At 48.6% G+C, this 121,896-nt stretch overlaps 13 protein-coding genes and 1 long non-coding RNA gene across 27 annotated transcripts in view; 3 read left to right on the forward strand and 11 right to left on the reverse strand.

Annotated features, from left to right (window-relative positions):
* The window catches only part of slc60a2b (solute carrier family 60 member 2b), a 3,913-nt gene extending 1,081 nt beyond the window's left edge, over nt 1-2,832 (reverse strand). Inside the window, exons 1-4 of the mRNA XM_086100077.1 lie at nt 1,876-2,832; nt 1,432-1,600; nt 1,253-1,369; nt 1-1,069 (exon numbers count right to left, since the gene is read on the reverse strand). The exon at nt 1-1,069 is cut by the window's left edge and continues 1,081 nt beyond it. Of these exons, the coding sequence (XP_085956203.1) occupies nt 1-1,069; nt 1,253-1,369; nt 1,432-1,600; nt 1,876-2,142 (1,622 nt within the window). The 5' untranslated portion in view covers nt 2,143-2,832. The remainder of the gene's footprint in view (nt 1,070-1,252; nt 1,370-1,431; nt 1,601-1,875) is intronic.
* Nucleotides 2,833-2,944: 112 nt separating this feature from the next.
* slc16a10 (solute carrier family 16 member 10) lies at nt 2,945-15,875 on the reverse strand. Its single transcript, XM_086100078.1, has 6 exons — nt 15,428-15,875; nt 8,645-8,789; nt 7,333-7,756; nt 6,350-6,493; nt 5,763-5,991; nt 2,945-5,026 (listed from the first exon to the last, which is right to left on the reverse strand). The coding sequence occupies exons 1-6, from the start codon at nt 15,747-15,749 to the stop codon at nt 4,809-4,811; spliced, it is 1,482 nt and encodes a 493-aa protein (XP_085956204.1). The 5' UTR covers nt 15,750-15,875; the 3' UTR covers nt 2,945-4,808.
* A 1,153-nt stretch (nt 15,876-17,028) lies between these two features.
* Nucleotides 17,029-19,251, reverse strand: LOC147187320 (uncharacterized). Its single transcript, XR_015097569.1, has 3 exons — nt 19,142-19,251; nt 17,899-18,056; nt 17,029-17,231 (listed from the first exon to the last, which is right to left on the reverse strand). It is a non-coding gene; the product is annotated as an uncharacterized LOC147187320 (long non-coding RNA).
* A 213-nt stretch (nt 19,252-19,464) lies between these two features.
* On the reverse strand, nt 19,465-27,073 carry rpf2 (ribosome production factor 2 homolog). 2 transcript variants are annotated; one of them, XM_086100085.1, is made up of 10 exons: nt 26,629-27,073; nt 22,185-22,317; nt 21,821-21,858; nt 21,618-21,657; nt 21,424-21,505; nt 20,914-20,990; nt 20,517-20,616; nt 20,320-20,422; nt 20,036-20,180; nt 19,465-19,854 (listed from the first exon to the last, which is right to left on the reverse strand). In XM_086100085.1, the coding sequence occupies exons 1-10, from the start codon at nt 26,694-26,696 to the stop codon at nt 19,678-19,680; spliced, it is 963 nt and encodes a 320-aa protein (XP_085956211.1). In that variant the 5' UTR covers nt 26,697-27,073; the 3' UTR covers nt 19,465-19,677. The 2 variants fall into 2 exon arrangements, with proteins under 2 accessions (XP_085956211.1, XP_085956212.1); XM_086100086.1 differs by lacking the exon at nt 26,629-27,073 and adding an exon at nt 22,784-22,896.
* Nucleotides 27,074-29,094: 2,021 nt separating this feature from the next.
* LOC147187322 (uncharacterized) lies at nt 29,095-36,722 on the reverse strand. Of its 4 annotated transcripts, none has more exons than XM_086100074.1 (17): nt 36,442-36,721; nt 35,421-35,866; nt 34,835-34,975; nt 34,250-34,385; nt 33,918-34,168; nt 33,668-33,750; nt 33,489-33,529; nt 33,029-33,157; nt 32,867-32,947; nt 32,602-32,622; nt 32,409-32,501; nt 31,694-31,855; nt 31,432-31,605; nt 31,247-31,315; nt 31,080-31,154; nt 30,603-30,692; nt 29,095-30,532 (listed from the first exon to the last, which is right to left on the reverse strand). In XM_086100074.1, exons 2-17 carry the CDS (start codon nt 35,729-35,731, stop codon nt 30,062-30,064), a joined length of 2,328 nt encoding a protein of 775 aa, XP_085956200.1. In that variant the 5' UTR covers nt 35,732-35,866; nt 36,442-36,721; the 3' UTR covers nt 29,095-30,061. The 4 variants fall into 4 exon arrangements, with proteins under 4 accessions (XP_085956200.1, XP_085956199.1, XP_085956201.1 ...); XM_086100073.1 differs by having other exon boundaries at nt 32,590-32,622; XM_086100075.1 differs by lacking the exon at nt 31,694-31,855 and having other exon boundaries at nt 32,590-32,622; nt 36,442-36,722.
* Nucleotides 36,723-37,488: 766 nt separating this feature from the next.
* Nucleotides 37,489-43,560, reverse strand: LOC147187323 (CXXC-type zinc finger protein 1-like). Of its 2 annotated transcripts, none has more exons than XM_086100894.1 (14): nt 43,424-43,560; nt 42,920-43,035; nt 42,733-42,833; nt 42,502-42,641; nt 42,047-42,202; nt 41,759-41,905; nt 41,543-41,653; nt 41,296-41,474; nt 40,112-40,319; nt 39,906-40,016; nt 38,595-38,644; nt 38,400-38,496; nt 38,155-38,307; nt 37,489-37,830 (listed from the first exon to the last, which is right to left on the reverse strand). In XM_086100894.1, exons 1-14 carry the CDS (start codon nt 43,424-43,426, stop codon nt 37,684-37,686), a joined length of 1,719 nt encoding a protein of 572 aa, XP_085957020.1. In that variant the 5' UTR covers nt 43,427-43,560; the 3' UTR covers nt 37,489-37,683. The 2 variants fall into 2 exon arrangements, 1 of the variants encoding a protein (XP_085957020.1); XR_015097705.1 differs by lacking the exon at nt 37,489-37,830 and adding an exon at nt 39,410-39,551 and having other exon boundaries at nt 38,259-38,307.
* Nucleotides 43,561-48,142: 4,582 nt separating this feature from the next.
* amd1 (adenosylmethionine decarboxylase 1) lies at nt 48,143-54,220 on the reverse strand. The gene is made up of 9 exons (XM_086100385.1): nt 53,894-54,220; nt 50,657-50,743; nt 50,203-50,329; nt 50,020-50,122; nt 49,531-49,573; nt 49,257-49,401; nt 48,746-48,838; nt 48,512-48,667; nt 48,143-48,430 (listed from the first exon to the last, which is right to left on the reverse strand). The coding sequence occupies exons 1-9, from the start codon at nt 54,004-54,006 to the stop codon at nt 48,287-48,289; spliced, it is 1,011 nt and encodes a 336-aa protein (XP_085956511.1). The 5' UTR covers nt 54,007-54,220; the 3' UTR covers nt 48,143-48,286.
* A 304-nt stretch (nt 54,221-54,524) lies between these two features.
* On the forward strand, nt 54,525-76,230 carry cdk19 (cyclin dependent kinase 19). Of its 3 annotated transcripts, XM_086100162.1 has the most exons (14): nt 55,279-55,297; nt 55,389-55,517; nt 57,607-57,682; nt 60,948-61,058; nt 61,974-62,114; nt 66,620-66,677; nt 67,808-67,939; nt 68,259-68,402; nt 68,523-68,592; nt 68,768-68,840; nt 68,916-69,013; nt 69,226-69,304; nt 70,560-70,805; nt 72,440-76,230. In XM_086100162.1, exons 2-14 carry the CDS (start codon nt 55,390-55,392, stop codon nt 72,563-72,565), a joined length of 1,482 nt encoding a protein of 493 aa, XP_085956288.1. In that variant the 5' UTR covers nt 55,279-55,297; nt 55,389; the 3' UTR covers nt 72,566-76,230. The 3 variants fall into 3 exon arrangements, with proteins under 3 accessions (XP_085956289.1, XP_085956287.1, XP_085956288.1); XM_086100163.1 differs by lacking the exons at nt 55,279-55,297; nt 55,389-55,517 and adding an exon at nt 54,525-54,694; XM_086100161.1 differs by having other exon boundaries at nt 55,100-55,517.
* A 3,791-nt stretch (nt 76,231-80,021) lies between these two features.
* tab2 (TGF-beta activated kinase 1 (MAP3K7) binding protein 2) lies at nt 80,022-92,380 on the forward strand. Of its 2 annotated transcripts, XM_086100153.1 has the most exons (7): nt 80,022-80,848; nt 86,426-86,617; nt 87,218-88,516; nt 88,670-88,859; nt 89,980-90,140; nt 90,415-90,508; nt 90,723-92,380. In XM_086100153.1, exons 2-7 carry the CDS (start codon nt 86,516-86,518, stop codon nt 90,845-90,847), a joined length of 1,971 nt encoding a protein of 656 aa, XP_085956279.1. In that variant the 5' UTR covers nt 80,022-80,848; nt 86,426-86,515; the 3' UTR covers nt 90,848-92,380. The 2 variants fall into 2 exon arrangements, with proteins under 2 accessions (XP_085956279.1, XP_085956277.1); XM_086100151.1 differs by having other exon boundaries at nt 87,218-88,859.
* Nucleotides 92,381-94,451: 2,071 nt separating this feature from the next.
* LOC147187327 (endoribonuclease ZC3H12A-like) lies at nt 94,452-100,957 on the reverse strand. Its single transcript, XM_086100154.1, has 6 exons — nt 100,594-100,957; nt 99,330-99,699; nt 96,932-97,071; nt 96,209-96,443; nt 96,006-96,112; nt 94,452-95,809 (listed from the first exon to the last, which is right to left on the reverse strand). Exons 2-6 carry the CDS (start codon nt 99,614-99,616, stop codon nt 95,019-95,021), a joined length of 1,560 nt encoding a protein of 519 aa, XP_085956280.1. The 5' UTR covers nt 99,617-99,699; nt 100,594-100,957; the 3' UTR covers nt 94,452-95,018.
* A 2,299-nt stretch (nt 100,958-103,256) lies between these two features.
* Nucleotides 103,257-107,910, reverse strand: ppil4 (peptidylprolyl isomerase (cyclophilin)-like 4). Its single transcript, XM_086099674.1, has 13 exons — nt 107,712-107,910; nt 107,385-107,452; nt 107,174-107,238; nt 106,976-107,093; nt 106,756-106,898; nt 106,573-106,669; nt 106,311-106,427; nt 106,097-106,221; nt 105,939-106,005; nt 105,752-105,863; nt 105,561-105,657; nt 105,325-105,448; nt 103,257-104,254 (listed from the first exon to the last, which is right to left on the reverse strand). Exons 1-13 carry the CDS (start codon nt 107,779-107,781, stop codon nt 104,066-104,068), a joined length of 1,392 nt encoding a protein of 463 aa, XP_085955800.1. The 5' UTR covers nt 107,782-107,910; the 3' UTR covers nt 103,257-104,065.
* ginm1 (glycoprotein integral membrane 1) lies at nt 107,846-111,117 on the forward strand. Its single transcript, XM_086099675.1, has 8 exons — nt 107,846-107,984; nt 108,332-108,397; nt 108,467-108,566; nt 108,644-108,798; nt 109,164-109,323; nt 109,398-109,618; nt 109,834-109,997; nt 110,136-111,117. The coding sequence occupies exons 1-8, from the start codon at nt 107,910-107,912 to the stop codon at nt 110,224-110,226; spliced, it is 1,032 nt and encodes a 343-aa protein (XP_085955801.1). The 5' UTR covers nt 107,846-107,909; the 3' UTR covers nt 110,227-111,117.
* On the reverse strand, nt 109,137-116,446 carry katna1 (katanin p60 (ATPase containing) subunit A 1). 3 transcript variants are annotated; one of them, XM_086099666.1, is made up of 12 exons: nt 115,932-116,446; nt 115,200-115,354; nt 114,582-114,747; nt 114,367-114,506; nt 113,987-114,170; nt 113,785-113,897; nt 113,347-113,452; nt 113,117-113,275; nt 112,922-113,048; nt 112,643-112,777; nt 111,903-112,029; nt 109,137-111,754 (listed from the first exon to the last, which is right to left on the reverse strand). In XM_086099666.1, the coding sequence occupies exons 1-12, from the start codon at nt 116,034-116,036 to the stop codon at nt 111,556-111,558; spliced, it is 1,716 nt and encodes a 571-aa protein (XP_085955792.1). In that variant the 5' UTR covers nt 116,037-116,446; the 3' UTR covers nt 109,137-111,555. The 3 variants fall into 3 exon arrangements, with proteins under 3 accessions (XP_085955792.1, XP_085955794.1, XP_085955793.1); XM_086099668.1 differs by lacking the exon at nt 115,932-116,446 and adding an exon at nt 115,489-115,531; XM_086099667.1 differs by lacking the exon at nt 115,932-116,446 and having other exon boundaries at nt 115,085-115,228.
* Nucleotides 116,447-116,498: 52 nt separating this feature from the next.
* blk (BLK proto-oncogene, Src family tyrosine kinase) lies at nt 116,499-121,207 on the reverse strand. 4 transcript variants are annotated; one of them, XM_086099672.1, is made up of 13 exons: nt 120,992-121,207; nt 120,797-120,893; nt 120,166-120,196; nt 119,464-119,557; nt 119,299-119,397; nt 119,134-119,237; nt 118,897-119,049; nt 118,444-118,596; nt 118,183-118,362; nt 117,760-117,836; nt 117,225-117,417; nt 116,877-117,008; nt 116,499-116,801 (listed from the first exon to the last, which is right to left on the reverse strand). In XM_086099672.1, exons 2-13 carry the CDS (start codon nt 120,884-120,886, stop codon nt 116,599-116,601), a joined length of 1,509 nt encoding a protein of 502 aa, XP_085955798.1. In that variant the 5' UTR covers nt 120,887-120,893; nt 120,992-121,207; the 3' UTR covers nt 116,499-116,598. The 4 variants fall into 4 exon arrangements, with proteins under 4 accessions (XP_085955798.1, XP_085955796.1, XP_085955797.1 ...); XM_086099670.1 differs by lacking the exon at nt 120,992-121,207 and having other exon boundaries at nt 120,797-120,962; XM_086099671.1 differs by lacking the exon at nt 120,992-121,207 and having other exon boundaries at nt 117,225-117,375; nt 120,797-120,959.
* Between the last annotated feature and the right edge of the window lie 689 nt (nt 121,208-121,896).

Raw genomic sequence — 121,896 nt, forward strand, 5'->3', positions numbered from 1 at the left:
ATGACTTCAAAGTCGGCATCGTTCCACTGATCGGCATCGTTCTCCGCCTCCTCCTCCTCCTCGTCGATGGCTCCCGAATCCAGCAGCGCCCGTCGGTACTCGCCGTCGTCGGCGTCGGGCGGCCCCCTCCCGCGGCGTTGTCCGACGGGGCCGGCGGAGACGGACGCCAGCTTGTACATGACCGGAAAAAGGATGGCGGTGAAGGTCGCCGCGCCCAGCGACACGTACATCAGCGAGGGCTGTCCGGCCATCGTTCCGAGCAGGAAGCCCACCAGAGCGGGCAGGGCCATCTCGCCCAGGGCGGCGCCCACCGCGAAGGCCGCCGCCGAGCGGCCCGTCACGGCGGTGTACTGCTCCAGCCAGGAAATTCCGCTGGGGAAAGTCGAGGACATGGAAGCCCCGTAGAAGGCCGTGCAAATCCACAGCGTGGCTTTGTCCTTGCTAAAGAGGCAGAGGAAGAGGGAAGACAGCGTGCTGCCCACCAGGCTGAGCAGGATCATGGTGCCCGGGTACACGCGGGACGCCAAGAAGATGGCCAGCCCCCGGCAGGCGGCGAACGTGGCCCAGAACAACGAATTCAAGCCGGCCGCCTGGGACGGGCTCATCTGAGCAAAATCCTTGGCGAAGGTGAAAATGAAGGAGCCGTAGGCCACCTCGGCGCCCACGTAGGCGAAGAAGAAGAAGAAGAGCAGGGCCACCAGCGCCGTGTGGTGTCGGGCCAGCGGGGGCTTGGCCCGGGACGGCCGGCCTTTGTCGCGGGACGCCTCGCCGCCGGCGGAGAGCAGGAAGAACGGGACGGAGGTGAGGAGGACCAACAGGCCGATCACCACGTAGGCCCACACGGATGTCGGCTCGCCGCCGCCGACCGGCCGGACCGCGGCGCGATCGGCGTTGGCGATGGGCCACGTGGCGTTGCTCGAGACGCCGGCCGTGCCGCCGCCACCGCAGCCCAACAGCAGCTTGGCGATGATCGGCGACGCGAAGGCGCCGGCGGCAAAACTGAAGTGGAGAGCCTGCATGTGGGGTCCGGCCCGCTCGCCCCACGTCTGCAGTATGAGGACGTTCCCACCTGCCACATAGCAAAAACGAAAGCTTTTCACAGATTAGTCAAGTTGGAACCGTCATAGAAAGTGGACTCGCCCAACCAGTTACTATGTCACCAAAACATCGCTTCCGGTTGATTCCGAAAGGCATGGTCACATACGAGACAAAAAAAAAAAAAAAAAACTAATCAACATGGCCGTGGTCCTACCCGTGTCCAGAATCCCCATCGAGATGCCGATGCTGGACATGAAGCCGGTGAGCAGCAGGGCATGTTTGCAAAAAGGGATAGCGCACATTCCGCAAGAAGTGATCAGCATCGAAAAACCTGCAAGGCCAAGGTTAGCGCTTTAGGAAAAAGCGTCGAGACCGGATGTGAGCGCGGCTTACCTAGCAGCAGATTGGGGTTCAGGCAGTCGAAAAGAACACCTCCCAAAAGCGAGCCGCCGATGTAGCCTGCAGACCGGCCGACGAAGATGTAGGAGATGTTGCTGATGTCCTTCTTCACGTTTGAAGCCAGGTCCTCAAACGTGGGTCCGAGAACCGAGATAGCCATCCCCTAAGAGTGAAAAAGGCGCAGGTCGTGACCTTTGATTTGCAAATCGGTGAGGTGCTTTTTCGTGCCTCGATAGCTCGAATTTTAAAGTTCAGTTTTACGCAATCTTGTTTCCCTTCTATCCTGATTCATTTTGGGGAGTGGTGGGGGGGGGGGGGGGTTCCTGCTACCTTGATGAAAAGACTGCGATGTCCCACGCCCCCCTTTTCTGTCCACAAGCCGTTCATTTTATGACCGTTTATTCAACGACGACGACGACGCCGCCGATGTCTTCTTACCAGGCCCAGAAAGGATGCGCAGAGTGTCAGGCTGACCACCCAGCGGCCGCACGACGCGCGTCCGCCCCCTCCGACCACTTTCACCCGGTCGCCGCATCCCGCTTTCGTCTTCCTCTTGGCCGCCTTGAGCGCACTCTTGAGACCGCCTCGCCCGGCGTCCTTCCTCTTGTCAAACAAGGTGTCCTCTTCCTGCTCGTCGTCCGTGCTGGCGAAGCGGACGTGCTTCTTTTTCACCGCGGCGGCTGCGGGCGAAGACACGGCAGACATCGGCGCTCCGCTGTCGTCGTCACTTGACGGGGTCGGGAAATCTCTCGCGGGTGCTACAAGTCGAAGGCCATTTCCATTGCAAATGGCCAAGCGTCGCTCGTCGCCTCTCGCTCGGCAGGTAAAGCTCCCCCCTCCGTCCACCAGGCGAAGGCTCCCGGCTCGTCAGTCATCCTGTCGACGGGGGGGCGGGTCAAGAGGTGACGGCAAAAGAGCACCGCGCCGCCCTGCGTCGGCGAGTTGGGGGGGTGACTCCGAAGCAAAGGTCGTCTATTCAAAGACGACTCCCCCAACTCGGACGATGGCGTACTGCCCTCGTTTGGGGGTGTTGCGTCAAATGAGACGTAATTACGGTTTCCAAGTAACCGTCACGAGTATGAAAGACATTTTCAATGTATCCGTTGGGAAGTATCTCAAGTAGCAGCGCCACGTGGTATCGAGAGCTGGCGGTATTCATAAACGATCGGAGTGGGAGCTCTTTGGTGTTTTCCCGTTTCGAGATGTATTCGTTCATGTCTTTGTAGGAAACCTGGCGACCTCTAGTGTTTGTTTGAAAGAATGCCACTTCATCCCCGTGAGTTCATTGGGAAACGTAGCCCAAATTATGCTTTGCTCAAGTCATGAAGTTGCTCCTGTGGACGAATCAATATTTGTCAACTCTTCCGTCTTACAGGATTTTTGTTTGTACTTACTGCGACAGACGCACATTTCTGCCACCCAATTGCCCGCAGCGGTTACCTGTTAAGCAGGGACAAAGAAGCAACGCAACACACACGGGTGGATAAAGAAGGAGAAAGTCACAGAAGACGTTTGAACTTTTTCTTCTTTTTTTTTCCCAAACTTCGGTGATATGACAGTTTTCATAAAATCCATTTCATGACGACATTATCCCGCTCCAGACAACATTACAACGATACTTGGAATTTGAGAGGGTATAACCTGGCACAGCAAATAAAATGTCAACTGAGCATTTTGTCATAGGTTGGGGCTACGTAAAAGGGACGGAAAGTAGTTGGCTTTATACCCAATCTTGGCGCGAGTCCAAAACGCACACACGCACTGCAGTGGATAGTTGAAAGTACAAAGAGGACAAAGCATACATCATAAAATGCTCCAAGATCATCAGAAATATGATTTCAAAAGGTGGAAAAGCGCATGTTAGCCCGGACACTTTAAAAACCCAAAACGTGTTCCGTGGAAAGGCAAGGCATATTTTTTAAAGGCACTTGTAAGTAATCACAGCAGAGAAAAATCTAAAACTATTTACATTTTACACTCAACGTCTCTTTGGGCAACACGGATCCTATGTCGAGAGCATGGGGGCGGGGGCGGGGGCGGGGGGGGGCAAATGACACTTATGCACATTCAAAGCGCAGGGCAAAGCGACGGCAGACCTCATCAGCAGTTGATAAGCAAGGAAATATCCGATCGGTCAAAGGACTGACCCGAATAGAGGCAATTAGGCTCATAAAACGGAATGATAGAACAGCGTTGGAAATATGTCAACACGGCAGATGTAAAAGGCTTCAATCTGCATGTCATTCGGACACTAAAACAGGAACGACGCCTCTCAAGGACGGACGGACGCAATGTCGGCATGTGCAGCTCGACACTTTCCACACGTGAGGTAATGCGCGTCACAGTTCTGTTCAGCAAAACACAGCCGCCATGGCCGCAACGACAACAACGACAACCATCATCATCATCATGTTCGATTGGTACTTGATGCGGTCTTTGGGTCGAGAATGCTCGTCATCAGCAAATGCCAACAAGTTAGAGCACTTGGCACCAGCGCGCGGAAATAAATAAAACACCAATTCGACTCGCATTTAGGAAACTGCGCATTGAGCAAACGATTCAATTTGACGTCACGAAGGGCCGGATTGTTACTGTGTTACTTTGGTCAAGCGATTCTTTTAAGGCCCTTCGCCTGTTGCTTCCATCTGCTCAATCTTCAGAGGTGTCAAATCCGGGACCGGGAAGTTAAAAAAAAAAACAACCCTGCCAGGGTTCGTCTTTGGCCGTCTTTTGACTCTTTTTTCACGTCTGGCTTTGACACCTTTGTGTCGTATGGCGTTGCACGCAATTTGAAATCCGAGCGTATGAGCAAAGAAGGCGTGGCAGCGAGGCGTGTGGCTTCAGAACATTCCGGGGTGGGTGACAACGACGACCTCTGACGGTTGATGCTGCGCAATTGGGCAACGGTTACCGTCGCATGAAAAGACTGACGCGGCTTGTCGAAATGTGCTTTCGAAGAGCCGCTCTCTGAACATCATCACGATAAAGAATGTTAAGAAGAGCGCTCTCTTTTTTTTTTCTTTGGTTGTTGGGGGTGGGGGGGGGGGGGCATTGAAACAAGACCTTCCCTTGAGGGCGTCATCGGTGGTGAACATGAGTGGAAAGGGGACGGCTAAAAGCGGCGGTTCTCACGCCGCTTTCCTTTCGGTCTCCATTCAAGACAAAAGCAGTTTTCCCACATTTTAAGACTTCAAATTTCATTGCATAGTTCCTCGCGATCGATCACATTCAATTAAAGTACTTCAACCCCCGTTTCCTCACTTTTGGCATTTGCAAGACCTGCTCCGGAAGGCACTCGGTCGGGCTCTTGAACCGGCGGCGTCCAAACGCCCGGGTCGGAACCCCCGTGGCGCGGCGCGGCGTGGCGCCGATTAGAGGACGGACTCCCCGGTTTTGCCCGGCGGCTCTTCCCGAGGCTTCTCGTGCACCAGCATCTTCTGGTTGACGTCCTTGAGGGCTTCCTCCTTGGCTCTCTTGCTCCTGGCCTCCACCCACGGGATCAGACACAGCATCGCCCCGCCTATGAGCGGGGGGATGCCTGCCAGGTAGAAGGCCAAGTTGTAGTTTTTCAGCCGATCCCTCAGGAAGCCTGCCGAACGGAGGGGGGGCGATCAGTGGGTCAAAATCACAGCCGCGCGCTACGATGAAGCCATCGGACGGAGAACTAAAACGCGTGCAAGCTGTCGGAGAACACAACAGAAAAGGTCTCCTTTCATCCGGAGGAACGCTCGTCTTGTAAAAAGATCATCGAGGCACGTCATGTGCCAAACCCAACACTAGTTGGTGCAATTCCACTGCCCGTTCTTTCATTTGAGGCTCTTTTTCAGAGCTATTTAAAAATATTGGTCCAGCCACAAAAAAAAAAAAAAAAAGCTTCAAGAAATGCTTTGTTAACATCTTGAAACTTACACAATATTTAATTAACAACATCTGGGAGAAAAGTATGCCTAAGGACGGGGTGAGATTTTAGTCCAGCAAGAGAAGCTTAAAAAAACGGTACCTAAACTACGGCCCGGGGGCCATTTGCGGCCCACTATCCATCTTTCAGTGGCCCGCGACATGACGGAAAAAAAACAACACCCAAACAAGATATATACTAAAAACGATATTTGGCATGGGCTGCAAGGTTAGTTAAAAAGGTGAAGGTGGGCAGAGTGAGAAGTGAGGGTGTTCGAAAAATAGATGCCCTTCAATACTAATACAGAACTTTTCTCTATATTCAAAGATACAAAAAACTCATTCGTGATTAAAAGGATGACACCTCAGTTTCCTTTGCGTGTGTGATCATTGCATTACTAATGGCGAGATAGAAAAGCGCGTCTGACCTGCAATCGGGGGTCCCACAGTCATGGGCACCGACATGAGGCCCAAGAGGAAACCGATGGCCTGGGACACGTCCTCGGCTCCGACCAGCTCAAAGGCGATGGGAGCCATGATGCAGATGAAGCAGCCGTCGAACATCCCCATCAGCAGACACACGGCGATCAGCCCTCCGAAGACGTCGCAAAGCGGGATCATCATCGACATCAGGCCGATCACAAAGAAGGAAGTCACCTGCGAGGATGCGGACGCGGCCCGCGCTCAGTTTTTCTCACCGACGCCCGATCCGCGACACGCCGGCGGGATCTTGCCGATCGAGGTCTCGTTTGAGCTCGACCGACGTGAGAACCGGTTTCGGAGCCGCGCGTTAATACTCGACGCCGGCGGATTTCGAGAGCGCTTTCGAACCAACGGCCGCCGTCGACAGCGCGGAGCTTCAAACGGCCCCCTCGCGGCCTCCGCTTAGTTCTCGGTACCTCGAATATAAATCGACTCCTCGATTTGATTCAAAGTGTACATTTCGAGACCCGACGAGAACGCGCTGGCCCTGCCGCCCGCGCCCGCGTGTCATCGTACGGGGCCGGGGACGTACCTGCAGGTAAACCTTGTTGACCCCGTGAATGTAGTCCGCCACCTGACCAAAGATGAGCCGCCCGATGCCGGATGTGATGCCGATGCACATGAGCAGAACTTCTTTATTGGAATCCTCCCCAAAGCGCTCCTCCACGTGCTTCATCTGGGGAGCGCAAAAAATATATATATTTGATGCCTTCCATATGTCAAAACGAATCTGCGGGCCGATATCTTTTGGACGCGAGAGCTGCTAGAAAGGCAAAAAGGCTTCCGAAATGCTCACATTCCAATCGGTCGACATCGCGCGCGAGGATCGGGACTCATTTCGGAGCAAAAGCCCTCGGCGGTGGCTCCACAACGACATGATTTCATGTCGCATGCATTCTTGACAAATACTTTTCTTTCTTTTTTTTTTGCGGCAAGCACGGGGACTTGGTACAGCCGCGCGTCGCTCGCAGTGGCAAATGAAGAGCGCAAGTACCCAACAAAAGACAGCAGTCATTCGATGTTACATCACTAATGTGTACTTAAGCAAGTTCTCAAGTAAAGAGTTGCTCACTTTAGGTACACGCACAACAAAACAAGACCCCCCCCCCCCCACACACACACGCACTCTCTCTTGACAGAGCGTGCACTCGAGGGAAGCGTGTTTGGCCGCAATCTGACGAACGGCAGCAACGTCCATTCAGAGTGCTGAAACAGCAGCCCTCTTTTGAACAATGACAAAACCTCGTCCAACCCCCCCCCCCCCCACCACCACCCTCCCCGCGCGGTACTTTTTCATAGTGTGAGAAATCAAAGCGCGTGAGCCTGACGTAGCACCAAAATGTTGACACCTCTGCATGAAGCGAGCGGGAATTGACGCGCTTGCTCACAGCGTTGCCCCCCCCCCCCCCCCCCCCGCGCGGCGGTCGACATCGTCAAAGACGACGAGGCCATTTCCATCGCCGCCCGAGGAAGCGGGCGGCATTTGGCGAACGTCGCTCAACGGGCGAGGCTCACCAGATGAACGTAAGGCACAAAGTAGCCATAAAGGGCGGCCGGGATGCCGAAAGCCCAGATGCGATATCCCAGCGATTTCCAAATGTTGAGGTTGAAGATCCGGCCGAGGGGCGGGCAGGCGCCCCGCGCGCTTCGCGCCTTGCGAGGCAGCAGAGGCTTATAGGTGAGGCCGGCCAACATCAGCACCAACATGAAGACGCAGAGGACGCGCATGGTGTTCTGCAGGCCCACTTTGTCCAGCAGGCCCGACAGCACGAAGGGGAGGGTGACGGTGAAGACGCTGCTGCCGGCCGTCACGATGCCGTTCACCAAGCCCAGACGCTTCTTGAAGTAGTGGCCCAGAATCACCAGGCTGGGCTGGTAGGCGAAGGAGCAGCCGCAGGAGAACACGATGCCGTACGTGAAGTACATGGGCCCCAAAGACCTGCGGGAGGCGCAAGGGGAGGCAATTCAAAGACAGACGTGTCCAAAAAATAATAATACAAAAGTGCCCCACCCACCCCCATGAATCGCATCAAGTCAACCAAACGGCAAACATTGGAAACGGACCGAGGTCGTATGCATTTGCTTGTCAGAATTTGGCTCTTTGCCCCAGTCGATGTTATTCCGGAGCGGAGCGGATATTGAGGCGGAGCGAGAAACGGGAGCACTGCAGCAGAGAGGACATTATGGAGCCCCAGAACCGTTTTATACATACACGCGCACGCCCATCACATTTTTCCTTCCGATGAATGAAATCAAGAGCGCAGAAACGACACGTACGGATTGGTGCCCACGGGCGGGTCCAAAGTTCTGACGGAGTCAACAAATCCCAAAAGCAAAGCCATACGAGCGGGAAAAGTTGCACCTTTGCACTTTCAGCTCCGTAAGGCAACGGCAAACGCTCGCATCCACCGCCGTACGCGGTTCAAACAGTCGCTCGATAAGCACTTTACTTATTACGAATACTTGTGCAGAAGTGAAGGAGGCGGGGGGGGGGGGGGGGGATACCGCCACATGTTGGCGCCAGTTTGCCAAACTACGACCAAGAACAGAGTGCCGCGGACGCCGCCTCTCCTCTTATGGGGGAAAATCACGCAGCTACGCGTTCTCCCGGAGGCGATCGTGTGACCGCGCACACGCATAAAAATCAACGCTTTCCGCAGTGGAACCACACAGGCGGATAGTAACTTTCTTAGTGGCCATACAACAGGGGGGGGGGGAAATCATAGGGCCAGAGTATTTCCCTTCATACTCCTCGAACCGAGTATTCGACAAATAGCAGCGAAGGTTCTGCTTCAATTCTGACAAGCGGAGTTGCTATTTTGCTCACGTGACAAAAGAGCTGGCCAGGAGGCCCACCAGGCCGACGGCGGCTCCGCCGACGGCGGTCACTCGGCATCCCAGGATATCCGTGAAGACGCTGACGATCGGAGAGCAGAAGAAGATCATCCCCATGGAGAGGGAGCCCACCCACGCTGCGGGAGACACGCACACACACAAAAGAACCTTGTGATTCAGAAACGGCCTGCCAGTGTCTGCAAACGGCATGGACTTGTCTCGACCGGTCTGTGACACAAAAAAAAAACAAACAAAAAAAACAGGTCGGCGGCTGCCGATTTCCGGAGATTTGTTCACCGAGCCTTTGGGAAAGCGCACTTCAGGACAGGAAGGCGCGCTCAGGAAATCCGAAAGTAGCCACATGCGGCAAAGATTGCGCGCGAGCCCACAGTCGAAATCCCGACAGCGAGCGGAATCAAAGCAAACGTCGTGCGGGAAACGACGAAATCTTAACGCTGTAGGTCAAAGGTCACGGAAAAATGGGGAAACCTGGAAAATGACCCATTGGAAAATGATTTCAGAAGACGTTAGCGTTTCTTCGGCAAAAAAAAAAAAAAAAGGTCAGACGAAGAGGAAGTGGAAATTGGTTGCGGCCAACGGGCGAGGCCGTCGGTCACCCGCTCAATTTGCCGGAAGCCCTTCGGCTGCGCTCTGAACCCGGTTACCCCCCCCCCCCCTCTTCCATGACATTAGCAACTGGAAGAAGAGTGAAGCGCTCATGCGCATGACTCATCGGCAGCGCTAGCTGGAGGAGAACCTTCATTCGCGCACACTCGCGCTCGTCTTGTGATTTCTTCTTCTTGAATTACGGCCATAACGTACTTGGAGGGAAATGCTTGTCCTGCTGCCTTGCAATACGTTAACGCATTCCTGGGTAGCTGCGATGAGACCAAAAAAGAAAAAAACCCATCCACCTCTGCTTTGAAAACTCGAATTGAGGCGATGCCTGCCGAGCACACGGAGGGCCGCGCGATTCCCTCCGCTTGGCATCCGCTCGCCGAGCTATTTATTAACTCGAGTCGATTGGAAAAACAAACGGGCGGGCATCGGTGGGCCAGTATGACACCTTTCTCTGCCTGGACAAATACACACTCGCTCTCCGGCGGAGAAGAGGCGTGTCGCCAAAGAACCCGGGAGAAGAATGAAGCCAATTTCAATTTGAAAAGTCCCAACGGGAAACGGATGATCCAAATTTCAAGCAAACAATCATTTGCAAAACACGTTGAGCCGAGATTTCATCACATCTACGAGAAAGACCTGACATTACATCAGGAAACGGATGATCCGGATTCCGCCCCCCCCCCCTGCCCCCCTACAGTATACATTCTTCATGATATTGCAAGAATCTCGTGGTGCCTCACATTTACCCTCAAGTGTTTTGTTTTTTTGTTTTTTTTCCCCTTTCAAGACCTCCAAAGCACGCGATTGGCTAACGTCCCGTCTCGTAAATATTGCATCTTGTTCTTATGCGGCCGGTAAGAAAAAGTCGCCTCTTACATTTGGGATTTCCTTGGTTCCCTTTTGAAAACGATCCTGCTTGGACTTCACGCCACGCTCGTTCCTCCTCCAAAACAAATAAGCCGCGAGTCAGACGTCAAAATCCAACATTGCGGCGATCGGCTATTAGCCGCTCGAGGTCATCCCGGCCTGCCCGCGTTTGGACACCCGGCGGCGTGGAAAATGGAGGCTTTATTATTATCATTATTATTGTTATTTTTTTGTCTCATGTCCTATTCTTAGCCTGAAGTTCTCCCCATTCCGAGCGACATTCTTACTGTGCCGTTTCTTTAGTATTCAACAACCGGCGGTGGCTCCAAAAATCACAAAGAGCCTATCGCTGACTCCATCGAGGCCTCGCGCACGCACATCTGGCGTTTAACCGACCATATAGGTCGGCAACCTCTCTGGCACCGAGTGCTTCCAGGCGCCGCACTTTTCTGATGCTTACAACACAAGTTCCAAGATGCCGCCCTTTGTGTGTGTGTGTGTGTTTTGGCCTCGCAAAGCAGGAAGTGAAAACCCATGAGGAGAAGTGTGATTTATGGGTGGGCAAAAAAAAAAAAATTGTTGGCAAAGCAGATCAAATGCACACTTGGTATTTTTTTTTTTGGGGGGGGGGGGGGTTGGTTTTGGCCGCAGTGGCAACTCCACGTCCATTTGCGAGAGGTTACATGAGAATGCTGCGGCCCGCGTCAGCGGGAAGGGACGGGCGGGGGTGGCTGGCGCGTACGCGCCCACCATTGGGGGATGACGGCGCAAGCCTCCTCCCAAATGCTGAGCAAAAACAGAAATCCGTCTCAGCGTTTCGCAATACATTTCCTCCGAATTGCATCTGGTTTCAAAACAAGCCAACATTTCAGACTTCATGTCAAAGATGCGGCGATTACTTCAACTGCACAAAAAAATATATATATTTTGGGGGGGGGGGCGACGCGTGGACATTCGTTTTGGGACTCAAGATGTCAATCGCAATCGACGCAGAGCGTGAAAATGCCACCGTTGGCGCCATTCGACCGAGAGAATTGCTTTTTTTTGGGGTGGGGGCGGGGGGGGGGGGGGCTCAGTTGGCTGAGAACGGGGCCTCCGACAGCATTTGCTAGCAAGTTCTCGGATATCTGGGGCCGCGGCCTCGCGAATGGTGTCATGCGCGGGAGGCAAAATCCCGGGCCCTCCCGCGGGGACCCGAGCGCCGCTCATGTTTACCTTCGCTGCGCTTTATCTGCCAACAGCCTTCGCAGAAGCACGGCGCAAGCGCCTGGTCGATCATTAACCACATTTGAGCCCACTTTCTTTTTTTTGGTAATCATAATGGCAGAGCTGACCGGCTGTTCCGAGTTCCGCACAATAGGACAGCCTGTGAACCCGACCCAATCTGTTCCCAACGCATCCCGGCCGCCTCTCGCGCGCACGCGTGCGGCCTAACGGAGGCGGCGGTACTGAAATCCTATTTTCAGTCCACGTGCCAAATGCGGCGCCCCGCAACGAAACGCCAGCTTCTCGCAAACGTGTCCGCCCTCACGTTTTCCAAGCCGAGGTCAGAGTAAAACAAAGGCAAGGCGACACTTCTTGCCCTTATGATGAATGCCGACCGATCACATCGGTACAGGTGACTGGAAAATCGCCTCGGTGCAATCTGAGACCGTCAAGGCTCATTTCGGTCCAAAGGTCTTTGGCTTTCCTGACGACGGGCCGATTTATCAAAAGCAGCTCACCGGTTCTCACAGGGGGGTGGGGTGGGGGACCAGAGTCCACGACGCGGATACAAAGGCCGCCGACCTTGACCTCGGTCGGGTCCGTCGATGGGCTGAGCCACTCCGCCCCCTCGGCAATCCGCCGCCATTGGTGGATTACGATTTCCACTTTTGTGAACGTTCGGCAACAGATGACGTACTCGGCCAGAACGGAAGGCAACTCTTTTTCTGACAAACTCCCTCCTCACTCTGCCCAACTTCACTTTTTTTTAGCTTGCGACCCATGTCAAATGTCATTGTAAGAATTTATTTATTTTATTTTTTCATTTTTGTGCATTGTGTCGCATGGCACTGAAAAATGGATAGCGGGCCATAAACGGCCCCCGGGCCATACTTTGGAAATTTTTTTTTCCGCCAATGGGTGGAAATTAACTTTTGATTCATCGATGGGTCAACAACATAATCGCCGATTTAAAAAAAGGCAAGTTGCAGCCGTAAAGTGCAGTTGGGAGTTGGAGTACGAAATCCAAGCGTTGATGTATTTTTACCTCCACCACTTGGGATACGTCCTCCGAGTGAGGCGGAAATAGCAACGTCGCAGGATGAAAAGGTCCTTGAGAGGATTTATGACGTTTAGCCCTCTCGACAGGATCTCGGCCTCGGCCTCGTTTCAAGCGTCCCCTCAAACCGCAAGCGCAGACAACAATTGAACTGCTCCGTGTGTTTGTCACCCAAGTCTCTTCAATTGAAAGCGGGCGCATTTGTTCACCAGTGCGCTATGTTTATTCACATTTTGAGCGCTCCGCTTTGTTGAATCAACGCAACGCTCTTCTGGAAAGGCGCTTTTAAAAGCTTCGGATTCCATTTTGTCAAGACGAGCCATCACGAGCGCCGTTCGCTAAGCCTCCGTCAGACGGAAAGATTATCGGTGCCTTGGCCGGTTACATAAGCGGGGCTTCAAGTCCAACTTTCCACATTCCCATTGTCTCAGCTCAAGTGGAGGGAAGACACCAATCATTATGACAGAGAGCCGGTGAACTCCGGTCACGGGGGGGTCGGAGGTGGGGGGGGGGGGGCTTTAACGCGTGTCGGCATATCACGACCAAATAGCATGCGAAGACCGTACGTCCCCCCCCTCGGTGTGAGCGGCATCCGAGATGACATCAGAGCAACTTGATCAGACACCGAGCAGCATTTCAGTGACGACTTTGTTTTTTTTTTCAAGGCCGATATTTAGTAAGTTGCTGATCGTGTTGCCCCAAAAATAGGTCAGCCATTCTAAAGAGGAACATACGCGCTTCCTTGCAAGAAAAATGCCTCAGAAAGCACTCGGGAATGCCGCTACTCTAAAGTGAACGGTTGGGGGGGGGGGGGGGGACCCAAATATCAGTTTCATAACAAAGCGCCTTGTTGTCTTTGACTGTTCAGTCTCAGTACGCCAGTATCGGATATTGATGTTTTCGGCGCGCAAGGCCCAAGTATGGGATGTCGCACCCCAAAGGGGTTTGTTTTCTCCATTTCCTCGGTGCAAAATTCAAAATGCGAGACATCGGAGCAACGCGCAAAGCTAGCTTCTTGCTTCAAAGTTAGCACGTGGTGCTCAAAGAAGCAGAAGAGGGGAGCGTCAACGCCGCCTTGGCTAGCAAGAGTTTGTCCAAATAAGAAGCGCAAGCAACTTGTTGGCGCCAACGCGCAATTCGGAGCCTGCTGTTTGAGATCCCAGTACGGGACGTCCAATGTTTCGGTGTCACGCTGCTCAGGGGCGTTAGCGATGTGAATGACGCTGCAGAAGTGTTGGTTCTGTTATGCTATCCATCCATCCATGTGGATGCTGTGTGTGTGTGTGTGTGTGTGTGTGTGTGTGTGTGTGCGCGCTTTTTTTTTTTCCAGTCATGTCAATCTCCAGTGTGGGACAAATCAAGGTGATCTTATCTTGTCTCAATCTGGCCAGGGCATTCAGGATCAGCGCTGGGTGTAACTTTATTAACTCATTCACTCCCAAAGACGTTTTTAAACGTCTTTTTAGACTTGGTCTAGAATTGGCTGGTCCTGAATGAGTTAACAATGGGACCGTTTCAAACTCATCCTCCCAAGGGTCCTCCATGACATCGGCATTTTGCATCCTTTGATTGTTTGGTCAAAACAAGGCCGGTTCAACGCCTGCGGTGGGCTGGGCTCAATTTGGCCAATTCGGAAGCTTTGTTCAAATAATAAAATAAAATACATGCATACATAAAGACATATCCACCGGGATATTGAGCATGCTGCTCTGTCATCCGCCTTGCAGTTTCTGTGGGTTTTTCTTTTTTTTTGGGGGGGGGGGGGTTTAGCTTCCCCTTTGGTCAGCAATTCCAACTTTTAAAGGAGAAACCGTCACACTTTTGATCCACCACCAGAGTGCCACGCCACGCCCCCGAGGGCCCTCTCAAAGCACAGGGAGCAAAGGTTTGGTTTTTGTACAGGGTAATTCATGCTAATGGTGTCCAAACTCGGAATTACTGAGCACCGACACGCCTTCATTGAATTCAGCATATTCATGGGGTCAAACGACCTGTTCTCGTTTCACGTCACTGAATTAGAATCACTACCAATGCTCCAAACAGTGCGGTGAGGCGCACCGGACAAATGAAACCTTGCCATATTCATGCTTGGGGCCCGGGGATCACCCGGCAACCGGTTGATGCAGGATGCGCTCACGCAGCCGCTCGCGAGAAAAACAGATGCGCCGTTTTCTTTCTTTTGTGACGCAACGATCCTGTACTATGGCAAGCCATTTGAGCATTTATTCCAAATCCCTGATAAAACTAGTGAGTATTTCAGCTCGCACTTGTTTACTCGCGCAGGAAATCACGGGTCACAAGTTCACATGTTAGAATAATCCACGATTGACAAGTTAACATGTCGCTGAAAATGAATGACTAGTTGGAGTTTGTATGCAACTAGTTCGACATTCGGTGTCACTCGCGTGGCCGAGTGTCGAACTAGTGCTGAAAGAGACCTAACTAGTGTATCACACTTATGTTTGATATCAGGGATTCGGAATAAATGCTCAAATGGCTTGCCATACTGTACTGTATTCCATCCGCGGAGATTTACGCTTTACGGGCGCACGTTTGAAGGATGTCACGCAGTGACGCGTCGCCAGCCCGCACAGCCCCGCGCCGAGAAAATCACGAAATCGCGAGCAGACACGAAAGCCCCCGCGCGGAGCAGCGTCACGCCGCAAATGAAATGAGAGGCGCAATGTGCTTCACACCAGGAAACGAGCAGATGTCTCCGTGGCTACTGGCCGTGAGCTCACTTCTTCCTGCAGCGCCCGCGGTTGCTTGCTCACACGCTTAATTAACTTTGTCGGAAAATTCATTCATTTCACGGAGTTTCTATCGGAGGCCTTTTCACAAACACGGTCGCGATGTTACTGAAAGGGCGAGTCAAGGGCTGCTCGAATGTTTTGTACTCGCCAGACGAGCCAAAAGTCACCTTCGTGCAAACTGCAAAACATTCATGTTGGACGACGTTGAAATACGACCACTAACTGAGCGCCCCTCCCGCTTTTATTCTTTCTCGTCGCGGTGGTCGCTCACCTGTCTTGAAGCGGAGGTCCTCGTCGTTCTCGGAGCCAAACTCCCGTAGCAGGGAGAGGAAAAGAATACCGAAGGCATTCTGGATCCCGAAGACCGAGCCGTTACACCACATGGCGGCGAGCATGACCAGCCATCCCCAGCCGCCCTCCGGGTGCGCGAACGTGCACTCCGCGCTCTGATCGGGGACGGTCACCTGACTGTCCCCGTTCTCTTTGGTCTCCGCTTCATCCCCATCGGCGAGTTTCTCCTCGACCGGCGCGCCGGCCGGGACGTGGACCTTGTTGGCCGCATCATCATTTGTGACCAGAGTCCCTTCTACCATTGTTGTGCGTGGCAACTTTTGGATTCGCGTCGAGAAGAGCACGAGTAATTTCAAAAATGCGGCTCCGGGTGGCGCTGGTGGTATGAAAGGTGTCTTACATGTGGGGGGGCGGGGGCGGGGTGGGGGCGCAGCATCCGCGGGTGAAGCTGCAGCTGGCGCGGTCGGGATATTTTCGCATCTATCGCAACTGTCAAGAAGCTACCGTGGCCACGTCGAAAATAGCCAGTTCGGCGGGGCGGGGCTTCGGGCCACACTGCCGCTGATTGGACAAAGACGCCTACGCGTGATGTAGCTGGTTGGACGGCCGCACGCAATCAACCGGTGATTGTTCACGAGACAAATTACGACGAGCGATCTTTTTTTTTTTCGGCGGTTCAGAAAACGGATGGATAATAATAATAATATAATAATACATGATGGACGGACGTGACAATTTGTAGCAAAGGAGTGACCGTTTTGACCAAACAAATGCAGTTTGAGCGAATGTCACAACCAGTTCATTGCTTTCACTTTGCTTCAAGTTGGTGGTTTCACTGTTCAAATGAGTATTTAAAAAGCCACCAAATAGTGGGCCGCAGTTTTTCAAGTCAACCTGAAATAACAAAATTAAATGAAGGCATTGGAGAACAAAAAGGGTGTGGCATATTCACATGTAAAAGGAAATGACTAAAACCAGTCATTTATGAATAAAACGGAATACTTCATTAAAAGAACAAAACGTTTTTTTTAATGCGCAGGTCTTTGTAGATAAAGCAGAATGATACTTCTCCAGCATTATGAAATACTGTACAACAATATATTTGAAGAAGACCGATTACGCCTTCCGCTCACTGCCGCAAACGAGTCTTCAAACTGAGTCTTGAGGAGCACATGTTGCATTAGATTTTTGGTTCAATTCCAAATCTGTACTTTCTATCAAAGGAAGAAATAATTGCCACTTTGCAAAACATTCAGTGACTTAATGAGCTGAGCATAAGCTTGACGCTCTGATAAGATTAAGCCTTAACTCTTAAATCGATACAAGGCTTTCACTGAAAGCCGCATTACCTCTATGACTATAACTCGTTTTTTTTCACAGATCGGGAACAATTTGCGCCTTTGAGAAGTGCCATCTTACTTGTGTCTGTTTTTCCATAGCATTTAGAATTTACATTTTTTTTAAAAATACTTTGAAAGTGTCATGATCCCGTCCTGTTTGTCTTTCACTCTGCCGTTAGCTGAGAAAATATCAAGCAGAGGAGACGAGAAAGAACAAGTAGATTGAACACAAGCGCCGTGAGACCTTTTTCTTTTTTTTATTGACCAGTTCCTTCATTTACTTCTTGAACAAGTACGGGCTCTTGCTCCTCCTCTTCCTCAATGTGGGGGCAGTCTCTGGTTCCTCTTTGTCTTTTGCGTAGGGGGCCTCAAGCTCCTCTTCCTCTATAATGTGAGGGGGCTCTGGCTTCTGAGGCTCCGGATGAACACCAACATCATTTACATCTAAAGGACGCCGGAAAACAAACATGCGTGCTTTATCAAACTTTACTCCGTCAAGTCTTACGGCGGCGGTGTCCAAACGACAGCCCGTGGCCCATTTATGGCCCAACGTCAAGTCTTTTAATACATTTATCGTGGTCGCAAACTTCACGTGTTAGCCAAGACGCAGTTCCTGAACTACTCCACACCAGTGCACTGAATTCAAATGAATAAGAATCGAAATTCTAAAAATGCCTTTTTAAATATCATTGGGGAGAGCTCAGTACGACAAATGTCAGATAGGACGACAGAATCGCTTTCGAGTGCTTTATGCGAGGCCGGCTATCACGACCACATTAGTCCAGGGAGGACGTCTGGTCCACTTTGCGCTTCAGGCATTATGTTATTTCTTCAACTTATATTTTGTAGTCACCAGTAAGGAAAATGGTGAGGGGAAATGTATCCGAGCAAGAAGTATTCATTTTAATTAGGAAGTGTAGTGGAGTAGAAATGAATGTTGCCTTCACTATCGCAAAGAACAGCTTGTTGGAAATTGTTTTTTTGCGGTACTCTGTTCTGTTCAAATAATGAGCCCCTGCCAAGGTCAATTCTGTGCCCAGATCACAGAGGGATGATTGCTCAAAAATAATAATAATAATAATCTGAACTATGCAAGAATAAGCGAACAAACCTGATCTGTGTAACAGAACGCGAGGCTGCTTGAAAACAATGTCTGGGAGTTGACGTTTTTTCTCCTCTTTGGTCCGCCGAAGTTCTTCGTACTCTGCTGATGTTCTGGCACACATTTTCACAAGCGAATCGCAACACTTGCTTGCCTCGAGACAACTTCTGTTGACGATATAAAAAAACTGACTTGAGCGGACTCGACTTAAAACTATCGTACTACAGAAAACCGATCAACTCGCGATGCATAAGTTCGAGCAGCTCTCTTATCCTTTTACTTAAAACTGATCTATAATGACCACAAAGCCTTGTGACATCATTCATCTCAATACATCATTTGAAACAAATCAAATTACCGTCTCATTTTTTTGACAAAACAAGATGTCACTCTGAATAAAAGACATATCCTCAAACGGTGATATTGTTCAGGAGCTTCTATTTTTGTGACTCACAACATTACATCATATATATATATATATATATATATATATTGCCCATTTTCAAAAAGCATTTGTCAAATGAAACGGCTAAATCCAAATATTAAATATAAAGTGTATGTAAATGTCAACTAGATAATAGAAAAAATTAAACAAAATAATTAATATATTGAATATATATATATTCAAATTGCTTGTCAAATAAAGTTTTCCTTCTTCCAAAGGTGTTTGCTATTTCAGGTAGTCGTTATCACTATAACACAAGAGTCCACAAAAAACACGCCGACCAACAGCTTTTATTTAGGTACTGTATTTTAGTCTGCGATTTTAGTTGGCAAATTAAATACTGTATCAGCACTTAGATCCACCCGGAACGTTCGACGTCATTACGTCATCGTAAGGCGTCCAAACGTCACTGCCTACATCGACGTTTACGCTAGGGCGCCTGCGCTGTTAGCATCTGCTAGGCGACCTAGCATAGCATCAATTATACTTGGATGTAGCATGAAGCAGTCAGGGACATGCGATCAGCAAACCCTTCTGTCCTTCTTAATCATTTTAGACGAGGACGAGGCTGGCTGTTTGTGCAAAACTTCCCTGTGTCCGGGCAGTCAAGTCTCTACATGTGCCACCATCGAAAATGAAAGAACTGGTGCTAACCTGGGCACTGGCCCGGAACTTGCGAGAGCACAAGCGCGGTGGGAAAGGGCCAGCACGCAGCACCTTGATTCCGCTTCACTTCAAATGTCGCGACATTTTTGTTGACTCCCTGTATAGGATCCCCACACCCACATAGTGCATATTGTAGCTTACCAGGTAAATTAAAAACTCCTTTTTCGTGCGGGTTCATCAGGACGACTGGTAGCCACAGCAGACACACGAAAAAGAATCATCAGGTCTCGTCAACGCCTCCTAGTGGCATAAGTAAGCATGGCAGATGGTGTCTGCGGCGAGTAACTTTTCTTTCCAGAGAATTAATCACCTTGAAAGAGAAAGTTTAAGGGGAACCCCCCCCCCCCACTAATATGAAGCACAAAGCCTTTTTTCAACACCACCAAATGGTTGAAAACATCCAAACTGATATTCAGATTTTTTTTGGGGGGGGGGGGGGTGAAGTGGATCATTCTAACCCCAGCCATGTGGCATGCAATTTTATTTAGTACAAGGCATGAAGTTTTAATCACAATCTGACAAAAAAAAGCTTGAAGTTAAACAGATTTCTACACAGACTCTCCTACAGCTGGGGTGGAGGCAGTGAAAAGTGACGGGGGGCAAGTTGACCATGCAGATGAAGAAAACGGCACAATAGTGCGGAGGCAAAGACTTGAGTGCCCAGCTGTCCGTTGAGGTCAACTGTCCACTTTTGCCACTTTGGGAGATTCGCCATCATCAACCACCTCCCGCTTCCTCTTCCGCAGACCCTTCATCTTCCGCGTCTGAAGTTTGGAAAGGTCCTGCTTCTGCATGTGCACCCGGCCAAATTTGGTGCCAAATGCATCGTGGGAAACATTCTTTTTCTTCTTGGGCTGGCAAAAGTCACAGAGGAAGAAACGGACACATTTCGGTGTACGCAAACGTTTCAATTAATCACAGGATTCAAACGTTCCCACAGGGTGACTTTAGCAAGCATTGCAGAATGTGCCTCCGTTTGGCGCCTCGTACGTTCAGAGCTTTGACGGTAAAAAGCATTCGATTCCTCCCATTTACCTTTAGCGCCTTGGGCTGCTTGTGAGATAACTTGTACAGGTCGTCCGAGGCAAGGTGCGTTCTTCTTAAAACAAAGTCAAACGACGGCCCGATCTCCTCCAGCTCGATGCGCGGTGTTCTGCAGCCCGACTTTTTCAACAAACACCTGCAAAGACAGTCGCGACATTATGAAGAAAGCAAACTTGTTTCTTGGCTCCGTGTCATTTTGAAGACCTTCGAACGACAGATTTGAGGAAGACGTGTCATGAATTAGGAAAATCAAAGTCTCAAGGTTGGAGCGTCACCTGTAACTACGCATGAATATTTTCCCATTCACGGCAGCGAAGTGCAGAACGTGTTCCAAGCCCGCCAATCGCACCGCCGGCACAGAAGGACCCCTAAAGAAGTCTGGAAAAGAAAAGCAGACCGCAGTCCATTTCAATGAAACCCGCTTCCCTTTTTTCCACTCGGCGTCATATTGCGCGTGGCGATGCGCACGGACCGATGAGCAGACTCTTCAGACGTTTGTACTCGTTGTCCATATCGAAAGCCTCGCCGGCAAACACAAGCATCGGTTTGGTGCCCTCGGGACATTTAGTCATCTGCGCAAATAGCAAGAAAACGCAGCGTGGCTGAGAAACTGAAATAATCAATTCATATTAGAGTTGGGATCAAGGCTGGTATCAGTCTCTAACAAAGTTGGAAGCAGATCTGCCCCCCCCACCCCCCAAAAACAGACGACGTCCTCAAACGCTGCTAAAACAAAATACTTGCATACACTACCTCCCTTCATAGCTAAGGTACAGGAATGGATGAGTCGAAGGGTCCACAAACAAAACAATCATAAGCCTCCTCGGCAGCCGTAATGTAGTAGACAATAACACGTGCGTGTCTAATACCTTAATCTCACTCAGGGAGACATACTTCTCGATTCCCAGTTCAATCATATCCAACACGTGGAAGTCAAATAGACGGCCTGTAAATAAAGCAAAGACGGCGACCAAAAAAATGAATAAAAGTCATTCTAAATGACAGTCTTGTCACGTCATTGAGTACAACAACGACGTCGTGATTGTCCGCCAGCAGAATGTTCACATTTCTGTACATGGTGATGTTTTATTCCTGGCAACTTTTACTCCACGACATTTCCTCAACAAAATGTATGCTTTTAATCCAATCCATTTTGCCCCCCCCCCCCCAAGGCAGAGTCGAACAACGGCCTGTCTGACAATCTGAACGTGTCCTGATGCAGATTTGAAAAGTGCACTCCGCCCCATCCCATTTTGGATTCTGGTGAGAGGAGGCAATAAGAAGGCAAGTGCAAGCTGTTGCTCGCCCCGACAACGTCACACACCCAACGAGATGGGATATTGCTCGACCAACCAAAACACAAAGTGAGAAATGCTTACCAAATATGAGGTTGTTGGGTCGTTTCTTGTTGTGGGAACCAAATAGAAACAGAGAACAGTCCGTCTTCTTGGAGAAAAATTCCTTAAAAAAAAAAAAAAAAAAAAAAGATGAAGCCATAGGTTGATGACACTGCAAAACATTTCATAAGGTACTTGTGGCTTCATCTTAACTCATTTAAAATGAGCTGACTAACCAGTGATGTTGAGTCCTCAAAAGGCCTTGTGATGTTCTTCCTGAAAAGAAAATTAAAATTGTATCCACTGCAGGGAAAGTATCCCCTAGTTGTGAGCGACACCCGCAATCTTTCAACTCCCTTTTGCGGCAGGCTGGATGCGCTGTGGCAACAGATTTCCTCTTACAGGCGAGACAGACAAAGAAAGAAAGAGAGAGACTTACTTTTTGTACAGAACTGCATTGGGCTTTTTCAGGGAATACTGAAAGAGAAAAATAAAAGGGGTTTAAATGAATTCATACATTTCATTTGAATGACCTTTGGGATAAAGTTAGAACGACGCAAATCTGTAACTGCGTCGTTGTAAAGTACAGTTCCAAACATCTACTTTTGAATGATTGTTATAGTTGTGCGCCGGTTCGATTGGCGAGGTTCTGTGACATCGTGTGAATACGATCTACAGAATACACTTTGTCTACAACGGACATAATTTACTGTGCTCCGTTAAAAGTAATTGTGGTCAAAGAAATCGGTGTTATTGCTTGATCGCTGATCAGTGTCCCGATCGGGTAGCATCCGTTGCCTTACTATGTCTTTGAGGGCCTGGCTCACAGTTTGATTGGCATTCCCCCCTTTCATGATCATGGCACTCTTTCCATTCTCTGTCAATTTGGGTGCTCGACTCTGGAGGAAGCGCTTGGAGCGCCTGGTCTTTGGTTTTCTGAGGACAGAAACACAGTAGGGAATTACAACATGATATGATGACACGTTTGCAGAAAATCCTTCACGTTTAATGAAGCCAAGAGGACACTTTGAAAGGCCACCTCGATCCAAGTGAAGTCACCAGTAAGAGAGTTGATGGATGGATATACATTATTTGACCGCAAGGGACACGTCACGAGTATACTTGAAGAAACTTCATCTTTGTTCTATGTGAAACAAGTACGATCTTCACAGTCATTCTCTAACACAGACGAGTAATATGTCAGTAAAATGCTTCGAGTAAAGTCACTTCCGTGGCACTAGTGTGCCGTAATATAACTATGATACAATCCTGCAATTTGCTCTGCAGGTCGTGTGTCACACAGCTAATTGTTTCAAGTTTTATTTGACGGGCACAAACACTCACTGTTGAAGTATACCGAAAAAAAAATAGTTCTATAGAATGACATGCGAAAAAAACTTACATGATACCGTCGGACTGCGTCATTGTCGTATATTTCTTTGCGTTCCCGTAAACGGCTCACGTTGCCGAACTTCACACGCGCAGCAGAAGCACCGGAAGACAACACGAGTTGCTTTGTGGCGACAAAATCGTTGTTAAATGGTGCTTCAACCACAGTATCGCCGCCTAACGTCGAATATTGGACCATGCAGGGATGGTCACGCGGACAATCCCCAAATAAAAGTAATATAAAAGTATAATCCCTGAAATAATTGTGATATCGAATCAGCCACAAATGTATTTACTCAGTGTGATATATGGGCTTGTACAGTTTTTGGTTCGAAAAAAGAATGAATATAAAAATTGAAGATACAAGGAGTTCTTCCAACAGTTCAACTAACAAGTGGAAGAACATGTAATTGTTAATCCCTACAAAAATAATTCCTGTGTGCCGTCTGCACCAGTGCTTATTACAGCGTTTTTTGTTTTGCAGTTGTTTTTTTGTGAGGGTTTTGGGGGCATTTTTTCACGTTTGTTTAATTGTTGACTTACTGTTTCCAGCGTTCGGCCGTGGCGTTTGCCACCTATTGGCCACCGTAGCTGTTAAATCCGAATCTCTTCCGGTCTAATGACGCATCGCACTCGAGCACCTATAGTGTCCACCAGGGGGCAGCTTGCGCTTAGGGCTTGGAATGTGTGCCACGTGACCTCTCAGCGTGAGCCAAAGAATGCCTGCAGTTGGCATAAGACCAAAGGTCATGTAGTTTACGGTATACCAATCATTGAGCTGAGCTTGTACTCCTTTTGGTTATTTTTCTCTTTTAGTATGTTAAAAATTATGAAATGTTCACTTCTTTTATATTCACGTTCAACTTTCTCACAATTACCTAAAAGAGTAGTCCTTAAGATACTTAGTAGTGCAAGGACCTTGACTAAATGGCATTAAAACTATAGAAACTTAATTTTAGCCCTTTATAGGTTAAATTTACCTAACCATTGCAGGTCCCTAATGCTATTCTTAGTGCAATGAGGGGGGGGGGGGGAAGAAAAAAAACCCAACAGCGCACAGATCAGTATTTTTATTTTAGCATCAAGCTCATAGCACATAGATTTTAGCACATCTTGACCATCCAAATTGCAAAAGGGAATAAGAACAGCAACGTTTCTCCCTCCACCCTGGCACCTTGTATTAACAGCACCCCACACTCCACAAGCCAAAGAACTTTCCTTGGAATTTTAACTGGAAGATTCGCAAAGGGAAGTCTATGATGCCGGTATGTCTATGTGGCAAAATGTGGAATCACTGTTACTTTCAAAACAAAATTGCCCAACCCTATAGTGTGACAAAAATACGCACAGAAAAGAAACGAGTGAGTTCATGGTAGCCAAAAATGCAATGACCCACTGCACTTAAGTCGGTGTTGAACAGAGCTGCTCTGCATGTAGGACCTCATTTGTGGGGAAAAAAGGGGTGGCGGGGGGTCTGCCAAGCTGAGGCGGTCAAGTAGTGCAGACGTTGGTCCTCGGGTTAATAATGAAACCAGTCCAAAGGCCATGACAGACAAACCAGCAAAAAAAAAACGATACAAAGTGCCAGATCATTCATGCGCGATACAAGAGCAGAGTGGTGCTTGCGGGTCAATCCTTCCTCTGAAATTGTATCGTCTCCACCTTCTCAATTGAGAAAAGCCCCCGCAGCAGGTGGTGAGAAGCGACCTGCACTGAGCTCAAGCTAAAAGGAAGACTTGGATGGTGAGCGTGCCGCGGGAAGTACTCGTCTGCTGGCAAAACGGGGGCAAACTGATGAGGCTGCACGACATGGTCTAGCAATCGATCTCTAGTTACACGGACCGCCGGTTGATATGCCCCCCCCCCACCCTCCCGAGCCCAAAGTTTAACAAAAGGGCATTGATGCAAACAAAAAGTGTGCAAGCCAGTTTCACAGCAAAAAAAAAAAAAAAAAAAAAAAAGTCTGGGCACCAGTAACGACATAAAATGGCAGATGGTGCAGTGGTTGGACGTGGAATGATCCGGGATGACCCTGGCATGCTCAGACTACCGGGCCTCGATTGTACGCTTACACATTTTTGTATGGGGCGGAAAGAGACAAAGAGGGGATGGATATTGTCAAGGGGGAGAAAATGCTTTGCTGGGCAAGCAAAAGGTTTCCGATTCATGATGCCATGCCAGCTCACCTCCCTTCGAATTCTGGGGCCCACTGACTGGTCTGGGTGGCTGGCAAGGAAAGACCTCGCTGGGAAAGGGACAATAGACAGTCGGCAGAGGGCATTGTGCACGACGCACGGGAAAGGGGGGGGCAGCGGCAGTCTGCGCAGGCCTGAAGTCATACATTCAGCTCAAAAGTGCATCAGGCTTTTCTCGACGTGTACATTCGAAAGATGACGTGGGCGAAAAAAAACGACATAGTATAGTAAGGCGTTTTTAGTCGAAAAAAAACGACCATGTATATAGTACGGCGTTTTTAGCCCGAGAAAAACCGACCATGTTTAGTAAGGCGTTTTCAGCTGAAAAAAACGACCATATATAGTAAGGCGTTTTTGCCGAAAAAAAGGACCATGTATAGTAAGGCGTTTTTAGCAGAAAAAAACGACCATGTATATAGTAAGGCATTTTTGGCCGAAAAAAAAAAAATGTTGCAAATGGTTTTCTTGATTGGCTGTCAGCCGGGTGAGGGTGCCCCCTCACCTCTGCCGATGGCCTGAAGACAGCCGGGGGAGGCTCCAGCACACACCCCGACCCCGACTCTTGTGAGTACAAGCGGATGAGAAAATGGATGGGAGGGTGGACGGACAACACCCATGCCAGCAAGAAGAGAGAGAACACGCAAGAGCGACAGGCCGGAGCTGGATTTGAACTTTGGACCTCTGCGTTCGCACTCCCACGCTAACCAGTGGGCCACGGAGCCAGCCCAACGTCACACTCAAATGTATAACTGAAAGTTTGGTATCCCGTGACGGCTGTAGGTCCGGGGATAACTACAGCTCATCGGCTTTCCAACGCGACCACATTGCATCCAAATCTGACGATTTATTTGGGAAAGAGAGGCCTCTGAAATGTGGCAAGATGACCCGGGTCCCGACAAGTTGATGTGAACATGTTGACATTTTCGGCCGTTTTGAAAAGATTCCTAAAACCTGAAAGTTTGTTATCTCGTGAGAACTGTAGGTGTTCAGTTAATTCCATTTTTTCACGGCCCTCTGAATAGGGATCGTCGGCCAGGATGGCAGGATCACTCTTTCTGTACTTTTTTGATACATTTATTGGGACACTTTGCAGCAGAAGTAGATGTAGTAGTAGATGAAATGGAAGTAGTTGCAGTAGCGGGTAATAACCTAAAGCACATATAAATGCAGTAAAAAATGAATACATCTATCTTTCTGCATCACGATGTAAATATGTATAGAATTTGCAGTAATTAATACTTTTATTTTAACAATACATTTAATAAGTACTTTAATCAACCATGATTTCACCATGTATTATTATCGTCATCATTTTAAACGTAAGAAACCATACATCACAAACATACCAAGTCGACTCGAACAAAAGAACTACAAGTCCCAAAAGGTCCAACCCGGAAGTGGAGCGCCGGCATGATGAAGCCCAGCTGCAACGCAATGTACTTTGTTCAAACATCAAATTGCAGCTGGACAAACATTTTATACTTTTATTAATTTCTTTTAACCCGAACAAATGACGTTTATGCATGAGTGGTGTCACGCACGCGGTTATAAAAAACAACCCCCCCCCCCCAAATCTTCTCCGCTATTTTTGCATGTAGTGATCTTAAGCTCGAACGCGTGTATTAAATGCGCGTAAGACTTTGGAGAAGAAACCCCCTCTTACCGGAGAGCATGACCGATGCCTCGGGAGGTCTCCGCCGTCGTCAAGCCGGGAACGGGAAAGGGAATCATCGCGCGCCTCTTCCCCGAAGCGAACAAGGTTTAAGGGCAAGTAGCTCGGCGTCCAACTTGTGATTCCCGCGGGAAGGAAGGCTCACCGGTGAGCGGCCGGCATCGCAGCTGAGCGGAGGCGACAAGCTCCGGAAACGGGAGCGCTAAGCGTCGCCCACATGCAGCACGTCTCCGACCGAATCCTAAACGAGGCCTCCTGGCTCTTTCCTTCTCCAAAACAAATAAGCAAAACAGATTCAATGTGGCGATAAGCCACGCCGGTAAAAGGACTTGTACACAATGTCGCGACACACTCCCCCAGCCGCAATAAAATTAGGGGCAGCAGGTGGAGAATCTTCCCGGCGTGCCCAGCAGATGGCGCCGTTTGACTTCTTTCTCGACTGACCGGCGTTTTCCAACCTTTATTGAATCAAGGCACATATCGGGAGGGGGAAAAAAATCCTCACCATCAAACAAACAAAAAAAGTGGATATTCAAGTTTCTTATCTACGTTTTGCCATCTAGCGGAAGAACATTTAGTTGTTTGGCCAAGTCGCCGCGATACACTAACATACCTGTCAACTCATACGGTTTAGCCATAGTTCATACGGATTTTGTGGTGAATCTTACGTATATGGCCGTATCGCACAAATCATACGGATTCTGAAATTTTCCGGGGTTTTTTTCTTCCCCTAACAGGTAGTTCCGTTTGCTTTTGCCCAGAATGGTGCTACTCTACTCGAATGCTTTCATTTCCGGCAACTTTCCAAAAAAGTAATGCAGGAATACAACTCTGAACACAGTAATGCTACTAAGTAGAATGATGATTAGACATGAACCAGACATTGTATTATGAAGATCTACGATAAATATCATTGAAAATTTCGTGGGTTTTTTTCTGCCGTTATTTTGACATATAAAATGCTTTGGTATGTTATAAAAGGATTTTTTGCTCTTTATAAGGATTTTTTTGGTAGTTTATACAGGTTGGCGCTCCGAAAGGTTGACAGGTATGCACTAACAAGAAGGGATAAAGGTATCCCTGTTCTTGTTCAAGTATATTCCTCTTGCAGCTTGCTTTGGGGCCCACCTACGTTTGTCTCAAATAAGTGCAGTACTTCACTTCATAGGCGAAGTAAGTATGAGTGTTATACCGTTCCAAAATCTTGCACTCTACTCAGTGGGCATCTGATGTCAATTGAACAACCGTACATCGGAATGAGGAAAACCACAAGCTGTCTTCCTATTCTGGCTGCTGATGGACATCCGGCCCTTTGTTTTAGATTCGATTCGCATTATGCGAGCTGTCTTTGGGTGAAAGGCCCCGCACACCCTAAACTGGTCACCGGCTAATCGCAAGCCTCATATCGACAGGCAACCATTCACGCTAGCAGTCAGACGTCCGGAAGAGTTTTCCATTCACTTGGCACGCAACGTTTTTGAGCTAGGAGGAAAATCCACTCATGCCCGGGGAGAACAGCGGACGTGCTAACCACTACTTCAGCGCACCGCCTGCAAGCAAATTAACGAATCGTCAGTTCATTTCGGTTTCTGACGATTCTCTCTCCAGTGGCACGGCACCATCAGCACGCGGCTTCCCATCGAAATGGCCTATATACAGTATATACTGTGTTCCACACTGAACAATTGGGCTGTGAGCTCCTCAAGCCTGCCTAGCAACAAGTGTGTGTCGTGACCTGAAAAAATGCATTCTATCACTACCGTGAGACACACGGAATGTTTTCAAGGGCATCGCAGGAATAAAAATATGGAGCTCAGTTTTATTCCAATTTAGCCACTGGAGGATTTTTGCCATTCTGGATTTTGGATCACGGATCAAAAGGATTAACGGAAGGAATAATCTGCCAGAAAAATTGTACATCTACTCAAGGACCGCAATATTAGGTACACGTTTCCAATGAAATGACAATAGCGCCGTCAAAACATTGCCCCTGGAAAGACCCCCCCCCCCCCAAAAAAATCACTTTTGACTGACATTTAACATGCCGTGTATGTTTTTGGAATGTGGGAGGAAATCGGAGTACCCAGAGAAAACCCACGCAGGCCCGGGGAGAACATGGGAACGCCACACAGAAAGGCCGGAGCCTGGAGTCGAACCCACGCCCGCCGCGCCGCCCAGTTAAAATGACTTCACCAAGAAACTATTCCTGCAATATTTGAACCTGGTTCTTTTAGATAAGATAAGATATCCTTTATTTGTCCCACACTGGGATTAATCTCACACTTTTTGTTGTTGTTATTTACCAAACATGTTTCGGTGGAAGTCTTTTGCCTTCCTCAGAGTGTCACATGAACAAAAGCAACCAACAAGTTCAATTGATAAATTCAAGTAAGAGCCGGACCGAAGTTTCTTCAGTTATTTCCGCAATCTGGCTTTGGAGTAAACACTGTATGAAACTGACAAGAGAATGATCATTTTATTGCACTAAGCGAACGTATTTTCACATTTTGCATAGCAACGTTTGATGATCCAGCAACGCAACGCTTGGTGCCATTTTTCCTTTTTCGAATCGTAGAGGAGATAATAGCTGACGAGACCACTCGAGGAGCCCACACCCAAGAAATCAGTGACGAAATCGTTTGGAGCAGCTCGGTTGAGCAAAACCCGCCTTCCGCAAAGTTCTCACATTCATTCTGAATCAAAGCAATTCAAAGGTTGATTAGGACTTCTCCTGTGAAATCCAAGTTCTTGACATCTGTGCAATCGAGACCCAATCCGGATGTGACTTTTGTTTCAATGAGAGATCTGGCCAAGGTACCTCGAGATTTCCTACTGGTGATGACAATCTGTGGATCAGCATCAACTTCGCAACTGAAATGTGGAGATGGCGCAATTTTCATGGAAACATTCGAAATTGCCAAATGTTCAAGACCCACATCACCCCTTTCGCTAAGGTGCCAAGTCAAAGATTTACAAGGGGTAATTTGTCAAACGTCGCCATTTGATGTCACCGGGCCGACCGATTACGAAAGCATTTTGCAGGCTGCGGTGGCACGACAAACGCGACAAAAGTGGGAGTGGTCATGGGACTTCAATTTGGCCAAGGACAGACAGCCCGACGGAGAAGACGCGAAGCGCGGCGCCGACGTACCGATTCGAGGAAAAGTAGGGCAAGCGCACCGCGAGCGAGACGATCAGTCAGAGAGCTTTCGGCGACACCGCTCGGCCTTTAATGGAGCCAAAGGGAAAAACAATGACGGCAAGACATGCGCCCGACGTCCTCGGAACGCCTTTGGCGATGCTTCAATGGAACTATTCCAGTTCAGAGGTCAACCCGGAACGGGTCAATGCACCGCCGAGAAATACGGTAGGCGGTAGAACGGCGGCCTCTTGCGCCTCGGTCCCGCCCCCGAGCGCGGCGTCCTCAATCGCAAAGCAATTTACAGTAAAAGCAGACGTCGACGTTTTTCTTCACCAGAAACTCGCACGTTGAGGCCCGCTCCAACGTAATGGGGGCGTGGCTGGATAAGGGCTCCTTGGGGGGCAACCCCTGGCACAGGGCATATTTCTCCAGGCCCAAAAGCAGACTGACCACTTCGGTGGAAGACGTTAACTTTTGCGGGAATTTCCGATACAGCGAGTGGGTGGGTAAGAGCGGCTGCTTCTGCACGGTCACCTGATAGAAGCAGCCCGGGTCGATCAACACAACGGTGTCCGACATATTGGACTGCTTTGAACACTGGACGAGCTGAATCTGCGGGCCCTTGGCCATGACGGCATACCAGAGGATCGGTAGCGAGGTGCGGCGCAAAGAAGTCAGCAGATTCACCAGCCGGTTATCGCCGTCCTCCGCGGCTTCGACGGGATTGGCGGCCAAACTGAAGATCTGCGTGATCTGAGGAGGCGAAAAGGAGCTCAAAATAAACCGGCGACAGAGCCGGCGCTCCTTTTTATTCAACACGGACCATTGGCAACTCGCCATCCTCCTCTTCGACGGGCCTCGGGCAATCTGTCTCAAGCTGGGGCTCCACTTCGTTCCTTTCGTTTTGCTGCTCCTGCAAAAAAGAAATGACAAGTACCGTCGCGAGAAAAAGGATGCGAACCCTTCGGAATGACCCGATCCGGTCCGATCTTCATCTAAGTCACAACAAGAGAAGATGGCCCAAGGTTTGGAACCTTTTCAAATATTGAATGCGCAACAGGGGGGCCGAACATTTTGGAGAACGGCCGTTAGCGGGCATCCGCCATATCATATCCTCGATGAGACATCCGCGACTTTTCACGCACGGGTGATTATATTTAAATATATATATATACATACTGTATATGAAATAGAGAAAAAGGGAGGGATCAAAATCTGCCTACTAACGAGGCTCATAAAAGGATAATAACGGACAAGCACTGATGTGAGCGTCACCTTTTGAGAACGAGAGAGAACTTACTCGAGAGCCTTTACTGTTGCTTTGGTGACCGTCTCTCTTTGCCATTTCTTGATCTTCCAAAATTGAACGATTTAACTAGGGAAACAAAGCATTGTGTCTTTTATTATGGGATTCTCCCGCGGTGTCAAAAGCATGTTTAAAAAAAAAATTATAATAATCTGTCAAACCTGTTTTGACTTGTCCATCAAGTTAATGTCGTTTGTGTTACTGCGTGAAGGTTCGGCGCTCCAGCCGATCTAAAAGGAGAACATTGTCGAAACTTTTACCGAGAAAGGAAATTTCCATTTCGATATTTAAAATCGGTATATAAGAAATGGTCATTTAAAAAAAAGAAAAAAGAAAAAAGACTGACGTCTTGGAAGTCGTCGTCGTCTTCGTCACTGAAGTCCCAACAGCCCGGTGGCAATTTACTCCTCTTTAAATTTGTCTTTCGACTGTATGTGTAGTGAGGCCGCGGCCTGCCCGGCAGCGATGGATCGTCCGACCTATAAGCACCTTGAGACATCTGGAAGGGGAGCAAGTGCCTCTGTGGAAATAAACCGATCCAATTTTGTCAAATCGGCGCAGTGCATCCTCACGGCGAGCGGGCGAAAGGACGACTGGCAGCGATGTACCATTGCCTGTCTCCGACACTGTCGCAGGCGACACTTCTGCCTCTTTTTGTTGCTGCCGCCAAACTTGGGTTTGTCAACGCAAAAATCGCACGTGCCGCAGTCCTTCCTGCAGAGACACGCGTCGCATTGGCCGCAGGCGCGTCGTTTCCGCTTCCTGTGCCACTGAAAATACGGACACACGTACACGTTTCCATTGAGGCAAACCGCGGTGGACCGCAAGAAACGCGAGAGCTCGCCCGGGCGGCATTTGTCTGCTTAACGTGACAAACGCTAAAACGCGAGTTCCGAATAACCAGAGATTCTCCCTTTTTTTCCCCACTTTCCCTACGGGCAGGTGCGTAGGGGGGCAGAGGAGCTCAGAGAGGCCAGGCCATTTAATGATTTGAAAACATGCTCAAGTTATTCGAGAGAACTCAAAAATGTAGAGGGGAGCCAGGCAAGGGATGCCAGAGTAGGACTGATGTGCTCCCACGCAAGACGTGAGCAGCGGCATTTTGGACCAACTGGAGACACTTCACGGAGGATTGGCCGACTCCAAATCAAGTGCGTTACGGTCATCCAGCCGGGATGTGACCGAGGCATAAATGACTGTTTCAAAGTGCTCTTGAGAAAAGAGAGGCTTAGCGGCATTCAACGTTAGTGCGAATAACGGGGGAAATTCTTCGTTATTGCTTTGACGAGCAACATTTAGCAAAGCGAAACCTAACGGACTCACGTCATCATCGTCGTCTGTCGAGTAGTCATCGTCGTCGTCAAAGTCCACGTTGGAAGAAAAGTTCTCGTTTTCACTGCTTTTTAGCTCTGGCAGCTACAGGATTAACAACGTAAAATGAAGAAATAAATACAACGTGGGTCATCCCCCCCACCCACCCACCATGTAATTTATTTTACACAACTGGAAATAGCACCTGTGAGTCCATCGGTTCCTCCTGCAAAACAGACACACCAAATGCATGAGAATATATTCACAAAAATGGCATGCAGGTAGAACTTTAGCAAGGTTGAACTGCCCCCCCCCAAAAAAATATATATATATATTTTTTAATTTTATGTATCATAAATTGTGTTACCAAGGGGAATTTCTCTGAGCCAGCAACCTGCACTCATCTTCGAGTTTTCACATGAGCTACTTCCTTCTCCACGGCCTGCATTCCGCAAAGACTAAACAATCACCTGCAAACTCGCGTTGTCGTCCAGTAATTCGGGAACATCGTTTTCTGGCATCTTTGGAAGGACGCTTTCGCTTTCCGAACTCTAATGGAGGGAAAGATCATTTGGATCATCGGGACTTCCGAACAATCATATCAAAGAACTGCCGTGCCCCCATCGTCTTACTTTGCGAATTGGACAGAGGCATTTGCGCATTCGGCAGATGCGTTTTCGGTTCTCTGGACTCTTGCAGTTGGCACACTGGCCGCAGTTGACAGTCATGTGACACCCCACACACTGCCCACAGGGAATCCACTAAAGTCGGCGCAGACAACCCGTGAGAAAGGACGTTTGTTATGGCGCTGCTCTTTTGTTACTCTGTATCCTCTCGCCGATGTCACGTTTTGTTGCGAGAGGCAAAACATTCAGATGTATTTGCCCCGTTTTGTTCGGATGTAGCCGTCATACTGAACACATTCTTTTCATTTCTTAACTACTTCCACGTCGAGTTCGCTAAGACGATCGTTCAAGAAAGTGTGACGAATGACGCTATTGATAGTCGCGAGTTCAGAGTCAGCCGAAAGCAACAGACGCTCGATATCTTGACACGCGGCATGCAAACGGCTCGTTGAAAATACCACGTTACCTTCCGCATCCGAATCAACGGGTGCTCGATTGTCTTTGAGGCTGGGGAGTTGAAACAGAAGAGTGGAGGGTGAGTCGGCGCTTGAGAAGGGGAAGCCTCGCAGCAATTATTTCAAGATACATTGACACTCTTTTCTCATTCTTCCAAATGACTCTTCAAACACACATTCGCCGCCCTACCCCAACACGAAGGGCAAGAGGGTCTCTTTCTCTGTCTGTCGTACCACGTGCCGATGAACGGCATACCGCATTTGGAACACAATCTGTTGAGAAATCGAACAACGCTGAGTTCTTCCGGATCGATGCGGTGCGCGAATGTAGACGCGGTCGGTAGCGGCGGCGGCGACGGGAGCGGTAGCTTAATGTCAACGCGGTGTTAGCTAGCGTCGAGGAGACACGGTTGGAATTTCATGCCAAGCGCTGAACTCACAATGTTTTATCGTCTGGCCCCGGTTGTCCCTTGATGGAGAGGTGCGGTTTGGATATCGAGGGCAGATGTAATTTAATTTTAATACTCGGTACAACAGGTTCTTTGCTAGCAATTTGGGAAATTGTGTCATTGGAGAGGAAGGATTTGACCCAATTATTAGAAGGGCGCTTGGGGTGAAACTCCGGACTCTCTGCCCTCTCTCCTTTGTCCACCCAGCTGGACTCTGAGGAGGACCGCTCCCGCGTCTTCCTCTGGCGGTTCAGAAAGCAAAAAAGTAAGAAACCCCCCCCCCGACAATATTAAATAGATTGAATATTATATAGGGACAATACCTTCCGTCTGCCTCGAGTTTGTTTTATTTCGCCATTATGGAACTTCCCTGCCTTGTAGTCAAAATTTGATATGTCTTGGACTCCCAGAAGCAACGTCATCAGCTCTACTCTGCTTCTCACCCGATAACCTTCAGGACTGTGGATGGGAAAAGTCAATGTAGCTTTTGGCCACCTCCAACCTGCTTTTGGCTATTCCAGTCCTAACCCTTAAACATCTGAATGTCGGAACAAACAATTTACCGACCCAAGTTACATTCGGTCAAATTTGAGTGGTTTATTACTCATCATGAGTGGCATCGCTCACAGTTTCAATTTCAGTCAAGATTTTTTTTTTTAATCGATACAAGTAAATCCCATTTTAAGATTAGATAAGAAAACCTTTATTTGTCTCACAATGGAGAAATTCGCAATTTTGCTTTAGGTCTTTGCTTCAAGAATGGCTCATACTGCTTGATCTGACACTGCCGTGTAATTTTTCAACGGGAAAGAAAATGCAGACCTGCTGTTAGGCTTCAATATAATGTATTTGACCCTCAGAATGCAAGTGTGAAATAGCATTTTTTGAAGAGGTCAAAACGTTGTTACCTGAGGTAATAGACATCCATTTGTCCAATACTAGAACCAGATTGTCGAATAACCTCTTTGCGTTTCCAACCCTCTCCAAGTTCCGGGAAGTCAAACCACCCCTCATCGGGATGTGTGCGCTTACGTCGAGTTCGGACAATTCTAAAGTGAAGAAAACAAGCGAGGGGGTCATGCCAAAGTATAATTCCACTTTGTTAAATAAAATGGCAATCCTTAGAAAAACCAAAAAACTTTCATAAACAACAATAAAAAGCGCACAATTGACACCTCCTTTGGTACATCCGGTGTGACCCAATTCAAAACCTGTATCAAATAAAAGACTGCATTAAATTGCAGCGTGATAAGTCAGGTATTGGATATGGACAAGTTTAGAACACAATTTGCTATTAATGAGAACACATCTCATTTGGCTTTTGGTTAAAATGTTTTGAAAGATTCATTTCAGGATATCGACACCTAATTTCATCATCATTCTGAATTATTTGCATTATCATTATTATATGACCAGTAAATTTGAAAACCGAGGTACAGCATCTCTGCATAATATAATGGAAATGAGATGCAAAACATCTATATGTGAACTTACCTACTGAGTGTTTTATTAGCACTCCCACTGCCTATTACAGCATGACTCCTTTCACTTTCTCCCGCTAAGCTTTCTTCATCCTCTTCGCCTTGCTCATCATCCTCCAGCGGCTCCAACCAGTCAGTGGGAGGACAGCCAACAGGGGGCTTGACATCCTGTGTCTGATTCCCCTCTCCATGTGCTTCCCCGACATGATCCGGCATGGAGCTTCCTGATGTATCATGTTTATGTGCTTCCCCTACTTGGCTCGTCTTCTCTGCGTTTCGGCCTGCATCTCCGTCCACAGAAGGCTGCAGCTCTTCCCCGTCCATTGGTGCAAGAGTTTCAACCGAAAACAGTCAGAGCTGTTTTAAGGAGACAACTGAGTTTGTCTATAACCGATGAGGAGTGTTTTCTTCACATCCATGTTTCACCTTGATCCAGTCCCTTGCCTGTGGACTCCAGAGCTGGTCAGGAGGTTACAAAAAAAAAAAAAAAGGTCATAGGTAACCAGCAATTAGGCACATGTACATTAAGCCCATGACCGATCAACTGTAATGTCATACAATGGGATCGATTCACGCTTGACTGATTTCCTAAATAGCGATATTTTGACGTGAAAGCATCACAATATTAGTGGTTATCTTAAATACACTCTCAGGATTTGCTCTTTGTGTTGCGAAATGAACAATGATGCGCGGCAAATTTGCCATGAAACACGCTATGGTCACAAAAAACAAAAGTCGATTTAAATGAAGGTCCTCCAATTGAATAGGTCTAGACTCTGACATAGCCGCTGTTAATCGCTTCAATCGGACATAGCTCTGGACAAATCGAATGCAATTTCTGAAACCAACTGGCGCCAGGTAAGCCGGTATTTGAAAAGCAGAAGACACAGCATGCTAACGTTAGCACCAAAATGCTAAAGCTAAATTCATGGTCGCAGTGAAGAAATTCCACAATTCTCAATAGCACGCATAGACTTTGTGTGCGACCGAACAATGCGCGTTACTCGGTTCGATGGCACGGCGGAATCACGAACCTTGAGGAGAATATGCTCTACCTAATTGACAGCACAACACCACGATTCTACTGGTCCCTACTGTCGGGTGCTAACCTAGCTACCTAGCTAGTACATAGATGACAACGACGGAAGCTGCGGTAGCACGAAAGAGTCGACCAAAGATGACAATCCGCTGCCGAAAACCCCGCTGGAAGTAACCCAGATTCGTTCTGGTAGTTTGCATTTAATCGGAAACCTATACCGTGTTCTAAAAATGCCGGGGGAAGTGCGTAACTACATTATGAGGGCTTCAAGACTGTGTATTTGTTCAGAAACGGAGTACTGTAATTGAAGAAAGCGCAGTGAGGTGAACTCTCACACTGTACGTAGATACTCTTCGTCATGGGAACTCAGCTGTGCTGCCTTCGTGGTTCGATTGGTTGATCGAATTCTAATGTTTTGACTTCTCTTATTAAAACGAGTAGTCACGCTGCTGCGATTATTTGACAATGTGTGTGGAATTATCATTTGACGAACAGTATATATTTTGGTTTGATCTGGCTGCTTGTTATATCCAGGGCCCAAACAATGGATGGAGCACATTAACTATTTGTATTTTGACCTATGTATTTTCTATTTTATTTAACCCTTATTTGCGCAGGTGAGGCATTACAGACCAGTTTCTCGCAACAACGCAAAGAAAAAGCAAATGCAACACAAAACATAAAACACGAAAGGTGGCGGTGCAGGTACCTGGTCACAGATGTCACGGCCACACCCGTTACAGTCACTTTTTGATATGGTGTCATTCATGTGGCCGTTGGAATGGCTAAATAGTAGTGGTGCATGTTTGACATTGGTAGCTTGAGTGCACACTTCAAACTGAACTTCACTTCTGTCGAATCACTGCTTCCAATCGCAAGACATATGAGGTTAGAAGTGTTTTTTTTTTTTTTTTTTGCTACGCATATTCAGATCTATTTATGTTGATATTGATTTTGCAGAACAACTTGAGGCAATCTGATCAACGGTTGTAGGTCAAAAGAGGATGGGTGTTGGAACAGGACAATGAGCCAAGACTCAGAAGCAAATGAACAACAGCTTTATTTAGGGTGTTCATAGCAAAAACAGCACTAGCTTATCAACTCGCGAAAATATATATCAATTTGCCCCTTTAATTTATTCACTATACAACAAATTAAACAATTATTCAGATGGAAGAAACTGTATTCATTTCAAACGAGTCACCAATGACCGGTTAGCAGAAGCAGACCATGTCCTCTATCTATCCTTGTTACTACGAAGATCGGTGGTCAGAGGATCATGCTGAATGGTTTGGTGCAACATCAACGCGAGCAGCCCAGCCCTGTTGGTCATTGCGGTCCTAACATTGCGCTCTTGTTCAAAGAGCTCGTCCAACTTGTACCACTGTGGGTGCAGAGAAAAACAAAACGAGTTACGCGACTTGTGTTGCCTGAATAACGGAGGCGGCCCTCCTTTAAACCGGGCGTGCCCAGCTCCGGGCCCGGAGGGCCACCGTCCTGCCTGTTTTCCGTCTCTCCGGGCTGCAACACACCCGATTCGGACGATCGGTTCATCAGCCAGCTCTGAAGCAGCATTAGAATGATTTTGATGATTTGAATCGGGCGTGTTGCTCCCGGGAGAGCTCGAAAACAGGCAGGACAGCGGCCCTCCAGGACCGACTTTGGTCACCCCTGCTTTGAACCGTGCAAAGCAATAAATAATGCCCACCACTCTGACTCGCTCCAGGTCCACTTCAGCTCTCCTGAGCTTCTCCCAGTTATAATGTTTGTTACATTTCCGTTTTGAGACCCTGCAATATTCTCCAGTCAACTCAAAGACATTTTTCACCATAGGACACCCGCACACCTCATCCACAGGAACCTGGACACATCAGGAATGAAATGCAGAGGGGGAAGAAAACAAATGGCCCCAAAAGCAGCATGCATCGTATATGACAGAAATCTTGCGCCGACCTTAGGATCCCTTGAATGTTCTGGGCACAAAACCTGAAGCCTCTTGCAGTAAGTTTTGCTTTGGGGATTGTACACATCACAGAAGAGTCTGGTCGCTCTATGAGGACAAAAAAAACCAACAGCAAAAAATTGTCAGGCAACCGAACTGAGAGAAAAGCTGTTTTTTTGAAATGTTCTTTTTTTTTTCTCTCTTACCCTTCAATTCTTGTAGGATACATGGAACCAAAGGAGGTCTGACTCTCGTACTGTCAAGATAACGAGATAGTTTTTTTTTTTAAGCATCCATCTGCTTTCGACACCACTTCTACTCATGGCTGCGCTGGAGCTTCTCCCAGCAGTAGCGTGCACCCACTCTGTTCACTCTACTCGTACGATTTGTAACAACTCTCCCGAACAACAATGCTCTCAGCCTTTCTACGAGACTGAAAGCTTACTCAGACTGTTTGTTACAACATATCTTTGTGAGCGATCCTTTTCGAGGATGGTGGAAAATAAAGACCAGGAACAGACTTTGTTGCGAAAATGATCCTAGCATGGCGCTTGCCAAGGTGAAGCTGAGCATTCCTAAACTCTCTTGGCCCTTTTCCACCGCGCTAGTTCCAGGCTAGTGCCCAGGTTAGCAGCAGCCCCTTCTTATTTCACCACCAAAATTGGCTCTAGCTCTCGTGCCGGAAACTGGCGCTTAAGCTGGCTCCAATTATTTGTTGGCGGGGTTATCATGACGATGGCAGATGTAGGGGAATGACTCCCCGGACACGCGCAAGTTTTGAGCGGTGAACTCCGGCACAATTGTGTCCCTCCAGAAGAGCGATCACGGATGTGCCCGGATAGCGTGCGATCTCCGACTTGCAGCCATCGTCGTGATCATCTAAATTGATTCAGAAAAATGCTATGCTAGGTTGCCTAGCAGATGCTAACATCGCATTAATATTATTATCATTATTATTAATAGCGCAGATGCTCTTGGGTAAACGTTGACGTAAGCGGTGACGTAATCACCTTGCTCCTACCTGGCTCTTTGCCGGTGTAAAACCAAACACGTTCTTCATAAGAAGTTGTTAAGCACCAATTAAGCACAGCACTTGCCCCGGCGCCGAACCAGCACCAAGTTTGGGGTGTTTTTTTTTTTGGGCGGGGGTGGAAAAGGGGTACCTGTAAGGCAACAGCAAAAGTTGCAGTAAATATCCACTGAGTTAGCTTCTTGATTTTTGACTGAAATTCATGATTTGTTGGTTTTGTCCTTTTAACTCCGTGATTTTGTATGCACCCGATGCGTGGTTGATTTTCTCTTCGGATGTCAGATGTACCTAAAAAAACCACAACATGCGTATTTTTTGGAACGTGGGAGGAACTTGTGCAAAAACCAAAGGAAGACCAGCGCACGGATTCAAATCCACAGCCGTGAACTGTGTGAGGCGGACGTGCAAACCAAACGTCCACCGTGCTGCCGTTGTTTACCTTTTAAAATGCAATTTGTGAAGCGGCGGCTGAAATGTAAGGACTCACCTTTGCGTAGCACCTCTCCATATGTCTTAGTGCAACTTTTGGATTGATAGGATGGCTGCAGGACACACAAAAAATCTGAAGGTCTGTGTCATCTCCCTCCCCTTCATTGACCTGAAAAGGTGCAACGTGATTGCAGATCGTGAAGGGGAAGAACAAGCTTCGTGACAACACAACCATAAAAGACTACATTTAAAAAGCAAGTTAACCTCCTCATCCTGCTGCACCGCCTGCTGCTTGGCCTTGGCGATGATGCCCTCCAGTTCGTGGAAGCGGCGCTCCATTTCGGTGAGGCGCAAGCGGGCGTTTTGCTGGTCCTTGCGAATGCGCTCCAATTGCTTCTTACCGTGCTCCTCGGCAATGCAGGGACTCTGCTGCCACTGCTGGATCCGCTGAGGGAGTATCTCATAGATTCGACTGTGGGGAGACGTGCGCGCACATGAAGACGACAAAATGAGAAAGGGAATGCCGACTACCTCAAACTCAGACCGTTGCGTACAATGTGTGCGTCATTTGTAGTGTAACCAAGCACAATGTTGCATCTTGACAAAGCATGTTAGGCTTCACAATTTCAAATGAAAATGCAGCCTTGCACATTCAAATATCATCCATCCATTTTCAACAGCCCTTGTCGACAGTAGAGTCACTTGTGAGCTGGGACTGATCCCAGATGACTTTGGGCCAGAAGCTCAGTACACCTCGGACTGGTCGTCAGCCAATTGCAGGGCACAACATGAACATTCATACAATTACAGGGCTTAATATTAGCCCAACCACTGTGGATGTTTAGAAACCGATGCAGATTTGCGCCAGAAAAGAAATACAAATTAATCGGCTGATTAATTTTTAAGATGCACAAATAAATTAATTAACACCCCCCCCCCCCCTCCCCAATGAAAGCATTTCAATGCGCGTTAATTATATGTGGATTTGCACTCTATGTGCCCCGTTCTGGTCAATTGTGAATTTTATGTTTAAAAAATACACACAAAAAAAAAAACTTTCCTTTTCGGTTCCCAGAATCCACTGCATGGCATCATTTATTTAATTACATAATAAGGACATTAATCCTAGTCACATGTGTTTGTTTTACCAGTAGTTGATGGTGTGTCATATTCAATACATTTATGTTTGACTTAACGTGGCACTGTGTTTTACATTATTCTTTTTTTCAACTAACTGCTTTTGGGTTGCGTGAAAAATTGTGACAGGGGTCAATTCCTTGCACAAGCTGCATTGCTCACCTGCGAAACGCTTGTTTGATTGATTGATGGATTTAAGTTTGCGGGAGATGTAGGAGAGAGCCAGAGTCCACGCAGACTCCACAAGTGTTAGCTAACTGTCAACGTTGCTTCCGCTACATGACAGCTTAGCAACAGGGGAAAGCTCTTACTTGGCAGCTAGCTTCACGCCACAGTTCTCCGAGCAGTACTTGGAGTTGGCTCTTGCGGCCTGAACGCAGTTGGGCCCGAGACACTGATGGCGCCCACCGTGATCGCGGACGTCACTCTTCTCACTGTGTCTGTTCCTGTCCTTATGCTTTTGCTTCTGCTTGTGCCGCCGGGACTCTTTCTAAAACGAACGTATTTGCAGACGTCAACTTGTTACCGCGATATCACGAGACAACTAATGGATCTTACTTTCTTGTCAAACTTCTTCTCTCGTCTCTTCACGTGTTTCACTTTTACAGCTTTCTTTCGCAAGACAGGACTGAAAGGCGGTTCATCGTCATCGTCGTCAGTTGCCCATCCCTGGTAGGAAAAAAAAAAAAAAAGCCAAAGAAGCGTTGAGCATGCAAATTGCGAACACAATGTTAGCCTCAATAAACCACGCCGGTCACACTATGGTCGTACTACCATGCTGCTGTGAAGCCCCGCTGCTTTGTACTGCTGGTAGAGATCTGCCTCGCTGTCATAGTCGTCAGAGTACCGCCTTCGTCTGCGGTGGTAGTTCTCTCTTCTTTCTCGTAAATACCGTTCCTCTTCTTTTACACGTAGCATTTTCTGCATAAAACAAGAAGCGATTGCTTTCACTTTTTCCAAGAGGAGCTACATTGAAAAGCTTCCACAGAATTCGGCGGCACGGTTCTTTCATATGAAAGAAAGCATTTTGGCATTGTCTAATTTAGAAAAAAGAAAACATACCCTAGCTCGGACCTCGCATTGTCTAAATCTGCACTTCTGCCTTATTTTATTGGGGCCCCCGAACTTTTTCATGTCTTTGCAGAAGTCACACTGTGCACAGTCCTCAGTCCTTCTGCACGGCTCACATTCGCCACACATTCTCACTGAACGCTTCACCTGCAACATGTAGCAAAACCCAATTAGAGCTCCGGGCGGTAACGACAACGCACAATCACTCAAGGTAAGAGTAGCCGGTAGCTTTGGAAGCTTTACAACACCGTTTCAATACTGCTTCTTCACTTGTCAACTACTCTCGGGAAACCAACAAGTACAAGCAGTCGGATGGATGTGAACATGGAACAATGTGGAAAATGAGGTTGTAAAGCAACAATGACGTATTCTGGCCTCTTCATTTGTATTCATTGCTCTCCCATAATCATGTGCAAATTTGACATCTGGACAATGGGAAAACTCACTTTTGATCCTCGCCGCCTTTCACTCCTGTAGTCTGGTGTACTCGGGGTACTGTACTGTCTTTCAGTTCTATCAGAGTCCGGTTCCCTTTCTCTGCTTTTCTTTTCTTTTCTGTACTTTATTTCCAGCAATGGGTTTTCATCTGGTAACAGGAAGAAGGAAACAACAATCACTGCTACTTTATTCAGTCACGTGATGTACGCTCAGAAAGGCTCACTATCAGGATCAATCACCTCTGCATCTCATGCAGTACCACTCTCTGATTGCCTTGGCCATCTTCTCCGTTATATTGATGCAGTTTCCATGGAACCACTCGTTGCAGTTATCGCAGCCACTAAGAGGAGCAAACACGGCATTTAATTTATGAGGGCGGGTCAGCAGAAAATAGGTGGTGGGATGAAACAGCAGTGGTGCGCTTACATCATGAAACAGTTGATGTGTGGTTTCCTGCAAATGCAATACAGTGGGGCATTCTCCCCATCCATGCTGCTGCCTTCCGGTCCTGGTACGGGGTCAATATCAGACGCTTCGCTTTCCTGGCAAATTGCAAACAATTCGACCATACATTGCGTTATAGCGAGAGTAAAACGGACAAGTTAGATGCTTACTATATTGTACACAAAACAGTCTTGCTTGGCAGGGGCTTTGCCTTCTGCTACGCACTTGAAATAAGTGCCTCGTCGTTTAAGAATAGAAACCATGTTGATCATGGTTAACGGTCACGCTGGACAATGATCATTCCGAATTAAGAGAGTTCTGACCAAAGTTAACGTTCTGGTCCGTTTCCGGCTTTCGACCATTAATTTGTCGCAAATAGCGGCGGACTCTAAATTCGGCCATGTTTCTACCGAACAACGAAACGCACCGAAACGAGTTTAACCTCAGGGTTGTGAAATAAATATATAAACGCTGGCGAAGCCTTACCATTGTATTCGTATTGCCTGGAGGTCGTTCAAAGACGTAGAGAGAACACAAACGGCGAGTAACAGCGAACCTCCGACAGCGGTAATCAACATTAGCCGAGTTCACAGCGGAACCTACATCGATTGCGTCACGTCCGTTGAATGAAACTTGGCAACCAGCAAATACACTACCGCCCCCTACAGGACCGAAGTGTGGATCAGTTGGTTACGTTGAACATTTAGAACAGTGGTCCTCAACAAGAAATGCTGTAGGTCCACTTTTTTTTTTTTTAATAAGACCAAGGTCCGGTCCCATGCACGGCGGTCATGGGGAGCAGGGCTATATGCCCATTTAGTATGGTCAAGCCAAGCTTATACAAATCAACACTCCTCACAACCAACCAATAATGGGGTGCATGAAAATAACAATTATGCACTTTGCCTGGACACAACAAATAATGAGAGGTATTGTGTTGAGGCACAGGAACTCCTTTATTTTGTTAAGTTGTGCCTGCTTAATAATAGAAATAGCCCTTTTAGGGAAATAAGACATTTTTACTTTAACTTTTTTAAACAGTAGTTGTCTTTTTTCCCCCTTAATTTAACAAAAACAAAATACACATTTTACCAAAATATATACTAAACATGAAAACAAATATATCCTTTTCATTTGTACAATTCCCCTTTTCTCATCCCCTCTGACATCACTGATAAATATATCAGAAGAGGAGTTAAGAACCATTTTAAATACTGTACTGACACAAGGGAGCACAGGAATGTGCAGTGCTGTTCTTCCACGAAAGGTGAATGCAATGTCTGAGGCATGCAAATATTATTTGAGGACGCCATTGTGATGTTCATTTACAATGTTGCGGTGTTCTGCTGTTAAACAGCTGCAAAGATCCCCGGGTAGACGGAGCAAAACTGCACACAATCGAAACCTCCCGCGATTCGTCTTGTCTAATTGTCACTGCGGTCAAGCCAGCCTCCACTCGCAAAATCGAAGTCAAGTGAGCCGCCACTGCGATCGTCAATACTGTGCATTACGGTAATCTGTCGCCAGCGAGCGGCGTTGGGCACCTTCAAAATAAAAGAGCCACCACCAGGGGCGGTTCTGGATCAATTTCACTGAGGGGGCCGGGCTGGGGCCAGGGGTTTTGATGGGGGGGCACATTCAACCCAGGGCTAAAAAGACAGATTCGAAATCTTATTTGACTTTTTATTTCTTCAGACTTGGGTGTCTTGAAAGGCGCTTATAAATAAAATGTATTATTATTATTATTATTATTAGGAGGGCTAAAATGTCTGCAAGTGTAACAATACGTCTGTTGAGAATATTCAAGCCAGGGGATGATATGGTACCAGCCTGCCGGGGACAAAAATTGCAAATACACTGAAGCTGATGTTTTACATGCATATCATTATCCAAATTTTAAAAGGCAATGTCTTATATATTGATCCTGTTAAATAAAAATTAAAATAAAAAGGGAGGGCGGCCCGGTAGTCCAGTGGTTAGCACGTCGGCTTCACAGTGCAGAGGTACCGGGTTCGATTCCAGCTCCGGCCTCCCTGTGTGGAGTTTGCATGTTCTCCCTGGGCCTGCGTGGGTTTTCTCCGGGTGCTCCGGTTTCCTCCCACATTCCAAAAACATGCATGGCAGGTTGATTGGACGCTCTAAATTGTCCCTAGGTGTGAGTGTGAGTGTGGGCGTGGATGGTTGTTTGTCTCTGTGTGCCCTGCGATTGGCTGGCAACTGATTCAGGGTGTCCCCCGCCTACTGCCCGAAGACGGCTGGGATAGGCTCCAGCACCCCCCGCGACCCTAGTGAGGATCAAGCGGTTCGGAAAATGGATGGATAAAAAGGGAGACTAAAAAAGTTACACACACACACACGCGCACACACACGCACACACAAACACTCACACACACACGCGCGCGCACACACACACGCAAATAGCACTCGTGTCGTGGTAATTTCCTTCTCTGCGGACTGCTTCTCATTTTCCCGCTCATTTTTAAATGGCGCAGCGCACTAAAGGGTCCGACTAGAATGTTAAATCACGCGCTTTGGTTCCACCATTCGCGTCGGCGACTCGGCACGACTGCGTATCTGCGCTCGGAGGGGGGGCCACAGGGGGGGCCAGAATCGGTGTTACAGGGGCACTGGCCCCCGTTGGCCCCCCCCCCCCCCAGAACCGCCACTGGCGTGTGTGCGTGTGAGAGATAGTGTCGTCTGCGGCTATGCAGATGCACGTCGGTGAATGCAGCCTCACTCGCCCGAGACGGCACTTGAAATGCACCGGATGTACCCGAGAGCAGACCGAAGCTAAACGTGAATCTTTCAGCGACGTTACGGACGCTGTGAGCGAGTCGTTTTCGGCAGCACGTCGCGGATTGCCAGCGCATCGACATGAATTAAAGCGCGCAGGCTCACGGGGCAAATGCGTGTCATGCTCCCCCCTGTTGCTGAACTGTTGTGGAGAGAAATGCAGGCATAAAGACGCGTTTCTGCGGGGTTTTTTTTTATGGAGGCTATTTCCCCATGCGGCAGTGCGAAGGCCTATCGTTAACGGAGATAAAAAAAAAAAAAAAGGGACTGCGAGGGTCAGTCAATGCCTGTAGGGGGATTCTCCCTTTTGCAGCGTTTGCAAAACAGCCCCCTTCGAAAGCAACGACTGTTGTATTTGCCTCGCGGGACGTTAAGCCTTTCCCAGTTGATTGATTGCAGCCTTTCATCGCGATCGCCTCAACACATGCTGCCGCGTTTGTTTTGCCTCCGCGCTCTCATGTCCGCCCATCTGCTTCGTGCCGAGCCACTCCCTCTTACACTTCTTGGCGTGTCGCTCCCAAACATGACGATGAGTGGATGTTGAGCCAGATCGCTGTCCTTTTTTTTTTTTGCCAGGTTGACATTTCTCGCCCAAAGGACACCGACATCTGCTTTGGACGCCGTGACCTCAGCTCGCACTTGGCGCTTTGCCGGTGGAAAGCCAAACATGTGGTTTGTCAGAACTTAAGCAGCGATCCGGCGCAGCACTGGCCGCGGCGCTCTCTTTCTTTGGGGTTATCGGGACGCTCCTAACAACACGCCGCGCGGAGGTTTCCGAGCACCCCGAGGGGGCCCTCCGAGATGGCGAGATTGCCTGCCGGTTGGCGTGTCGAGGTGCTGCGATATGACGGGTCTTGGAAGATGTTGAGCCGGGGCTACTTGAAGATTTTTAGTTGAACATCGAACCTTAATTGCGGACCGACCTTCGGCGGGCCGGATTAAAAAGACCAACGGGCCGGATTCGGCCCGCGGGCCGTAGTTTGACCACAGCCGGCGTAGCGTCACATGCGCATAAGATAGAGATGTGGCATCACGTGAATGTGTGTTTCCGCCTCCCGTCCCGAGTTTCCTTTGGTGTACCAGTGAGATGAAGAGCAGGGGAGGCTAATGGCTTTGTACCAGGACCTTCACAGCTACGCGCACCATCCGACCAGGCCCTTGCGCTCCTTCTACTGCTGCGGGGAAACCGAAAACATGATGGCATGGGTAAGCGTGTGCCCCGCGAAACAGGAAACGGTAAAGCGATGAAGCCACAGATTTGTTTGTTGGGCATGATTGAATTGAAAATGGCCAAGAATGCAGTTTGTCGCCCCCTTCTCCCTCCCGCAGGTGACGAGCGGCTTTGAGCTTTACCTGTGCTTCAGTCCCCTGGGCACAAAGGCGTTGGCCATTTCTGCTGTCAACAAACTGCTGAAATGGATTAGGAAGGAGGAGGATCGCCTCTTTATCCTGAGTCATCTAACTTATTGACGCTTCTCTGCCGAAAGCCCGAACGCGTTGACTCGGGAGTACGCGTAAATGACGCGTCAAAGCTATGCACACCTCCTTTCCACCAAATGAACGCTATTGTCAATTGTTCAATTGATCTTTGTGACTTTGTGTTATTTTTTATTCCTTTTAGAACTTTAGAATCTTCCTTTTAGCTCAAAAAAACGACAATGTATAGCAAGGCGTTTTTAGCCGAAAAAACCGACCATGTATAGTAAGGCGTTTTTAGACAAAAAAACCCGACCATGTATAGTAAGGCGTTTTTAGCCGAAAAAAACAAGCATGTATGTTAAGGCGTTTTTCGCTGAAAAAAGAACGACCATGATTAATAAAAAAACAACTCCACTTCTCCACGTGAATGAGAAATTAATATGACAGGAAGCTAAAAGCTTCCTGGAGGTACAGTATGGGGTTAAAAAAAAACTTCTCTTCACTGGCCATGTGATCTGCAATTCTGTGGCTTGTACGCTTTATTTGAATTTGGATAATCAAACGTTAAGACAAATCCACTCCATGATTCTTGAAATTGTCAAGGCTTAATACAATTCATACATTCAGAGAGATCAAAGGCCAGCTTTCATTTTCATATCATGGGTTAAATTGCTCTAAAGTGCACTCCCTTTATGAATGATCCTCGCATCGGAACGCAAACGGAACGACTGAATGAAGGAAGACTCATCTGAGCATGTCAGGGGCGTGGACTTAATGCGGCCGGAAGCCCTGTCTGTGGGGGATGAGGGAGGAGACCCGCAGGTAGGGCCCTTTGGACCGCTCACTGGTGGAAAGCCTAACGCGGAGTGCCTTCCAATCCTCCGCATGCACTTCAAGATCACAGCAAGAGTGTGCTAGCATATCGAAACAGAGAAAAGAGCTTTCATGCAAGAAGTCTAAGTCACAGATACAACAACGCAAACCGGAGGTTAAGCCGAGCTCGCCGCCGCCGGGGGAGTCGCGACGGGGAGGAAGTAGGCGGGATGAGGACGACGAGAAGGTTTCTATTGGGAGGCGGCCACCGGGAAGGGACCCCGAGCGGCCGCCTTTTTTGCGCCTCTTCTTCATCTCCCGCCCTCAGCTCTTCTGATTCTGCTGGCAGTTCTTGGCGTAGCTCGTGAACACAAAATTGTAATCGTTGAACTGGGCCAGCTGGCGGTCGAGGCGCTTGAACCCGTCGAGTTTTTGAGAAGAGGAGAAGACACTGCGACATTTCGAGCTCTGGAGTGAGAGGAAGAAGCGGGTGCCGGTTAGATCGAGGAGGCCCAATTCGACGACAGCCGCGGCGTGTGTCATACGTGCCTGATTGACAAACAGCGTTGTCACAAATTTTCCCGGCTTGAACACATCCACCACCTTCCGGACAAGTTCATCGTACGATGTCTGGGAGAGGTTCGTCTCGAAGCTAACATAGGAGAAATCTGGCTCTGGGGTGATGTGAATGGTCCAGTAGGTCCCCTGCGCGCGCGAGGCAACGGGAGGAGCCGTGTTAGCGTCACAAAGCACGACGCAATGCGGACGCCAAGACGCACTCACGTCAGTCTTCATTCCGTTCATCGAGTACCCACACGGGTTGAACATGGTGGCATCTATCACAGAACCTGGTATCAGGTCACAAATTCCACTCATCTGGAAGAGAGAGAGAGAGAGGGGGGGGGGGGGGGGGGATCAAATAACCATCCTGTTTGTCAAATATCTCCACGTGTCAATTATCCAAAAGATGTATCGGGTTGCTTGATTCATGACAGATCACATTACTTGCCGCATCCGATTTTTAAAATAGATATTTTTAAATAACCCGCCCAAAGGAAGCGTGGAGAACAAGCATCATTGTGTGACGGTGCTACAACAAAGACTTACCACAAAAATATTTCAAGCCTATGGTTGGCAACTAACAACGCCGCTCGAAATCATATTCTTGGGGAAATTAGAGGGCGGGGGGAGGTTGCTTCAAGACAGGTCCGAACGGACTTGTTTTTCGTCCAAATATTTAATCATGACTTGCACCGCATAAAAACAGGTTCTCTCTTGTCAACGCTTGTCTTACACGAGTGACTTCACTTGCAGAAACACCGTCTTTCATATAGAACTGGTCCATAATGGCTGGATCAAGGTCACTCATCAGAACTTCCAGTGTCTGATCCGCATACTTGTTCTCCCAGTACTCCGGCAAGTCCAGAGTAAACAGATACCTGGTCGACAACAAAATGGCAACCGGTGAGGATTCTAAATTTACAATTGGCGCGATGTGTACTTGCTCTTAAAAAAAGGAAAGTCACGGGTCACCGTAAGGCCGTGTAGAAATGATGCGGCACTCTTACCAGCAGTCAGCGTTCAAACGTCCCATGCAGTAGGCTGCACCATCTGGAGGAAGCCAAGTCACAAAATAAGGACGATTTTTGTTATCTCTTCATGACGCAACAAACAAACAGCGACTGGACTACATCTTGGATTGTTGGAGTTGATGCTATTTGACGTGGATAAAAACCCTCCAGCGTAAACACAATTGTTACTTTTGTTCGGAATATCATTTGTATTGACTGCTTCCGACATTTCCATGAAAATTTTGTGGACGCCGGCTACGTCACTGCAATGAAAATTAGGCGGCTCGGCGATCTTTCTCAAGGCTGTTAACAAGACGGCAAATTTATTTTCATGACTCACTGGATCGTGTACAAACTGGGGAAAAAGCACCAGTTGAGAAAATGGTGGGATGTTTTTGTCACGTAGTCCAAAGACTTTTGTTGCAGTCGGGGCCCCCCCCAAACAACTAAATACACAAGCGCGGCCGACATTTTTTGGCGACTTACTTGGGAAAATCTGGCCGAGAAAATCTACTTCCTCTTGGAAGTTGCGATGAGGGAACTCTTGATGGGTCGGCTTCATAAAATTCTTGCGAGAGTAGAAGAAATTCTGCAAAGCAAACGCACCGATCGGCTTCGCGAAACGAAAGGAGATGGGCGAGCGCCGGCGCCGGAGAGGCCGCGGCTCACCTCGATGGCATCGAAACCGCAGTACTCCCTGGCGAGTTCCAGCAGAGGCACCAGTGCTTGCAGTAAGAGGGTGGTTCCACATGTTTTCAAAATGAAACGTCTCTTGGAGACAAACATGCTACTCTCACTGGAGGGGAGAGAAGAAGACACTTCGAGTGAAATGACGTCGCCAAACGGCGTGCAAAGAACGGCGCGGGTGAGATCGAGATCAGAGCTTGCTGATGGCCAATCCGGCGCTTTGGACTTTGATGATCCTTTTTTTTTTTTTTTTTGCATCTCCGTTGATAGCATTAAGAGGGCGAAGGCAGTCGAATGTCGTCAGACCGCTCCATCTCGCCAGCTGAAAGTGGCAGCGAGCGGCGGCAGTGTCAAGTGACTGCAAGGTGACCGGTCTAATCTGGGAAAGCCTTCTAATCATAGCCAAAGACGGCAGACGGACCGATCCGCATCTCACCTGAGTATATAAGCTTCCTGCTTGTCGGTCTTTGTCACACTTATGATCAAACAGTGCACATTCTCCAAAAGTTTGTCCCACTCAAACCTACAAAGGAAACACAAACGAGGGCAAAGTTGAGCAACGACAACATTCCAAGTATTGCTTCGCTTTCGAGACGAGTCATTCTCAACACAAAGTGACAAGCATGCGCGGATACGGGTTATTGGGACACTTGCTTTGCTTGTCCACGGAAACAGTATGGCGGGGGTGCCCAACACGCCGATCGCGATTGAACGCAAGTTCGCAGACTGGTCCCAAGTCGATCGTGAGGGGCGGAGTCATTGCCTTTTCACAACCTATCGTATCTACTTTATTTGTTTTGTTCATTTTTGGGGACGTTATGGCTGTTGGTCATCATGGCATGTGTGCGTGTGCACGTGTCGATTCTCTATTTTTTTAAATTAGGGCCCCCAAACATTCAAAAATTCCTGGCGTGCATTAAAAAAAAAAAAAAAAGGAAATGTGTGGCCGCTGTCTAAAATGGCATTATAGCATCAGACCAGCGAGACCACATCATCGGAGCCCGAGGTCAACTCCCACTCGAGGGTGAAGCGAACACCGCAGGCTATTTGCGGTGCTTCGGCGGGATCAGATTGCCCCAGGAAAGGAACGCAAAATACTACAAGAGGCTAAGGATGCCTTTTTTAATATAAAAAAAAAAACAGACCGCACTGAGGTCAACCTTTGCGGACTTCTTTGGAAGTTGGCAAGGCAAACGGTCCGCCAGCCTGATCCAAAAGGGCTGTTTGTTAAAAAAAAAAAAGTCTTGTTTTATTATTTGACGCCTTTTCGGCGACATGTTTTATGACACAGAAAACTGGTCAAAGCGAAAATTTGCTTGGGCTGAACGATTGTGAAAATAATCAGATTTCCGCCTGTGCAATATTGCAATTTAAGATGCCATTTTTTTTTTAAGGTCCGCTTAAACAATAAACGCACAATAAAACAATGACAATAGCAGATTTAGGATGCATAAATGTCTTGGTCTTGTAGGTTAGGCAAAAATAAATAAATAATAACTTTGTAAAACTTTTTTAAATGGACACTACAACACTGCTCTATGTTTCATACACATTACGTCACTGTGGACTCGGTTGATGACTGCTTAGTCATTGTGTACATAGGGACCTGATTTAGAGCAAGTTATGCTAAACTAAGTGAGCTGGAAAAGTTCAAAAACGCACGAGACAGGTTGAACCGGTCGCAAAAATTCAATGGAAGACGCTTTGCTCCCATACTAGTAGTGAGGGGACACATATTGTGAGACGACACTTAAGCTTATTCTGTGCGAGTTTGTTGAAAACACACCCAAGCTCAGCTGCACTTTGTCCAAGGAGATGGGCACTCGCACAAGCGTCGCTTGAAAATGAACCCAACCAATTTCGCGCCATCAAGGGGAACGATTGGGTTTGATGCAGTGGGATTACAATTAGACACGATACGGCTGTCATTTTGAGCATATTTCCCAAGATGTAAAAGCGCGTTAAAACCAGAGACCAAACTATGCAATAAAATTCAAAGAAACAACAAATAGTCAACATTATCAAACCGATTTATACCTGATCTACATCTCTCCTCATACAACTGTATACGCATCTCAATAGGTAGAGTGCGATCCGATTCAAGGACGGTCCATTTTGAAACCTAACTATTCAATTTAGCTTGATTAAATCCAAACAGACTTTGCGATTCAAATAATTTTTGCTCCACTCCTAACTGCTATGGAAACGAGCTCATTGCTGGCCATTCACAGCCACAAAAGGTGCGCCATCGTGATCTGAATAACAGCCGTTTTATTGAGTTTTCCAGCAATTACTTTCTTCCGACGTCTGTTTAGTACATGGAAATGAGAGAACCAACCAATGATTTGACATGCGACCTCCTACAAATGAAACTCGATGTGCCAGCACAGTCAGAGAGTTTGTATGTTTTAAAAAGCGGCATGTCTCCGCAAGGCAGTCAAAACAAAACAAATCAAATAAGGCCAATAATGAAATCCTGTTTAATTAGCATTTCTTTTCACCTCGTAGACATTCAATACGTCATTTTCAAACAGGTTGAAAAGGAACTTGATCATTTGACCGTGTATGCAATGGGAAGAAGGAAATGCATGTATGGAAACGTGACTGGGACATATTCGGGCGAGTGGTCCGGTGGGAAAGTTGGACTCTTTCGGCAAATCTTTGTCACGTCCCTAGCTTAACCCTTTCAGGGACAGCGGTTACTACAGTGGACAATTTATCATGTTTTAAATTATCATTATTGGTGCATCAAAGGGTTAATGATTACAAAGTTGAACCACAACTCGACATTTAAAGTGGCACACGGAGAGTTGCATAACCACCCGAACGTGACAGATTCGTCAGCGCCATTCGTATCATCGGCCTTTGCTAGCAAAAGAAGCACGCGGTTGTGACGACCGACCACATGCTTGACATCAAATATGGCTTCATATTGTTCGACAGTGGCGCAAGGGGAAAAAAAACATTCTCCCTTCCGCGGCGACACTAAAACGTCAACATCATGCAATCGGCTTCGCTACTTTTGAAATGTAGACGTTAACGCACATTATAATTCACATCGACCGACGTTCGCCTCCCACACAGGGCCTGCTAAAACGCGTGCGCACGGACCCGATGATTCGCGTTTCAACCCTGGAATAGTGACCTTCAGAGTAAAAACGGACAGCAATCCGAGTTTAGATTATTCAGTAGCGGAACCATGTTTTCGCTCATACCACAAATAGCAATCGTGCGAAATCCAACCGCCTACCTAAAAGAAAGAAAAAACAAGTGTTAGCTATACAGCAGTGACCGGGTTTTACATTCGAATTCAACCTGCTTTCAAACATGGACCGTACATACATAAGCACTTGGTCAATGTCCACATTTGTGTAGTCACCGTACGCCTACGCAGCAAATGAATGAGTCGGGAGGGGTGGCCATTTTTAACTGGCGGCGTAAACTCATTCCTGCGTGGGCTCGGATAACCGCCTTTGGTCTCCCGTCTTTTTAGAACGAACGAATGAATGAATAGCTAACGCTTAGAAAATACCCCTTGTGGTATTCTATTCCACTTGGATGCACATTCATGATGAAATATCACGAATGAAGAGAGAATAACGCCAGGCGTGTGGTCAGGGTTCCACTAAAGCGTTAAGGACACCTGATACAGAAGTTCCACAGGGAAACAAACCTTGGGATGGTTCGCAGGTCCCCGGTTCCTTTGGTCTCATCCTGCCGGGAGAACCACAACTCTAACAGTTTCTCGGTCCCCTCGAAGAAATGTGCACCGTTATCTTCCATCATGAGACAACAGACTGGCGCAACAAAAAAAAAAACGTCGGTTATAACGTTTTGTCTTAATTAATCCGTATTCAATAAAATGATAATTTATAGGTGTACAGTCTGTTAAACAATCCAAATGATGATTTTTCTTCTGTTACCGTCTTCCCTTTTGCAGAGAATACCGTTAGCGAGTGCTAGCTAATATCGCCGGCCATACTGTGCACAGCTCTGTACGACGACTGCGAGGTGGATTTATAAACAAAATGACGAAACGTCATGAGCTTAAATAACCAACCGTATTGCAGGACTGCGTTTGGTCAGATGTGATTGGTCCAAAGGGCTGTCCGTTACAGCAGTTCGCTTGGCAACACATACGTCAAGCGACGACATGTTAAACGTTAAATTTTATTTCAAATCGCAACTTGTACTTCAGTTTCCACAAAAACATTCCCCGTCGTTAAACAGAAGTAAGATGTAACTGTAATATTCTTTAACACTAACTAGCCACAGGGGCACGATTTTATACATTTTTAACGTGGGTATCATTGCAATGGATGACTGTCAACTCTGCAGCACGTTCAATATCGTCGGGAGACGTTGCGGGCCACTTGCAAAATACCGCATTGTATTATATCTGTTGGGCAGGTGTTCAAATCTCCTGACAGCGAGATGTCAGCGAAGCAGTGTACCGACCATCTTCATGATAAAGGTAGTCACCGCCATCAACAGCTAGTTCTGGAAACAACCAATTGGATATAAATATGTCGTCATCACGGAGCGGTTTCTTCACTGTGTGCTTTGACTTGAAAGTCACATCAGCCTGTTCGTATTCCAGGTTTTAAAATGGCACGTCTAATTCAACTTTGATAATAACAGCCTGCTTCATTTGGTTATTCGGGTGTCACTTTAAATCAATTGTACGAACAAAACTATTGAATCAAGTATCAGCAATCTGTGTATATTAAATGTCGTTCCATAACCATTCATTTTTTCTGTAAAATATGTGTTAATTCTTGTGTTACCAAGGTTGTGCACTACTGTATTACGAGTAAACAACGGCGTTATGTATACGCGACGTAATTCAAACAACCAATCCCGGGATTCTTAAAAGCGTACTGGAGTACGCCAAGTGTGGCACACAGCGGCGACATATGCGGGTTGTAGTTTTTAAATGTCTCTTCTCGCGTAGGTTTGAAGCGCTGCGTCTCTTCCCTGAAACTACGTTACCCAGCAAGCCCTGTGCGCCAATTAGAAACGTCAACGAGCCAGTGAACATTAAGCGGAGCAGACCAAAATCCCAAACAAGGAAATGGTGGGGGAATAAACCGACCAGATTATTTAATTAATGCATGTAATAATTAATATTTTATTTTATTGTAAATTACGACGTATTTATGGGTTAGAATGGATTACGACTTCAAAACAAAGCTGGCTGCCGAGAGGGAGAGAGTTGAAGATCTGTTCGAATATGAAGGTTGCAAAGTGGGTCGAGGCACCTACGGGCACGTTTATAAAGCTAAACGCAAAGACGGGTAAGATGACCATGGACGTTTTTGTTGATATTGATATGAAAGTGACCGCCGGATGCATTTTGCGAAGCAACACTTGCATGTGTTTACGAACGGCGCGTTCGATTTGAATCCCCTCCCAAAGTGATCGCCCGTGTCTGTGTTTTTGTTTTCATGTAACGCGCTCACTCACCAACGGCCCCCCTCCCTCCTCTCTCCCCCATGCCCGATCGTCTCCTCTCCCCCCCCCCCCCCCCAACACATCGTACTGCCCAACATAGGAGCGGGTCATCTTATTTTTGACGTGTCCTGTCAATAGTGGGCATGCGATTCATCGTATGGGAACGCACTTGAGTGGCACGGGTGTCGTGTTCGCGTCGCGCGATGGCAGCAGTTGAGGTTTCCTTTTGCGTTCAAGCCCCCCCCCCCCCCACTCCAAATCCCAACGCTGCACGATCAAACTTTTTTTTCATACTCGTAGTTGTACATAAAACTTGGCTCGTTGTCCTTACGCGTCGTCACGATCAAGCATGTAACACTTAACAATGCTGCTGTGAGGTTTGTGAAATCAGCTCCGGGTTGACTGAACGTTCGCGACTGTGTCACAACCGTACTACCTCTTAAACGTGCACAAAATGTAATAACAGAGATTACACTTGGCAATGTCAGTGTTGTCAAACTTTACTATGTAAAACGTGACGGAAACTACTCCGACTTGCTCGGTAGTAACGTCTCTGCTTGCTTTGTGCAGATAATCACAACAGATAGCCGAGCTCTATTAGAACGATATGCAGGTATTCGCAAAGATTGGGCATTCGCCAAATGAAAATGATCCAAGTGACATGGTTTACAAAGCACCCAAATGTGCCAAATGGACAATCAACATTCCCATTTTAGTTATACAATTGTCATAATCGTTTTTTAAATATGATGTGAGCAATTCACATTAAATTATGTTCTTGATATCACCTCGATGATGGTTTGGATTATCCATTGGTAGAGTTGGTTTTTATTCAACTTTGAATGAGAGAAAATTGTAAATAATTTGGGATTAGATTCTGATGGTCACACTAGTAATTTTAAAAAAGTACAATGATCACAATGAAGTCATTCATATAATAAGTCAAGTGGCATTTTATCGAGATGAACATTTTCAAGAACCAAGTAGCAATGTGAAGAGAAGTTGTAACATTCATTGGGAAAAATGTGATTCAAGTTGTATTGTAACACAGAAAACGTCACAATGCGACCGCTACTAATTGCCAAAAAGTAATCACGTTGTTGTGGCTTTTGGCTTATCCCATCAGGTTAAATCAGAATCATCTTCATTAGGCCAAGGACATGCGAAAAAAAATAAATAAAAGTAATCTCCCGGTAGCTGCATCCACTCTAGTATGACAGCAAATAAGCCACTATAACAAAATGTACATTTGGAAGAAGAAAAACGAATAATAATCACATAGCAAGTAGTAGTACAGAGAGTCATGACATGAAGTGATGTAAGGTGACCAATACAGACATACAGACAGAGCAACTGTCGTGCGAGTAAATCAATTTCAAGTGATTACTAGTGTATCTCCACTGCAAACGAGGCTGAAGAGGGTTTGGGCCGAACACCATGAAGACTTGTTTTCTTCCGTGCGTGGCGCTCACTGAACGACATGGCTCCATTTGCCATTTAGTCCAGCATGTTTGCATCTTGTTGAATATCTCCGCGCCATCATTTTGTAGCTTGGGTTTCCTTCGGTGCCGCCGGTACCTTTGCGTGACTTTGCTGCAAGCAGCGTGAGTTCAGTCCCCACTCAAGCGACGGCGTGAATGGTTTCCCGTCCGTTGACGTGCCCCGCGACCGGCTGGCGAACACTTCAGGGTAGAGTACGCCTTTCACCTGAAGTCAGCCGGGATAAGGTCCGGCGCTCCTTGACCCAAAACAGGATGATCGGTCTTGAAAATTGATGGATGGGTGGTTTTCTTTCGGTCAACCTCTGCTTGTGAAACCGATATTTGAAAATTCCAAGGTAACTAGCTCCCCCGATATGAGTCAAAAATCTTTGAAACAAAATACTAAAGTAATATTTTCCCTCATGTCTCCCCCCCCCCCCCCCCCTTACAGGATAGATGAGAAGGAATATGCACTGAAACAAATAGAAGGCACTGGAATTTCAATGTCTGCGTGCAGGGAAATTGCGGTAAGTTACATTTTGATCTGTGCTCTGGCAAAAATAATCCAAGAGGATGCGGAAAATGTATTTAATCGGGGCCCGGCCGAGGCACGTCAGCGTGACACTCGGCGAGTCCATCCGAGTGCGGCAGAGTGAGAACACGGCCCCCTTTGACATTCCATGAGCTTATTACGTAACGGCCTATAGTTTCCACTTGGCAATGTCCAGAGAATTCGCACGGGGCAATTGGCCTCCGCGCCGTGCCAGCGGCACTCAAGCAAACATCTCGTGACATGGCGACAACACGCTGCAGCCGCTGAACCCAAAAGACGTTTTTTGAATGTCCTCCCGAAAACGTGTCAACCTTTCAAGTCATTTTTGGCTGAATATGCAACATTTTTGATCTCGCAGAAACTTCACCGTGCAGTCAAAGGTGGTTTGAAGTTTTAGGATGCACTTAACTCGCTCACGCGTTGAACTGCTCAGCCTTTTTTTTTTTCCCTGTGACTGCAAAAGCCCCTTTAACCGGGGCCGCCGTTTGGATCGCCGACTTGGGCGCATGGAAAAAAAATATTGTTGGTTACTTAATTGTTCAATACAAACAATAAACCACCGACGGTGATTTGAATAACTGCCAAAAGGCACGATGAACTTTTTCAAAAATGACTGAAGATTAACAATTCAGGAGGTGCCTTATTTTGATCAGATCCTGCAGACATTTTGAAGAAGAAAAAAAGCCAAAGTGGCTGAAAACGATGGCGCCTTGAACACACTATTTTGGCGAGGCAGTCAAATGAATTCTGTCACACGAGAGACTTCTTCTGCCCCCGTCAACAGATATTTTGGCCCACTCCTTGTTTTCTCCTTAATCATTATTATCACAATGACTGGACTTTATTGATCTGAATCCGTGAATGGTGAGTTTGGAACGGCGAAATGAACGTGATCATAAATTCACAAAAGTTGAACGTGAATCGATTTATTCGGGTGGAGCCGCTGGCATTTGCATCTCGACTAATGGATAAGTAACCAAAAGCTCTACTTGCGGCAACGCCTTGTTTTGCATTGAACTTTGACTCATGTTTGTTTGACTATGTGGTCATGAGCTTTAACTCGTTTCATCAGCCCATGTTGGCGCTGCCTCCGCGAGCTTCAAATATTTGAACAAAGTGTATGATCGCTTTGCATCTCAAACACAAATTGCAATTACTGCAACCTGCAATGATGTTTTTCTGAGCGGGCAAACAAATTTGTTTTTTAAATAATAAATGAACAGCTTTCGACTCCTGAAGGCTTTTTTTTTGGGGGGGGGGGGGGGGGTTTAGCTCGCCAGTCGGCAGTCAGCGCTCCCAAATTGGGAGACATGTTATGTTGGTTCCCGTCGACCTCTCCTTTTCTACACCTTAATAAAATCCTCCTGGATCCCCCGCACCCTGCCCACCACCTTTTCCAGCTACTCCCCTCAGGCAGACGCTACAGATCCATGCGCACCAAATCCAGTAGACACTTAAACAGCTTCTTCCCTCTAGCCATTAACTCCTTAAACAGTCACTGACGTAGTCACTCTTCTTGTACTACAAATACTGCTACTGGTTACTCTAAAATGGTTCAATGATTTGTTGTTTACGATGATACTAATGCAGCGTGTTATACCGGAGACAAATTCCTTGTGTGTTCTACATACTTGGCCAATAAAGATGATTCTGATTCTGATTCTGATACAGTCGTGCGCTCGCATTCCTTCTAAGGCGGTTTGCGTTTATTATCACTTCAACGAGTATATGTTACAAGTCGGTGGCTTCATCTCATCATCAACTGGGGTTTGAGTTATTCATTAACTTACTTGTTTGCCTTTTTTCATGTTAAAAAAAAAAACAGTGGCATTTTTTTTTCTTCTCGAATTCCTGCAGCCAATAAGAAAGAAACAATGGTCAATAAGAAAATGACACAGTTCACACATTGACCGACCAAAAATGGAAATTGCACCACATCAAGAAAATAAGGATTCTTTCCATATGGTCAATGCGTTTTTTTTGTTTTGTTTTTTTACCGGCAACAACCGTTACTTCTCAAGTCACACCTCACTGTACAAACAGTTGTAAAGTAAATAGCTCGGAAGTGTATTTGCAGACACGGCGGACCGTGAAAGCTCAAACATGGCTCTTCCACAGGTCTAATGAGTCCTGCGGCTATTATTACCATCCGTGCTTTTTCTAATCGGCTTCTATGCCGGAGCTGACCCGAGCTGTTTTGGGGCAGTAGGCGGGGTACACCCTGAACACCGGCGTTGCTTGCCAATTCCAGGGCACACATTGACGAAACGACCATTCGCACCTCGGGACAATTTCGAGTGTTCCATTGCAATACGAGAGGAATCCAGAGAAAAGCCGGTGCTATCTCGACGTCATTTCTACGTACTGCGTTCACGTTGACACGCTTCCTTTTGCCCACAAGAGCTACTGTAGTCCGCAGTAGGGACTTGCTTCATGTGGCATGTACATGACAAACTAATTGCTGTTTTTTGATGGATCTTGGTTCCGATTCTTGAAATAGAGACCTGCTTAACTCATTCACTCCCAATGACGTTTTTAAACGTCTTTTCAGACTTGGTCTAGAATTGGCTGGTACTGAATGAGTTAAAAAAAACATCTTTTGTGCCCATTAAGTCCATTTTTCAGGTCACACAATCTCCATGTGGACCGTTTAAGGTTTGCTTCGGTTTCTCTGTAAACGTGTGACATGCGTTGCCGCCCGTAAGGCACTTTGTGTCCGTTGAAGAAAAAAAAAGTCTCCAGTTGATCTTGAAATTCACCTTCCCACGGCGAGGCCCTTTAAAGATTGACCGACTTTGGTGCGAATGTTTGGAACTCCTCCGGCGAGTGCTTTTCCTGTCAGCCTTTTATGAAAACATGACCTATTTTCCAGAAAAGGAGAACTAACCAACCCATTTTCTTGCCGACACGCTGCTCTTATTCTACGGAGGGCGGATTGGTGCAGAATGTGAACGGGATTAGACGGATTGCATGTCGCTGTACGGTATTTCCCATTCTGCTCAAAGAGCGCACTCTGCGTCCAAATGTCAAACGGTGCAGGCCAGCGAGTTACGGGACTTGGCTGTCCATTGAACCCCAGCGGCCCAGTCCGGGTTCCAAATGAGCCATTGTGACCCGAGTTGTGATATTCCAGGATTGCCATCCATCCTTTTTTTTCCCGATGGGCTTTATCCTCACAAGGGTCGCCTGCCGGAGCTTCGCCCGGCTGAGACCTTTTTTTTTTCTCTTGTGTTCTCCAGCTGTTACGAGAATTGAAACATCCCAACGTGATTGCCCTGCAGAAAGTGTTCCTCTCCCACAGTGACAGAAAGGTTTCGCTCCTGTTAGACTACGCCGAACATGACCTCTGGGTGAGTTTTTCCTCCACGCGCACTGCGGTACGTCCGTCTGGCAGGATTTCCCCAAAAAGTGTCACACGTCATTCAGACCTCGCCATCCGATCAAGACGCGTCATTCTCCGGCCGAGCTCACAAACGGGTCGTGACACGGAGGGCGACCTGAAACGTGGAACGGCTACGTCCAAATCAGTGAGCGTATACGGCACAGGTCTGGCGGACACTGTCGGCTCGCTACCGCTGTGTGTTGACTACAGAATAATGGGAGGAAAAAGAAATTCGAGACAGTTTCTTGAGAATACTTCAAAGACTCTGACCGCATAAGCGGCGTGATCATTTTTAACCGTCACTTACTTGTTTGTTTGTTTTTTTCAACCCGGCATAAATCCAAATCATGGCGATTGCATCTACTGTCAACACTGGGAAGCTAAGTAAGCGATAAAGATGTTGTTTTTAGAATTCTGTGAATCATTCTTTTTTTTTTTCCCATTTTCAATCCCCCCGCCCCAAAAAAGTGACTAATTACTCAGGAAAAAACATTTCCACAACACTGAGATCAAACTGCGGAATGGAAAAACAGGCCGCAGGACCCAATTCGATTTTAAAATGGAGTTTGACATGACCGTGGCTGTCACAAGTGCAGAACAAATCACTGTGGCAAAAAAAAAAAAAAAAAGAGCCCGCGAATACACAAAGACGTCAAGGTCAAATATGGAAGCAATAGTGAGTTGACCTGGCAACAAAACGGCCGCGGTCCTTCCACCAAAGACCAACAAATCCACAGTAGTCACCGAAATGGCTCGAGCCCCGTCTCAAGTCGCAATCGATCAAACATTCACACGAAACGCCCGACCCGCATGAACGCGCACAAGGCGGCTTGCCCGCAGAGTACAAATGCCATCCTGGGAATCCTTTTTGTCTTTCTTTTAGCATATTATCAAGTTCCACCGTGCCTCCAAGGCCAACAAAAAGCCCATGCAGCTGCCCCGAGGGATGGTGAAGTCGCTGCTGTATCAGATTCTGGATGGGATCCATTACCTCCACGCCAACTGGGTCCTCCACAGGGATCTGGTGAGCAGCTCTGTTATATTTCAGCGTCACTGCTCCGCTTCTTGCCCTACGCACAAAGAGTCGGTCGGGGAGATTTGGCTTTCGGGTGGCATCGATGGAAAATGTCAAAAGTCGACGTGACGATCATGAAAGTTTCCTCATCTCGAAGGCTGCATTGAAAACTAAAGTTAACCACGGCTCCGCAACTGGTCGCGCGCCCTCCAGAATCGGTTCCGACGCCTGCGAATTTCTTCGGGTTCGCCGGCGCTCATATTCGCACGCGCTCGGAGAACGCGAGATGACATTTCTATCCGACTCAACGACGGCGGGCGCGCCGAGCTGCGAACGTACGCCTTCGAACGATGGCGGCTCAAGATCGGAAGCTTTTCGATTCTGTTGCCCGGCTGCGACCCGCCCGCGTCCGTGTGATGGTCTCCGCCGCGGCTTTCCCACAGGTTTGTTTTTGTTCTGATACAAAGAGGACTCCCGGCGCCGGCTCCATCCAGACGTTCTTTGGATTAGAATGACAGGATTTCCACCCGAATTGTTTGAAATCGAGATCACCGTTTACTCACGCGACATGACCGACGTTCGATCGGAATCCAAATGAAAGAATCATCTCAAGCATGTCGGCCGCATCAGTCAATGACGTGAAACGTTAAGATTTCAAAGTACTGACCGGTCGCGTCGAGCAATGTCGGAGGCGATAAACGACCGAGATGGATGGGATGAGCGGATGTTGATTATTTACGATGTAGACTTCTCAGTCGGGGAGCGGAGGTCAACAAGGCCGTCACCTTATCACATTCCGAGCACCAAGCTTCTATTTACTCACGGGCGCCCGCTGCGGTGTCTCCCTCCGCTTTTACGTCATTCCGGAGCAATCCCGGGTCACGTGACATCTGGACGTCACATGATGTAAATCTGCTCCGATCGGGAAGCTGGCGGACGGCAGACCATTGTCTCTTTGCCGCTTTGAGGCGATCAACTGCGCGAGGGGCCCTTTGCTCCATAACACGATCCGGTGGCGTCCGACTGCGGCCATGTAGCGAAATTGCTCCGAATGGCGTCAACGTCAAGTGAACCAACATCCAATCATTCGGTCGAATTCAGATGGGGCGCCAAGCGCGTCATTCCCGAAATCTGACGTCAGAAAGCAAGTTCGCTTCAATGTCAAATGCGGCGGTCAGGCACAAAATGAGCTCGAGGGGGGGGGGGGGCCGCCGCGCCATTTAGAATGCAGGAAAAACCCCGCTAACCGTTTGTGAAATCGCGGCTGTTTTTTAAGCAGGAAGATGGGAATCGACTGTGAACGGTGAATCGCTTTCATTTGGTGCGGTGGAAAAATCCCTTTTTTTTTAAACCATCAAAACTTGGAGTGAAGATAAACCGCATTTTGGGCTTTTGGTTTTTCAAGCCTGCTATTTGTGGAGCGTTGGGCGCATAGTGTTTGTTGTTTGGGCGCTTTTTTTTTTTTTTTATCCCAATTTCTGTCGCAGCCGGATGAAATTGTCTATTGTTAGGACCGAAGCTATCTGATTTGATGACAATGTCATGCGGCGTGGTTATTGAAGGCCGGTTCATTTCCTGCCACAGGGCTTCCTGCCATTGTTGCCGCTGGGCTCTCCTATCGTAACTCTCCCAATTTGTCTTTGTTGGGCAGATTATCGAGTGTGAGCAGGTGACTGGCTCTTTGTGAGTTGAAAAAGAAAACAAAAAAAAAATCTATCAAACAAGGGCGCATTGTTGACCGGGGAGATTCCGTTGCCGATTTATGTTGAGGGAATTCCCATTTTGTTCAAGCACGGCGAGCGAAGAAATTGGATTCCTGCCCGCTCGGCCGCGTTGTGGTGTTGAGCGCGTTTTGCTTGCCCTCTGTGGCGTCGCTCGACTCGGCCAGATGCTTTCGCATGGCACCGCCGCACGTTACCCCCCCCCCACACACTCGTCCCACCCACTGCAAGCAACACCGGAGTGGCTGGCTCCCTTCCCAGCCCCCCCCCCCCCCCCCCCGTAACAGCCCGGAGCTTGTGCTGTGGAGATGCTAACCGAGCAGCTTTGCAGACCGCAGCAAAAGGCTCGCCGGGCCGTACCAACTATCGCCTCCACGGGGAAGATTCCCGAAGGGGATCGATTGCTGCGGCGTATTTGTTTGCGTCTTCCTGTCAAGAATCGTCCCTTGCGCTAAGATCGCAGCAACAGAAGAAGCGGGCTGGAGCTGCTTTGCAGCTTCTATCTCTCGACTATTCTTCGACACGACCCCCTTATGCGGTTGGAAATTTGATTTGGGCTTGTTTTGTCAGACTCAAATCGACTTTTTGGGATTGTTTGTTTGTCGTGACATTTTACAAAATGTCTTCTGACTCTTGGCATATGCACGGATCGAACTCTGGAGGTCATTCGAATGCTCTCCGTCAGGGGTTAGCCACTTTGTGGCTAGAGGGTAGACCTTGTTCCAAGAACACCCCCCCCCCCCCATCATCCTAACAACAGTTACACATCACTAGCATATATTCTTGTCAATTCCACGAGAATTCAAAAGTAGCTTATTCTTGAGGAAGTACAGTACAATTGATCCAATGAAAGACAAGTTTTGTTTTGTTTTTGACACAAAATAAATGTGCGCTTGAACAGTAATGCCATGACAGGAAGTCGTATTATTATTTTTTTCCTTTCCAAGAACTAAAATGCAAAGGGAAAAAAAACAAGTGAATTTCTAAAATACAACTTTGTTTTCGTAATATTGGATGATTAATAACACACAGGCACATAGACGATTTTTTTCCCCCCATTTAGCCCCGACAGCCCCTGTGATCGACTCGTGACTAGTCCGCGGGCTAGCGCTCGATCGCCATCGAGTGGTTGGGCACCCCCGCTAGATTTAAAAAGCCAATTCAAATGACCTACAAAAAGGCATCTTCAAATACGAATGACCTCAACTTTTGTTTTTCCGAGAAAGGGGAAACATAAGGTCGGTGACGTCAGCCATTGACGGGAAGACTTTGAAAGCGGAGGTTTGCGTTCCGCTGAAGCTGACGGCTGCAACATCCCGATTGGAGGGAGGCGTTGTTATCGACCGATTCATTCTGTTGCATAAGCCGTCTTCTGGCTCCTCAGCCGGCCCAATTTTTGGACAAAGATGCAGATGCCGTCGCACAAGAGGATGCGGTGCCCGACTGTTTTGGGAGGTTGTCGTCAACACGGTTGCAAAAGAACCCATCGCTATTCTTAGTCAAGCTGCGTTCACAATCGTAGCAAGAAAGCACAAAGTCCTTTTCAAACGCAATGAATATCCATCGAGTTGGCTTTTGGATTTCGGAGCGAAATTCACAATTTGTCGGTGCAGTTGCGCTTCCGCTCGGTCGTACAAGAACTTGCTCCGATGCATTTTCAAATTGGTCGTTTTAAAACCGAGTTGTGCGGAAACTCCGGCGCAAGCTAGGGCTGAACTATTTTGAAAAATGGCGAAGTCATGGGGTTGCGATTGAAACCCGACGCTGCATTTTAAAGGAGCAAAATCATTCGTACAACAACAAAATGAATAAATGAAGCACGAAAAGAGTAGAAAGCACAAAAACAGTCAAACTAAAAATCATGCGGCGTCAAAAGCCAAAGATGGGCAGCGAGGGGGGGCTCGCTCACCTTATCTAGACGCCACGTCAATCCGTCAAATATACTGTATATCACAAAATACACATACAAATACATAAATATGTCATTTGTTTCCTTTCAAGAGCAAAGGTAGAGCTCGGACTCCTCGGCACTGTGAGCAAACGCTCACGGTTTGCCCAATCATGACACGTCGGACTGCGGGCTCGGACTACAAATGCGCTTGTTCGTGCCGTTTTTGTAGCGACAAGAATTTTGCTCAGACGGACCGCGGTGAGCGCAAACACCACGAAGGGAATTCAGGCGGCAGATCTCGTATTTGATCTGCCGCAGCTGCGAGCGGCTGGAAGCGTCCGACGGCATATTTGAACTGTGTTCCTCTTTGTTTGTGTTAGCCGGGTGATATTTGTCGCTTATCGAATGCGGGAGGAGTCCCGACGGCTTGGCGCGAATAGCAGGAAGTCTGAAGCGAGCGCGGCGTCACTTTGGCTCTTTTTTTGTTGACCAACATTAGCACAACAAATCCCGTTGGCACCGATCTCGAAAAACAGCCGAAGACGAGGCCGCATTTACTCCGCATGGTTAAAGTGGATTTTTCGAACCTTTATTTATCCGCCGACGTCCCCACCCCAAAACAAAAACGACGCCGGACGCGGCCAGGTACGCCGCGGCGTCTCAGAATCTTTCTCGGTTTTCTCGCGGTCACGTGAGGCCAATTGGCCGACCAGTTGGCGCCGTCTCAGGACTTTGTGAAAGTTGAGGACACTTTTGACTAAAGGGATGGCTGACATTGGCGCGTCGTCGTCGTCCACTGATTATATCCTTTTTAACGGTGTTTTTTTGAACCGATCAAACTTGCAGTATCCGTTGATACGACGGCGATTTCTCAAACTTTGCCACCGTGTTCTCTTCCGCAGAAACCAGCTAACATCTTGGTCATGGGAGAAGGACCCGAACGAGGAAGAGTTAAAATCGGTAAGGTACATTTCAGAAAAAGCTCCGTTTATTGATTTGGCTGTTTTGAAAAGGTTGACCTTGCCTTGTATTTGTCTGATAAAGTCTGCACAAGCCGATATTGTCGCCACAGTGCTTTTCCACGTTCTTATTTTTGTTTTCTTTGGCTTTTTTTCCCCTCATTTTTCACACTTAAATGTTCCGGATTGTCAAGCCGATTTTTATCTCTCACAAAATATAGTTTGTCAAACTAGTTAAATCTAGTTCAAAATGATGAATTTATTGACCGTATTTTCACATCATATGGAAGGGGGAAAAAAAGGGGGGTGGGGGGGGGGGGTTCTGGCACATGCAAGTCAGATTACCCTGAGAAAAACCAGGGCAAGCACGCGCAAAACCCGCAAACCCCCACAGGGGAACGAGCAAAACGGAGATTCGAACCGGGAGCCTTTGGACAGACTTGCTACATTACAAGCTCAGACGTGACATTTGTGTGCATGACCAAGTGGGGCTGGTGAAACGTCGAGGCGACGGAATGCGATAAGAACCTTGGCCTCGGCTTGCAGCGGAGCACAACGCCGCCTTTGTTTCCGCCAAACATGGCCTGAAAAGCGGATGGGAAGTTGTTGATAAGCGGGTGGCTACCCGAGTCATTTTCCCATGTGACAAAGTGCAACCGTTGCTGAGGGTCACGCCAACTTCGCAACCCCAAATGTGTTTGGGATGCAGCCAATCGTATTGTTGGGAGATGTTGCCGACTGTACTTTGCGATATGTTGTCACAAGTAGGAAATAACACTGGGGCAGTTTTATTCAAGTGACATCTTGACACAAGATCTTTCCAACGCGAAACCGCTCACATTGCAAAGATTTTCCCTTTGTCCATTTTGCCTTACAACCAACAAGGGAAACTTCATTCTAACAAACAGATTTTTAAATCTCTCTCTCTCTCTCCGTATATCTAGTTGAATCAAGTTTTCTTCCAAATAGCTGACAGTTTTTAGAAATACCGTCCAGAAAGTTTGGTCGGCATTGCGGGCTTTGACGTCGGTCTCCGGTCCCTTCCGCCGATCAGGATGCAGAACGGCGTGCGCACAATCGACTTCACCTCTCGGTCTTTTCTGCCTCCTTTGCCCGCCCTGCGTCGCGTAGCCGACATGGGTTTCGCAAGACTCTTCAACTCTCCCCTCAAGCCGCTGGCCGACCTCGATCCTGTGGTGGTGACGTTCTGGTACAGGGCTCCCGAGCTCCTGCTGGGGGCCCGCCACTACACCAAAGCTATCGGTAAGTGCGGACGCTCGGGGGGGGGGGCTCGGGCACATCTCTGTACATGCTGCATCTGAAGCGTACTGTATGGAAAGGAATGTTCTGTTGTTGTCTTCGACGTGAGGCAACACGTCGAGTATGCGAAGGGCGTCTTGGCGCTTCATGCATGCTGCGTGTCGCTCTCCCACGTGCGTTCAAGTTCACGTTGACAAGCCGAGGCGCATCCGGCTTCGGATTGCCGCTTGAAAGTTGGGATTCGGGGACAGAAATGCGTCACGGCCAATGATCGGGTTGCCATTGGCTCACGGCCGTCTTGGGTTTGTGTGCCGACGCGCAGATATCTGGGCCATCGGCTGCATCTTCGCAGAGCTGCTAACGTCAGAGCCCATTTTTCATTGTCGCCAGGAAGACATCAAGACCAGTAACCCCTTTCATCACGACCAGCTGGACAGGATATTCAGCGTCATGGGTTACCCGGCAGGTCCGCGCTCGCAAGCCGACGCATTTGGCAAAGCACAATTCCGTGACCAAATGTTTGAGCCGCGGCGTGCGTATTTAATGTCGTCATTCATTGCTCACCGCTCGATTTGGTACGACTCAGATAAAGACTGGGAAGACATCCGGAAGATGCCAGAATATCCGACGCTTCAGAAGGACTTCAGAAGAACGACGTAAGTGCATTGCGCAAGGCTGCGACCATTGAAAAAGCCTCGTAACGCCGCGTGTCGGAAGGGAATCTGGGCCTCGCCCAATCCATTACAAGCGACGAATGGAAGAGAGATCAATTTCAACAACCATGAATTGAGCGCTCCCCCGCTGCCCCCCCCCCCACCTTGTTTCTTACAGCTATGCAAACAGCAGCCTGATCAAATACATGGAAAAACACAAAGTCAAACCAGATAGCAAAGTTTTCTTGTTGGTAAGTGCATACCGCATACGAGGTGGTTTTTTGTTTTTTGTTTTTTAATTCATGACTTGCTATTTCTGCTTTCAGCTCCAGAAGCTGCTCACCATGGACCCCACCAAAAGAATCACATCGGAGCAAGCGCTGCAGGATCCCTACTTCCTGGAGGACCCGTTACCAACCGCCGAGTGAGTCAGAGCAACGTTTTTCCAGGACGTTAGTCAATCGCAACGCAGCCCCGCCGCGGTGTCGGCCGTCAACTAGAAGGAAAGTTGACATCCTTTTTTTTTTCTTCTCGTTTTTGTTCCAATCTAATGACAGCAATTGACGTTGTGCGGTAGCTCCTTGATTGCGCAGAAAACGCTCAGAGCTCTCCGTCTGTCTTATCCTGTGCCGACAGCGTGTTTGCCGGGTGCCAGATCCCGTACCCAAAAAGAGAATTTCTCAACGAAGACGAGCCGGAGGAGAAAGCGGAAAAGGTAATTTCACAGTTTCCCCCATGAGAATTCATAGCCGCCGAGATGAGTCAACTAGCCGCGATAAAATGTGATCGTCGTCGAGTTATTCGTTTCTTTGGCGCTTTGTTTTTCTGTCAAACTTGCCTCGTTTTTCGCTTTTCCCACCTTGGCTGTGACGCCTATAAGAAGCAGTGGCGATAATCCGGCTAATTCCGGCTCCCCCGTGATGTCGACGGAAGCATTGTGGGTAACGCGGCGTCGCGGCTAACTTGTGTTATCGAAAGCGCGGCCGCACTGAACCCAAAAAAAGCTTCAGGCGTACGATGCAGAGGGACGCTAACAAGTATTCTTACAATTGAAGTTAGTCGAATAACACTTATTTTACTGCCGCTGATAACGAGCGATGTATCGATCGGGTGGTTCGGTACGGTGAACACAAGTCCGTCTGGAACCGCCTTACCGCAGAGAGTCATCGACGACGAACAGGAAATTAGCGGTTAAATGAATTAGGATCTACAAAGAAAAGCTAGCGACAGCAACACAGCTAGTACACACATCCGAAAACTGAAAATGAGTCAGTCGGTGACGGCGTAAGTCGACCAGGGGAAGTTTAGAAGGACCGCGAGCTCCCAAAATTCCTTTTTACTTGGGGAGGTTTTTCTCACCCCAAATTAGACAAAGATCAAATCGCGCCAAAGTACGCAAAATCCCTCTCGCGGCTTTGCAGCTGGCGTGCGAGCTCGCATGGGTCGAGCGGCGGCTCGGCCAGCATCGGCACGCGTGCCTTTGGCTGACCGCCGCTAAAGAAAGAGGCATTGTTTCTTCCGAGCAACCTCTGGGCAACCTCTGAGAACTCGCGGCTCCTCCATCACGCTGGAAAACAACAGCTGATCCATGCGCGTCAGTCACGATGTGACTGACCTTTCTGCACGGTGCCTGAAAATGCGCCGTTTGTCATTGCGGTTTGTTTGGGGTCGCTGGAACAGAAACTCAAATCACACCAAAGTTAGACCGGCTCTTTTTGAGATTTTCCGCTTCCCCTTGTTGAAATACTTTCTGCAAATAGCAGCCGTTCAGTCGTTGACATTTCAGCGAAAGGTGCTTTGAGCGGCCCCAACGCAAGTCGCAACAATCGGGCTACTGTAGGTGAGTGGCCAAAAGCGTTCCACGCAGGCAGACTTGGGTTTTTTTTTTTGTTTTTTTTAAATTCAGACGACTTCCGTCTCACTTTCTGCCGCTCGTCTGTTAAGCGCTTGCCTTGTGCGCTCGCTCGCAGAACCAGACGCAACAGCACCAGCAGACAACGGGCCAGACTCAGGCGCAGAACCAGCAGCAAACGGCAGCCCAGCAGGCCCCATCTCAGCAGAACTCAACCCAAACCAACGGCACCTCCGGAGCCACGGGAGCCAACGCCGGCGGGGCTTTACAGCACGGACAGGACCAGGGCCCCGCCAATAAAAAACCCCGCATCGGACCTTCGGGCACCTCTTCGGGCACCGGGGTGCTCCAGTCAGAGTATCAGGTTAGTAGAAGGCGTCACGGTCTTCAAATCTCAGCGCCAGCCTTTTCCTTTCTGCCATTTCAAAAACGTCATTGAAGAGCGCTTTGAACAGCTTCTTCAGTTTGACCACGTCCTCCGCGGTATCGCCCTACTATTTCGACTCCCGCAGCGACAGTCCTGCTTTTTGTTCTCTCTGTATCGCCGGTTAACCGATCGTGGAAACAAGAATACGTTCAACAAATGACACGCTGCGCCTTGAGATAAGAGTGACCCGACGTACGCATTTCTGGAGATAACGAGCCAAACTCACTCTCAGGCGAAGATCGGATCACGCTCGTATTTCAAACCACCAAACCGTGGTGCCCTAAGAGCGGCCAGCTAGCTTCATGCTATCTTCCTGGCAAATGCCATAACCTGCTCACGATTAGCACCGACAGATGCGGTTCTATAACCGCTTAAGCAACGGAGAGTTGAACGCAAATGGCCGAGCGCCCCGGATATACAAAAAATGGAGGCGTATATTCTTTATCTTCTCTCAAAAATGATTGCCATGGCCTCTTACTGAGTGCGTAGAGTCGTATCTATCTTTGTTTACGTCTGCCTCCGTGGACAAGGCAGACACGTCACGAGGAGACGCGCAATAAAAGCATGAATTTGTGAGGCGCAAACCGTTTCGTTCACTACATTCCATAATAATAATTACGTTCTGAAGTACAATATTACAAAGCGCCGTTTCTTTTGAAGCGAGGCCGGAACGGATTAATGGCATTTCTTTGGATTTGAGAGGTGAAACGTGCAATAGGAGCGCTTTGAGTTCCAAATGAAAGAATTCAACATCTGCGGTAAATAATACAGACACATGACGAGTAGGCAACAGTAGTCAAGCGATACAAGCCGTCTCCACATGCCAAAGTGTCCCGCAGACAAGTCTGTTGACGCACCACGCGGTGCCCGTCGGGTTTTGTTTGCCGTCTGGGACTTTTGCGGGTTGCGCGTGCGTGTGTCGCGCGGAGTCACGACTATCACACGCATCGATGTATAGCCTACGTAGGAGGCCCGCTGCATGTGGCACATGCTAGCTGTCAGCTACCAGAAGAGGCTCATATCTGACCGACGCGGCCGACGGCTCGCCGCCGCTCTTGTCGTCCTACTTTGTCCGTCATTGATTCCATGCCCGCAGGCCACTCTCATGCAACAGCCCGCTTCAATCCTGACGCAAATAGACACGGGGTTGCAAACGCTTGGGAGTATTTGTTCAGTTTGCATAACAGTGCAGTCTCAGTTATCGAGCTGCGCTTCTACAAATTGTCATCACGGGAATAACGCAAGCTTCGCAAACTTCATTGGGTCCTCACTCATTCTGGGCCGATGAAAAGAAATCCATCTGTTCTGGAGGGAGAAGCGTGGGGGAGTGCAATTGAGTTTCATCGTGCGCTGGTTGGTCCTTTGGAGTCGGGCTGGAATCTCATCTTATCTGTTGTAGCGGGTAACCGTGGCCTTTGTTTTGGGAACGCGGCGTCCCACGACGCACACTTTGGATCAGGTCGGCAGTCACCAATTTGATCCCCGCCTGCATTTTGCTGGACCGTTTCATAATTTAAGTGAATGCGATAAGGTGGCGGTGAGCTGCTCACGACTCCGTTTTCCTCCAACAGCACTCCACCTCCCGCCTTGGTTACCAAAGCAACGTCCAAGGCCCCAATCAGCCGCAGGCCGCCATGGGGTACTCGTCGTCATCCCAACAGAGCTCCCAGTATTCCCACCAGACCCATCGTTACTGAGACAGCGGGTCAACTCCTTGAACCAGCAGAGGGGGTGGACCTCCTCCACGGATGTCACCATTGGACGGCTAGCAGGAAGCGGCTCCTTCGCCCCGGGTTTCTCACCGCATGACATCATTCCAGCGTTTTGACGCATAGTCACATGAAGGCAAACCCACAGGAAACAAAACTAAAGCAAATACTGTCTCCGATGACACATTTTGGTCACCTTCTATATGCATCTCTCTCTCTCTCTCTAAATATACATATTTATATAGAGAGATAGAGATATAGACAGATATACATGAAGGTGACACACATTTTCCAAACGTATGGCACTTACGAACACACCGTTCCTCACGAGGAAGGATTACAGCTCCCATCTTGACCTTATATCGCACCTTTTTCTATTTGATTTGTTACTTTTCAAGCTTGATGTCAGTGTAAATATCACATCTGGAGGTGGACAGGACGAAGGACGGAGGGTCCTTGAGTGGCATCTAAATCCTCGGATAATCAAATGCAAACTTGCTGAAAACGACAACAAGCATTTATGATACTGTACAGACAATATTCAATGCGCAATTTAACTTGACGGCATTCTCGTGAGGTTCCTGTATTCAGAGCTCGAATGTGCAGAAGCAAAGTCTTTTTACTGAACGTCATGTGCATTCATCTGAGCCACTCTCTTCAGTAACCAGTTACTGTTGGGCCACAAAGCGGAGGATCTTTGGGGCTGGGGGGGTTGTTGTTTTGGGACTGCCAGGGGGACATTTTTGCATTCCGCCACAAACTGGAACGTGCGTATAAACGTACAGGGCAGCTAACGGTAAGCGCCTCCCCCCCACCCCCCCTTCAGACCCCCACGCTTCATGAGACTGTTACTGACCGATGTCAATTAGTTTTGTATTGTTATTGCCGTGTGCGGGCAGGCGGGTGGCTGTTTGATGCATGTTTTACCGTTGCCTCGCTAGAAATGCACTGACTGTCGGAGCGATCTGCAAAAGAGCTGAAACAAATGCTTGTGGGCCCAGATGACCCTTCCCTGCTCCTCAGGCCGAGCACGCCGCGCATGTTTGATCAGGACTACCTGTATGTCACGTTTTTTAAAAAAAAAATGGGTGTGCTCTTTAATGCAACAGAATGAGTGACAGCCAATTGCGATGTCCTTTTTTTTTTTGGTAAATGAACGAAGATCTTGCAAAATTGTAAAATCTGAAGAATATTGATCTGATTTTTACCCAAAAACAAGCAGAGGCAGACAGCCTAAGACCCCCCCCCCCCACCCCTATAATGGACTTCAAACCAGGAAATAGTCTGCTAACTATACAACAGCTAAAATGAAGTTATTTTCTACATAAGACGAGAATAGAATGTAAAATATTTCATGGGTCACTTCCTTCGCTTTGTGATTTATCTATTTAACGTTTATTCATCCAGATAAGGCAATCGAGAACAAATCGAGAAAAAAGACCAGTGGAGTAGAGTAAAACAAAGCTGATCGGCTGGTTGAAATCACATGCTTCTCGTGCGGTTCCTCGAGAGCCGTCTCCTGCCTGTTTTCGATCCCTCCCTACTCCAACAGAGTTCCCTACCCCTGTTCTCGTGCATTGTGGCCAGGCCGCCATTTTAAGATGAAGTTCCTTGTGTTCGTATGGAATTAATAAAAAAAAAAAAAGAACTGGCTGAAATGTGACATTCCAGCCAGTACCTGCACTACTAATTATTGAGGACTGCTCCTGCTTGATTAGTTGATCGTGCCATATTCATCCAAGAATAGCTTCTTTACTCCCTAAGTGCATTTTTAAAATAACCGCGTAAAGACTTAGTTTTAAGTTTGAATCCTGTACTCCTGCGTATCTGCATCGGGGTTTTTTTTTCTCAAAATATCCACATAGAAGCTAAATTTTAAGTTCAAATCCAGTCAGTACTCTTGCTCGTGCGTGTTGTGTTAAAGAGAGCAGCCAATTCAGTGACGTAAAAGACGCAAAAGATGAGCCTCACGTTATTACAAATGAGGGAAACACTGACACCGAGTGGCCAAAAAGGGAACTGGATTTCGTTTCTCTTGACTGCCACATTCGAAGAGTGTATATAACGTGTCAAAAAAAAAGAAGCTACGTTTCAACTTTCATCCACAATTTCATTACATTGACGGTTACATGCCAAAATGTGTGTATAATGTATGCATTGATCATCATCAAGATTTTGTGCGGGAACTTTTATCCGCACACGGCTGGGTTCTCTCTTGAGTGTGATGGGGCTAACACACTTTGATTCCTTCAGATTTGGAAAACATTGGATCTTTTCAATTGCACTTTTATTGAGAAAACGCAACACAGCTTGGTCGAGGAGCGAAAGCAAAAGACCTTGAAAGACTTCTCTGCTCCTTGGTTCAGTCTCGGCAGGAGCAGGGATCAGTTGTCGGTTCGTATGTCAAGACAACTGCTATGCAAACTAATTGCCAGACTCAAGCTTCTGTTATGCGGAGGTTTAGGAAGAACTGGCTTTGCTTTTCATGGATGACGTGTATATTTTCATCACGACGTGTGAAAGAGTCCTTTCCCTGGTCCAAAACAACACGTGCGTGTTTTTTCGCTGTCGTTTTGAAATGCACTCGAAATAGTGTCAAGAAATGCGGGCAGGCACACTTATATTTATGATCTCCTCTGAATAAGACGTTTTTGTCAACGTTCCTCTGCCTTAATGCAGTAGCTATTGAAAGGGACCTGCCACATTTGTTACCGCATCAGTTACTGAATGTGTTCACACCACCTCGATATCCAATAGAATCGAGATCCAACACAACGAATTCCACGTTGTATTATTATTATTAATTATTAATTATTAGAGGGCAGGTGTGGATGGTGCCTTCTGTTAGTACCCCACCAATGTTTTGTTTTTTTTAACTTGGAAACCATCCTTTTGTATTCTTGTGCTTCCTCCCATACATTTCCCCTCATTCCCTCTTGTTATGTAGCAGTTTGATACTTTTTTTTTTTTAAATCGCAAAGTGGATTTTAGCTGGGTCACATTTAGAAAAGACTGCATTGAGGTTTCAATGTAACGGTTGTCTTTTTAATGCCCTCACATATTTAGTGGTAAATTCAAGTGTTTTAAAAACCTCTTGCTTTGGACACTAAATAATGGATTATGGACGCATACACCGAGTACACGCTTGCTTGTACAAATATCTTCCTTTTCCTCCTTTTTGATAGTATTTGCATGTGCCCGTCCTCTTTTCGGTGGAAAGGCTGAGAAATTGTTGCCGTCGACAGTTTGTACAGACAGTTTTGGGCGCTCCCGTTTGCAGTGCTGCCTCCGTAATGCAATTCTCTATTTAAAGGCGTTGTTTGGCCAGTATCCCACGTTCCCACCTCGCATGCTACGATGTCAACACTCAGTGAATCGAGTCAAACGAATTGTTTGCGGGGCGACGTGTCTGTCCGCCATTCTGCAATCTCCGACGCAGGTTTGAAATATTCGTACGGTCTACATTTATGTATTGTCTTTTCATAGCAATTCTACATAAGCTCACCACAGGAGAACAGAATATGTCACAGCAGAACGCGTCTATTGAGCTGCTTTTTGTGAATCTGTCCAAATCCCACTGTACAAATGAGAAAGAAAGTCATGTATATTTATTTTATATCCTCTCTGGTGATTAAAAAAAATCTCCACCTGCATCCCTGGCGTTTTACAGCAACCACCAATTAAGATGCTTACCCGTAGGTCCAGATGTGTTCTTGTGTTTTTGCTTTGCTTGCCACAATGGATCGATCACGGATGGATAATTCCTCGGTTGTTGTCCTTCTGCATCAACCGAATGGCCACTCTGCTACTCGTGGTGCGCTCACCGCGGCCACCTGGGGGTAATATAAGACAGACAGACGGCCATCGTGTTCATTGAGACATCTCAACACGGCTTGGCTCATCGGTGCGGCACTAATTGTAGTCATACTTTGCAGAAGATAGAGAATATGACTGACCACTGTCTGTCTACGCGTGGCGCGCCACCATTTGTGTTCACCAGTTGCTTGAAGGGACATGGTTGCTATTTAGCATTAGCGTTAAGCTACCGGACTTAAAAGCTAAGCTGCGCGGTGGTTTTGAGGAGCATTTTTCTCTTTATGTATCTCTTTGTATTTCCATATAAACACATGCTTTCAAAGGAATTCAGGAGAGTAAACCACTTCACCATCGGTCACCAGAAATAACACATGAAATGACATTTTGAATGGAACGCCTTAGCAGCCGATACGGTGACTCCGACAAGACCGTCGTTTATGATTGACTTCAGTCATCAGAACAAGGTTTGTGCAAATGTAACAGGGCAGTAACACTGTACCGGGGCTCTAAACTGGAGTGGAAGCGGTGACAACAAAAACAAAGTATGGTTTGTAGCAGAGGAGGAGCGTTTATGAGGCTTGTGGAGTGCAGTAGAGAAGGAATGGCTGGAAGCGAGCTCAGGGCGGAGTGGCGGGATGGCACCGCTCCAGACGCCCATCTCCAATCTTAGGGTCAAAGTGACTGGGCTGACGAGCCCAGCCCTTTCCCATCACAACTCACCCCCGGGATAAAGTGACATCTCTGAGCTTACCACAACACAAAAGGAAAAACGTCCGGAGGAGTTTTTAATCCCCAAACTTGCAAAGGTTACAGAAAGCTTTTAAACAGACATTTACTGTTCAGAGACGGCTTGAAGTCATGACGTTTGTTCTCGTAGCTAGTGAAGAGCATAATCCGCACGTGGGTCGATTTTGTATTCTAACTCCTCTAGTGAGGAGTTACTTGAACAATGACTTGCCGTTTGCAGTGGTGTAGAATTGGACTGCATCGTACTTATTGAGTTGTGACTCATATTTTTGGGTCACTGATCCAAACTGCGGCGCGGCTAAATTTACAGTCGGCGGAATTTTGGAGGAATCCTAATTTCGAACCCCGGATACGACAAGCATCTAGCGCTATTACTGTTATTGTTCTTTTCATATTGATAGATTGGGGACGAGCGCGCCCGGGAGCAACCACGGAATTATTGGCTCTACAATGAACAATAGTCCTTTGTAAATTGTTGCCACACCATCATCATCATCATGTGTCAGCCATAAGTCTGGCAAAAATCAAAGTTGAAAACCTTCCATAGAAATTGACCGAAACAAACAGAAACGTCAAACTGCATTTTGGTTGTTAAAACAAATAACTTTGACGGGAAGTTCCCGCCCGACAGTGATGATGTATTTCAAATGTTGCTCGTTTCCAAAATTCAAAAGTGCCGCGTGGACCACCATCGGAACTAATTGATGCTACGAGCGTATGCCGTCAAAGAGAACTAGCACGCCGCTCATGCCAATGACAATTGTGAAGGTAAGAATAATCGCGGGGCGCTTGTTAATTTGTTCCCCGGTAGCCGCTCTCTCCAAGTCATAAATCTCCTACAAGCGGGCGCAGTATAACTCAGGGCTTAGTTGCTGCTGTTTCAGAACCCCCGAAGCCGATGCCAAGTCCGGACTTGCCCGCGCCAGGTTCACTTGTCAATCCGGCAGGCTCATCCAGACAATGTGGCGTTTATTTGACTCATCCGACAACATGTCCTGAGAGTGACATACCTTGCGCGTTCATCATCCCGAGAAAATATTCACTCCAATTAATCTTGTTGCGTAACATCGGCACAGATCGGACTCCCATTTTCTTGCCCAAAGATAGTGTCGTGCGAGGTGCGGTATAAATCTGTGCGGAGGTGGGCTGGACTGGATTTGGGGATTTTTGCGGGCGCACACAACTTGGTGCATTTAAAAACAGGCGTTTTGCGCTATTGTGGGTGTGAACACTGCCGATTTGATCGATGGCATTTCTACGGTATTTATTAAACCCAAAGGGTCGGCTCAAAAGATGAATCTACAAAACAACCCGTCTTTTGGGATTTTGTGGGGACCGCCTTGTGTAGGGTTTGGATGTTTTTTTTTATTTTGCACGCACTCCCTTGTTTGAGAGGAGACGAGCACTTTTTCTACCGTCCCTCGCGACACTGTGTTGTGCTTGTTAACGCTTCATAACTGCACTCCAAGTGGAAGTGGAGAGGCAGAAGAGTTTGTTTAAGAGGCGAATAATGAGCGACTACCCTCTACAGAGCGAAATCTAAACTGCTGACCCATGACGGGCTGCTCTCAGACCGTGAGAAATGGGCCTCTTTCCATGCCGAGAACGCGGGTGGCCGGCCGTGTGTATCTGAGGAGCGCGACCGGTTACGGCACCGACGAGCAACGGTAGGGTTCCCATGTTGGATTTTTCTCACAGCTTGCGTGCAAATGTGTATGTGGGCGGATGGCAGACTGAGAATGGCACCGGGCAACTGCGTAGGCGCTCCGAGAGGTAAGGTGGGGGCCGGGCCATTTCAAGATTGGAAAACAAATAAGAGGATCTTCAAAAGAACTCTAAAATGCGGAGGGAGCCAATGAAGGGACGCCAGATTCAGAGTGATGTGCTCCCTCTTACGAGTAGCAGTCAAGAGGCAAGCAGCAGCAGCAGCATTCTGGACCCAACTAAGAGGCTCCCTTGCGCACATCAAATAAGATCCAGATTCCTTTTGCCATTCAATCTCTGGCCTTATTAAATCTACAATTAGAAAGAAAAAAAGGGTGGCATCTGACCACGCAGAGTCGCCACTGTCGTGGTGAAGTCGCTGGAAATGTTACAAAATTGTCATCATACTGCAAAGCTGACTCACGAGCCTGACATTTGTACAGTCGTGCATTGAGCGCCCCGAGCTAACCGCTGCTGGCGGCTCCGCCGCTTAAGTGTGTCAAGGCATTGTGTAACGCAATGAATAGTCATTGTGGAGAAGAGAGCTCGCCGTGCTCTCGGCTTTCCGCTCACACTCGAAGGGGATTTCGCCTCTGCGGGCTTCAAACGGCTGAGTCAAAGGGTCAGGCTATGCGCGAGATAGCGGCGATTTGTGCGAGGGTTTGTGAGTCACGGCGCAGTGTGCGACACTCGAGACGCCATATGTTTCCACGCGCTTCGCCGTCGGTCGGCTCGCCGGCTGGGGCCGCGTGAGCGGGAGACGTGGTCAACACAAACGATTGTGCTCAAGTAAAACATTAAGAATAATGGAGGAAAATGACTGTCGAATCACAGTGTCTGATACGGCGATAGGGAGAGTATCCCTATCGCCAGGCGTCGAGAATGTACGTACAGTACCGCGTCACATGCCAACTCAAGACACACACACACACACGTGATTGGTGAAATAAAATCAAAAAAATGTGGGACAATGTCAGCACGGTCTGCGGGACCGAAAGGTATGCAACACAGGCAGTTTCCTTCAACAGCCGGGACGACCCGAGAAAAAGGAGCGGCCTCGGAGAACGGGAGCGGAGATTGAGCGGCCAACACAAACGCAGCATGCGCAGGAGGTCAACAATCGGGTTTTCCGAGTTTGGTGATCATGTGACACGTGGGGGATTATTTGTCAGTGCGGTGATTGACATTTTATGTATCAAAGGTACGAGTATCGGTGAGTACTAAAGGGTGAATACCGGTAGTAATGGTATCGGTCTGAAAAAAGTCGTATCGAAACTACCACTGATAAGAAAAAAAAAAGTACATGTACATAGACGTACGTAAATGTGACCATTAAAAGTCTTTATCCTTATGTATCTAGCTAGGAAACGAGATCACGGTTTTTATTTTCAACAAACCTTTATTACACATCAGTTACTGCTCCAGATGCATCGTATAGATTGCTTCGGTTTGGCAATACGTATAGAAAAACGGGGAGAAAAATGTCGTCTTCGATTGAGCCGAGATGCTTATGAAGAAAAGTTCAAGTCCATCACAGAATCGAGTCTCCTCCCACCGTGAGCACAACTTTTGGAAAGTGGAAGAGAAAAAAGAAAAGTTTTCCTCTCGCGATAGTACCTTGCTTATACAGCCGCCATATTGTGTGACAGTATTATGATTCGTATCTACTGGAAGTGAGGAAAAAGAGAAAAGTGAAGGGCTGTCGAGGGGAGGGGAGGGGGGCTAAAGAAGAAGAGCTGTCAAAAAGGTATTGCCGTGTCTGTCTCAAAGCGGAGGGCTGGGGCTCGCTTCCCCCCCCCCCCTCGCCCCCCCTCCCCGAGCGTTATTTCGAGGACACATTAAGGCCCGGGGCCTCGGAAGCAACTTCGCTTTTCGTCTGCCCGATACTGGTTGGAGCTTTCCCGGGTTCTCCTGTGCCAGCGCCCCGGCCCTCTGGAGGTCCGGCGGCGTTCAGGGCTGTCGAACGCGACCCGAGGAGAGGCGGCGGACACGGCGAAAGTCCAAGTAAGTTGGCCTCAACAACTTTATTATTTTTTTTTTTTACCTGTTAGCACACACCCCTGTACGATGAACAACAATAGTGCTATTCCTTGATGTGCAGTTTAGAAGTACTTTCGCTACATTTCAGCGACTGGCGCTACTAACTTTGCTGAATTTGTTGAAGGAAAGAAAAAAAAGCGAGAAAACGCGAGAGGTGCGGAAAAAGTTTGCGTGTAACGTTCCAGTAGTCGGCTAGCTACGTTAGCCGACTCACTTTTTGAAGTGGGAGGCTCGCAGCCAGAGGCGAGCTAGTGTTGCTCACTTCATGTCCTGCATCTTTTCAAATGTAAACGTTCCCTTAATGTTGCAGGTCGTTACGCCGTCTGAGGCGACCCCCCCCCCCCCCCCCCCCCCATTGAGCTCAGTGTCCGAATGGATGGAAAGGTTCAACGATGAATTGGCGGCTGCGCCCGTTACCCGCACTGCGTCGCAACGCTCCTCCTCCGTCATTCATTAGCCATTTATTAACGGTGACACTCGTTTCATTCGATGCACGCCGCGGTTGTCTTGAGTGCTGTGCTCACATGTTGCTTTGACCATTTGTGCATGTGAAGACCGAGATTAAGTTGGGGGCGGGGGTATCACCTCACACCTGCTCGCATGAAAGACAAGTCACAGGCTGGTCTCAGTCCTCTCAGATGGAGATTTGACCAAAGACTGAATTTGGCAAGCTCACATTATTTCCCGCTTTGCTTCCGAACGGCATCGGCCGCTGCGCTTGTAGATGAGAAAAGACACGGCGCGAGAAGGTCGCGCCTTTGCTCGTGCGAAGCACGCCGAGTCGCCTTGGATACGAAATGTACGATATCAATCAAACCTATTCGCAGGACTTCAACTAAAGATTATTTCGGTAATTCAAGCCGTCATCCTCGATCACATTTACGCCCCCGTTCGCGCCCATCTTGCGGTTGTTTGCAAAGTTCCCGTTTCCCGTTTTGTTAGAGCTGACCTATTGGTTGTCGGTCGCGTCACGTCACCGCAAAACTCAAAGACTCGTCGCGATATCAAACGCGTTGGATCATGTCATAAGGCCAAGACTAGGAAGACTGATGGCAAACAACGGAGACGCTCTATGATCGACGCGATGAGAACGTGCTGTGACTCCAGGAAAGCGCTTACGCTTCCTTCCCGCTTTGAGTTTTTTGTGGAAAAAAAAAATAATCAGGAGGTTTAAACGCGTCTTTTGAGACGATGCAATGAGATTCGCTGTAAATGCTGCGTTGGATTACACCGTTTGCACTCGCAAAGAATAAGGATGCCCGAGCCTGCGATTTTTGTCACGCAATAACTCAGTAGGTGTCAAAGGATTCATTCTTTCGGCGAATTGCCTTTTCTTTGTGTTATTTATCCCGAAAGACGGAGCGCCGTCACACGTGACGTCAGCGGAAGGAAGTGGGCCCGGCCCCGACTAGAATACGATCAGCCCGGTCCCGAGCACAAACAAAACATCTCCACCTCCACTAGCAAAACAAGAACAATCTGTACTAAGCCGACCTTGACGCGGAGCACAACGTGGAGCAACCTCACAGGATTTTCAACGGCCATCGCAAATGGGCTTCTGCGTCACCCTTTTAGTCACGACTAGTGTCTTTGCACTATTGGAAATCTGGAAAAAGCTCCAGCATCCATTTTTCAAGACCACTTCTCCTCGCAAGGGTCGCGGGGGGGGGGGGGGGGGGGGGTGCGCTGCGGCTTTTCCCGGCCGACTTCTGGCAAGCGGTGGCAGCCGGATTCCGCTCGGCAGCTAATTGCGGGGCGCAAAGGGAGACACCAGGGCTGTAACGATACGCCGTCACTCCCGATAGGTCTGAATGTGTCATTCCGTCAAGAAAACAATCGCATGATTGTATGGTGAGCAATCGAACGCCAAGACGTGGGATTGAATCAATCGCAGCTGAAATTTAAAAAAAAACTAATCAGCTGCCACTCCAAACGCGAGGTGATTTTTTTTGGGGGTCTCCAAAGTCAACAATACGTGATTCCGTTATTAGGAAGTGTCTTTCTTCATGTGACAGCGCCCCCCCCCCCCCCCCCCCCATCCGACGCAGCCTGCGGGTGGGCACGCATTTGCTCGTTCGCAAATCAGATCCGCCCGGTTGGATTTCAAATTGAAGCAAAGTCACCTGAGCGTCGCTCTCTGAACTCTTGCGGCTTAGCCAGGATTTGCTCCTCGAGTTCTTTTGCCGATATTATTTCTCTCCAAATTGTTGCCGATGCTTATTTCATGACTCTTGATGATGACGGATCGATTTTGAGATGCTCCGATGAGCTTGCCGTATTACGTTAGCGCGGGCGTGACTCCGTCTATCGTCGAGGCTCTTTGCGCGGCGCGGCGGCTTCGTTTTAATCCAAGTGAAATCTCTTTGGTCGACCGCCGTCTCTTTTCCAAACTCATAACTAAGAAGAATCACCGATACCGTCTTTCACAATTGGTTCCGCTGCGGGTTGAAGTCACCTATTTCACGTGCGCGCGTCTCAGTTTGCATCCGGAGGAAAAAGAGAAGTGCCGCTCACGGTCACCTCTTTTATTTCCTGAAAATGCGCGCACACACACACACACACACACACACACACACACTCATATGCACAGTTGAGTCCACCACAACAAGCGTGACTAAGACACAATACTCAGAGTATAAATGGACAGGAAGTGACTCAAAATACTTTTAACAGCATATCAACTGTTATGACCGGAGATGCCTACAGCCGCTTTTAGCCTCTTAGTGTGTGTTGTGTATTTTTATTCTATATATATGTGTGTGTGTGTGTGTGTGTGTGTGTGTATATGAACGTCTTTGGCTGATGAGCCAAGCCAAAGTTTTAAAAAGAAACACAAACAGCAGCAACTGTGCTCAGCGACAGTAGTTGACCGTTTGCGAGCATCCCTGGCTCACTCGAGAGCAACATCGGGGGTTGTTCTGAATCCAGAATGCAGCCATTTACCCCCCCCCCCCCCCTCCACCTCGTTCCCACGCACCTCGAGGGACATGGCAAATCTTGACGTGAGTACGGTAGTTAATTGCACTATATCGGTTGAGATTGATTCATGGCCGCTGGTTGGCAACAAGGCAGAGCGCTGAAATCGGCAAACTAAAGCGAGGTGCCTCAGAAGCGCCCGTGGCGGGATTTGACCGACGATAAGACATGTGGCACTTGCAAAAAATGCGAGGCTATCCCCAAGCGTCACCAAAAATACAAGCGATGCGCACATGTAACCGAATAGGCGCTCGCTAACTCTGGATGACGGGTGGCTTTGAATTCTTTTTTTTTCTTTACAGAGGGTCAGTGATTTGGAGATTTGGGTTGTGCGGAGGGAGACTTTACGTAAGTCATCGATAGAACAAAGGAAGTCACGGTTCGTACGGCATGCGTCGGTATTTTGTCGTAAAGCGTCTCTTTTCACTGGCTGTTTCGACGGCGCCGAGTTCGTGAGTCGTTTTCAAAACAAAAGCGTCCCGAGCCAAGAGTAGAGTCGCGGCGGCTGCTTTGCAAACGTACGTTGCGGTCTTCGTGTCGCCTCGCGGTTATAAAAGCTTGCAACGGTCACAATTATTTGAACAAATCACTAACATGCTGTTGAACGCGACAATCGTGTCGCGCGACGGGGCTGCAGAAAAAGCACTTTGGAGCTCAGCTTGCCGCTGACATTTTGAATGATTGACGGCACTTTGTTCCAACGTCACCCCTCCGTCACTCTCCGGGCGCAAGATTAAAATAAAAAAACGACATCCGTGTCACGGTTGCATCCGGCGTAAATGGATTCGTTGGGCCTACGGCGAAACCTTCGGCGAGTGTCCGTTTTCCAAACCTCGCTCCTCAGAGCCTTCAAAGCCGCCGCCGCCGCCGCCGCCGACACGGGACGTGCCCCCCGTCGCGCGGCGATGACGTGGCTTCAAAGCCCGAGGAGGCGGGGCCGGGACGGTTTATCATGAAATGATCACAGCGCGAGGTTGGAGTCACGGGCGCCTCTCGCCAAAGCGGGGCGAGATGCCCGTTGAGGGTTCCGAAGCAGCTCAGTGAGGTCGAAAGGTGCAAAGTCACGTCGACGCAGCCTCCGTCGCTCGGAAATTCATTGGGAGTCATTTCTCCAGGACCGTCGCCAGAAGTTTGAAAGGGCGGAGCTTAAACATTCAGCCCCCGGGGGTGCTCGGGATCCATCCCGAGCCACAACCCGCTTCCTTTTTAGCTGATCGAGCATCGCCGTCGCGCTGCCGCGAAAGGTACGTTTGCATCCGAGCAAGTCTTTTTGGGGCTAACTTTCAGGTGTGGCCATGGAATCAATGAAACTAATCAAGGTCGCGCCGCGCGCGCGCAACAAATCGTCAAGCCACGACACGTCCGAGAGCGGAGGAGCCGCGGACCCCGACGGCGCGGGAAGCGACGTTAGAAGCCGTTTGCCAAAAGGAAATGGATGGCGAGAAATTGCAACATCCGCCAAATATTGTTGTCAAGAAGGGAACAGAAATGGATTCCCCCCCCCAAAATAAAATGCCCATCGATTCAAGACGCATGAATCATTCGAGCGCCGAGGTCTCACGCTAACGAAGTCTTTTTTCAAGTTTGGCGGTCGATCCGGGCTATGAAATCGGATCGTAGCGCAAGCGTCAATTAAGGCGATATTGCGGCGTTCTCCGCCGGCCGGCTTTGCACGCGGCACTTTGGCTAATTGGAAGCAGAGTACTTCGAGAGACGCCGGCGCCGCTTTCGCCCCTTTGACTTTGTGAGTGGCAGCGTGGATTCCCGCGCGGCATTTTTCGAATTTTGTCGGACGACGGAAATGCAGCCGCCTTGGATTCAGAGCGCGGTGCTGCCACCGCCACAAGTTGGAGCCAACTTTGCTTCCACTTCAAACCGCTGCGAGTTGGCGCTAAGATCACAAACTCTCATTTCTTTTTCTTTTTTTAAAAATAATTCTGGGGTTCTTTTCTAGCCTCTTAACGTCGCCATACGAACGTGACTAAAGAGCTTTGAGATTGTTTCACAATCTTTTTTTTAGTAGGTCAAATGTCAAACGAGCCACTTTGTCATCATGTTCTTCCACATCACTCGACGGCCATTTTGAATTTTTAAGGTGAAATTTCACACCGCCGCCGTCAAACTTTTCCTTGTCCTCGACCCACTTTCACGCGTCCGCATTGCGGTTCGACTTTGACAAACCGGCAAACAACTAAAATAAGAATGACAAGAGCTCATCGTCGGCCTTTCGTCCAAAAATCCTCCGCATGTCCGCTTCTGCGACGTGAGTGACGGCCAACGGCGGCTCTTTTCATCAAGTTGTGTGCTTCAAAGGGGATTGGCAGAGAAAAAAAAAACTCTTGCGTGAGACAATGGCGACGATGGCTTTTGTTTTTTGTTTTTTTTTCTTTTAAGCCCCGGGCAGAATGGAGCAGACAACCCCAAAGGGGGGGGGGGGATTGCAAAACGCATACCTCAAGATCGTATGCGGTAACGTTGCGAACTAAGAAAAGGTTGAAGTCTTTGTTTCACTCCCGATCCCTCACCTTGCTTTTTTTTTGGTTTTTTTTTTCCCCCCCTTCACAGGAAGACTTTCAAGATGAAGGCTTTTTGCTGCTGCAACTAAGTCCAGAGTGCGCCGACCACAACAAGTAGTCCTGACCTGGCAACATACGAATGGCCCAGGGAAGCCACCAGATTGACATTCAGGTTTTGCGTGACCTGCGCCAGAAGTTCCCTGAAGTCCCGGAGGGGGTGGTGTCCCAGTGTGTTCTGCAGGTAAAGCCGCGGGAGCATCTTTCACACCGGGGGGGGGGGGGGGGGGCGCCTTTCGTCATCTACATTGATGCAAACGTGATTTGAGTGTATGCCGCTTGTCCAAGTAACTAAGCGTCGCTCGCGTTTATTTTCGGTCATTTCGCAGGCAAACCGATGCAAAACTCGTCCGAGTCTTGAAAACGATCCGATCATCGCGACGAAGCCGTAATTCGATCGTGCCGCGCACCGACTCACGTGACGAGAAGGTCTTTTTCGGTACGCAAGCTTCAAAAGACTTTCCTCTCCGTATATTGTGCAATTGCAAAAAAACTTTTGGGTCAACGAACCTCGCGGCTTTCTTGCTGAGAGAAAAACAAGGTGAAAGTGCGCGTCTTTTGACTTCAATCGGAATGCGACGCGCGGCGCTCTTCCGTATCGGCCTGTAGGGAGCGTAAAGCCTCCTCTTCCTCACATCGGCTGGGAAAGACGCAAGCACAATCCCAACACGAGTCAGAGAGGAAATGAGAAGATGGAATTATCAGACTGTACTGGAAAATGAATCGATATTTCGACCTCCTGACGCTCAAGAAACTAACCTCCCAATTTCTCTCTCTCTCTCAGAATAACAACAATTTGGACGCGTGCTGCGAATATTTGTCCCAGGTCAGTCCGGGCTACTTGTACAGCGAGGAGGCAAAGGTCCACTTTTCCGACGGCGCCGGCTTGAGCGGGCTGCGCAATCACATGACCCAGCTGAACCTGGGCCCGCAGTCTCAGAATGCGCACGCGGCCCCGCCGCGGGACGGCCTGAGGATGAACGGCGGCCGCGCGCTGGCCCACAGCCTGAGCGAAGGGCCCCTGCAGACGACGCCCGACGCCAACTTCTTCCGGCGGGCGCCGCAGTCGGCGCCGGCCGAAGGGGCGCCGGGCCCGGGCGCCTTCGAGCCCCCGCGCAAGCCGCGGCACCTGGGACTCTACCCGGCGGGCGTCAAAGGAACGGGCGGGGGCCCGCAGCAGGCGCCGCGTTTCAACCCCATCACCGTGACGCTGGCGCCTCACATCCAGACGGGCCGCAGCACGCCGACGTCTTTGCACATCCACGGCGGGCCGCAGTCGGGTCTGAGCAGTCCGCAGGGCAACTCCATCTACATCCGGCCCTACGTGAGCCAGTGCGCCGGCGGCCGGGCCGGCCCGCCGCAGGGGGGGCGGGCCCAGTGCAGCCCCACCTCCCAGCCTCAGCAGCAGCTCTACCAGATCTGCCACCCTCAGCCGCCCCCGCCGGCGCACGCCCCGCAGCACCACGGCCAGGGCCACCGCACGTCTCACGTCTACGTGCCCATCGGCTCGCCCACCAATCCGCAGGCGCCCTCGGCGTTCCCCCCCGGAAGCCAGCCGTCCTCCTCCTCCTGCTCGTCGTCCTCGTCCTCGTCGTCCTCGTCCTCCGTCGTGCCCGCCTCGCTCTCCGCCGTCAGCCAGTACAACATCCAGAACATCTCCACGGGGCCGCGCAAGAACCAGATCGAGATCAAACTCGAATCCCCCCAGAGGAGCAACTCGGCCACGGCGACGGCCGTGCTGCGAGCGGGCGGCGGCTCCCGTTCGGCGTCCGCCTCCTCTTCCTGCCCTTCGTCGTCCTCGGCCGGGGCCCCCGCCCTCCCCAGCGCGCCGCTCTCCATCGGGGGCTCGGGTCTGAGCCGCAGCCAGCCCACCGTGTACATCTCGGCGAGCCCGCCCGCCGCCGCCCCCGGCCCCGCCCCTCCCGAGGAGGCGGCGTCCCGCTCCCAGCCCAAGTTTTACATTTCGGCCAACTCCTCGGCCGCCGACGACGGCGGCGGCGGCGCTCGGAACCCCCCCACAGTCTACATCTCAGCTAACCCTCCGTTGCAGGGGCCGGCGGGCGGCAGGAACGTCGGGGGCCAGGTGAGCATGGGCCCCGCCTACATCCACCACCATCCGCCCAAATCCCGGGCCTCGGTGGGAGTGGCGAGCGCCGCCGCCGCCTCCTCGCCACGCGTGGTGGTGACTCAGCCCAACACCAAATATACTTTTAAAATCACTGTGTCCCCCAACAAGCCCCCGGCCGTGTCCCCCGGGGTCGTGTCCCCGACCTTTGAGCCCAACAATCTCCTCGGCCTCCCGCCGGAGCATCACTTTGCCGAGCCGGACCCCCTCCGTCTCTCGGAGCCGCTTTCGCCGGCCGGCGAGAGAGCCGGCGAGCCGCGCCGACTCAGCGTGGGCTCCGACGACGCCGCGTACACGCAAGGTAAGGCGCCGCCACCGCCGCGGGGAACCGCTGGCAAATCGTTTCTTGACCGCGCCGGTCCGGCGTGCGGGTGACGTACCGGCTTAAAATTCTAAATAAGTCGCCGGAGTACAAACGGTTGCTCCAAACATTTTTCGAGGAAATCATTGTAAGCGCACGCGCGGGCGACGTTTTCCAAAACTTGAGTTGCGGTATCGGCGCACCCTCGTTCGAGATTTGCCGCCTTGTTACGGGGCTTCTTTTATGACTTGGTCATTGGCACGCGATGTAAAAGCGGACTCCCTTTACACAACGTGCACATTCGTTTTCAGGATAAAAGCCTTGCTTGTTTTTTTTCAAAATCCCCCCGACAAGTCAGAATTGTTTTTCCATTGGTCCCTGCCAAGAAGCTCATTCCACCACAACGCAGGCTCTTTGAGAAACATTTGTTGCTGGGAATGCGAGAGCAGGCCGCTAAAAGCAAAGGCGACTCGACTTGAGCGCGAGTCGTCGGCACCGAACGCCGGACAGCCGGCGCGCGGCAGATCCTGCGCCGAGTCGAACGTGTCGGCGCGCAACAGCGTTTCCTTATTTGGGCTTTTGACTAAATTGCATGCGAGTCACCGCCGGCCATTCTGACATTGCATGGCAGTCCCTCCTGACAGGGGGGGGGGTTCTTCGCTACGGGCCTCCTCTGCGCGCTCCCCTGCTCTGCTTTCAAAATGATTGCAGCTGATCTTTGAAGGTTCCTCCTTCGAATGGCGAGCTGTGACTTTTCGATCCACGCGCGAGTTGAGACGCTTTTGCCGGCAAAGAGGAGGAGTGACGCAAACGATGTTGGCAACGGTCACCGACGGAGCCTTTCCAGCGCAGCCATTTGTGTCAAATTGGACGCGTTCCCAAACAAAGAAGACGTTCGCGCGTGGACGACTCCGCTCGGTCCAGCCGTGTGGCGCGCGCTTTCAAAAGGGAAACCCCTTTGTCACCTTATCATATCGGAGCAGGCATCGAGCGCTCAGAAGCTATTGGCCGCCTCTCTCGTTCCTCATTTCGCATACATTTGACCGGGCCGCATCCAAATCACAACAACGGACGCTTTTCAGAACCGCAGCCGTTTGTTGACGCCGCGTCTTTTTCTTAGCCTTGTTGGTCCATCAGAAGGCCCGCATGGAGCGGCTGTGGCACGAACTGGAGCTCAAGAAAAAGAAGCTGGAGAAGCTAAAAGAGGAGGTCAACGAGATGGAGAACGACCTGACCAGGAGACGACTGGAGAGATCAAACTCGGCCTCCCAAATCCCTTCGGTAAGCTTATTTCACGGGTGAAAAACGATCGATCGGCAAAGATGCGGAAGCGGGCCCGCGCTGCGTCGACAAGCTTTCGCCACCGCTCGCTATCCTCCGTGCCGGGAAGAAACGCGGATGCCTCGATCGAAAGCGCGCGCTTGCAAAAAGTGGCAAAAGTGGCAGTTTGGCTGACCGCCGGCACGTCTGCACGCGCAGATAAGCGACAGATGCTTTTTCCAAATGACCCCAATGTTGTCTCCGATCTAAGCGGCTCATCCGCTCTGGTTCCCAGATGGAGGAGATGAAGCAGCTGCGATGCAAAAACCGCCTTCTCCAGATCGACATCGACTGCCTCAGCAAAGAAATCGATCTCCTGCAAAAAAGAGGTAAGCCTCGCGGCCCCGAGTGACTCAAAGGCTCGAAAACGTCGGCGGGGGCGCGCCACATCCTCCCCCGGCGCGTGCTGACAAGGCGGCGCTATTGTGGCGCGCGCGCGACCGGTTCTTCCTGAATGGGCGCGGCCCCGCGAGCGCCCCCGGGAGCTTTTGCGAGCCGACCGCCTCCGTAGACCTTGCGGTGTTTGTTCCTCTTGCGCGGCAGACGGTCCGACTTTGGCGGAGCAGGAGGAAGACGAGGGCACGCAGTGGAGCTGCACGGGCTGCACCTTCCTCAACCACCCGGCCCTCAACCGCTGTGAAGAGTGCGACCTCCTGCGGGACTTCTGAGCCGCCTGCTTGAATCAGAGAAAAGAACGGGGGGGCGCGCTGGGATTCTGTCCCATCTGGGATGGCTTCTAATCCGGCCTCTTTTCTCCATCTTCTTTTTGTTTTGTTTATTTTTTTTTGTATTTTTTGCTGACCCCACTGAAGTTTGCGGAATGCTGTCCTCCTGAAGCTTTGACTGGATACCGTTTACAGCTTGTGTTTTTTTTTTTTTTCCCTCAAGGCAGGCACCGGTGGATAATACCTCACGTTAGACACTCAGATCGTGTGGGGGTCCTTTTTTTTTTTTTTTTTTCTTCCCCCGCTCAAGGTCCCCTTCCCTCATTGGGAGACAGGGGGGGGGATACCTCGCTGCTCCCACTCACTCACAGTATTACGAGCGTGACCCCTCGCAGTGTCACATCCTCACCGCAGGCGCCGACGTGACGTGTCTTTTGCCCGACGGGAGTCGTCCCCCCCACCCCACCCCACCCCCTACCCCCCGGTGGCTTGCCGCGGGGATTTGGCAATGTCGGGCCTTAGCGCTCCATCTGAAGGGAAGACGAACGGACTACTCATGGACCCGATTTGCTGTTTCTAAAGGATGCTAAAGGGCAATCTGGCAGCCTCGCTGCCTCCGAAACGTGCCTCATACACGTCTTGTTTTACAATATTCCTTCCCTTTGACTTCAAAAATGAAAAAAAAATATGCATGCTTTGTGTACAGAAAGTGCCTTTTTACTGTACATAATTTTCAAATGCGCCTTCTTCCTCACACTATGAATCACCTTTATTCCCTGTAAGTATAGCGAGCAACTTTTATTACCTGTTGAGTTTCCCTCTTATTCATTGGCTAAGTGACACCCCCCCCCCCCTCCCCCTTTGTAAGCGTGTCGGTTGATTTCTGCGAGACTTTGAGAGCACGAAAGAATCTCACCGTCATCAGAAAGCGCCACCTGCCGCGAGTTCAGCGACACTCGCGTCAACTGCTTGCGGTTTCGTGGCCCGTCTGCGGAGGAGGCAAAGCGGCGCCGCACCCCCCCCCCCTTCCCACAACACCGAAAATATCGGAAATCACAACGATCTGCGTTTTTAAAATTTTTTATTATTTTTTTTTAATCTGACAACTGGAATGTGGGTTTAATATTTGGGGACAGCAACCCCACCTCAGTGCAAAAAGACATTTCCAGTACAATCGTCACATCGGAGTTCCTTGGAACAGTTAACGAAATTGTCCTGTTTGTTATTATGCTGTTTTTTTTTTTGAGGTACTGAGATTCATAGTGAATATGTCAAAAGTGTCCTGAATAAAGGTCCGAATTTTTACATTGAGGGAAACTATAAAAAGCACAACTTGACTGTTTACTTTGTGTACTCTTTTACTTTTTTTTTTCCCCCGTTTGGCTCAGATCATCCTCAAGCTTTTCTTGGTGGGGGGGGGGGCTTCTACTTAACCTGAATGTGGAATTGTTATATTTTCTGATTTTGCCCTTTGCCTTTAACATTGAAATCTCTTTGCATTTGTTCCTTCGGAACGATTAAATCGATATCATGTCATCGTTTTCTTACAACCCAATTTGAAATCCATCCAAAAAAAGAACAGATGAACAATGTGTCGCAAGCACTCGATGCCAAAACGTTCTTTTTTTCCAGCACATAGAAAAACATTTCAGCTTGATCTGCACCGCGGTGGGAAGAGGCGGTTTATTTGGTTTCAAATGGAGAAAAGTCATAATTGCAACATCCAAAATGTGTCTTTGTTTCTACCCGGGAAAACTTTCTTTGTAACAGATAAGTTATTTGTAAAAAAAAAATAATCATAATAAAAACAAACTCTTAATAAAAAAAGGGAAACAAAAATATATTCAGATTTTTGGAAAAGCGTGCGGGTTCGGCTGTTGTTTTGTCCACTACGTGACAGTTAATGGCTTTGTTTCAAGGCATCACGTATGAATTCCATCCAGCCATCGTCTTTTCGTTAGCCGCCTTACTATCATACAAGTATGACTTGCCAAGCGCCCACCATCTAACGCATCGTCAAAGCGTCAACTCGGGAGTGAGCCTTTGACCGCAGAAGATCAATTGATAAGTGCAAGTCTCGGCTCTTGACCTTTTGAGTTTTGGATTTTCAAGCAAGACTCAACTGGCAGAAAACAAGGCAGCCCCGACTGCTATTGAAAACAAGTCCCATCAAACAACCAGCTGTCTGCGTGAAATGCCGCCAAACAAAACTGAAGTACCCACCGGAGAAACGGAACTCCAGTAAAAATGACATGAGCCAAAGTACTTTTTTCTCTCCTTCCAAGCTTCTCAAACTGCATCGCGGCAGTTTGTCGTTTCGCTATACAGGCATGGGTATAAATGAATGTCAATGCTCCAGGATTATTATTTTTGTACATGCATTGCCTTTGATTGGGACGCTGCCCCCACCAACATGGCTGCCACGTAGACACGCCACAAGCCAAATAGCTGACAGAGATTCATCCTCCCTGTTCATCATAAATCGAATCACCCACAACGTGCCTGCCTTTTCGATGCTCGTGTAAATCTCAAGTCCTGTCTCGTAGGCGCAGGTGTCAAGTCCAGGCCCAGAAAGTCAAAAAAACTAAACTGTCACAGTTTGGCTTTAACCACAGGTGCCTCTACTCAACCGGCAGGTAGGGGAGCTCGTTGACTTGCTGACCAAAAGCTCTTTAAGAGTGAGACTTCGTCTACTACTGCATGGTTACCCAAGCTTTTTTGACCGAATATCGACTTTTCAAGCAACCGACCTCCCGCGACCCGTTACCGCACGCGCGCGGGTAAACAAACACGCACGCATGCCATGTTGCGCAACAATACAATACAGTACATCCTGATTTAGAGCTTTCGCAACAGCTACAGCCAAAACGGCCCTCAAACATGAACGAAACAATGCCAGAGCTTGCGACTTTGTAAAAAGGAATCGCTGCCTACCTGAGTGGAGACTTGACGCGGCGGCATGGGACGCACTTCGTCAGCGTGTTCGCTGCACGATCACAATCGTAGTCCCGTTTGAAAATGCGACTCCTGGCGCTCTAATATTCCCATTCTTTGCCAGTGCCATCGATGAATTGCAGATGAAACAAACTTTGCATGAAAATTAAAAAAAAAAGATCCATGGCAAGAACTCTGATCGCAAGCTGCAAGTGCAGACAGCCGAGCGCTAACAACCTCCGGTGATGCAGGTCCCGTGCAGCCGTCGCCGTAGGTTAAAGGTCACCTGCTTTGTTATATTATTTTATTTTTTTCAAATTTGGATTCCGCTGACTTTCATAACCACTGACGATATTTTTAGAAATAACAAACTTAGGTAAGAAACCACACGGAAATTTTTGATTCAGCCAAGAACTTGCTTTGTAATTGGCAACTCACTCAATTTGCCGTCTGGCACCTGGCCACGGTGCACCTTTTACATCCTGAGTCCACGGTCCGCCGTCCATTTTTCAGTGGCCCGTAACATGACCAAAAAAAAGAAAAACTAAAATGAAATTTGACCATGGCCGCAAGGTTAGTTAGAAAAGGTGAAGGTGGGCAGAGTGAGAAGAAAGGTTGTACAGCACCGTCAAACTTTTCTCCATATTGGAAGACACAAATAAAGCATTTGCGATTAAAAGAACGACACCGTTTATTTTCAAAAGCATGTAGTGAATAACGGTCATTCCATTTTCGAAGCAAAACTAGTTCCTTCCACTTGGTGCTCGATGGCTGATTGATGAAGACATCGCATGAATGATCTTCAACAAACGGTTTGAAAAATGGTCACTTGACTCCAGTTTGTTCTTTTTTGGGTTCTTAATGCGGAGACGATGCCATTCGGCTGCTGTTCGGGACTCTGCGAGGCTGTCGGCCAACCCGAAAACGTCCTCAAGTATCGGCCTGAGCGTCTTGAACAGAAAGCCGATGAAATGAACTAGACAATACAAACAATGTCCACTTGCTCTCTTGACTTGACGAATTTTCAAGCGGCCCTTTCGTCCTTCCGTATTTCTGCGTGCGGCCCTCCAACGACAAAGCTTCTTTGTACATGCCGATTAAGAACCGACCACCGACTTCCAGACATGAGCTGCACATTCGTTAAGGTGTTCTGACCCCGGCACGGGTGGAGTCAATTTCCAGGGTTTGCGCCCCCCGCCCGGCGCGTGCTCTTTCGTGACCCAAAATTGCGCGTGTGGCATCAGAGGGCAACGCGGCTACTCCTGTAGCTCTGGATGAGGGCGATCAATTCGGTGACCTCCGACACGTGCGGGTAGGCGTTCATCACTCCCTCGACCGCGTCCTTGGGGTAGAGCGTGCTCAGCTTGCTCCTCATCTCGTCGCGCAGCTCGCCGGACGGGCCGCCCGGACGCCGGCCGAGGCCCCGCGCGTCCCCGGGCAGGCTTTGGCTCTGCTCGCGGACGGGCCGCCCAAAGTGGTCCTTCTCCCAAAAGACGAAGGGAGGATCCCACCGATGTAGGGGCGCGGCCGGGCAGGAGGCACACGCGGGGGGGCGGGCGTCGGCGTCGGCCCGACAGCGACCGCACGTGCAGCGGGCGCACGCTGACCGCTCGCGGCTATTGTGAGGAAAGCGGCAAGTTGCCGCAAAGCTTTGGCCGGTGCCGCCGCGGGAGCCCGGAAGGGAGTAGTCGTCGTGGCCCAGGCTCCAGCTGGCCACGCCGCTGCTGTCGCTGTAGGGGGGCCGGCTGGTGTGGCGGGGCCCATCCGGGACGTAGAGTCTGGACACGCAGCTGTCCAGCGAGCCGAAAGCCTCGTCCGCTTCCGCGTCGGGCCGGGCCGGCGGGCCTCTCCGAGAGACGGAACGCTCGCTGCGCAGAGGCTCGCTGGTGTCGGTGGAGGGGGAGGGGGGATGCGCTTTGTAGTTGGACGTCTTGGCTCGGTCTCTGAGCTCATCGGCCACAGACAGCTGCGATCGGTTGGTCCTCTCGGGGTGGTAGAACTTGCACTTGACGCCATATGTGCATTTCTTGCCTGAAAGAAAGCAGGCGTGCGCGTCAGCCTCGCGACAGCGGCCGGCTGCTCGTGACCGCACGGCGCGTACGATTTCTACGCAACGTATCGCTCAATCCCTCCACACTCCGACCGCAGCATTTCGGATGCCGATTGCGCTTCGGATCTCATCCGGCGGTGGCGGTCGACGACGTGAACGCGGGGACTTTGGACCCACCGTAAGGACAGTGCTGCGGTTTGTTGTCCACATTTTTGGGCTTCTTTCGGAGGAAATCATCAATGGCGGGGCCGTTTCGACCCAAAGGATCATCCGGAGGCATGAACCTGTCGAAGCGCAAATGAATGGGCGGGATCCATCGGGATCGGCTCCGCGCCGTCGCCCCGGCCTGCCAATCCAGCGTCCGCCGGCACGGCTCTTACTTGTCATTGGCGAAGGTGTACATCAGCAGCCGCTCCTCGATGAATTTTTTCCACTGGGGATTCTCCATCTGAAGGTCCCGGTAGTTGTCGTTGGACACGATGATGCCGTCGATGTCGTAAGCCAGCCTCACGATGTAGCGGTCGTCGTAGCACACCACCCTCTTGCCGTTGACGCAACGCGACGGCGTGTACGCCAAGATCTTCCTCCTCTCCAGCTCGTGGAGGATGTGTTGATCTGTCGGGCGCAAGGAGAGCGCCGGAGCCTCGAGTCACCTTTTCTGTGTGCTACGCTGCGCCGTCGTTCTCCTTGCAAGTTCTTTCAAGAATCTTTGTGGAGGTCGACGTACAATTTTGGTCAATTTCTGATTTTAGTTTTTTTCTCCCCACATATCAATGCGCTCTCTCGTGAGTCTGTTTTTTTTTTTTTTAATGATTTATTTATTTATTTTGGGGGGGAAATTATTGACCAATATAAAATGTTGAAAATGACAATGCATGATCATGACTCAACAAATGTTTTGTTTTGGGGGTTTTTTGGGGGGGGGGGTTCCTGGAAAGTGCTGCTTTTGGAGTTGACGGCAGTCGAATGAAAAACCAAAACGCCTGCAGATTCTGTGGTTGCGTTGCCGTCACTCCGCAGGTGGGCGCAGTCAGGCTTGAAAAATTCTTGCTTTAAAAAAAAAAAAACGGCTGTCATGTTGCAATGACGGGTCATGTGACTACCTGCGATCGGGGCCTCGGGGTGCGGATGCTCCTTCCTCCACATGGGAACGAACACGGTGATGTCTCGCAGTCCCTTTTCCCAAAACCAGTTCACTGCCATCTGGAGGCCCTGACACGAAAACACCTTCTTGTCTCCATGGCTTCACACACACACACACACACACACACACACATAGTGAACAAAAGCACAAAACTGAGCGCATATATATATATATATATATATAAATGTGTGTGTGTGTGTGTGTGTGCGCGCTTCCTCCTTTCATAAGGCAGCAGCCAGCTCAACAGTGACACTTCTGCAAAATAGCAGTAAAGGATTCCATCCCAAAAAAGGTCAAGCTGAATTGATTGAAAGATTGAAGAAGTGACCAACTGGCATGTCCACATGATGGGACACAAAATGGAACACGCTAGGTCGCAGGTTAGCGTAGTCAGTGAAAATAAAGTCAGAGCAACCAAATGAGATGACATTCCAAAACGTGACAAAGGAGATGCTTATTCACAGTTTGAACATGCGTCCGCACCAGCAGAATGGACATTTTATGGGGCGGGATTTTGCACCCGCGTGGTGTCTGACGACGTCGCGTTGAAGAAGAGTGACGACGCACTGCAGGATTTCTTGCGTTGAATCGCAACAGCTGACGACAACGGCAAAAACAAAGTCCTCCCGTCAACGGTGGCGGTCCGGCGTGCCCCTACGCAGCTAGGTCTTCAAATACTTGAAAGTGAAATCAAAAGTTCCTCCAGCTCGAAAGAATGCCGAGCTCCCCGTGGGCGTTCAAGAGCAAAAGGGAGAGAGGGTCAAAGGCATGAGCACAATTTCAAAGAGGCGGAGGCCGGATTCATGATTGAAGTGGGGGAACACATAAAATTGCTTGTTCCACCTTTTCATAAAGGGAAAGTAGTAAAAGAACATGCCATTGTAATGCGGTGCAGTCAGTATTTCCATGGGTTTACACTGCCGCTGTTACGTTTAACCAAAAAAAAAGTTCAAGAATAATGTGCAGCTCTCCAAATAGTTGCAATTGCTTTGGTTCTTCCTTATCATGAAGGTGTCGGGTAAGCATAAAGGTGTGACCGAGAACAATTTGGCGCTCCTTTCCCAACAACTTCCTTGTTCGACTCATGTTGATCACGCAGACACAACTGTTACAAGCGTTGGGTTACATGTTTGTGAGACGGTTGATGGAATGCGTCGGCGACTTAAAAGTGACACTTTCCCCTGTGTGCAGTCGCTTGAAGAAGAAAAATCGAAGCAAACAACATGTTTTCACTTCCTGCTACTGTAAAGAGGAAGCAAAGTTGGATACGAACTGAAAGAACAAACACTGAAACGGATATAAGGCAAGTTTCACAAAGAACAAAAAGAAAAACCTGATTATAATGTCTGTGAACCTAACTTGTCAAGCTTTAATTGATTACTGTGGTCGAAATATCGTGGCCCGCATGCCAAAGAGTGATCCCACTTTTTAGCTCTGCGTTCGCTTTTAAAAGTAGCGACTCAGGAAAGACATTTCCACTGACTGGGTTGAATAACTACCCACTGTGACACTAGCTTCGACTAGCGACATGGCAAATTATCTTTGCATCGTTCGCTGGGAATTAAAAACGTACACACACACACCACGGTGCCCCGACCTACGAGTTTTTCGTGATTTTGAGATAAGAGCATTCAATGGCGGCCGCGATTCCACTCACTGAACTCTTCTCGACGTAAAAGAAGCCCCAAGCTGTTTAAGTTTGCAGTCAAACTGAATAGAAAGCAAAGAGGATGACACCAGAAAAGGACCTGAAACAAAGGCCGGGCTAACGTGCCCTGAAAAACGATGTTGACATGCTAACCGTTAGCATCGCGAGTCACCTTTTTGAACTCTTGAGGCAAAGGGCAGAGCAAGTGTAGACAGACACGATCAGGAAACCGGCAGGCCTATACTGTATTCTTGTTCCTCTCCAAAACAAGAGCAACACCACGGAAAATTGGAGTCGCTGAGAACGGGGACAACGTGAATATGAAGAAGAGCCACTTTGCTCCGAGTTTGTCAGTCTGACTGTACGATACTGCCCGCGGTGGCCAAAATGTGCACAGCAGAAGAAGTTGGATGACTTGAAGTATGTCATCACGATCCACAAACTGTTTAATGCTTTCACATTACATTTAATGACGTTTTTTTTTTTAAATAGAAAGTGGGATCGAACAACTCAACGTGAGACTTTGGTGAAAAGGTTCACGAGAAATTTCAGTAGGTTCCGACATCAAAATAAATGGTCATTCTGTACACCCCCCCCCCCCCCCGCCCCAGAGCGTATATTATTATATTATGAGCGAGGGTGGGTCGGCATCCAATCAGGGCACACGCAAGCATATTTGTCGAAAGCATCTTGGCAGGAGCCGACTCACCTCATGGCAACATTGCTTCCATCCAAGACGACGGGCCTGAAGGCGAGAGCGCCGTCTTGATCCAGCGCCGGCGTGGCGGGTCCGGGGCTGCAGCCTCTCGACACCAGCTTGGGACTGCACGGGACGCTTCTGTCACTGCGAAGGCGGCAGGTCTTGATTAGCTCTTCTAGAATGTCGTTGGTCTGGGCGTCACTGTGGAGGCTCTTCAGCACCCTATCGATGTCCTCGTGCGAGTAGCCCAGCTTGAGAAAACGCTCCACTTTGGCGTGCTGCTTTCGGAGCTCCATGTCCCGCTTCGGGGAGACGTCGAAAATCTTCTTCTCGCACTGTCGGAAAGCCTCTTGCGCTCGCTTCCTCCGCGGCGATCGGCCTGCGTATCGGAACGGTTCAAAGTGAAGAATTCCATTCGATATGGTGCGGCTCAGTTCGACTTTTTTTTTTGGCTCACATACGTTCGAATGAGCTCGTCAAGACCGTCAACGAGGCTTGCGAGGCATCAGCTCAACTAGTTTCTTGGGTGCCATTCACATGGCATGTCAGAATCGGAATTAGAAGCGAAATGATAAAGCGGCAGACTCCCTTCAGGCCCAACATCTTGTACAAAGTCTTCCAGGAAGTGAAGATGCTGTTATAGCATATCCATTTAAAAAAAAAAAAACTTCTAAGATGCGCTCATACTTTGTCCCAATACTTTTGTCACTTTGATTGCTTCTTCTCCAAATCAAGGTGGTTTTATTTGTAATTCAGATTTTTCTTGTTGTTTTAAATCAAACAATCCAATGCTTGGAATTGGTTGACGGTGGCCCGGATGCGGCCACTGATCAATCCAAGATCGTGTCATTAGCCAAGTAGGAGTCGTAGGTCAAATAAAACAAACCAAAAGAGAAAAGTGGCCGCATTCATCAGGATGCCGCGTGAAGTGTCATGGGCAGACGTATGAAGTCGTCGGGTGGATAAGCCACGCGACGTGATGACTAAACGGGTTTCACTGCACAAACACAGAAAACAACCCAAACAAATCCCGTTCTTATCTCCCAGATAAAATCTTGCCATCGGCTTGAAGCATTTGACACGAGCGCGTGCTCTGTGTCACTTCAAGTACGAGGAAGACAAAAGCATGAAAAATGTTGGCTTTTCTAGCCCCAAACGATTCCATGAAGACATTCTGCAGGGGAAAAATCCCGAGCCAAAGCAAAAGTGGCCTCAAAGTGCTCACACTCGCTCACTTGCATGTACACGACACGTAACGTGACCCCCAACTCACCGTTACAACAATGACAACTCCCAAACGGACTCGGCTTCACGTCGAAAAGAATTCCATCAAACAATTTCGGAGCGGAATTTGGTGGGGTCCTTCTCCATCTGAGAACGTAGGCCGGATGACGGGGGCGATTTGGAGCGTCTCGATGGCTTGCTGTGCCTCGGCGCTCTGAGCAACGCGGCCGTCATCGTGAGCGACTCTTATAACTCAGAGGAGGAAGTAGCTGCTGAGAGCGGTAGAAGAAGGAAAAAAAAAAAAAAGAAAAGCAAATTTGCACTCACTTCCTCGTCAGGACTCAGCCCGAGGGGTTTATTTTCCCTTTGAGCTCTTCCTGGTAGGGTGCCATCAACATTTACTGAAAGGTTGCAACTCACCCGGAACTGGTTTGCTTTTTTTTTTTTTTCTCTTCTTCTTTTGAATCGAAACCACAACAAAGACCGTTTCACCACACTTCAATCTTTTTCTTCAAGCGGCACGGCAATGCTGATAAAACAACCGCACTCATTTGCTCCCTCCGAGCCAGGATTTTCAAACCCTTGGGCCGGAAGGTGATGAGCCCCCCCCCCTCCCCCCTGGCCCCGGACGGAGGGTCAGCAAATTTCACAAGTGAATAAAGACATGAAATATTCACGTTGGAAACGAAAACGACGGCTGCGCCGTTGCCCTTCCCTCAGTGGATTCACGGATGAGAAGGCGCGTTTGCCGGACAGGGTCAAGCGGGGCCGAGAACCGGCTTCCAATTTCAACTGGCTTTCCCGTGACTGTTTAACAAGCTCATCGAGTGGGGAAGTTTCCTGAATCGAGAAGTGATCGGACTGGAGTTGTAGGTTCTTTTCTTTTCTTTTCTGAGGTGAAAGTATGGCGTGACTGTCAAAGACAGAAAAGAACCCCGGGCAAAGTTTACGCTACTCAGAGACAGGGAAGTAAGCTGACTCACAATGAAAGTGCACTTTAAGTCTTATCTAGCGAGCGGGATGTTCAAAGTTCTCCGGAGCGTTCATCCGATTTGCTGTGTCGTGCTCACACGGTGTTTGTGGAGTCAAGTTGGAGCCAATGACAAAATAAGCAATGCATTGGCAAACATCAAGTGTTCATTAAAAAATGGAATATGTTATAATGGTAGGGCACTGGTTGGAATAGTTAATTGTAGTACAACAGTAGATTGGGTGGGGCAAAACAAAAACCTTTGGCATGACTTTTTGGTGAGGCATCCATTTTTCCAGTTCGCGGTTCCCTCACCAACAAACGAGACACAAATTCTAACATGGAGCCAGCCGGGCATCTTTAGATAGAGAATAAAGGTTGCGACAAAGTCCGTTTCCGCAGACAGCTTGCGGAGAGACGGACGCAGGGGCAAGATGGAGCGTCGGCGTTTTGTTTTGGCGGTGCTTAAAAGAGCGCCACTTTCAAGGCTGATACGCCTTGAAATGGGGAACAGGTTGTGAAAGTTCAATCGATGTACCGTGAGCCGTTTGAACTTTAGTTGGTGAACTGCGGACAGACCCAGCAAAAGCGCACAACACAAAAGTCAAACCAAAACATGAACTTTTATGGGTTAGAAATGAGCGCAGACGTATTTGACAGGACTAAGAACTCGCAGCGCGCAAACGAACCTGATGTTCTCTGAGCAATGCGATGCGATTAGACTGCGTGAAAGGGGCCGGACTGGATCAAAAACAGAAGACAAAAAAACAGCCCTGTTTTTGGGGGGGGGGGGGGGGGGTTTGGTTAAGTCTGGCCGCTCGTAATTCCTGGAGCAAAACCTACTCGTAATTTGTCTCAGCGTTGTGTTTCACAACGGCTTCTATTATTATCCCACAGCCGACTCCAATTAGCGAGGGAGTGAAAGACAAAGAGAGAGGTGAAACATGAAAAGCTTTCCTCTCATTGAAATGGCCGCTCCAGATATGCGGGGACTAGATTTCAGCGAGCCCGCAACACACTTGGGGAATCGGACTGGCCGCTCAACTCATTGCACGTAAAGCTCAGAAAGAAATCGTCTGGAAATATGAAAAGAAGAAGAGTTTATGGAAGGGGGCGGGGCCGCTATTACGCTCGGTGCAGTCCACCGTCTGTATTCACGGTCGACCGATGGGTCGCCTCCTGTGAATCGCCGCTTCCCGAGGAGAGGAAAATCCAACAGCATCGGCAACGGCGACCGGGTCGATGTTCGTCTTAAGGTCGCCGTTCTGGTTTGCGTGCGCGAGTTAGTTGCGTGGAAACGTTAATCGTGATCAACTGGGATATACCGATCGAAACCGCAACGCGCGGATAACGTCGCAACCTACATTTCCGCTTCTTACGTTCTACGTCGATAAAGCCAACGAGTTTTGGATCGCCACTTGCGCGGAGCTCGTAACCTGAACACACTTCTTTCTCCACTGCGTTTTCACGGTTTGTGCCAATCAGTCTTGGACAATCGCACGCACATTTAATTAGTCAAATAAATGCTTCTCTTTAGATGAACGCTTCACTTTCCAGCACGTTCAGTTGTAACCTGCGAGGCGGTGAGATAAATAACGAAGAAGAATGGAGAAATAAACGCGTTCAAGTTTGGTGGCCCGGCTGGCAACGCAAGATGGCCGCCAGTGGCTTCCCTTCTCCCGACGGCGAGTCAACGGCTTTGTTCGTCCATTCGGATAGAAGTCCATGAAGCGAGACATGACTTCAAGGATTCATTCATTTTATGTGGTGAAAAATATGTACCACAAATGCAGCAAAATAATTTTAAATCCATCTTTTTTTTTTTTAATTCACAATAATGCGCCGGTGCAAGATGACAGGTACGGTGGTCACATGATATGTAACAAGGAGCAAGTAGTTAGCCGGCTGTCCAAACACGGAGAGGTCACTAAATAGGCTCTCATGACCAAATATTCTGCCTAGAAAAATGGTAACCTGGATACGAGTGTGTTCACGTTTCTACACGTTTTACATGACCTTTCATAACCTGAATGTTTTTTTTTTTTTGGGCACTAATCCAAACTCTGCCAGTGAAACTTGACCCGCTAAAGTAATGATCTTTGATCCCCATACTGTGCACTTAAGGTGTGCGTTTGCGCAAATAAACGACGTTGCGCTTTTCTACCTCGGGTACTCAAAAGCGCTAAACACCATTAACGTATTCACCTACTGAGACAATGCAAGTGTGATTATAGTGGAATCTTGTGAGCGGACTGAAGCTTGAAGAGACAGCTCAGCACAAAGCGGCACTCCGAAATGGTGTCGAAAAACCTTCCCTGAAGCCGTTACGGCTGAACTGAGCGCACTTCGCAGACGGTGTCGCGACGTGTCTCAATACTTTTGTCCATATAGCGGAGGTGAATGCACAGCGCACCTCGCTGAAATTCAATGGCGAGGGATTTCATTCAAATATATGCCACGCGTGTTCCCTATGTAAGAAAATATGTCATGAGATGAGGAGGCGTAATCGTTTTTGCCGTTTGATAATAAGGACATATGAAGTGTACGCAGTTCATCTGTATCTGCTTCTGTCTTGGACCTTGGAGTTCCTGGGCGACCGACTGCGACTCCTCCGACTCCTGTCCCGTCCCCCTTTCACGTGTTTGTCCCTGGATTTGGCATGCCTACGTTCCCTGTCTCGGGAGCGGGAGCGGGAGCGCCGCCGCTCCATCTTTCTGTCCCGCCGGCCGCCATCGTCGTCCTGGCGAGGTGACAATACAGAGAATGGATTAACAAGCGGTACGGTTGGAATCCGCAGGCCGGCGGCAGGGGAGAACAAATGGAATCTGTATTTGGGGAATGGTGACTCTGTTGCAGTCAGATATATGCAGAAGCAAAGAAGAAAACTCTTGATGGCTCTCCATCCTTGTTTGCGTATTCCCCCCGGCACTCCCAAACGCCGTCGGGACCCTCAGCGTCAGATTTTGATACGCATCATAAAATCCCGGTTTCAATCGGTATCTTGCAAAAACTTTGTTCAGTGGACGTCCACATCAATGAGTGTTCGCGAGCTAAAGGGAACCAGTTAGTTGCCCAACTATCTACTTTTCAAGCCGACCCACCTTGGCGATCGAACGTTACCGCACATGCACGCGTTCCCCCGAGACCTCCTGCGATCGACTCGGGACCGGTCCGCGGGCTTCCGGTCGATCGCGGTCAACTGGTCGGGGAACCCTGAGCTCGACCGAATTCACGCACCCTCGAGGCTGAATATCACGCAATTGTAAAACAAGGAACAGGGAAGTGTACGCAAGACAAAGCGCCGGGACGAGCTCGTGTTTTACACGACGGGGCAAGAGTCAAACCTCTGCTGACGGCTACAATAAAGCCCACGTGATCTGGAGTGCAATCTTGAGTGAACAAATGGCTCAAACCATTTAGGAGGGGCAAGAAAAAAATGAATCTTGCCATCAAGTATTTTTGTTGCTTGTGTTGCAGCATGCATCAAATATGAACATAGCCGCTGCTGCCCACTGAAATGCAAACTTTTCAATGCGTTGCAAATACAGACGACTAAGCCATGGCACCACCATTTCTTGTTTCATGCGACTCGTTCCACTAACCGGCACACGTCAAATGTGTACTTGCTCTTCAGAAAGCACCGGGCATTGGACATTCTTTCTTGGAATTTTTTTCGATAGCGCCTTTTCCGTGCCGAACACCAGAGCCACTCTTGGCTTGTGATGAATGGCTGGCGTCCAGAGTTTATGGAGGCTAAGCAACCACTTCATCCACATGTGTATATCGGGTTGAGTTTTGCACGAACAGTACCTTGTGTTTTTTGGACTTGTTGCTTCCTTCGGCATCCGAATGATGATGTCTCTTCTCTCCATGTTTTTTCTGTCCCGGCGCCTCCTCCTCCTCCTCCTCCTCCACGAGCAGGTCATATCGGGAACTTTTGGAGGGGTTAGGGAAAGCTGAACTAGGCTCACGATAACCCATGACGATTGTGGTCCAAATCACATTCTGACCAAAGTCAAGCAATCCGAGTCACCACGTGAGGATACTCTTGTTTGGGCTTCGCTTGATCTTTCAGAGTCAGTTTGGAGCGCTTCTCCAAGTCGTTCTCATAAGCCTTGAAGTCTTCTTTGGTGTACTTCCCACCTACAAGGCATCATGAGGAGGATGGTCGCTTCGTGCAAAACATTAAATACATTTAAAAAGAAAAATCAGATGGAGCGCATGCGGCAAGGAGTACCTTTCCCCTTCCACTTGATCTTTGACACAGACTGGCTGAAATCGACATGAATGCGCCGATCGTCGATGAGCACGTTATCCATTTTAAAGTAGGCCTTTTCACAGTCTTCTTGCTGTCAAGTTGCGGAACCGACAAAAAAGAAAATTGATGGCCCCGTTCGTGCCAGTGAGCGCCAGATGAAGCTCACCTTTTCAAATTCGATGAAAGCGTAGCAGAGGGAATCTCCAGTTTTCCAGTCACGAATGATTTCGCAGCTGCACAAAACGGAACCAAAGACAGGACTTTCGGAAAGCAACATACTGTATATGTGCACAGTGTGTCCATGTTCAAAGAAACTTTATTGACCTTTTAATGTGGCCAAAGCGAGAAAAGATGATTTCTAGATCCTCATCTGTGGTCACTGGGTTCAGCTTGCACACAAAGAGCACATCCTCGGGAGGCTTTACGTCTGCGTCGGGGAGGTCGCCCACCTGGAGGAAGGGCAGACGGACACTGAACGCAAGCGTGGCGATGAGATGCGGCTCGAGTAACTTCACTCAAGGATCGAGGCTCTCCTGACCATCTCCAGCAGGATGGCTCGGGTTTTGGCTTCTTTCTCCTGAAGTCTCTCCTCCACTTCTTCAGCCGCTTTCCCATCGGCATCGTCGATCGCTTCGTCGGCGCCAATCCGGCCGCTCTTCACCACACGTAAAATAAGCATTAAGTTGGCAGTTACGTGTGTAGCGTAACTCTCGCCGGCATCGCCGTAATGGCATCTCCAGCAAGTATATCAAATTTGCAGGGCGCTCGCAACAAAATAGACCAAAAAATCCTGCACTCACATCGAGCTGCTCTTTGGTGGGCTCAGGAGAGCGATCGGGCACCGGGAGATCCCGAGGGTCATCAAAAGGGTCATCGAGGATCACCGTGTGGTTGATTCTAACGCGACACGGCATCAATAAAGCTTTGTTCGATCGGAAAGAATGCCCATCATGAACATTTCTTTGAGTCGCAATGGAACTCACCTGATGTCCTGAAACGGAACAAAGTCTGTGTCGACAAAAGTCTCGTTGATTTTAGCCACAATGTCCAATCCCTCCGACACTTCCCCGAAAACAGTATGCACGCCATCCAGGTAATCCAGGTTTTCGCCAGTCGTAATAAGGAACTGGAAAGAAGAAAACAGACAACTTTTATCCCCGTTTTATACAAAATATTATCTCAGACGCAATTTTTATAACTCACCTGTGAACCGTGCTGGTCACTTCCATTGTTAACCATGGACACCGTTCCCTTTTTTCTGTGTTTAATACGTGGGACTTTCTCGGAATCGAAAAAACGGGCCTGGTCTCCGTACAGTTTGCTAATGACGCACGAAAGAGGGCACTGCTGTCAATGTACGGTGGTGAAGAAAGGTAGCAATAGGAGATTCACATGACCCACCAGAAGACCGACTCTCCACCCCGACCCGTCCCCGTGGGGTCCCCGGTTTGGATGATGAAGTCTCTCTGCAAGTAAATAAAGAAATAAATAAACGATTAAAAGAGGAAAAAAATTGGTTGGTGGGGGCGAATAAATTGGTAGCGAAACACATCTTGGTTCACTTTTGTTGTGTTTTCTCGAGGCTTCACTCATAGGAAGAGCTCGCACGTACCTGTACGTTGTGGATAAGGCAGTAGTTGTAGTATTTTATCTTGCATAATTTCAGAAAGTTGAGGCAAACTGAAGAGAAGACACACATAGTTCACATTGGTCGTTACATTTCGAAAACCTCTTCGCTTTCCGCTCTCTTTCTTAAGCCTGACGAAAGGAAGAAAGGCTTCAACGGTGTGTTGTTGATTTGGCGTTTACTAGCTGACTAAGTAGCGAGCAAGCTAACGGCACGTGCTTATTCTCAAATAAGTGAAAGCTTCCCGATAATTTATTGAGGGATTATCATATGACCGCCTTTGCTTTCAAAAACGGACACGATTTTGCTTACCTTTTGGCCTTTCTTCTGTGAATAAATCAATCACAATATCACCGAGCGTCGTTTCAAGAAGGACCGCCATTCCAACATGTACGATCTCGCGAGAAAATAACGGGATCGCAAGTTCACGCGCGTGCGCTGTTCCTACTTCCTTGTCAACAGTGCGATAGTACTGTACTGCAAAAAAAAATAAGATTGACCGGAATTAGCATGGCAGGGCCGACTCTTTTTGTAATATTTCTATTTTTTGTCAATACAAAGCATACCGAGTCAACACTGAATACGGTAAGAACTAGACTGGTAAACACTATTATACTACTGACATCGACGTTACGGTCTGCATTTTAAAGGTCAACCCCTTTTGTGTTTTGTTTTTACGCGTTAGCCTTTAAGTTCGTTGATTCCTCGCCTCAAAAAGTGGTTAATTGTGTGAATGGGAGTTCATTGGAAATATGTGGCAATAACAGTCTGCGAGCCAACAATGCAAAAAAAAAAAAAAAAGACTACCCTTGTTTGAGGAAACTGATGGAGGTATGACTTAAACTGAGCAGTGGAATCAGAAAAATCTGTTGATGGCTCTGGGCTGGTATTATGTATCACAATCTTGGTGACTAACATATTGATTATTGCAGGAAAATATCCTGCTCAATGTGACAGCAGGGGCGCTGGCAGACGCGCACGAGTCTAACAACTTGCAGGTAGAGTGCATTCAGTTTCTGGTTTCTTAACAATTACCCATCTGACAAAACTGTTATTTGTTGTTTCAGATTACTTTAAACATATCGGTGAGCGAGGAGGAGGTATTGATAAATGATGTTCCTGTTCAGTTGTCGGGGGTGACTAGATTCAACTGTCAAGCAGTGCTCTGTAAGTCAACGTCCCACCAAAATCATGTTCTTTCCCCACCGTGAACACTAATGCCTCTGATTTACTTGTTTTGTCAGTGGATAGCATCAATGGAAGCAGGGAGTATGAAGGCGGGGACCTGGTGTCAACCGTTACCCGGGTTATGGTGACTCAGAACCGACTCTCTAGTGACTTGGAAGAATTGGTGGCCCTGCAGGTGTTTAGTGAAGTCATCGAGTTGGAGGGCAAACAGGTACACATCATATAACATGAAGGTCGTCAACATGCTTCAAATCTTGTGTCCAATTGTATTTGCTCATGTTTTACTTGTAGATAGATTGATAGAAAGCAGGGGCTGCCTTTACTAGGTGACGAGTGCTTTTGGTTTGCGGTTGAGGCATCTGTCGTGGCAGCACCGCTTGCCACGACAGATGAATGCATAGAATAAAATCGGACTGTCACCTTCATTGATTTCAACCGTCTATTTCTGAATGTGCAGCTTGGTAAGTGAGGAAGAACCAGTAGCAAGCAGAAGAGAATTTTGGAAGACTTTTTCAGCTGACACCATCAAAGTGGAAGGAGAGCGAGAAATGATTTCACCAAATTTGTATTTTGTAGGTTCAGCAGCCTGATATGTGTGAGGTGAAAATACTGATGAGCCCAGATTTCCAGAAGCTGGCTCAATTTACCAACATTTACCCCATCGGACACAGTGAGATCTTCAAAGTTTCCAGAGACCATGACGTGGTCGTCACAAATCCAACAAATCCTACCAAAGGTATGGTGAACACACATCGGTCACAGGCAATCAACTGACAAATCTTTTTTTTTTTTTTTTTTTTAAATCATCAGAGGAGCAAATGATGCTACAGACGACCAGTCAGTACCCACTAAAACACTCCGAGACGACGCAAGAAGAGATTGCAGCTCCGGGAAAACTACCGGAGACGCCGCTTCGCATGGACCCTGACCTCTTGAATGATATCGAATCTGAAAAAGCCGAAGATGGAGACCTGGGCCGGCAAGACCAGATTCCAACTGAGAGTTCACCAAAACAATTCCTCTCGTACTCGGTGCGAAGATACCTTTTGATGTGGTGTTGTCTTTAAAGGGGAGGTCAAAGGTTGTCTTGACCAAAATATCTTCTATGTGGCCCCGCGTGACTAAACATGGCATTCTGATGGGGGGGGGGGAAATATATATATTTGTAAAACCTCGTGAGTAAATATGTCAATGCGTTCATTGTGCGTCGACTTGATTTGCCGTTTTACTGTTTCCATCTCGTCAGGCCATGTGTCGTTGGGTGGAAGAAATGAGAGCGCGTCTGAGACGCTTCTGCGCAGAGTCACTGCCTCTCTTCTTCCTGGTTATGTGGGTTGTCGTCATTGGTGTTGCTGGATCAGCGGTCATTGTCAAGATATTGGACTGCTTCTTCCCAACTCGTGAACAAAAGTGAGTTTGGTTGAAGGTCTATTTTTTTCCCTGACTGGGAGCTGCTAGATAATCTGCTCCAAACAACGAGTACACATTTTAACATGTTCTGAGGTTCTCTGGTTAAGTCAACTTTTTGGGGGGGCGGGGTTCTCACAGGCGGATTTGTCATCTAAACACATTGAGTCTGAGGCCGGACGAAGAGAAGCGCATTCTCCTGGAGAACACGGAATTAGAAGAGGATGAGTGAGGCATCGAATGAGGACCGTCCTGTCAGTTCTTCATTTTCTTTTGTGTCATGTGCAATTTGGAGAAGCAAAGCATGCCGACCGCACGTTGATTAATCCTATTCAGCCGAGTGGCGGAATATGCAAACGCTCGGGTTACAGTGCTTTCCTACGAACAGAGGTTTGTCAGCTGCCGATTTCGATTTGAAAAAATGGATACGTCACCCATCCATTCATTACATTATTTTATGTCCGAGAAAAATCTGCTTTTAATTTGGCGCAATTTAGGATTTTCGAAGTGAAGATTATTTGCCAATTTCCAACGAAGAGCATGCACTTTCATATTCTTATATATTGGAGCGGATGAGAACATCCCAAAGATTTCTGCTGGACTGCACTGTGGTCACCGCAACCATGAATCCGTCGTCGTTTGTAAAGGCCGAATTGATCCGGCCTCGGATTAGATATCATCCGTGTACTTTATGTGAGAGTCGGTGAGTGGATAAACTGGTGTATGAAAAGACCATTGTGTTTATTTAGCTTATTAGTCATATGAATTGACACATTTGTTGCGTAGATAACCGGGTCAAATAAGTGCCACAAAATGTGTGTTTTCTCATGAAAAGAGTTTTTTTTTTCTCCTTAAGGCCCTACTTGTGAATTCCTGACACACTCAGCTTTGTGATCGATTTCATGTCCTTTTCACAGTCCCACGTGGTGGAATGTAGTGTTGGATGAGTTGGTTTTGTGTGTGTGTGTGTGTGTGTGTGTGTGCAATGCACGTTTTCCAACTGCACCTCGATTGGTGTGTCTCAAAACATTTCTGTCTACATCGGGTATGGTCCAACTCAGCTTGATCGACACTAAACTGTACTGGACAAGCCCCGAATAAATTTTCTGAAGAAAAATGTGAAGCCTGTGAGCACACGTTTCAGAGTCCAGTTGAACATCACATTACTGTTTTCTTCATTTAAAAAAAAAGTTTTATTCATCGATTTATAGCTTTCTTTGCAACTGGAAGCACACTGTTCCATATAAAAGCAAGTGCATCAAAGTGTCAAGCGAGAGATGACCTTTTGGAAGTGTTGTGGTTGGATAATAGTGTCACGCAATGATTCGAGGCATTTGCAAAGGCACAAAACCAAATCTGGTCAGTTCTACTTTTTTTTTTGTTTTGTTTTTGTTGAAAAAAAAAATGTCTGCATGTCAGTTATTCTTAACTTAAAAATAATACAGACAATTATCGGAAGATTTTTAACTAATGTACAAAAGAACAATGAAATTACCTTTCTCCGTCATGCCCAGACAGAGATGAAGAGCAAGTCATGCTACCCCGGCCCAGTCTCAACCCTTCAACAGGAACCAAACTCTTCGATCCACTTTTCGTACTTCTCGAGGTCCGTTGCCGACACAGATTTGGAAACTTTCTTCAGGGACGACTCAAAGTCCTCCATGGTGGTGGGCATGTGCATCTCATCGCGGGAGATGTTGCGGATCTCCTCCGGTGTGAGCCCTTCGATTCGTCGCCTCATGGCCATCAGGGAGGCGTCCCTGCAGTGACACAAAACAATGCTTTTAATCCCAAACGCTGCCAAGGGGGGCACACAACGACATCTCAGAATCTCCGGACAGAACGCGCGGTTGGATACCAATGTTCAGATTGAGGTTTTATTGCCCGGCGGCCAGATTTCCGTCTCACCTGCAGACGTTGGTGATGTCGGCTCCCGAGTAACCTTCCATCTGCTCGGCAATCTTGTCCAAGTCCACGTCACTGGCCAGCTCCAACTCCTTCAGGTTAATCCGCAGCAGCTCCACCCGGCCTTTTCCTGAGGGCACACAGTTGCACCACGACGTGTTCCTCCAAACAGGTTTTGGATACCGAAACATCCTTTCTATTTTGTGCAAATATACTTGAACCACTTTATTAGGTACATTACAACCACTGAATGAAATCCAATTCCAAGGCTGACAATGCTAAATCCCCCCCCCCCTCAACTTTTTCATTTATTATTATTTATTTATTGTGCATTTGCATATAACGGTTAGATTAATATTTGTGGACAAAAGGTAACCGAGGACATCCTGAAATAAATCCCTAAGTGTGCTCCTAAAGACTAGTAATTCCATCAGGATTACAAATTGTTTACTGAGGCCCAGTGGAAAATACAAAGAACCGAGAGACAGAATGATAGGAATGTTGAGCTGAGGAAGGCAATTTGGGTTGGGGGGGGGGCTGGAGGGTTAATCCAGCTATGCCCCCACATTATGCGGTTAGTGTAGAAGGCATTATAATATTGTTTGACATTGTGTACTCTACTATCAGCCAGTCCAAGTGGCAAAATTAAGGCCTGGGGGGGGGGGGGGGGGCAGATCCGGCCTGCCACAGTGGTAGCCATTCTCTGGCCCGGGGGCCACCGGATCGTCGAAGCGGAGATGTACCCGAGGGCAGGGGAATGTAGATCCTCTTCTCTAATCGTCTCCTCAGAGCTTCATCGATGTCCCACGGGAAGTTGGTGGCGGCCAGGACCATCACCATCTTCGATGGGTCATCGCCTTCCGAAGCTCCACCAACACCTGGGGCAAAACAAACGCAACAGAAAGCTCTTTCCGCCGTCACTCACTTTCTGGGCTCACAATGGAAAGCAGAACCGTTTTACATCCGTACGATGACGGAACGAAAACCCGTTCAAACAGTTGGGGCTTCGCAGAATCTTTTACCGTCCATCTGCACCAGCAGTTCTGCCTTGACTCTCCGACTGGCTTCGTGCTCCTCAGAGGTCCCTCTTCGACTGCACATGGAGTCGATTTCGTCGATGAAGATCGTGGCGGGAGCATAAAAGCGGGCCTAAACGAGTCCATCATTTAGAGCGGCTAGGTATCAATAGCCAATGGTCACTTTGACCAAAGTCTTACCATCTCGAAGAGAAGGCGCACCAACTTCTCAGACTCGCCTCGGTATTTCGACGTCAGCGTGGACGAGGACACGTTGAAGAAAGTAGTCCTGCATTCAGTGGCAACTGCTTTTGCCAGAAGTGTTTTCCCAGTGCCAGGAGGTCCCACCATGAGCACTCCCTGCGGCGAGAATTTTATGGACCGAAGTCAGCGACACGTCTTTGACACCCATTTACATCGAAGGTACGTACCTTCCACGGTCTCCGGATGCCTTTGAAAAAGGCCGGCATCCACATTGGCAACACGACGGCTTCTTTCAGGAGTTTTTTGGCGTCACCCAGGTCTGCGATGTCGTCCCTTCGGAATAAGATAACGGTCAGATTTAGCTACTGTATTTTCACAACTTTGATGGATTTGAGGATGAGGATTGCAAATTCAAAGCCTGCATGCAAATTCAATCCATTAAGAAAAGCTAACCGTTGAACTGGAACTCAAACACGAGCCGAATTAGCAAATACTTTCTCTTCAAGGTCATGCCTTTTGTGCGGCTGTTGGCGGTAACCCGGCGCACACACCCTCTTATTGTCAATACCAGATTGACTGCGCTAACTTTGTTCCGTCACATCAGTTCCGAGGCGGCGCCTATAAGCGTGCGCTTTCAACCGAGACAAAAACTGAAGAACGCATACCATTTAATGTTTGGATTCTGAGATATGATATCTCTCTCCAGGGCTTCCACAAGGTCTTTGTCATATCCGGTACCATCAAACTTCAATTCTTTTTCCTGGCCATCTCCTTTGCTCTGGGAAAAAAAGCCAACGGAAAACATTTTATTCTGCCCGAACTGACAATGTGAACAATTGCTTAAGAGTAGAACAGCAACCGCTTCACCTTGTTGTCTTTTGCTTTGCCAGCAGCTTCTTTTGTTTTGGCCTTGGGGGCTTTGTGTCTGTCCCCGTTGGCCCCGCGACTTTGCTGCCTCTGCTGGGCCTTCACGGCCACACTGAGGCGATTGTTGATTGGCTTACTGTCTTTGTAAGGGTTTGTCGGCCGCCTGACAGGACACGGCGAATGCCTGCGAATGAAAAAGAAAGAAAGGAAATGTTACTCCCAAGGTAAATTTTACTTCAAGCGCTCTCACTATTACCGGAATGAAATACTTCAGACAGCTGGGAGATTTGAAGCAAGGTGGATTGATCTTATTTTAGCGGAATGACAGAGCCGTTTCGATTTCTTCCATACAAAGCACTTTTACAATGACGTTTCCTTACCTTGGTTCAACGGGCACAGGCCTGATGTCATAATCGTCCGGTTCAATTGGTTTGACGGGCACGGCGTCCAGTTGAACGCTCTCCAGTGTCGACAGGAGGTCTTGAACCTGTCTGCTCTCCTCGCCAACTTGTTCCCACAACTGGAGAGGGAAACCAGATTCGGGTCCGTACTTAAGACGAACGGATCCCAGCAGGTCTCATTTTTTCGTATTTACCTTCTGCCATCTCTGCTGGAGACTGGGGTCTCGTGTCGTATAGATATGTTTCTTGATTTGCTCGAGCAGGCCTTGATAGAGAACACTGGCCGAGTTGTAGTTTCCCAGCAAAGCATATTCACGGGCCAGCTTCATGTTCTCAAAGATCTCCTGCAAACTCATCGTGCTGCAGAAACAGCCAAGTAGCTGGATTGAGGGTCATTCGGGCTGCCTTTTCACATTTGAATTCAATATGATACACTCGCTGACACTTGTCAGTTTTGAGTTGTCAATTTTGACACTATCGGAAAGGTGTTCGTTTAGTATGGACTTTTTATACTGTACACGGTTATTATTTGAAATGCATGCGTCTTCCGTGTTCCAAACGTATGCAACGGATGCAATATTAACCGTTAACGAGTGATTGGCGCGGGCTGCTTTGACAAATTGAATTCGGTCGCTCATTATGCAAAACAACACAATTGCTAGCCGATTGACACATGTATCGTTGTCATTTACTGCACCTTAAACTGCCGACGACTATTGCGGCGTCTTTCGCTGAAGGTTACCGTGCCGTTGGCTGACTTCCCGCGAAGTTTTTACTGCTTGAAATCGAACAAAACAGGCACGATACTCAACTTTTCGAATGAGCCCACGCAGAGTTGAGGCAGCGACAGATGTGACGAGTTCCGCCGTCGTCGTTCAAACAGGAGACGACACAAGAAAAACAATTTCCTCCGGTCCACGTCGCGGCGTCCGATACGCGGAAGTGGAGAACAGCGCCTTTCCTGGAGCTACCGGGGAAGTTTGTCTAGTTAGTTGTTCGTGGGACCATAAGACTGACCGCGCTGACAATTGTTAGTGTTATTAATAACACAAACAAGGTGCCGGTTGTTCTTCTCACCGAGAGGCAAATTAAGTTAACTACCTTATTAATTTTGGGGAAAAGCTTGTCACCGAGGACAGCCGGAAGCTTGACTTTTTTTCGATAACTTTATTTAGAAACACAAAATATACAGAAACAACAGCCGTGCGGAGTCAAACAAAAAACAAACAAGTCGCAGACTTGTAAGACGCGTGAAACAAAACTATGGCGACGTCAACGAGTTCAAGTTGCACTTTATTGTCATTGCATAAAAACACAACGAAATTGGACATACCCTGCACATAAAAAACACAGCATTCATTCACCAGAGGCGCCTGACTGTCAACATACAATACATCCTGATTTATATAGCGCTGTCGCTACAGTGACGGAGCAAGCAACGAAGAACAAACTCAAACGTGTCGTAATCGTGCTCCTAAATTGTGTGCTTACGTGCGGTCACATAGAAACGGCAAATCGAGTTAAAAAATATCCACATTACTCACTGACAACACAGCCGGTGGTAGCAGGAAGACCTGCTCATTGAACGGATGTGTGGCTTCTTCTTGTCTTTTTCCGAGTTTTCGGCGGATTACGTCTCCTTGGTGCATATCGCCACCTACTGTACAGTAAACGCGATAAACGGCGCTTCATTCTGTAATATAAGATTGTGCGAGTGGCACACTGGCCTCTGCTGGTGAACACGAGTATCGCAACCATCTTGAAGCTGACGCTTTTCTTTTGAAACGAGTGTGCCAGTTGTGTCTTACTTCCCTTTTCGAGTAATGATGAAACCTAAAGTGGACAGTCAATGAAAAGAACTGATCTGGTCCTGTCATGGAAATCTGTTTTTGCCAAAACATTTGATGGCGTTCATGATATGAGTCATAAAAATATTTGTGGCGGGTGCTCTCCTTGTATGGCATTTGCGGAATGCTGACAAGCATTTCCCGTTTCCTGTCCTTCCAGGAAATGGCAGGCTTTCACCCCTGACCGCTGCGAGCCATCCGCACTGTCCTCCGATCATTTGGTGGAAGTTGTTACGGCTGACTTTGACGAGCAAAACACATCTATTACCGTCTGCACATTTTAATACATAGCGTAATAAAAGATGAGCAACTCTGGTGACTAAAATGGATTTTTTTTTCAAGGTTTGTGTTGTTCTTTCCAAAGTCACGTCTGCATCTCGTATTGTCCCTCGGTGGCGACGAAGAAATCCTCGAGGACGTTTTGCAGAAACTCAAAGGTGGGCCTCTCCTCGGGCCTCTCTTTCCAGCAGGCCGTCATGACGTGGTAGAGCTCCCGCGGACAGCCTTCCGGACACGGCATGCGGAAGCGGCACTCCAGCTTGCGGACCACCTCCGGGTTCGTCATTCCTGCAGATGTCCACGTTCCAATGTGCGTCAGTTGCAACCTCATACCAGTCGATTTCATTTGTAAACCTTGGCCACCTGGATATGGTATCCTTCCGTAGGTGACTATTTCTGTCAGGAGGATTCCGAACGACCACACGTCCGACTTGATGCTGAACGTGCCGTAATTGATGGCCTCGGGAGCCGTCCACTTGATGGGAAATTTCGCACCTGCTGGTCACAAAAGACGGACGGTCAAGTGGCCCGCGCGTTATTGAGGCCCGATGGCTCAATTCAAGACAATCTCCACAGATGCTACAGATTTCTGGGCTAGTTGCTTGAAAACCTCACCGTAGCCACATGGAGCCAGGAATAAAGCAAGAGTTTAAAAAAAAAGAAAGAAAGAAAAACAATGTCACATTTGGCACAATGGAAAGAAGAACGCGCCTTCTTGCGCCGTGTATTCCGACTCGACCAGCCGGGCCAGGCCAAAGTCTGCTATCTTGCAGTGCAACGTCTCGTTGACCAGGATGTTGGCCGCCCGCAGGTCCCGATGGATGGAGTTCTTGCTCTCGATGTAGGCCATGCCCTCGGCTATCTGTCTTGAATGAAAGAGGCGGCGCACAACGTCGGACGCGGCCTGAAGTTCAATTGGAACAAGGAAGTGCCCGATCAGATCCACAGAGGATGTGCGGAATGTTGTTTGTTCTCGCTCTCAAGAAGTCAAATCGTTTTCTTTTGCCGAGGGGAATTTTGATTTTGAGGGAAGTCCGTCTGCATGGAAAAAAAAGAACACGATTTCCTCTCCGGAGGTTCATCATGAAGCCAGAGTGCAAAGACCGCACGGCTCCTGTGTTGGCACAGCACGCGCGTGCTGTGCCCACGTCCGTTTGATCATAAAATGGGGAGTGGCCCTCGGCAAATTATTGGGAAAACGCTTTGCCGATGGAATCAAATATGAAATAAGACTGTCATTTCCCACCTGTGCTGACATGTCGATCAGCTTATTTAGCCTGAGCTTTTTTCCTTCATCCGTTTTTAAAAAGTCCAGCAGACATCCTGCAAGATGACAAACAAAGCACAACTCACATGCAAATTGATAAACACCAATGCTTTGTCGTCAACTATTACGCGCAACCGCGCTCGTGTTCCGTTTCAGCCGAAAAGTTAAATTGGTCGGCACAAACGAGCCACTCTGAGAATAGCGCATGTCGTCCCACCTCGCGGCTAGGTGCTAGGGTTCCTTTACCAAGGGAAAAAAAAAAATCTGACGTGTTTCGGGGGCAAATAACATCCACTGATCATTTCTTTTCCCAAGCCACTCGGATAAGGATGAAAGGGCCGCCGCACGCGGCACGCGTTAGCTAGCTTGAGGCGAGCTAGCTAACACCAAATTGCGCCCTACCGTTGATCATGAACTCGGTGATGATGAGAATGGGCTCCCGGGTGACCACGGCGTGGAGTCGCACCAAGCGCTCGTGCTGCAGCTGCTTCATCAGGTTGGCTTCCTGCAGGAAGGCGTGAGGCTCCATGGTGCCTTCTTTCAGGGTCTTGACCGCAACCTTCAGCGCGTTCTTGTAGTAACCTGACGTCGGAAATCAAACTCTTCCACGTTGCCGACATGGCTCGTGTGGATCCCCCCACCCCGATTTAGATTTGTACTCACCCATCCATACTTCTCCAAACTGTCCGGCTCCGAGTTTCTTGACCAGTCTTAGCGTCTCGCGAGGAATCTCCCATTCGTCCGGAGCCCACGGCTGCTGGGGTGGCCGCTTCTTGCAGGGGGCGTAGAGACGTTGGCACAAACCGTCTGCCGTACCTAGCGGGACACGCAAAGACGCCATACTCCCAAGTTCTTTGACCGCTTACGGGAAAGTCCGGATGATGGCTCTGTGGCGTTTTTCCCATTATATGTTGCCTCCCGCTTGGACACCGGCCTCACTCTCGGTCAGGGGTGCCCATTTTCGACGTCTCCCTCCTCCGACACGCCTGATCGAACTGATGGAGGAGGGAGGCTCCGAAGGACAAAGAGACAAGAAGAGTGGAGAGCGGCCTCTTTTTTGTCGCCGGCCCTGACCCGGGCGATCGGGAATCCCCATCCTGCCGACGTGTCACTCACACGTGTAGTATTTGACCAGCTCCTGCAGGGACGGGAAGGCGCTGGACGGAGAGATGAAGTAGCCTCCCATGTCCAGAGAGCGGATCTTGTAGTGTTTCACCACGTCGCCGGCGGCGTCCGCTGCGCAGTCTCGGATGGACAGCGAGAAGGAACCTAACTCGGGAGGGCGTACAAGTCGGCGTTGAGACGGCGGAGGAGGCGGTTGTGGTGTCGTCGTCGGTGTTCGCGCGCGGTCACCTCGACACGTCTCGCTCTCCCGGATGAGGAAAGCTCCGGGCTTGTTTCCGGGCGCGAGGAGCAACCGTTCCGTCTCTCTCCTGCTCACATCCTTGAAGAACCATCTAGAACGTATCCGGTCCTTTGAGCGATCGTTCACCCTGAGGAACGTTGCTCGGAACTTACTTCTCCACCTCGAGGCTGTCTGCCCGGGCGACGTAGTTTGACGGAATGAAGCCCTCGTCTCCCGTGGCCAGCGAGCGAGCCAGCCACCAGTCTCCGTTCCTCGGAAAGGGCAAAATGTTGGCATGCCACTTTTGAGTGCAGACACAGCGCGCGAGGACCACTTACTCCTGCAGCACCTCGAAGCGGTCTCCCTTGCCGAAAGACAGTTCGCCGGGGTTGGTGGGCTCGAAGTCATGTTGCGCCACAAACGCGACATCACCTGAACACAAAGGCGCGCAGCATCCGCGGTTCATTGAACACATTCGCCGCCGGCCGGCCAAATGACGGAAATGCGTGAAATCGTTTCTCGCTAGCAGAGGGCAACATCGCTCGCTGTTTTTTTTTTTTAAATGCAGTTTGACGCCGTGTAGGCCGCGGGCCACTGCCCGGCTGCAGGCAGTGGCCTTTCCCGCCCCCTGCCTAATGCGTTCCGTATGTGATGGCAACTCGCCCCACCCCCACCCCCAACCCAAACCGCCTCGCGTGTCGGTTGAAACCGACACAAAAGCTATCTTCACGTGACCGACGCGATTCATTTCGATCGCGTCATTTTTCACGCAGGCATCGAGTAGTTGCTTTTGCTACACCGTCCTTTCTGGAGTCATCTTTCGAAACGGAAGCGCGCCGAAGGAATTCCGACACCGATTTCAGATAAATGTTTCCTTCCCTTGCTGCCCACGTCTCCGTAAACAGCAGCCAACACAAGCAGTCGCCGGAGAAGCGCCTCATCTCGTTTTGAGGGCAAGAGCAGCTGCTCAGGGACTAAATGGACTCCGCTTCGATGGAAGAGTCGTTTCAAAGCGTGCAGTCCAAGTGTTGTGCCTTTACCGTTATCGCAGGAAGTTTCTCCGCCCCAAATCTAGAAGACAGAAGAAATCGGCATGTCTGATATGGTGCTGAAATGTTTTTCAACTGGTTTCCACCATCGCGCTTTTCCTACTTATTTCATTTTCTTTCTTTTTTTTGGGGGGGGGGGGGGGATTTTCAGCACATTCAGCCGACAGAGAGGTTTTTACTTTGCTTAATACTTGGAAGATGACATACCGAGACAGCAAGAAAACTTATTTTGACATTTGCATGACTGATACGGATGTTGAAGTGTCACCGGGAAATCTCATCGTGTGCAATGTCTGGAGCATTCAATAGTTTGCTCGAGTTTCAAGCGGGTCCCTTCGGCACATAACGTGACAGGAGAGTAAATAAAAGTTTTATGACGACGATAAGAAATTGAAGGGAACGCCGACGGGATCGACTGCATTTCAAGCAAGGTTAATTATTGTCCGACGCAAGCTGACTAGAAATCTAAGATTGAAGGAAAAAAAAAAAAAAAAGAAAAACATTTTCATTGACAAAATGAAAACGAAACCAAGTTAAGTGAATTTCACAAACGAAATAAAAACTATCGCTCAGGGAAAATCGAAAGCTTTTACAACCCCGATTTCGAGTTGTCTGTACTTACCATGTGACTTGACGCCAGCGTGTCCAGGGAGCAGCTCTTTCTTTTGTAAAAGTTGTCATCCGCCGCATGGCCACTGCACGTGCAGCCCATCCTGACCCTTGAAGATATACAGTAGTTGTGTGAGCGTGTGCGTATACGTCCGACGAATATCACCTTGACATCCAAATCCATTCATTTGCGATGGCGCACGCTCGCCTTGAGGTGGTAGCGGGCGTCTTTTCCGATGCTGCAGATGTAAAAAGTCCGTTTGCCTCCTCTTCCCTCTATCACGATGAACGCCGGCGCCTCCCTTGGGCGGTGGGGCGCCCTCATTAAAGTGCGCCACGGTTTGCGCTTCCGCTCGCCTCGCAGACAGTTTTCGAAAAGGAACCTTTGGTAGACGCCAGAGGTGGGAGTCGCTCACATTTGGGCAAGCTGGAAGAGCGGGTCGAGTCTTAACCATCAACTTTCGAGGAAAGAAGCACGTGGAACAGAACGAGTCACGAAATTTCAAGCGTGGCGATTTTTGGTGAGGCCGTGAGGAGGGTTTGCCTCATCACTCGGCATGCGGACGTTCAATTCACGTTTCGTGCTTCCAAAGCCGATCTTTGTGTCGTCAATGATGTGATCGTTTCACCTGCCACTAGAGGGGATAATACACAATGATTTCTTCCTACAACCTGACCCCTCCAAAAACCTTCGAGTGCAACTTAAATCACATCGCAACCGTGAGCCTGCTTTGTGAATGATGATTCAGAACGATAAGGTTATACAGTAAGCGGAGGGAACAATCAATCTTGCAAGAGTGGAGGAAGTGTTTGCTTCCGATGTGGTCGTGGTAGGGAGGAGGGGGGATGATATTCCTGCACTGGGCAAACACTTCACAGCTTTTTCTTTGGACCACCTGCATGTATGCATGTGCGTGTGTGTCCTCGACTTCACACACACGGTCACGCTGCAGGTGCACAGAGTGTTTGCGAGAGTTTCCTCTTCGCTTTTTTGGGGCCGGGCCGTCTTTTCCAGGGCCCTTATTTTCTTCCCAAGCCCTGGCGGATGCCGCTCGGGGGTCTCCAGACGTTGCATCCTGCCTACAGGAGCCTCCTAAGTGGCCCCCACGGGAT

The sequence above is a fragment of the Hippocampus guttulatus genome, chromosome 20, assembly GCF_054856545.1.
Source record: "Hippocampus guttulatus isolate MCC_2025c chromosome 20, RoL_Hgut_1.0, whole genome shotgun sequence".
In the NCBI taxonomy this organism is placed as follows: Eukaryota; Metazoa; Chordata; class Actinopteri; order Syngnathiformes; family Syngnathidae; genus Hippocampus; species Hippocampus guttulatus.

Excerpts from the sequence above, each read along its gene's own strand:
- slc16a10 (XM_086100078.1), bottom strand. The coding sequence starts at position 15,749 with ATGGTAGAAGGGACTCTGGTCACAAATGATGATGCGGCCAACAAGGTC. Across the intron at positions 8,790-15,427 it reads GGACCTCCGCTTCAAGACAG|CGTGGGTGGGCTCCCTCTCC; the intron begins GTGAGCGACCAC and ends TGTCTCCCGCAG. Across the intron at positions 5,992-6,349 it reads TCAACAAGGTTTACCTGCAG|GTGACTTCCTTCTTTGTGAT; the intron begins GTACGTCCCCGG and ends GCATCCTCGCAG.
- rpf2 (XM_086100085.1), bottom strand. The coding sequence starts at position 26,696 with ATGATTCCCTTTCCCGTTCCCGGCTTGACGACGGCGGAGACCTCCCGA. Across the intron at positions 20,423-20,516 it reads TCTGAAGAGTCTGCTCATCG|ACTTCTTTAGGGGTCCTTCT; the intron begins GTCCGTGCGCAT and ends TTTCTTTTCCAG. Across the intron at positions 19,855-20,035 it reads AGCAGCCCAAGGCGCTAAAG|CCCAAGAAGAAAAAGAATGT; the intron begins GTAAATGGGAGG and ends GACTTTTGCCAG.
- LOC147187322 (XM_086100073.1), bottom strand. The coding sequence starts at position 35,731 with ATGGACGGGGAAGAGCTGCAGCCTTCTGTGGACGGAGATGCAGGCCGA. Across the intron at positions 34,976-35,420 it reads GCTAATAAAACACTCAGTAG|AATTGTCCGAACTCGACGTA; the intron begins GTAAGTTCACAT and ends TCTTCACTTTAG. Across the intron at positions 32,948-33,028 it reads GCCTCTGTCCAATTCGCAAA|AGTTCGGAAAGCGAAAGCGT; the intron begins GTAAGACGATGG and ends TCCCTCCATTAG.
- LOC147187323 (XM_086100894.1), bottom strand. Across the intron at positions 42,642-42,732 it reads GTACTGCATGAGATGCAGAG|ATGAAAACCCATTGCTGGAA; the intron begins GTGATTGATCCT and ends TCCTGTTACCAG. Across the intron at positions 38,308-38,399 it reads AACATTCAAGGGATCCTAAG|GTTCCTGTGGATGAGGTGTG; the intron begins GTCGGCGCAAGA and ends TGATGTGTCCAG.
- amd1 (XM_086100385.1), bottom strand. The coding sequence starts at position 54,006 with ATGATGGAAGATAACGGTGCACATTTCTTCGAGGGGACCGAGAAACTG. Across the intron at positions 49,574-50,019 it reads TCTCGGCCAGATTTTCCCAA|ATGGTGCAGCCTACTGCATG; the intron begins GTAAGTCGCCAA and ends GGCTTCCTCCAG. Across the intron at positions 49,402-49,530 it reads CGTTTGAACGCTGACTGCTG|GTATCTGTTTACTCTGGACT; the intron begins GTAAGAGTGCCG and ends GTTGTCGACCAG.
- cdk19 (XM_086100161.1), top strand. The coding sequence starts at position 55,390 with ATGGATTACGACTTCAAAACAAAGCTGGCTGCCGAGAGGGAGAGAGTT. Across the intron at positions 66,678-67,807 it reads ACGAGGAAGAGTTAAAATCG|CCGACATGGGTTTCGCAAGA; the intron begins GTAAGGTACATT and ends TGCGTCGCGTAG. Across the intron at positions 69,305-70,559 it reads CGGAGGAGAAAGCGGAAAAG|AACCAGACGCAACAGCACCA; the intron begins GTAATTTCACAG and ends GCTCGCTCGCAG.
- tab2 (XM_086100151.1), top strand. The coding sequence starts at position 86,516 with ATGGCCCAGGGAAGCCACCAGATTGACATTCAGGTTTTGCGTGACCTG. Across the intron at positions 86,618-87,217 it reads TGTCCCAGTGTGTTCTGCAG|AATAACAACAATTTGGACGC; the intron begins GTAAAGCCGCGG and ends TCTCTCTCTCAG. Across the intron at positions 90,141-90,414 it reads CGGCCTCCCAAATCCCTTCG|ATGGAGGAGATGAAGCAGCT; the intron begins GTAAGCTTATTT and ends TCTGGTTCCCAG.
- LOC147187327 (XM_086100154.1), bottom strand. The coding sequence starts at position 99,616 with ATGGAGCTCCGAAAGCAGCACGCCAAAGTGGAGCGTTTTCTCAAGCTG. Across the intron at positions 96,113-96,208 it reads TACACCTTCGCCAATGACAA|GTTCATGCCTCCGGATGATC; the intron begins GTAAGAGCCGTG and ends GCGCTTCGACAG. Across the intron at positions 95,810-96,005 it reads ACCGCAGCACTGTCCTTACG|GCAAGAAATGCACATATGGC; the intron begins GTGGGTCCAAAG and ends GCTTTCTTTCAG.
- ppil4 (XM_086099674.1), bottom strand. The coding sequence starts at position 107,781 with ATGGCGGTCCTTCTTGAAACGACGCTCGGTGATATTGTGATTGATTTA. Across the intron at positions 107,453-107,711 it reads CACAGAAGAAAGGCCAAAAG|TTTGCCTCAACTTTCTGAAA; the intron begins GTAAGCAAAATC and ends TCTTCTCTTCAG. Across the intron at positions 105,864-105,938 it reads CTTTCATCGAATTTGAAAAG|CAAGAAGACTGTGAAAAGGC; the intron begins GTGAGCTTCATC and ends GCAACTTGACAG.
- ginm1 (XM_086099675.1), top strand. The coding sequence starts at position 107,910 with ATGGCAGGGCCGACTCTTTTTGTAATATTTCTATTTTTTGTCAATACA. Across the intron at positions 108,567-108,643 it reads CAACTGTCAAGCAGTGCTCT|TGGATAGCATCAATGGAAGC; the intron begins GTAAGTCAACGT and ends TTGTTTTGTCAG. Across the intron at positions 109,998-110,135 it reads TTCCCAACTCGTGAACAAAA|GCGGATTTGTCATCTAAACA; the intron begins GTGAGTTTGGTT and ends GGGTTCTCACAG.
- katna1 (XM_086099666.1), bottom strand. The coding sequence starts at position 116,036 with ATGCACCAAGGAGACGTAATCCGCCGAAAACTCGGAAAAAGACAAGAA. Across the intron at positions 114,171-114,366 it reads CCTGTGCCCGTTGAACCAAG|GCATTCGCCGTGTCCTGTCA; the intron begins GTAAGGAAACGT and ends TTTCATTCGCAG. Across the intron at positions 112,778-112,921 it reads ACTGCTGGTGCAGATGGACG|GTGTTGGTGGAGCTTCGGAA; the intron begins GTAAAAGATTCT and ends GTTTTGCCCCAG.
- blk (XM_086099672.1), bottom strand. The coding sequence starts at position 120,886 with ATGGGCTGCACGTGCAGTGGCCATGCGGCGGATGACAACTTTTACAAA. Across the intron at positions 120,197-120,796 it reads CGCTGGCGTCAAGTCACATG|ATTTGGGGCGGAGAAACTTC; the intron begins GTAAGTACAGAC and ends TCTGTCTTCTAG. Across the intron at positions 117,837-118,182 it reads CACCGAGTTCATGATCAACG|GATGTCTGCTGGACTTTTTA; the intron begins GTAGGGCGCAAT and ends GTCATCTTGCAG.